The sequence below is a fragment of the Gossypium hirsutum genome, chromosome D12 (assembly GCF_007990345.1).
Source record: "Gossypium hirsutum isolate 1008001.06 chromosome D12, Gossypium_hirsutum_v2.1, whole genome shotgun sequence".
Classification (NCBI taxonomy): Eukaryota; Viridiplantae; Streptophyta; class Magnoliopsida; order Malvales; family Malvaceae; genus Gossypium; species Gossypium hirsutum.
The window spans coordinates 58,433,821-58,538,764 of record NC_053448.1 but is presented as its reverse complement, the minus strand read 5'-3'; the positions used below and the strand labels follow the sequence as shown (position 1 = coordinate 58,538,764).

The 104,944-nt window shown below is 33.8% G+C and overlaps 12 protein-coding genes, 1 long non-coding RNA gene and 2 pseudogenes across 19 annotated transcripts; 10 read left to right on the top strand and 5 right to left on the bottom strand.

The window, feature by feature from the left end:
* Positions 1-23,721: 23,721 nt before the first annotated feature.
* On the top strand, positions 23,722-25,772 carry LOC107947012 (remorin 1.4). Its single transcript, XM_016881531.2, has 5 exons — positions 23,722-24,372; positions 24,842-24,898; positions 24,974-25,061; positions 25,197-25,278; positions 25,393-25,772. The coding sequence occupies exons 1-5, from the start codon at positions 24,213-24,215 to the stop codon at positions 25,591-25,593; spliced, it is 588 nt and encodes a 195-aa protein (XP_016737020.1). The 5' UTR covers positions 23,722-24,212; the 3' UTR covers positions 25,594-25,772.
* An 869-nt stretch (positions 25,773-26,641) lies between these two features.
* On the top strand, positions 26,642-28,213 carry LOC121224328 (LIM domain-containing protein WLIM2b). The gene is made up of 5 exons (XM_041107434.1): positions 26,642-26,964; positions 27,039-27,135; positions 27,219-27,247; positions 27,333-27,422; positions 27,552-28,213. The coding sequence occupies exons 1-5, from the start codon at positions 26,830-26,832 to the stop codon at positions 27,852-27,854; spliced, it is 654 nt and encodes a 217-aa protein (XP_040963368.1). The 5' UTR covers positions 26,642-26,829; the 3' UTR covers positions 27,855-28,213.
* A 2,207-nt stretch (positions 28,214-30,420) lies between these two features.
* Positions 30,421-35,344, top strand: LOC107947010 (uncharacterized). The gene is made up of 14 exons (XM_016881529.2): positions 30,421-30,893; positions 31,062-31,806; positions 31,953-32,046; positions 32,125-32,233; positions 32,333-32,422; positions 32,507-32,806; positions 32,886-32,993; positions 33,245-33,316; positions 33,537-33,623; positions 33,829-33,900; positions 34,007-34,096; positions 34,204-34,311; positions 34,609-34,677; positions 34,939-35,344. The coding sequence occupies exons 1-14, from the start codon at positions 30,657-30,659 to the stop codon at positions 35,011-35,013; spliced, it is 2,256 nt and encodes a 751-aa protein (XP_016737018.2). The 5' UTR covers positions 30,421-30,656; the 3' UTR covers positions 35,014-35,344.
* Positions 35,345-35,719: 375 nt separating this feature from the next.
* Positions 35,720-40,235, top strand: LOC107947009 (probable DEAD-box ATP-dependent RNA helicase 48). Of its 2 annotated transcripts, none has more exons than XM_016881528.2 (10): positions 35,720-36,844; positions 36,944-37,050; positions 37,659-37,714; positions 37,797-38,021; positions 38,141-38,347; positions 38,441-38,527; positions 38,750-38,845; positions 38,916-39,131; positions 39,400-39,582; positions 39,816-40,235. In XM_016881528.2, the coding sequence occupies exons 1-10, from the start codon at positions 35,748-35,750 to the stop codon at positions 40,044-40,046; spliced, it is 2,505 nt and encodes an 834-aa protein (XP_016737017.2). In that variant the 5' UTR covers positions 35,720-35,747; the 3' UTR covers positions 40,047-40,235. The 2 variants fall into 2 exon arrangements, with proteins under 2 accessions (XP_016737017.2, XP_016737015.2); XM_016881526.2 differs by having other exon boundaries at positions 37,656-37,714.
* Positions 40,236-43,989: 3,754 nt separating this feature from the next.
* Positions 43,990-45,023, bottom strand: LOC107947008 (protein P21). The gene has a single exon (XM_016881525.2). The coding sequence runs from the start codon at positions 44,944-44,946 to the stop codon at positions 44,218-44,220; it is 729 nt and encodes a 242-aa protein (XP_016737014.1). The 5' UTR covers positions 44,947-45,023; the 3' UTR covers positions 43,990-44,217.
* A 1,981-nt stretch (positions 45,024-47,004) lies between these two features.
* LOC107947007 (thaumatin-like protein 1) lies at positions 47,005-47,924 on the bottom strand. Its single transcript, XM_016881524.2, has one exon. The coding sequence runs from the start codon at positions 47,893-47,895 to the stop codon at positions 47,167-47,169; it is 729 nt and encodes a 242-aa protein (XP_016737013.1). The 5' UTR covers positions 47,896-47,924; the 3' UTR covers positions 47,005-47,166.
* A 2,513-nt stretch (positions 47,925-50,437) lies between these two features.
* Positions 50,438-52,419, bottom strand: LOC107947658 (thaumatin-like protein; annotated as a pseudogene).
* Positions 52,420-55,527: 3,108 nt separating this feature from the next.
* On the top strand, positions 55,528-58,086 carry LOC107947005 (bifunctional UDP-glucose 4-epimerase and UDP-xylose 4-epimerase 1-like; annotated as a pseudogene).
* A 20-nt stretch (positions 58,087-58,106) lies between these two features.
* On the top strand, positions 58,107-62,311 carry LOC107944587 (CASP-like protein 4A4). Its single transcript, XM_016878399.2, has 5 exons — positions 58,107-58,248; positions 58,358-58,776; positions 58,858-58,993; positions 59,090-60,540; positions 60,835-62,311. The coding sequence occupies exons 2-4, from the start codon at positions 58,457-58,459 to the stop codon at positions 59,273-59,275; spliced, it is 642 nt and encodes a 213-aa protein (XP_016733888.2). The 5' UTR covers positions 58,107-58,248; positions 58,358-58,456; the 3' UTR covers positions 59,276-60,540; positions 60,835-62,311.
* LOC107947004 (heat stress transcription factor B-2b-like) lies at positions 60,774-62,311 on the top strand. 2 transcript variants are annotated; one of them, NM_001327525.1, is given in 2 exon segments: positions 60,774-61,157; positions 61,269-61,967. In NM_001327525.1, coding segments are annotated over 2 exon segments (915 nt in total). In that variant the 5' UTR covers positions 60,774-60,941.
* Positions 62,312-64,712: 2,401 nt separating this feature from the next.
* On the bottom strand, positions 64,713-67,467 carry LOC107947003 (E3 ubiquitin-protein ligase At4g11680). Its single transcript, XM_016881521.2, has 5 exons — positions 66,532-67,467; positions 66,061-66,183; positions 65,837-65,969; positions 65,306-65,470; positions 64,713-65,172 (listed from the first exon to the last, which is right to left on the bottom strand). Exons 1-5 carry the CDS (start codon positions 67,086-67,088, stop codon positions 65,005-65,007), a joined length of 1,146 nt encoding a protein of 381 aa, XP_016737010.2. The 5' UTR covers positions 67,089-67,467; the 3' UTR covers positions 64,713-65,004.
* A 1,920-nt stretch (positions 67,468-69,387) lies between these two features.
* Positions 69,388-71,126, top strand: LOC107944580 (RHOMBOID-like protein 2). Of its 2 annotated transcripts, XM_041107433.1 has the most exons (6): positions 69,388-69,707; positions 69,818-69,918; positions 70,027-70,190; positions 70,264-70,427; positions 70,520-70,773; positions 70,861-71,126. In XM_041107433.1, the coding sequence occupies exons 3-6, from the start codon at positions 70,028-70,030 to the stop codon at positions 70,970-70,972; spliced, it is 693 nt and encodes a 230-aa protein (XP_040963367.1). In that variant the 5' UTR covers positions 69,388-69,707; positions 69,818-69,918; position 70,027; the 3' UTR covers positions 70,973-71,126. The 2 variants fall into 2 exon arrangements, with proteins under 2 accessions (XP_040963367.1, XP_016733880.2); XM_016878391.2 differs by lacking the exon at positions 69,388-69,707 and having other exon boundaries at positions 69,789-69,918.
* A 12,858-nt stretch (positions 71,127-83,984) lies between these two features.
* LOC107947002 (uncharacterized) lies at positions 83,985-86,849 on the top strand. 3 transcript variants are annotated; one of them, XR_005921944.1, is made up of 4 exons: positions 83,985-85,116; positions 85,217-85,269; positions 85,866-85,920; positions 86,011-86,849. It is a non-coding gene; the product is annotated as an uncharacterized lncRNA (long non-coding RNA). The 3 variants fall into 3 exon arrangements; XR_001697037.2 differs by having other exon boundaries at positions 85,888-85,920; positions 86,011-86,845; XR_005921943.1 differs by having other exon boundaries at positions 85,217-85,920; positions 86,011-86,844.
* Positions 86,850-89,048: 2,199 nt separating this feature from the next.
* LOC107947001 (cytochrome P450 87A3) lies at positions 89,049-91,550 on the bottom strand. Of its 2 annotated transcripts, XM_016881520.2 has the most exons (9): positions 91,354-91,550; positions 90,924-91,245; positions 90,682-90,831; positions 90,213-90,464; positions 90,040-90,129; positions 89,868-89,946; positions 89,660-89,766; positions 89,437-89,564; positions 89,049-89,334 (listed from the first exon to the last, which is right to left on the bottom strand). In XM_016881520.2, exons 1-9 carry the CDS (start codon positions 91,548-91,550, stop codon positions 89,235-89,237), a joined length of 1,425 nt encoding a protein of 474 aa, XP_016737009.2. In that variant the 3' UTR covers positions 89,049-89,234. The 2 variants fall into 2 exon arrangements, with proteins under 2 accessions (XP_016737009.2, XP_040963366.1); XM_041107432.1 differs by having other exon boundaries at positions 89,868-90,129.
* A 6,263-nt stretch (positions 91,551-97,813) lies between these two features.
* Positions 97,814-102,070, top strand: LOC107947000 (plant UBX domain-containing protein 8). Its single transcript, XM_016881519.2, has 11 exons — positions 97,814-98,171; positions 98,986-99,047; positions 99,133-99,649; positions 99,759-99,845; positions 99,923-100,035; positions 100,156-100,366; positions 100,533-100,730; positions 100,834-100,998; positions 101,364-101,507; positions 101,594-101,650; positions 101,721-102,070. Exons 1-11 carry the CDS (start codon positions 98,088-98,090, stop codon positions 101,826-101,828), a joined length of 1,746 nt encoding a protein of 581 aa, XP_016737008.2. The 5' UTR covers positions 97,814-98,087; the 3' UTR covers positions 101,829-102,070.
* The last annotated feature ends 2,874 nt before the right edge of the window (positions 102,071-104,944 follow it).

Below are 104,944 nucleotides of genomic sequence, written 5' to 3'. Positions count from 1 at the left end.
ACTATTATAGCCACAACTCCATATGTCCTATTATTTCTATTTAATGCCATTGAGATCATAAGTGATACCATTATCTTCTGAACTCTAGGTTGGACATTGATTCATTGCATTATTACATTTGAATTCCAAGCCTGTGAGTCCAAGTCTTGGAAATTCCTATCTAAGTTACCAGAGATAGTTTGGGGCTAGTGCTGGTTATACAAAAAACAATCATATTCCCTCCCAAATCTAAATGTTACCACCCTTGTTACAAATGCCATATCCCTTAGGAATACTTTTCCATATACATAAGGTAGAATTTTTTGCTTCAACACTAATTTTTTTTACTTGTATAATACTTTGAAAGAAGCATGGCTTATTTCATTGATTATGGTTTTAACAGTATTCTCCGTCCTATTGTTTTCATAAAAAAAGCATCATACATGTATTCCTCCATTCTGATTCTAAGTCCTCTCAATTCCCTAGGTATAAATTTTCAATCCCAACTATACATATATAGTTTCTTACTCTAACCGTCATGCCCCCTACTAAAAATCATGAATTATTTCATCGATTTTGTTTGTGATTGATCTAGGGAATTGTACATAAAAAAAGGTGTATATGGGGATAGCTGGCAAACTAGATTTATTAATCAACGTTAACCTACCCCCCTAAGAAAACTGTTTCAATTTCCATCCTGTCAAATCCTACTTCATACAATCAAGAACCTATTGGAAAAACATATTCGTTTTATTAAGATATCCAATATGGCATCCTAGATATTCCCCAAGCCATTTTACTTGTTTGTCTCACAAAATACTTGTGATGTACTCTCTTTTTTTCTCTACTAGATCTACTAATAAATAATTATGATTTTTTACTATTAATAGAAAGTCCTAAAATTTGCAATATGTATTTAAAATGGAGTTGACAAACATAGCAAATCTAGATGAAACCATTGAAAATGAAGAGAGAATCAGTAGCAAACAAAGGGTGTTACACTGATGAACAAATTTTGCTAATATTAACGCCTTGAATCTCTTAGCTACATTCAACTTATAGGAAAATTAAAGATGATAACGTAGATAAATTGAGAGATAAAGGGTCACTTTGGTGTGATCCTCTATAAGGCCTAATCTCAATAGGACTTCTATTGATCAATACCTGACAAGACACAATAATATGCACTATTGTATAATTTGCCTCCACCACGAACTAAATGTCATATGTTCTAGAATACATGTCAAAGTTTCCAGTTAATCATGTCATATGCTTTACACATACCCACTTTCAATGCTGCCAGTATTCCTTTTCCTTGGCACTTACTTCGAATTATATGAATGATTTCAATGCCAAACACACATCACCCATAATATTTTGCCCTTCAAAGAATGCAATTTGGTAAGGTGTTATTAGCTCAGTCATGATAGGTTCGAAGCAATTTACTAACACCTTTGCACATATCTTGTAGATGACGTTACATAAATTGATTAGTCTATAATCCATCAGATTCCATTGTTGTTTTCCTTCTGATATTAGGGGAATTAGATTTTTGTTAAATTACTTTACAATATATTTTGTATTTAGAAATCCAAAACAAGGTTGGGTTGTAAGCAACCTTACAATCTCTCAATACTTTTGGTGAAAAAACTCGACTTTAACATCAATACTTGGAGCTTTAGTTGGGTTAATTTATAATACTAAAGTCTTAATCTCTTCCACTGTAAAAGGTGAGTACATCTCTGTATGAGCCCATTTTGCCCGGGCCCAGTGCAAAACAAAAACAAAATAAAAATAAAACATAAACCAAATACATTGCAGCCCAAATTTCATATGGCCCAAACTACCCAAAATTAACCCTAAACCCAAACCAATACCAAAACCCTAGCCCAACTATTCCAAAATTTTTCAGCAATCAACCTTCAGCCGCAACTCAGCCCCCCAGGTGTGCTACCGAACCTCTAGGCCAACCATTGGCCACCTTGCGCACTACCACCGTCGCACGCCCCACGCATGCCCCTCTCCTCCATGCGTCTGACACCCCTCAAAGCCTGCAAACAAGCAAGAAAAGAGGACAAAAAAAGACAAAAACCATGTGCAAACAGCAAAGGAGATAGCAGAAAACAATAGCGAAATCGGCTATAAAGCCTTGGGGAGGAACCCGATCGGGGGGGGATTTTTTTGATTTTCCTTTCATTTTCGATTGTAATATTACTTGAGAATAAGAAAGTAAAAGCAGATTCAAGCAAGAAAAACACCCGAAAACTGAAAAGGCAGTCAGATCTAAGGTTCCTTTTATTTTTATTATTCAAAAAACTCATCTATTATATATCTTTACATAGCACATGTTTATATAAAAAGAGTTAAAAAAAGGGGTAAAAAAATTACCTGCTTTCGGATCGGCCGAAAAGAGGGATTTTTGACCCTCCGACCGCCGCACACAACGGCGCCGGCGAGCCTCCGGTGGCCGTCCGGTGTTCCCCCCTGGCCGGAAATCGCTCCGGGCTCCCCTCTCCTCTCTCCCTTTTCTTTTTTTTCCCCTCAGCTTTACAAATGATTTTTTTGAAATTTTTTGACTTTTATAGGGGGTCAAAACGCACCGTTTTGGACCCCCAGTTTAAATAAATAAAACGACGCCGTTTTGAACACGGGTCGGGTCGACCCGACCCGCACCAGGGAGGATCCGCGTGTTTTTCTTTGGAAGGGCTAATTGCACTTTTAGCCCTTCCGCTTTTCTGGGAGTTTACAATCAAGGTTTTTCTTTATTTTTAATTTGGCTCCATGGTTTCGCCCCGAATTCATTCTGGTCCCCCATGCTGCGCAGCGTTTTAATACTTGGGTTTATTGCGCTTTTGACCCTCCGAGTTGCACGCGTGTTACAATTAAGTCCCTTTTCTTTGTTTTCATTTTAAATTGGCCCTACAACTTTGTTTTTAATTCAATTTTAATCCTTTTTCCGTTTATTTTTATATCTTTATTAAATATCCTTATTATTTTTATATTATTAGTATTATTAGTATTATTATTATTATAATTATGTACTAGTGTATATTTTTATTACGTACGGGTATGCACATATATTTTTTTCATATTTAATATTTTTCATTTCACTTTATTTTAATATTTTATTAATTTTATGTTCGTTTCTTTTATATTCCAATGTTATTATTATTATTATTATTATTATTATTAGTTTATGCTTTGTTATATATTTATATATTTATGATATGTATATATACATACTTATACATACTTAAATATATTTTCCATATTTCATAATTCTTATATACTTACATATATTCATGCATATTTTACATCATATACATACTTATATATATATTCTTTATATTCTTAAAAATGCTTTTTGCATATTTCACATATTTTATAACTCACATACATATATTTTATATTATCACGATTTGTAAATATATATAAACACATTTACATTTTATTTTATAATACTTACCGATTTTTATATATGTATATACTTATCTATGTTTCATATTCTATAATTTATATGCATTTCTTATTTTATGGCTTTAAATTATACATGCATATACATTTTTACATAATTGTATTTATTGTCATCATTGTTATTTGGTGCTTGTTTATTTATTCATGTACACTTGTGCTTTTTTAAATGTTAGTTCTATTTATTTATTTGTATGCTTTGTGTATGTAATCGCCTCGTCATTTCATTTGGCCTATTGTATTGTTGTTACTCACTTTACTTTGCTCACCTTGTCGTATTCGTTATTGTTGTCAAGCATTGACACTAAACATCAAAAGAAAATTTTTCTAAATGAGGCAATATTTCGCGTTTGGAAATCGAGAAAATGTGCCCTAACGTGCTGGGTTTCGATTTCTCGTTGACAAATAGCCAAATATCCTCTTAAAGCTTCAAAGTATGGTTCATTAAACTATAAGGTGATCTTGGTTTCGATGGTTAGAGTATCGTGTCCTAACGTGCTGGATGTGATATTCCTTCGGAACAAGAAAATCTTATGTTTCAATTCACGATATCAGATTTCTTTTAAGGATCGCATTTTTAAAACTCTTCAAATTTTCAATTTTCGACACTAAGACACTATTAATCAACTAGGTACCAATTTTGGGCGTATCGAGGGTGCTAATCCTTCCTCGTGCGTAACGGCTCCCGAACTCATTTTTCTGATTTCGTAGACCAAAATCGTTGTTTTAATAAAATTAAATCATTTATTAAAAACAACCATTTTGAGGTGACCCGATCACACCTCGTCAAAAAAGATTGGTGGCGACTCCCGTTTTCATTTTTTTTAAATCCAAGTCGACCCCGTTTTCATCAAAAAAAATGGTGTCAACAGCTTGGCGACTCCACTGGGGATAATAAGAGAGTCAAGCCACGAGTTGATTATTTTTGTCTTTGTGTCGAAAGTTGAAAACTTGATTTATTTACGATCCTCTCATTGGCTTTTTTTTTGTTTATATTTATCTGTTTGTATTTATTATATTCCGCACATTGCATTGCATGACCGTTGGTCATACCTTTTAAGTGGGAGTGAGAAACTACGCCTTCGTGAGGTTTTCACCTCCGCATGGGATAGTGAATCGCTTCCGGGATACATCCGTACCTATGTCTTCGTGAGATTTTCATCTCCGCATGGCCATAGGGAAATGTATTCCCCTGAACTGAACTCGGTCCATATGAGCCTATAATGGGTGAGGATCGAGGAATCTGCTGGTTCAGGTACCCTTACTTTAGAACCAAACCACACATAGCGAGCCATAAGAACCCACCGAGATAGAGCTATTCCAGACCCTAGTGCTTACCGAATAGATGCTTTATTTATTATTGTTACTTTAAATCCTAGCTCTAATTTGCTTTGTTTGTGATTGCATGGCATTTCATTTCAAAAGAGGTGTCGATTCACGTTCAGTATAGATAGAAAGCTTATCATGGAAAAGAGGTTTCTTGATAAAGTAGAAGACAATGCAGCTGTACGATTATGGGCTGAGACGATGTGGAGAGAGAAAGGCGATAGTCTTGCAGAAGGGTACGTATCAGAGTTATGGGACTTCACCCGTATCAGCGTAATCCAAAATGATCTTCGAGAAATGAAGGAAATATGGGATCAATGGGACGACGGGACCAAGCAGATGTTTTACTGTGACTACGGGGACTTGCCTTACTTACTTGGTGTCAAAGTGGACAAGCATTTATTCCGAGCCCTAGCCCAGTTTTGGAATCCTGCTTACAGTTGTTTCACTTTTGGAAAAGTGGACTTGGTGCCCACCGTGGAAGAATATACGACCTTGCTTCGGTGTCCAAAGATTCAAATTGACAAGGCCTATTCTAGAGCTGCTAGTGTCCCGACATTATTAAAAAAATTGATGAGCATTACAGGGATGAGCGAACAGTGGGTCGCTGCCCGAATCCAACAGAAAGGAGACAGTAAATGCGTTCCTTGGAAAAGCTTGCGAGATTTAGTATTAGCACACCCTGATGTGAAGAAAAGAGTGGATGTCTTCGCTCTAGGTATCTATGGATTGGTAATTTTCCCTAGAGCTTTAGGGCACGTAGATGAGGCCGTCTCTGATTTGTTCGATCGGCTTAGTAAAGGAGTCACGCCCATCCCGGCAATCTTAGCAGAAACCTTCAGATCTCTAAGCGCATGTCGAAGAGCAGGGGAGGGAAGGTTCATCGGATGCGCGCAGCTACTATTGGTGTGGTTCCATAGTCACTTTTGGAAGGTGGAAAATGTCTCCTATCGAGTCTTCTCAGAAGACTATTCTCCATTGAAGGAACAAGTTGCTACACCAAGACGAGACGACATCACGGAAGAAAAGTGGATGACGATTCTCCAAAATCTTCAGGAGGATGACGTTGAATGGAAAGCTCCTTGGATGGTACCCGACGAGATCCTGTATCGATGTGGGGATTTCGACTGGGTCCCTTTACTCGGAATTTGGGAGCTGTCGGTTATGCCCCTTTACTCGTATTAAGACAATATAGATCGAGACAGTTCATACCAGCAACACAAGGGCTGGCTCAATGTGAGTTTTCTTATAAGGATGAAAACTACAAGAGAAAAACTCGAGAAATATCTAACGCTTGGAAACAGGTTCACCGAATGAAAAGATTTACCGTAGGAGCGATGGCAACTTCAGAATATTATGGGTGGTGGAGTAAAAGAGTCAATGACAACATCCCTAAGCCGAGGGAAGATTGCGTTCAGTCTATAGAGGAGCATCTACAAGTAGTTCCGTCAGAATTAGAGATCATCAAACGAGACTTTGAGAAAAGAAATTCTGAGTTGGGAAAGAGGATAGAACAGTTAGAAGAAGAAAGAGTGCATTTGGGATTAGACATCGATATCCACAAGCTAGAAGCCGAGAAATTAAGGAAGGGAAAGAACAAAGCTGAAGAGGATTTGGATAGTCTAAAAACAGATTACAAGAAGCTGCGATTGTCGATGAGAACTGTCGGTCTGGGTAAAACGTCAGAGCAGTGGCGACAAGAGATCAATGAGGAAAAGAATAGGGCCGATCAGTGGGAAAAGAAATTTCAAGATGCTCGAGCTCGAGAAAACGCTTTGGAAAGGAGTTTGTTAGAGTGCCGAAATGAGAAGGCAGGATTAAAGGCCAAGGTGGCAGAGCTAGAAAAGTCACTTCACTCGTACGTAGTCGCAACTCCATGATCGAATTAAGAGCAAGCTTAAATAAGATCGAAGAACTGAAAGGAAAGGTAGAGGAGCTTGAGGACGCATTACACAATTCTGAGCTACGAATGGAGCTTCTTGAGAGGAGTAATGATCAATGGCAAGAGCAATTCCATCATTCTCAAAGGCAGATTAGAGATAGAGATTACGTTATGGGCGAAGCTGTGACTCAAGTGCGGGAAGTGGCTGATCATCTGCAAACATTAGCAGTTCAGGCCGATGTATTGAGTTTAAAATATGAGTCAGAATCAAGCCGAGGTCGAGATTTAGCTTGGCTTCTTAGGAAGGTTAAGGCTTTGGGTATAAAGGCGAAGCCGTATATGTAATTTATTTTATGTAAAGAAATTTGCTTTCTAGTTGAGTTTTCTAATGAAATTGAATTCGAATCAATGCCTCTTTTTTGCATTCATCTCATACATTTGCATTACATCTCATAAAATGACCCTAATAAAATTAAATTATGACAGTTACCCTGGAAACCAACAAAAATCTAATCAAATATCACTACGGTACTCGTCGCCAAACAAAAGCAATGGATCAAAGGATGGAAAGATTGGAACAGTTGCAACGAGAGATGCAAGATCAGATGCATGAACGACTGGAAAAAATCCAGCAGGACATGTTAGAATCCCAGAACACTGTGATGAACCAATTAAAGCAGTTATTGGCTGGAGGAAATAACAAAGAAAAGACCCCGTAGTCGATGCTGGGGAAGATCACGATGACCCTGTTTATCCTCCAGGTTTCACCCCAACTAACATCCAAGCACAACCAGAGGTGTACCCACAGAGGGTACCGGTTACCATTAGACCTCAATATCTGGCTGGTGCCTCGGTACCATTGCATTTTCAAATGGGCTCGGGTTCTAATCCCGGGGATAATCCCACTAATCCTGTGGTCCCGGACCTCGATGACGTGGCAGAAACAGAAAAAACAAGAATGAACCTGCCAAAACAACTAGAGGACCGATGTAGATGGTTAGAGGAAAAATTTAAAGTCATGGAGAACATCGACTATCATCGCGGGGTTGACGCCAAGGATCTGAGTTTGGTCCCTGATTTAGTACTCCCACCTAAGTTCAAAATGCCGGAATTCGAAAAATATAATGGGACTAGTTGTCCTGAAGCTCATATAACTATGTTCTGTCGAAGAATGACAGGATACGTCAACAACGATCAGCTGTTAATCCACTGCTTCCAGGACAGTTTGATCGGATCTGCAGCCAAATGGTACAACCAACTGAGTCGTGCTAAAGTTAGTTCATGGAGAGACTTGGCGCAAGCTTTTATGAAGCAATACAGTCATGTAACGGATATAACACCCGATCGAATTACGTTACAAAACATGGAGAAAAAGCCTAGCGAGAATTTCAGGCAGTACGCCCAACGATGGAGAGAAGTGGCAACACAAGTCCAGCCACCCCTTTTGGAAAAAGAGGTCACCATGTTGTTTATCAACACTTTGAAAGCCCCGTTCATCAACCACATGTTGGGGAGTGCTACCAAGAGCTTCTCGGATATGGTAATGTCCGGTGAAATGATTGAGAACGCGGTAAGGAGCGGTAAGATTGACACGGGGGAAAACTTCAAAAGACCAGCCCCAAGGAAAAAAGAGGGCGAAGTAAACAACGTAAGCACATATAGCAAGAGCCATTCAAAACCGATTACTGTTGGCCCTCCAAAAATGATAACCACTAGTCACCAAGCCCCCTCGAGGCAGGAACCCAACACAGGCCCAACACAAGGACTAACACAGAGAGACTTCAATTCACGCCCATTCCAATAACATACGGGGAACTGTATCAGAAGTTATTTGATGCACACATAGTATCTCCATTTTATCTCGAGCCCATGCAACCTCCATATCCCAAATGGTATGACACGAATGCCCAATGTGAATACCATGCAGGGATACCAGGACACTCAATTGAGAACTGCACTGGGTTTAAAAAGGCGGTGGAAAGGTTCATTAAGATGGGGATTGTGAAGTTTGACAACCCATTAGGACCCAACGTAGCAGCGAATCCGTTACCCAACCATGCTGATAAAGGGGTAAACGCAATAATCGAAGGTGAGAAAAAGAGAATCAAAACCGACATTGCAGAGATAAAAACCCCATTGAGTTGGGTCTGGAGACAAATGATAGAAGGAGGTCTCATCAAACAAGATTCAAAAGAAAGGCCCGAAGGAACGAAGACGTACTGCGAGTTTCATGCTGAAGAAGACCATGACATTCAAAACTGCACTGAATTCAAGGCCATGGTGCAAAATCTGATGAACAACAAAGAGCTAGAATTTTATGAAGAGATCAAAGGACTTGAAAATGGAGAAGTTTATGCCTCGGAGGAGGGGCCTACGGGAAAGGCCCCAAATCACCCAGTGGTGATTATTTCAAGGCCAACGAGTACAGGATCTGGAATACAACTGGCGCCAAGGGTCATAATCCAAAAACCTGTAGCTTTTCCTTACAAGGATAGCAAAAAGGTTCCTTGGAATTACGACTGCAATGTGATGATCACGGAGAGGAGAACCCGATAAATGCTTCAGAAGAGGGTAATGACGCAGGCTTCTATACGCGTAGTGGAAAACGTTACGACCTGGGAAATACAAAAAGGGAGCCTATAAAAGGAAAAGCCTTGGCGGTTGAACAAGATAAAACGAAGACGATCGGAATTGAACCGCATATAACACACCGGTGACTGAAATGAGGCTAGAGAATTCCTAAAATTCTTGAAGCATAGCGAGTATAGCGTGGTGGAACAATTGCATAAGCAACCCGCTCGCATCTCAGTGCTCGAGTTACTTCTAAGTTCAGAGATACATCGTAATGCGTTGGTAAAAGTGCTAAATGAGACTTATGTCGCTAAAGATATCTCAGTGAACAAATTGGATCGCCTGGTTAACAATATAAATGCCGATAACTTCATCTTCTTCAACGATGATGAGATCCCGCCAGGCGGTATGGGATCTACCAAGGCCTTGCACATCACTGCCCGTTGCAAGGGTGTATACTACCGGCGGTACTTGTGACAATGGATCGGCCCTGAATGTTTTGCCCCTGTCCACATTAAACAGGCTACCTGTGGATAGTTCTCACATGAAATCATGCCAAAATATAGTGAGAGCATTTGATGGCACTGAGAGAAAAGTGATGGGGAGAATCGAGATACCTCTATTGATTGGTCCAAATACATACGAGGTGGACTTTTTGGTAATGGATATTAAACCATCTTACAATTGCCTATTGGGAGGCCTTGGATCCATTCTGCAGGAGCTGTACCATCGTCACTTCACCAAAAGTTAAATTGGTGATGGAGGGTCGATTGGTGACTATAGTGCAGAAGAAGACATCATTGCATCAGTCACCGATGATATGCCATACATAGAGGCGATAGTGAAGCGATAGAATGTTCATTCCGATCATTGGAATTCGTAAATGCCACATTTGTCATCGAGATGAGCAAAATCCCAGAGCCTAAGATATCCAAAGCTACGTCAATGAGCTTACAGCTAACGATGGGAAAGGGAGCATTGCCTGGAAGAGGATTGGGAAAATACCTCCAGGGAAGGGTCGGAGTACCGATCCTAGTTAACAAACAGGACCGTTATGGTTTGGGATATAAGCCTAATGCGAGGGAAAGGAGGAAAGAGATGGAGAAAAAGCAAGAAAAGAGAAGAGCACATTTGGGCGGGATAGAAGTCAAGTGGGGCCGATAACCTTTCCCCATATATCTAAGACTTTTGTTTCAAGGGGAATTGTCCACCCTGAAGAGAAGGAGGAGGTTACAGAGGAAGGATTGAGAGGTTGGACATCAATGCCATATCCGCGGAAGAAAGGGTGGAAAGGAATTTATCGGGCATTCGTCCTTACGAACCTGGAAGTGTTTTGAATAACTGGACTGCAGAAGAGATCCCTGTAACATTTAGAACTAATTCAGAGTAATATTCAGAACACTTGTTGCCCTAAGCCTGGGGGTGATAAGAATCTTTTGTAAAAGGCACATGTCCAAAATCTAATTTCAGTGAAAACTTATCATTCAGTTTCATCTTGAGCAAATATTCTTTCATTCTTTTCATTCCCTTTATAATCATAGTATGCATACAAGTATTCTTAGATTCTTTTATTTGGGCCTCCATTTGTTCCAATAACAGGTCTTCAGATATCAACGAGATGAGCGACTCTGTTACTAATTCAGAGTCTCTATTTGAGCAAGACATGAGTATAGATAATCCTCAAGATTTTGAAGGTGACCAAGACAGCGTTTTATCTCCGGATTTGTTAAGAATGATGGAAGAAGAAGAAAAACAAATTCTACCCTATAAGGAATCAGTAGAAGTCGTGATCTTAGAAGAGGGCAGAGAGGTAAAAGTTGGCGCTTGCATTGCCAAGGAAACAAGGTGAGACCTTGTTGAGTTGCTTCAAGAGTTTAAAGATGTCTTCGCATGGTCCTACCAAGATATGCCAGGTTTAAGTACTGATATCGTGGTGCACCGATTGCCTATAAAGGAAGAATGCAAACCAGTCCAACAAAAGCTTCGAAGGATGAGGCCTGATGTCTTGCTAAAAATAAAGGAAGAAGTCAAGAAGCAATTTGATGCTGGTTTCTTACAGGTGGTCAAGTACTCAGAATGGGTAGCCAATATAGTCCCTGTTCCTAAGAAAGATGGGAAGGTGCGAATGTGTGTGGACTACAGAGACTTGAACAAAGCCAGCCCAAAAGATAATTTCCCACTGCCTCATATCGATACCTTGGTAGACAACACGGCCGGATACTCACTGTTCTCTTTCATGGATGGTTTCTCCGGGTACAACCAAATTAAGATGCTTTCTGAAGACAGGGAGAAGACCACATTCATAACGATGTGGGGGACGTTTTGTTATAAAGTGATGCCTTTTGGATTGAAAAATGCGGGAGCAACGTATCAGAGAGCCATGGTAGCATTATTCCATGATATGATGCATAAAGAGATAGAAGTTTATGTTGATGACATGATCGCAAAATCCAGAACAGAAAGGAACACGTGCAAGTTCTGAGAAAACTGTTTCTGAGGTTAAGGAAGTTCCAGCTAAAACTTAACCCAGCCAAGTGTACTTTCGGGGCTAGATCAGGAAAACTGCTAGGATTCTTAGTCAGCGAAAAGGGAATTGAAATTGACCCAGACAAAGTTAAGGCCATACAAGAATTACCTCCGCCAAGTACTCAAAAAGAAGTTCGGGGTTTCCTAGGAAGACTGAATTACATCGCTCGATTCATTTCACAATTAACTGAGAAATGTGACCCCATATTCCGCCTTCTTAGGAAACACAATCCAGGTGTATGGGATGAGGAGTGCCAGGAAACTTTCGAAAGAGTTAAACATTACTTGTCCAACGCCCCAGTACTGATGCCACCTTGCCCTGACAAACCACTGATACTATACTTGGCAGTATTTGAGAATTCCATGGGGTGCGTGCTCGGCCAACATGATGAGTCAGGACGAAAAGAAAGAGCGATCTATTATCTCAGTAAGAAGTTCACTGAATGCGAAACGAGATATTCGCCAATTGAAAAATTATGTTGCGCATTGGTTTGGACTACTCGGAGATTGAGACAATACATGTTGTACCATACGACTTGGTTAATCTCAAAGTTAGACCCTCTGAAATACATGATGGAGTCAACTGCTCTAAACGGAAGGATGGCCCGATGGCAAATTCTACTATCTGAATTTGACATAACCTATGTGAATCAAAAGGCTGTAAAAGAGAGCGCGATAGCAGATTTTCTAGCAAGTAGAGCCCTGGACGATTATGAGCCTTTGAACTTTGACTTCCCAAATGAGGATCTGATGTATGTGGCAACTACTGAAGCGAGCACACAAGAAGGCAATACTTGGAAATTAAATTTTGACGGAGCCTCAAATGCCATGGGCAACGGGATTGGGGCAGTCTTGGTATCTCCAAACGGTAATCATTATCCTTTCACCAGTAAACTAGATTTTGATTGCACAAATAACATGGCGGAATATGAAGCATGTATCATGGGAATCCGCGCGGCTATGGAACGCAAAATCAAGGTACTTGAGGTATATGGGGATTCGGCATTGGTAATTTATCAGCTCAAAGGCGAATGGGAAACAAGAGACCCTAATTGATTAGTTACCGAAGGATAGTCCTAGAATTGATTGAGGAGTTTGACGACATCACTTTTTGTTATCTCCCACGAGACGAGAATCAGCTGGCCGACGCTTTAGCTACATTGGCTTCCATGATCAAAGTAAATAGACCAGAGGATGTAAGCCTATCCAAATGAGCATTTATGATGCTCCAGCCCACTGTTGTAATATTGACGAGGAAGAAGAAAAGGACGACAACCCTTGGTATCAGGACATATTGCGATACGTGAAAAATTGTGAATACCCAAACCAAGCAACTGAGAATGATAAGAGAATGTTGAGGAGGCTGGCCAGTGGTTACGTCTTAGATGGAGAAATCCTGTACAAAAGAGGAAAAGATCAGGTGCTGTTAAGATGTGTAGACGCTGTGGAGGTCAAGCAGATCTTGGAAGAAGTCCATGATGGTATTTGTGGAACACACGCTAACGGCTTCACAATGGCCAGACAGATCATGAGATTCGGATATTATTGGTCTACCATGGAAGGAGACTGCATCAAGTATGCTAAGAAGTGCATAAATGCCAGATTTACGGAGACAAAATTCATGTGCCTCCATCACCTCTTCACGTCATGACTTCCCCATGGTCTTTCTCCATGTGGGGCATGGACGTCATTGGGCCGATATCGCCAAAGGCTTCAAACGGACATCGTTTCATTTTTGTAGTGATTGACTACTTTACTAAGTGGGTAGAGGCTACTTCTTACGCCAACGTCACAAAGACAGCTGTCAGCAAGTTTTTAAAGAAGGAAATCATATGTCGGTATGGAATGCCTGAAAGGATCATATCAGACAACGCATTAAACTTGAATAATAGCACGATAGCAGAGGTTTGTAATCAATTCAAGATCAAGCACCACAACTCATCGCCATATCGTCCGAAGATGAATGGTGCGGTGGAGGCAGCCAATAAAAATATCAAAAAGATTGTGGGGAAAATGACTGAGACCTATAGAGATTGGCACGAGAAGTTGCCATTCGCCCTCTATGCTTATCGAACATCCGTCAGGACTTCTACCGGGGCAACACCATTCTCTTTGGTTTATGGAATGGAGGCAGTGCTACCAATTGAGGTTGAAATTCCCTCTCTCCGAGTTTTTTCAGAACTAAAGTTAGACGAAGCAGAATGGGTCCAACCCGATATGATCAGCTGAACTTGATTGAAGAAAGGAGGTTAAAAGCTATCCGTCATGGTCAAATGTACCAGAAACGAATGATGCGAGCTTACAATAAGAAAGTTCGTCCTAGAAACTTCCATGAAGGGGACTTGGTACTGAAGAAGATCCTTCCCATACAAAAGGACTTCAGAGGAAAGTGGATGCCAAACTGGGAGGGACCTTATGTAGTAAAAAAGGCCTTTTCAGGAGGGGCATTAATTTTAACTGGGATGGATGGCAAAAGCTTGCCCAATCCTGTGAATTCGGATTCAGTGAAGAGGTACTTTGCCTAAAAAAAAAAAAAAAAAAAAAAAAGGGAGAGGCCAAGGCGAAAACCCGCAAAGGGCACCTTGAGACCAAAGGGGCTTTGAATTGAAAACCCAGGAATGGGCAATTCAAATTTTCGATCAAAGATGAGGCATAGAGTAGTTTTGTCTTCTCCGAATTAACAAGAAGGAGAGATGCTACATCTTGGGGCATCAACAAAGTCTTTTAGGATTTCTAAACACAGAGTTTGTGCAGAGAAGCTCATGCTGCGATATCTGGGGCATCTTTTTTACATCTTAGCAAAATTTGCTATTTGTTCATTTAAAGCTCTGCTCTCAATAAAGTTCCATCTTATTCATTGTGATAATCTTTTTCATCTTATTCATCTCGTATCTCAGCAAAATTTGCTATCTTGATTTGTTTGTTTAGAGATTTGCTCTCAACAAAATTTCATTTTGTCAATTTTGATAATCTTTTTCAAGCATTTTTCATTGAAATAACGATTAATGGACTGACAATACACATGCAGAAGGAGTTCTGCATATTACTCTGAAAGTTTCTAAATAATACGAGGACCTGAAACAAGACTATTGTTTAGAACTAACCAAACCTAAGGGTTGGAAACATTTGAGAAATGATAGTCTAAATAGCGTCTATTTCTTTAGGTTTTCTGTCAAAGGTACTGGCTGAACAAGAAGGCATCAGTGATGGAACCTTGATGAACAATGAGGAATGATAACATAAGCATTAAAAATGGACCATTCTCATGACATTCTACAAATATCATTCATACACATCTAGTTAGGAGCATTTGATCCACTCTGATCATGTCATCCTAAACACTAGACGTAAATAGGTCCATAAAATTGATTTTATAGATCGAAGGTAGCAGATCCTATCTTCCTATATTGGTAGGAAGTGGATCGACGATACAGATCTTGTCTTCCCATATTGGTGGCGAAGTAGATCGCAGAAAGCAGATCTTGTCTTCATGTATTGGCGTGAAGTAGATCGAAGATAGCAGGTCCTGTCTTCCTATATTGGTAGGAAGTGGATCGACGATGCAGATCTTGTCTTCCCATACTGGTGGCGAAGTAGATCGCAGAAAGCAGATCTTGTCTTCATGTATTGGCGTGAAGTAGATCGAAGGTAGCAGATCCTATCTTCCTATATTGGTAGGAAGTGGATCGAAGATGCAGATCTTGTCTTCCCATATTGGTGGCGAAGTAGATCGCAGAAAGCAGATCTTGTCTTCATGTATTGGCGTGAAATAGATCGAAGATAGTAGGTCCTATCTTCCTATATTGGTAGGAAGTGGATCGACGATACAGATCTTGTCTTCCCATATTGGTGGCGAAGTAGATCGCAGAAAGCAGATCTTGTCTTCATGTATTGGCGTGAAGTAGATCGAAGATAGCAGGTCCTGTCTTCCTATATTGGTAGGAAGTGGATCGACGATGCAGATCTTGTCTTCCCATACTGGTGGCGAAGTAGATCGCAGAAAGCAGATCTTGTCTTCATGTATTGGCGTGAAGTAGATCGAAGGTAGCAGATCCTATCTTCCTATATTGGTAGGAAGTGGATCGAAGATGCAGATCTTGTCTTCCCATATTGGTGGCGAAGTAGATCGCAGAAAGCAGATCTTGTCTTCATGTATTGGCGTGAAGTAGATCGAAGATAGTAGGTCCTGTCTTCCTATATTGGTAGGAAGTGGATCGAAGATGCAGATCTTGTCTTCCCATATTGGTGGCGAAGTAGATCGCAGAAAGCAGATCTTGTCTTCATGTATTGGCGTGAAGTAGATCGAAGGTAGCAGATCCTATCTTCCTATATTGGTAGGAAGTGGATCGAAGATGCAGATCTTGTCTTCCCATATTGGTGGCGAAGTAGATCGCAGAAAGCAGATCTTGTCTTTATGTATTGGCGTGAAGTAGATCGAAGGTAGCAGATCTTATCTTCCTATATTGGTAAGAAGTGGATCGAAGATGCAGATCTTGTCTTCCCATATTGGTGGCGAAGTAGATCGCAGAAAGCAGATCTTGTCTTCATGTATTGGCGTGAAGTAGATCGAAGATAGCAGGTCCTATCTTCCTATATTGATAGGAAGTGGATCCAAGATACAGATCTTGTCTTCCCATACTGGTGGTGAAGTAGATCGAAGAAAGCAGATCTTATCCCTGTATTTGACAGTGGAATAGATTGAGGATTGCAGATCTTGCCTTCCTGTATTTGGCAGCGAAGTAGATCGACGATGGCGGATTTTACCTCCCTGACTACAGTGGAGTACATTGAAGCTGATAACTCTATCTCCCTGCATTTGACAGTGGAATAGATCGGAGATTACAGTCTTATCTCCCTAAGCAGTAGCGGAGCAGACGAAACCACAGTCTTATCTCCCTAAATAGTAGTGGAGCAGACTAAAAACACAAATCTCATCCCCATGGAATCGTAGCAGAGTAGATTGAAGCTACAAGGCGTATCTGAAGTTGCAGTAGAGCAGATCGAAGAATCATAAGACGCAGTGGACTAGAATGAGGTTACTTGAAGAAAGGAAGCACCAAAAGAAGTCAAAACTCGACGAGCCCGGGCAAGATTGGCCTTTCTTAGTCTTTGCTCTGTTCTCGTTACACGATAACAAGCAAAGAGGGGCAGCTGTAAGGCCCAATTTTATGCCCAGGCCCGAATATTAAAACAATATAAACAACAGTCCAATTACAAAGAAAATAACAAGCCCAATGTAGCCCATGGCCCGAAACAAAAATTAAAACCCAGTCCAGACAGCATTAACATTTTCGGCAGAAAGATGCCCCCAAACCCTAGCGCCGCATGCCTCGCGTAGCCTCCTCGTCTGCCACCCCAGCTCTCCATGCCACCATGTCGGCCACATGCTCCTCCTCCACTACCAGCACCTCCATGCCCTGCAAGATCAAGACAAAAGAACAGGATAGAATAATAGAAAAAGGATGTAAAAATGGGTTATAAAACCTGAAATGAAGGACTGAACGGGGGTTTTTTTTGTTTGTTTTCGGGTATTTTAGAAAACAGAAGCTAGAACTTTAAAAAAACATAGATCTCAGTACTGAGATAGCAAGCATTCGGGAAAAAGGAAAGGCAAACGAAAAGGTTATCTTTTTTCATACATTTTCTTTCGATTTCTACAAACATATCTATACATTTTTATTAATATAAACCTAAGATCTATACATTTTAAGGCCAAGAATAAATAACAAAAAAATATAAAAAAATTTACCTTTCCGGCCACCGCGTGCGGTGGCCGGCGCCGGCGCCGGCGAGCCTCCGGTGGCCGTCCGGTGACCCCCCTTGGCCGGAAATCGCTCCGAGCTCCCCTCTCCTCTCTCCCTTTTTTTTTTCCTTTCAGCTCTACGAATGTTTTTTTTGAAATTTTTTTGACTTTTATAGGGGGTCAAAACGCACCGTTTTGGACCCCCAGTTTAAACAAATAAAACGACGTCGTTTTGAACGCGGGTCGGGTCGACCCGACCCGCACCAGGGAGGATCCGCGTGTTTTTCTTTGGAATGGCTAATTGCACTTTTAGCCCTTCCGCTTTTTCGGGAGTTTACAATCAAGCTTTTCTTTATTTTTAATCTGGCTCCATGGTTTCGCCCCGAATTCATTCTGGTCCCCCATGCTGCGCAGCGTTTTAATACTCGGGTTTATTGCGCTTTTGACCCTCCAAGTTGCACGCGCGTTACAATTAAGTCCCTTTCTTTGTTTTCATTTTAAATTGGCCCTACAACTTTGTTTTTAATTCGATTTTAATCCTTTTTTCGTTTATTTTTGTATCTTTATCAAATATCCTTATTATTTTATATTATTAGTATTATTAGTATTACTATTATTATAATTATGTACTAGTGTATATTTTTATTACGTATGTGTATACACATATATTTTTTTGTATTTAACATTTTTCATTTCACTTTATTTTAATATTTTATTAATTTTATGTACGTTTCTTTTATATTCCAATGTTATTATTATTATTATTATTATTATTATTAGTTTATGCTTTGTTATATATTTATATATTTATAATATGTATATATACGTACTTATACATACTTAAATATATTTTTTCACATTTCATAATTCTTATATACTTACATATATTTATGCATATTTTACATCATATACATACTTATATATTTTATACTCTTAAAAATGCTTTTCGTATATTTCACATATTTTATAATTCACATACATATATTTTATATAATCACGATTTGTAAATATATAAATACACATTTACATTTTTTATAATATTTACCGATTTTACATATATGTACATACTTATCTATGTTTTCATATTCTGTAATTTATATATTTCTTATTTTATGGCTTTAAATTATACATGCATATATATATATTTTTTACATAATTGTATTTATTGTCATCATTGTTATTTGGTGTATGTTTATTTATCCATGTACACTAGTGCTTTTTCTAAAATGTTAGTTATATTTATTTAGTTGTATGCTTTGTTTATGTAATCTCCTCGTCATTTCATTTTGCCTATTGCATTGTTGTTACTCATTTTACTTTGCTCACCTTGTTGTATTCGTTATTGTTTTGTCAAGCATCGACACTAAACACCAAAAGGAAAATTTTTCTAAATAAGGCAATATTTCGCGTTTGGAAACTCGAGAAAACGTGCCCTAACGTGCTGGGTTTCGATTTCTCGTTTGACTAAATAGCCAAATATCCTCTTAAAGCTTCAAAGTATGGTTTCATTAAACTATAAGGTGATCTTGGTTTCGATGGTTAGAGTATCGTGTCCTAACGTGCTGGATGTGATATTCCTTCGGAACAAGAGAATCTTATGTTTCAATTCACGATATCAGATTTTCTTTTAAGGATCGCATTTTTTTAAACTCTTCAAATTTTCAATTTTCGACACTAAGACACTAATTAATCAACTAGGTACCAATTTTGGGCGTATCGAGGGTGCTAATCCTTCCTCGTGCGTAACCGGCTCCCGAACTCATTTTTCTGAATTTCGTAGACCAAAATCGTTGTTTTAATAAAATTAAATCATTTATTAAAAACAACCACTTTTTGAGGTGACCCGATCACACCTCGTCAAAAAAGGATTGGTGGCGACTCCCGTTTTCATTCTTTTTTAAATCCAAGTCGACCCCGTTTTCATTCAAAAAATGGTGTCAACAAATGTAAGAAGATGTGGATTCGAGTACGTTAAACTATATTATCTTTCTATTTATTAGTTGAATGGATTTATGAGTAGTTCTCGACATTATGTCAAATAAAACAAATATGATCAAAATTTATAATGTGATTGTTTAAAAAAAATTTAATTATATATTATTTTGAAAGTATTTATATTTTTTTATTTTTATAAATTTAAAAATATATATATACACAATTTGAATCCGAAAATTTTCTTTATTTCAATTTTATTATTTTAACTAAAATCATATTTAATTTTTATAAATTATTTTTTTTATAAGTTCGAAACCTTGGTAAGAAGTTGTAAGTTTGGTGTTTGGTTTTTTTAAAAATTATAAAATTTTAATTTAATATAATTTTCAAAAGAATATAATTAATTTTATCCTTTCAAACATGGTTAATTATATTTTCATCATTTTGGAAATTTATTTAAATTAATACAAAAATAAAATTATATTCTAACCTTTTACAAATTTATAATATAATTTTAGCCCAATTTTTTTTCAGCTTTGTCATTGCAATTATTAAGGATGTGTTTGATAAACCATTGAAAATTTTCATTTCATTGAAAGTGAAAATTTTCAACATTTCATATTTTAAATGTGTTTGATAGTCATTTTAATTTTTTACTTAATATAAAATTTTTAACAAAAAAGTGTTGAATAAGATAAGTAGATAGATAACTACTTATCACTTAACATAGAAAATATTATGTTGATTTTATTTTATTAAAAAATTAAAACAATTTTTTTAAAAAAAAGAAGATATTAAAATTAACATATTTATCTTTCATCCAAAATTATTCAAAAAATATAAAATATTATTTTAATAAGATTAAAATTAAAAAGTAAATAATATTTTAAAAATCAATATTTACCTTTATTAAACAATCTAATTTATATCCGGTACTTATATTTATTAATTTATCAAAAAAATTAATATAAATTCTGCATTTATAAAATTTGGTAATGAAAATTCACTAAATTTTTTGGTAATATACCAAATATTATATATGAAACATTGACGATAAATTTTTTTAATTAAAAAGTAGAGTTAGAGATTTTGTTAGGTATGTTTTTTAAGTTGTATTTAATTTAAGAAAAATAAATATAACATGTTAAACTCGAATAATTATATATATAACAGAGATTAGTAGTTTTGTGAGAGTCTAAAAAGATAAAAGGTGTTCCAATATTTAAGTTAACAAGGAGAAGAGAAATAAAAAAGGAGTGAAAATTTTTTAGACGTATTTCAATGGTAAGTAAATTAAAGAAAATAGGAAATAATTAGTAATATAATAATATTATTGTCATAACTATTTCCCTAATTGCTAGTGACATCAAGGTCCATCTATTTCTAATTTGCAGTGAAGTAGGGGCATTGATAATAATGTCACAACTCCAACTCACAGGTAATATTGTTCAAACTCTCTATCACACCATAAAATTTGAAGCTACGTTTTAATGAAATTAAAAGATTTTAGGCAAACTTGGATTACTTTTTACCACAATTAATCTATTAGACCAAACATGGAGACTTGTACAAATGGAGACAGACAAGAAGTTTGGCAAGTCGGCTGTCAAAAGATTTATATAAAGAAGCAAATCTACTTCCATAAAATGTTCATCAATTAATAATTTAAATAGGGTTTAACCGGTTCCACCAGGAGATTCTTTATAACAGATATAATTGTTGGTGGGTATTTGTTCAGTTTTAAATGCTGAAATATAGGATATCTTTGAAGGCTTGGTGGTTGTTATTGACAAGAGATTTAACGGAATATTTATCTTTTCAAACAGCCTAGAGGCGATACAAACGTTATAAAGAGTGCTACTAAGGTGTCGAACTCCACTTTGGTTAGGAGAATTAATTCATAATTAACTAAATTGTCACAATGTTCGATTCAATATGTTTCAGATCTCAAAACAATAAGGCAAATAGTCTAGCTAAAATTGCTAGTAATAATGATAGTATTCAACTTTTTGAAATGCTCCTACGAGGACTTGGATGTATCTCTAAATACTTTTTTTAACATGTTTCATTAAAAAAAACATATAATACTTTCCTAAATTTGTTAGTGAAATTTTTGACACAAACACATTTACAGTGCAAAGTTAAGTTTGTTTTTGTTGACGAAGGTTCGAGGAAATTTTCTTAACAGAAGCCACAAAGGGGAGAAGAGAGATTCAGGCAGCATAAGCCGTTGTTGTACATTTGCTCCTATGTGTTGGAGCATGGTCACATTTGGATCCCACAACCTCATAATGAATACTGGACTTTAGGTTTTAGTATACATTTTTGATGTCTTAATTAATGAATGTTGGAAAAGGTTTCTCTTAAAAGAGAAACGAGAATGGGTGTTTTTTTTGTGACACGTAATTTCGTGTTAATTCTTTTTGTCAATAGTCAAAGTCATATATACATAAAAAAATCTTTTATCAATTTTAAAAAATATAATTATTTATATGATTTTTGTATCATTTCATATTTTGATTATTTTTCATATTGAATTTGTGTTATATAATTATAATGCGTTGGAAATTGTAAAGTCGAATTAATCATATCTAAATAGCTGTAAATTTTGTCTCATATATTATATAATAAATAAATTTATTAAACATCCAAATTACCACATTTTTAAATTTATGATATGATAGTATAGTGGTAGGGAAAAGCGGACATTTTATTTAATAGAAACGTAAAATAGTGGACACTAGTTATTTATACAGAAAAATTAAGGCAATAAAGCTACTTGTCCCCAAAACTGTGTTTGGATAGTTGGCATAAATAAAATTATAAAATAGACATATATTTCAATGTAGTATCCATTTTCAGCAGCTGTATATTTGTTACCCATATCGTGATCCTGAAGGACCATAAGAACTAATAACAACTTTTAAAGATCCTTACATTTTTCAGAATTCCTACCATTAATTAATAAGTTTAATAGTAAATTTCAGTTTTGGGGAATTAATTCGTTTGTTTTAATTTATTAAAATTTGATATTTGCACTTTACGAAAATGAAAATAAAAACAAATTATGACCTATTAAATTAGAAGGATGGGGTTTATAATTAAATAATAAAAAGAGCTAATAATTAAAGAAATTATTTTATGGATTATTCTCGTCACATTATTCATTGTTACTTTTCAATTATTTAATGATGTTTCAATAATTTTTTTATGTCATTAACTCATAGTTTTGATGATTTTTTTACCTTGAACCCTGAATCTTGACTTTGAACCTGAACCCAATGGCGGAGTCAGGAAATTTTTTTTTGGGAGGGGTGAAATTAAATTGTATATTTTTACGATAGTAAAAATGTAATTTCACGATTTCAATGGTTTATATCTTTATAATTTTTAAAAGATTAAATTAAAATTTTATTATTTTAGGGGGCAAAGTGTAATTTTATCATTATTAATTTAAAATTTTGTAAATTATAAAAGACTCCATTTTAGCGGGGTCGAGGCCCCTGCCAGCTAGATCTGTCCATGGGTGATCCGGCCTGAAAAGTGAGAGGATTTTGGTAAAAATATAGGCTCGAAAAATGAAATTGGGTAAAAAATAAAACCCATTTAAAAAACGGGCCAAGCCTTGGTAAGACTTTTTGCCCGACCCGAATATGCAAAAAAGAAACTGCTTTCTTTTTTTTTAATTGTTTTATTGTTGTTGTTTTTTTTATTATTTTCTTGCTATTTTCTTGTTTTGTTTTCACTATTTTGTTACCATTTTACAATTATATTGTTATTATTTGGATATTGTATAGCTTTTATTTTATTGTTAATTTTGTTACTATTTTAGAGACATTTGCTTGTCAAATTATGCATATCTTAGTGTTATTTAAGTATACATTTTTTTTAATTTATTTTTAATTTATTGAAAAACATTTATTTTAATGTATTATATATATTTTTAAAAATTATATAAAAAATAATATAAAACAATTAACACGGAGTTTTAAAATTTTTATTAGAGCTAGGTTCGGGCCTAACAAACATGTCTTAAATTTTTGTTGGGTCTGACTCGGCCTATGGACACCTCTACTGTTAGCCCCCTTGGCTCCACTATTGCTCGAACCTCGAACTTGAATCCAAATTTGAACTTGACCCGAAACCTTTCAGGAGTTTTGATTCAAGTTTGGGGTTTGGGGTTCGAGGTTCTGAGAAAATTATTAAAATTATATGTCAATGGCTGAAAATTATTGAAATGTTATTTAATAATTGGGAAAGGATAGGGGGATAGATTTTGTGTAGGATGTTTGTTTTCAGAATCCAGATTGAAAAATTCACTTCCGAAAACAAAGAAATGGGGATAACATACATACAGTTTTGACCAGGTTTGTTCACTTATATTTTGCTTGCTTCTTGTTTCCGCAAGTGCTGACATAAAAAGCTATACAGAATATCTTTTATTTCCTAAACTGTCGTGAGAACCATATCTTTATTTTAAGAAAGCTACTTTCATATAATACATATTTTATGTATAAACTTTATAAAGAAAAAATAAAAGATGCAAAATTAAGCACCTTTCCCTTTAAATTTTCTATTTGTACCTACCACAACCACCCTTTGTAGTTTCCACCTGACACTTCCAAACACCTTCTTTCTCTCTTTCTTTCTGCTCTATCTGTTGTTTCTCTGTTAGTTTTTGTTTTTTTGGGTGTTTGTTAAAATCTGTATACCATTTTACCATAGAAATTAGAGAGGGAAAGTGATAGTGTATCAGTGGCTAAGTTAAAGGACTACGTGATGGGAGAGGAGGAAGCCAATAAAATGGAAGCCTCTGAACCCAAGGAGGACATGCAGCAGCAGCCACAGCCACAGCCACAGCCTGTTAAGGAAGAAGAGATGGAGAATGAAGATGAAGCAGGTGCAGAGAAGAAGAGTGTGATCATCCCTCTTCCTCAAAGTATGATTTTTTTCCCCTTGTTTCTCTCAGACTTCTAATTTGGTCATGGCAATCATTTAAAAAAAAAGAAGAGTATGCGGTTTTTTTTTTTTGAAGATGTTATTTGAACATATTTTGGAAGATAATATTGATTGCATGCGCTGTTGAAAAGAAAAAAAAGAAGAGGATCCAGTTTTGTTTAATCAAAATGTTACTCTGTTGTTTCCCCTGCTTTCTGTGCCAAGATACTGCATCTGCTAGACGAATTTGGTCATAAATATGCTATGGATTGCATGTCCTACCAAATTACTTGTAATTACTTTTATATGATTTATTTCCAGAAACACAACCCATCATATGTTTGTTTATTGAACTTAATAAGTCTGAATTGGAATGGGAAAAATTTTCAGCCAGTTTTTAGTTCCGAATCATAAAGGCTATCCCATGATTTTACATTATCTGACATGTTTTACATGGTTGAAAATGGCAGAAGTTGCAGCAGCAGAAACACCACCATCAGTTACAGAGAAAAGTCCAAACAACAGAGGTATATATGTATGTTGATTTAATTTCAATTTATTTGCAAAAATAATTGACTTTTATCATATCAATTATTTTTCAGATTCCGTGCTTGCTCGAGTTGAGACAGAAAAAAGACTAGCTTTAGTTAAAGCATGGGAGGAAAATGAGAAGGCAAAAATAGACAACAAGTAAGAGCCAGCCATACCCATCTCTAAAACTTTGTTCAAATACTTGTTTTTCAGGTTTAAAAAAGTAGGCAAAGGGACTAAATCAAAAGGTTACTTAAATTATCTGATAGAATGCCATACTTGATGCTAAATCAGGGCATATAAGAAGATATCTGCTATTGGATCATGGGAGAATACCAAGAAATCTGCTGTAGAAGCACAGCTAAAGAGCATTGAGGTAAAAAAAAAACATTACCCACATTGTTAACCCCAATGCACAAACAAGCTTGGATTACAAGTTCTATAGATTGTGGGTTCTTTTATTTAACCAAAGGGCTTTGTTATTTGATAGGAAAAACTGGAAAAGAAGAAGGAAGAATATGCAGAGAGAATGAAAAACAAAGTGGCTCAACTCCATAAACAAGCTGAAGAAAGAAGAGCGATGATCGAAGCCAAGAAAGGTGAAGATTTTCTCAAGATAGAGGAAACAGCAGCCAAGTTTCGTTCAACTGGATATACACCAAAGAAATTTCTTGGCTGTTTCGGTAGTTAACATCCTCAACTAATGTTTCATATATAGGACACATTTTTCTTCCTGGAATTTAGTTTGATTCTTTGCCTATGTTTTCTATTACTTTTCCCCTTGTTGGTTTGTAATTGTCAAAGACATTCTAATATTGGTTTTTAATCATTATCTATGTGTGTATATATACAAATATATGTTGTGGAATACATTAATTCCTATTTGAATATCACATCGCCATACACGTCAGTGTTGGAGTTATGATCCTGTTATAAAGGCAGTTGCAACTTGAGCTATAGCTCTAGTTTGATAACTATAACATGCTTGATTTCGTGTTGGCAATCTTTGATGTTGATCTATTGAAAAAAAATAAATAAATAAAACTCAAAATCGGTGGGAAAACTCTTATATATGACAGGCTTGACTTATGTAGTTCATGCAAGAGTGAGCTCTCATATTTTTGTTTAGTAAGAAATTATTTGAGAGCACATTTTTTTTAAATGAGTCACTTGATTTTATAGTTAAGGGTATAACTTGGTAGAGAGTGATGTAGATTTTAGTATGAATATGAAATTGCACTTAAATTATCTTCTGTTAGTGAATTAGCTCAAGTTACAGAATTTAAAGATAGTGAATTAGCTCAAGGGTGGATTGAGAACTAACTGGTACATTAGTCTTGGAGTAAGGAAAAAACCGGTGGACCTATGAATTGGTTGAATTGGACTAACTTTCTAGATAAACTCACAAATATAAATACAAACTGAATTGTCTAACCAATTTATTTTTATTAGTTTTGTTTGATGTTCCTCACCAATTACTTGTCACAATTGCAACTGAATCAATATCAGCAAACGTGACAAGTCATATATACATATACATATATTAAATCATGCTGGCACGTACAAAGGAGTGGATTATGTTAGATAACGTTGTGAACTTAAAATTAATATCTGGATCCGTCAATGAAAAACTTGGTCAGGAAATGGTTGCATCTCTGTCACTCAACATGAAACGTGGGCCTATTCTTAGAGCAATAGAAGCCTATATATTGCCAAAGGAGTTAGGGAAGGACCATTGATTGCGTATCCTTAATAAGCGTCGGGTCATGTATATTATTATATCCTCCACCATTTTTAAGGAGGAAAACAGTAGACAATTCTTTCCGAGTTCCTTCCCTATCTCACCTTTCTTCTGAGATAGCGACCGGAACTCGGTGTTTGTCTTCCCTTGAATCTATCTTCTCATCCTTTCTTTTCTAAAAGGAAGATGGCATTTAGTGGGACGATAGATAAATGCACGGTTTATGATAAGACTGTTCACTTCGTTGATTTATTAACTGCTGATGGGATTCCTTATCATAAGACCTGCTTCAAATGCACCCATTGCAATGGCTTACTCGTGGTATGTTTTGTAGTAGTTTTTACTTTGTCATAGGATTGCTGAATATGACAGTGATGAACTTTTTGTTCTTACAGATGAGCAACTATTGTTCAATGGAAGGAGTGCTTTATTGCAAGCCTCACTTTGAACAACTCTTCAAAGAAACTGGCACTTATACCAAGAATTTCCAATGTGAGATAGCCCCTTTTCCTTATAAACCATTTCTCTCTTGATCTTGGCTAACAATTATTATTCTTGTTTGTTTGTTTTTTCAGCCAAAAAATCCGACAAGCCAAATGGGCAGGTACTCGAATTGTCTCCCACCATTGCCTTAAAAACTTTTGTCATTTGCCATGTCAAGACTGATGTTCATTTTATTTTACTTGCAGACAAAGACTCCGAACAGACTTGCAGCCTTCTTCTCAGGCACACAAGATAAATGCGGAGTCTGTAACAAAACCGCGTACCCCTTAGAGAAGGTTTGCTTTTAGATTCTTGATCTGCCACCTTGAACAAAATTTTCATGTGCAAGGATGATACTACAATATTATAGATTGTGTATTGAAGATGAAAACGAGTGAAGAATATTTGTGTTAAAACAATAACAGGTGACAGTGGAGGGAGAAAACTACCACAAATCCTGCTTCAGGTGTTCACCAGGAGGTTGCTTGCTTACACCATCAACATATGCTGCAATGGATGGTATCCTTTACTGCAGGCATCACTTTGCTCAGCTGTTCATGGAGAAGGGATGCTACAGTCACCTTGCCAAGCAAGCCTGCATGAAGAAAAACTTGGCAGGATCTTCACCGGAGCAAAAGCCCGAAGATGCAGTCGAATCGGAAGATGATGCGAAACCAGAAGCAGAAGAAACAGAAGAAAAATCTGAAGAAGATGGTGCAGAAACCTAATAGTGGAATGCTCACTGAACGATCAGGGGATTTATCCGAAATGCGGTGCTTGACCTTGTTCTGTTGAAGTTCTTCCTATGGCTCCAAGGGTCTCCCCAGTTCTCCACCTTGCAAGCAAATTCAAGGTGTTGGTTCAAATTTATTGTGTCATTTGTCATTGGAAATGAGATGGGAAAAGGGAATCAAATTTGTAATGGGACTAAGGGCAGGGTGTTTGTGTTCAGACTTTCACCATTGCTTTGCTTTTGAAATCAGATTCCTATAGTTTTCCATTGCTTGAAATGTTTGTCTCAAATCTCTTGTAACACCTTTTTTGTTTAAAACACTAAATAAAACTTTTTGCTTCAAAATTTTAAAAATGGTTTTTATATGAAAATTAAAATATACAATTATTTTCCTTGTTTTTGTTAAACAATATTTGTAGATGAAACTTATATAAATACAAAAAAATCATTCTTATAAAAAAATATAAAATCTATTATCCTTATTCAAATCCATTTAAACTTTTTATTTTATTTCTCATATTTAGTAATATAAGCACAAAACTTGTTTTCATATTTGACATATATTTATTTTATTTGCCATTTTTATTTTAAAAAATATAAATATTTTTTAAATAAAAAAATAAAAAAATATATATTTTAAAAAACTAAACTAATATTTTACTTATAATAACATTTGATATTTAATTTTTATATTTTAATTTGACATAATTTGATTATCAAATTTTAGTTAGTCCAAGTAATTAACATTTTTATCTATTTTGATTAAAAATTGTGTTGATTTTTTTAATAAAAAATTAATTTGACATGATAAATTGAAATACGTGGGCTACCAAAATATTAAGGATGCTAATACTAACTAATGATGAGCTATTTTTTTAGTCATTATAATATGACAGTAAAATTGTAGTTTTGATCTCTATATCAGTTAGTCTAAATAGTTAGAATCCTTATCTATATCGGTTAAAATGATAACATGAATTTCTCTTAAAACCACTTTTCTAACACGGTATGTGTGCGCGCGCATAAAGTTGGAATGGATATTTTTAAGAAAAAAAATTGAACCCGACTTTTTACCAGAATAATTAATGACATCATGTAGAGGAACCAAATTATATCAAATTAAAGAATAAATATTAAACTCTAAATTTAAATATAATAGAGAGACCATAACCATTATTTGATTTAAAACAATCTATGTCTAACACAATCATTTGTTATTTGCTTTAATAAAAAATGATATTTTTTTTATAAAAAAAGTTGTTAATTTAATTGTAATAAATGGTTATATGCTTATTAGAAATAAATTGAGGATAGAAAATTACTAAATATATATATATATATGTATGTATACACATTACAAATGATAAAAAAATGTCTAAATGAAATTTATTAATATTTTATGATTGATATTAATTACTTTTGGTACATTTATTGTCTATAAAATTTTAAGAAAAAAATAAAAGGATTTGAAAAAAAATTCATACAATGTCTAAAATTATTTATATTTTTTTTTTCAAATTTTGAATAAGAGAATAAAAAACGTTTGAGTTCACGTTCTCTTATATTGATACGGTTCAACCAACTTAAAGAACTTATATTTAAACCTTCAGTTAACATTCGTTTTGTTTTGATCTATTGATAACATCTAATTATACTTTTTATGTAAAATAAAAAAAATAAAAAATTATGGAATCAGATAAGACCTGATCATAGGTCGGGCATATAGTCCGGCCCGAAGGCCTGCCCGAAATGTGGGAGGATTTAGGCAAAAATATAGGCTCGAAAAATAGGGTTGGATAAAAAATAAGGCCCGTTTAAAAACAGGTCAGGCCTCGGGTAAGGCATTTTTGGCTCGGCCCGAATTCACTAAAGGACAAAAAAAATCTGCTCTTTTTCTTTTTAAATGTTATTTTCTCCTTATTTTGCTACCATTTTACTATTATGTTGCTACTATTTTGTTATTATTGTTTGGATATTGTTTAAAACTTATTTTATTGTTAATTTTGTTATTATTTTATAGGCATTTGCTTGTTAAGTTTCATTTATCTTAGTGTTATTTAAGTCTACATATTTTTTAAAATTTATTTTCAATTTCTTGGGAAATATTTATTTTGATGTTTTTAGTATTTTGATGTATTATATATATTTAAAAATTATATAAAAAATAATACGGGCAGACCTGGTCGGGCCCGGGTTTTAGCATTTTTATCCAAGTCGAGATTGGGTAAAATTTTAGGCCCATTTTTTGGGCCGGACTGAACCCGAACCTAATAAATGAGCCTAAATTTTTAGTTGAGCCAGGCCTAAACTCGACTCGGCTCAACCCATAAGCACCTCTAAAGCATATCCCAAATTGAATTTAAGACCCTGCTAAAAAGTCTTTCAGGCTTATTTGTTACCATCCATGGAAGCCCGTGAATCTGGGTTGGGTTGCTCTTGCTCCATTGAGTTCAGGCCTCAAAATTAAATGGAATTTCATTCTAAAAATTTACATGGCCTCTAAACATGCCACGTGTTAGAGCCATTTCTCTTACGAAACTCCAGCAGAGTTGATCACACGTGGCGAAGTACTAGGGGATGTCAAATTGAACTGCCATGTGGGCATTATTACCTTAGTGATAGATAATGTTGCTCATATCATATCTTCTGCTTGCTTCATCCCACAGTTCAAAGTACTTTTTTTTTAATTATCCCTTCCACCAAGCCTCAAATTTCAATCCCAGGCTTCAAGGATCAACAATTTTGGCAATGCTAGACGACGCCGTTTGATGAGCTTGCTTTCACTTTGGCCCTACAAATGGACTCTTTATCTTGCGCCGCCGCAACCACCGCCGTCGGTGCTTCCTTCTCTGTCTACAAGTTTTCGTTGTTTCCTTCTGTAACATTGTCAAGAGTACGAGTGAAAAGAAGCTCGAAAAGGGTTTCTTTTAGGGTTTTTGCGCAGAAAGAAGAGCCAAAGCTTGACAAATGGGACCAAATGGAGCTCAAGTTTGGTCGTTTGCTTGGGGAAGACCCCAAACTCACCCTTGCCAAAGTACCCTTTTTCTCTTTCTCTTTTATTTTTATGTTTTTATGTTTTTATGCTTAATTTAGAGAAAATTTACTTTTTTTCTTTCTTTTTTGAAACACCCATATTTCTTATTGTTTGAATTTTCCTTTTTTATGACTTTTTTTAATGTTATTGCATTTCGGTTTTTTTCAGATAATGGGTAGAAAAGCAAATCCTGAAGCATCTTATATTGAAATTGAGAAATCATTTTATAAAAACAAGGGTCAAATAGTGGAAGTAGAAGAGGTCCCTTTTGATGTTGAAAAGAAATCAACTTCCACTTCTTCTGATGGTTTAAATTTAGTTCGTCCTGTTCCAAAGAAGGGAATCAAGTTTGAAACTGATGTTAAGCCTCCTGCATCTGAAATAAAGAGGCCAACTGTATCGGGTGAGAAGGCTATGGATAGTGCGAGAAAGAGTAAGCTTCCAAATGTTATATTGAGAAAACCAACTGTGGTTAATGAAGATGATGTAGAAGATAGGCCATCCAGGTTTAGGATGAAATCAAATTTGTCATTAAGAATGAGGAATGAAAAGGCAAAGGAACAATTTACTGATATGACTTTGTTGAGAAAGCCGGAACCGATGAGCGTTGATACAAGCATTGATGAGAAACAAGATTCTGATGATATTGTTGGGGTGGAGAAAGAGAAAGAAGTGGAGGACGGAATTGGTGATTTTACATTATTGAAAAAGCCTGAACAGTTAAGTGTCACTACAAAGATAGGTGAAGAAGTAGGGCAATTTGAGGATTTAGAAGTTGAGGCGGAAAGGTTTGAGGCAGAGATAGAAGCTCACATGCTGGCTAGTGCAACAAAGAGTAGTGTTGAAGAAGCATCAGAAGCGGGGCATGGTTTGATCCCCAAGAAACCAGAGATAGAGGATCACTCCTTAATTGGTAATGCACCATGTTATTTCATGAAGTTCCTTTTTTTTTTCAGTGTCAAGTTTTACTTTGGTGGATTCTTAACTACCCCTTATCTAGGAGATTAGAAACCCTTTAATGTGAAGCATTGAAGATTGTGTTTTTCTGCGTTTTTCAAGGAATGCAGTCAGCTGAGCGAAGTAATAGGGTGTCTACTGAGGAATCTGGCATCAGTCTCTCTATGGAAGCTGCACTACAGGGGAAGCCAAAAAGGTGCCAAATTTATTCTTAATGTTGGGACATTTCTTCTTTAGCTGGTGGAGTTGTGATTAACAAATACCTTTCTTATAGATTAGATCAAACCGTGAAAGAAACATCAGAATCCGGTAAAGCAGAAACTGCTCCTGTTCCCACCAATCTTGAAGATTATGGTGATCTCCCTTCTGTATCACCTCAGGAGGTCAGCTTACCGTAGTGTTTTCTCCCTAAGTTATTACTCCACGTTTCTGTAGCATCACTTTAGATGTCTGATCATTCCTGACATCTTGTACAATTGTAGGATAGTGATTGGAACAGGGTAGAAGATTTGCTTAAGACCGGACGAAAGGCAGAAGTGGAGTTAATAAGCTCTAGTACGAGAGGTTTTGCTGTAAGTGAAACTCTTCCTTCTATCATGTCTATTTGCAAAACATGCACTTTGTTTGTGACTTGTGATTTTATTGCATCATTATAGGTATCTTTTGGTTCTTTAATTGGATTTTTGCCTTACCGAAACCTGGCTGCTAAATGGAAGTTCTTAGCTTTCGAATCATGGTTGAGACAGAGGGGTTTAGACCCATCTGCTTATAAGCAGAACTTAGGAGTCATTGGAAGTTCTGATGCAATGAGCAAAAACTCTTCTCTAGATTCAACCTTAGATTCAGAAAACAACCAACAGTTTGAGGGAAAATTTTCACCGGATATGAAATTGGAAGATCTTTTGAGGATTTATGATCAAGAGAAGCTTAAATTCTTGACCTCATTTGTTGGTCAGGTTCGAAGATATTGATATATATATTTTAAATTGTTGTCTTTATTTCCATTTTGTTTACTGATATGCTTAGCATTTACAGAGAGTCAAAGTAAATGTGCTAATGGCTGACAGAAAGTTCAGAAAACTTATAGTTTCTCTGAGGCCAAAAGAAAAGGAAGAGTTAATAGAGAAAAAGAGAAATGTTATGGTGAGTAGCTATATTGTTTTAAAATATTTCCTTAAATACTTTACTTATGTTGCTCATCTTCTATGTTTTGTAATAAATTCTGCGAGTGTTGTCACTTTCTGCAGTAATACTTTCCAGAAAATTATATTTAAATCGTTTGTCGTTTCATATAGATGAGAACTTGAACAAGTGTTGGCAAACTAAAATCTTGACTGTGCTTAACTTGACAAAACAAGAAACTCTTCAAGCTCTTATGCCATTTTTTGTTGCAGGCCAAGCTTCGTGTTGGGGATGTTATAAAATGTTGCATCAAGAAAATAACTTATTTTGGTATATTTGTGGAGGTAAACAATTTCTCAGCATTGTTACAATATGTTAACAATTAGTATACTAAATGCTCTTTCAGAAGAGAAGTGGCGGTTATTTGCTCCTTTCTGTTGGTTTTTCCTTTGAACATACACTTCCTTAGCATGAAGCCACAACATCCATGCCAGTTAGACTAGAAATCATTAAATGTATTCTCCCCCCCCCCCCTTCAAATTGTGATTTAGTTGTACTTTATAGGTTGAAGGCGTGCCTGCTTTGATTCACCAGACGGAAGTATCATGGGATGCCACCTTGGATCCTTTGTCACATTTCAAAATTGGTCAGGTATTTGAGTTTACTGGCAGATTAGTCCAATTTTTTAGGGAATGAATGATAAATAAGCAGGACCTGGAAGGGTTAAAAGCCTTATGATCTTTCATGTCTTGCTTTTACTTGTGTTTCATCATGATGCTTTGTTTATCTGAAACTCCATGAAGCTATTTATTTGTAGGCCATGAATATAATTTTCAAGTGATCTTCATGATTTCAGATTGTCGAGGCCAAAGTCCACCAATTGGATTTCACACTTGACCGTATATTTTTATCATTGAAGGAGATAACGGTAATCAACAAGCAACTCGGTTCTTGAATTTTAAAATTTTCTCAGTTGTTTTAGGCCACGATTTTCAATATGTTGTGATCCTCTTTTTTCTCTTTTCACACGACAGCCAGATCCACTGGTTGAGGCCTTGGAGTCTGTGGTTGGTGATCATGATAACTTAGATGGAAGATTACAAGCAGCACAAGCAGACACTGAGGTTTTTGTTTAGACCCTGTGACAAATGTTTCTTATCTTCTATGTTGTCATTTTTGTACTCGCATTTGGCATGGTTTATCCTCACACACTGATGTTAAATGTTGACAGTGGCCTGATGTGGAATCACTTATCAAAGAATTGGAACAGATTGAAGGAATTCAGTCAGTTTCAAAGGGCCGATTTTTCTTGAGCCCTGGTTTGGCGCCAACATTCCAGGTATGATAGCTTCAACATATCAACTACATGCGGTAGGCTAAAGTTGGTGAAAATTGAATAGGACTGTTAGAAAAAATCTCATACATGACTGTGCCATCTTTTAGGTGCCAAAAGTTTTGCTATATTTCAAATCTAGGCGTATGCACTTCATAATATAATCCTCAATTGGTTAGGTTATGGCAATGAAACTATTTACTTGAAACTTTTCTTACAAGTATTTAAGAAATTGGTCAGTTTCTTTTTTTATTCGGATTTGATTTGAGAATTATCTGCTTTCTGATCTATCTTTTGGTGCAGATTTATATGGCATCCATGTTTGAGAATCAATACAAGTTACTTGCTCGATCCGGAAACAAAGTACAAGAGGTAAGGTTGATATTACAGTTCTGTCACATGCTCACACCCTCATTTTTTACGACGCACTTACACTGGGATAAGGGGGAAAAAAAAGGATTTCCAAAAAGGAAATATGAATGTAAAAAGGCTTTTGAGGATCTTCTGTGAATTTTTTCCTCCCATTTCATTAGATGTCTATTATCTTAAGACAACCTATATACAACCTTATTATCATGTCTGAAATACAGTAAACAAGGCAGACATGGATGACAAATCTTGTATTTTTGGCAGGTGATTGTTGAAACGACATTGGATAAGGAAGAGATTAAATCCACAATACAATCATGCACAAATAGAGTGGTGTAGGGTTCTTTTTCATCTTATCAGGACATTCTTGACCGAATTTGGAACTCCTTTGATCCCGAAAGTCGCTTTCAAAGGGTGATAAGAGAGCGAAGTGAAAGTCTGAAACCATGGGGAGACTTAGTGTTGGGGGGATTGGATTCTCTTCTCTTGTGCACCCCACTTACAATGGCAACTATTATAATCATGTTGCATCACAAAATATATAAGCTGTGTATCTTCCTTTCAAAAGAATTTTATATGTTTCATACACCAACTTTCATAAACATTGGATTAATGATCGAATTTATCACTGTAAACTGCCACTTCTAATGTTTATATAGTTTTTCTTAAAGACTTTGCAAGTTAAATTTTAGTTTATTGTGGTAAACACTTTCTTTTATACGAGATCCGTTAGGGGGGCTAGGCTGACAACCAGCCACAAATAAGCTTACAAATCACGTAAGATACAACTTGACATTATTTATTTTTTTGTTTGTACTCTTTTATTATAATGAATGATGAATTTCATTAGTGATTGAGGGAGGAGTATGTTTAACTCATTTAAAATTATCAGAAATAAATATTATTTAAATGATCGATGGGTGACATTACATGGTCCACAAATTCTTTTAAGCAATTTCCATTTGGGTTTACGTTAAACAGCAAACGTCGTCGTTTCCTCATGCAAGATATTGAAATGAACCAATATTTAAAACCAAAATTCCAATTTCTGTCTTAAACCCTAAACCCCAGCCATGTTCTCAGCGGTGCTCCTCCTACGCTCCAAAACCCATTCGATTCTCCGAACTCAAATTTTCACCCGAGCCATGGGAGGCGGTCCTCGGACCTTCCCCGGCGGCTTGAACAAGTGGCAATGGAAGCGCCTCCACGAGAAAAAAGCCAAGGAGAAAGAGAAAAGACTCCTCGACCAAGAGAAGCAACTTTACCAAGCCAGAATCCGATCCCAAATCCGCGCCAAACTAGCCGGGAGACCCGACCCGAGTTGCGATCCAACACAATATAGCCCCATGAGCCCCAACGACCACATCAAAGCCCTGGCTGATCGGTTCATGAAAGAAGGGGCGGAGGACTTGTGGAACGAACACGACGGTCCGTTGAACTCAGAGGAACAAGAACGGCCACGATCCTTTGAAACGGCTAGAAATCCACGGTCAGGATTAATTCATTCGCCGCTTAATATAAAGAAACTGCTATCTGATAGTCGAAGAGAAAATGAGAAACCAAGCGGTGTAAATAATAGTCAATTTATTAAGAGTAGGAGCTATTCAGTTCAGGATAACGGAAAATTCAAGGTAAACGAGAGTTCTTTTGCTGGGATTCAGTCATATTTCGGTTCAAAGGATGAGTATTTGAAGCATTCAGGGCGTAATAATATATCTCGGGTGAGGCTTGGGAAGAATGAGACTTCTTCTAATCAACATGAATCTGATTCCGTGTCGGATAATAATTCATTGAAGCGTTTTGGGCCTGGTGGCAAAGGCGAGAAGGTGAGTTTTCAGAATAATGGGAAGTTTATAAAGAGTAGGAACCGTATGGAGAGGACGAGGTTTAGGAGGAACGAGAGCTCATCGAGTGATGATGAATCGGATTTGGAATTGGAAGATGAAGTGGAAGGTGTTGGGGGTTGGAGGGATGTTAAGAAGTCAGGGAGTAGTGCATCGTTGGGAAAGTATGATGTGAAGATGAAACGGAGAGTTCCGTTGAAGGAACTAGAGAAGGAGATGGATTTTTCGGAGCAAGTGCAGTTGCTTAGGCAGGAGTTGGAAAAGAAGAAGTTGGCTGAAATTGAAAAGAAAATGGGGGAGGGAGAACCAATTTATAGTAAAAAAAGGTAAGCTAAGATGTTGGAATGCTTTAGCTATAGATGTATTTATGGTTTGTTTTGGTGATTAGAAAATAGGTGAATCTTTGTTTTTTTTTGGTTTTACAGATTTGATGAATGTGGTATATCCCCATGGACAGTCAAGGCACTTTCTGCAGCGGGATATTTTCTGATGACTCGAGTACAGGAGGCAACACTTTCTGTTTGCCTTGAGGGTGTGTTATTGCATTTTGGCTGTTGTGTGATTCTGTATCATTTTCATTGAATTTACTGTGTTATTCCATGAATCCTTTACAAGCTTGCTCTGCTTTTCAGTTTTACGTTTGTTATAGAGTTATAGTAAGTTGTTCATTCTCTGTGCCTTGGTAGCCTTTAATGCAACTAGTAACATCTGCTGGGTTAGTAAAATTGATGTAGAAGTTTCTAAATTGTCAAGAACATATCACATTTTGGAAGCTCAACGTGTGACATGATATATTAGAGTCACTAGATGTGTAGAAGATGTGAAATTAGGTATTACATAAATGTCATTTGCTGAAGGCAGACAAAACATAGGAATTTGAAGATAAGGGAAATAAAAATTTATCATTACAAGTTATCACCATTGCTTATATGCCTCGGTAGACTGTTCTATTCTTGCATGAGATGTCACTCTCCTTTGCATAGAAAAGTTCTCTGTGTGGGTAGGGCTCTCCCTATAGTTCCAGTAAATTGTTTTCTTTAAATCTGTTGCTAGTCATATCGTATTTCTTTAAACATTTTCTGACTTGTTTGAGACTAGTCAAACATTCTAAATGACAATTCTCATTCTAATGTGAAGCAGGCAAAGATGCTTTGGTCAAAGCTAAAACTGGCACAGGAAAGACTGCAGCTTTTCTGGTACACTACCAGTCCTTAGTTGTAATTCGTGATCTTGTAGATTATTGTTGCTCCTTCAAATTCTTCTGTTAAAGACAAACAGCTTCCTGCAATTGAAACAGTTTTGAAGGCCGCTAGTACTAGTACCGTTCAGCGGGTGCCTCCGGTTTTTGTTCTCATTCTTTGCCCCACAAGAGAACTTGCAAGTCAGCTAGCTGCAGAAGCAAATGCTCTGTTGAAGTATCATAATGGCATAGGAGTCCAGACTCTAGTTGGAGGTACGCGTTTCAAAGTTGATCAGAAACGTCTCGAATCAGAACCATGCCAGGTTAGCCTATGTTTTAGGCTTGGCAATTCTTTTAGCATTGTAAATGTTTCTAGAATCTTCTGCATCCTAATATTAGAAGATAAGCCTTTTCCAATTTTCCGGGTTAAAACTTTCCTCAGATAATTGTTGCAACACCTGGGAGATTGCTGGATCATGTTGAGAACAAGTCTACCTTGTCTGTGCGATTGATGGGTTTGAAAATGCTTATACTTGATGAATCTGACCACTTATTAGACTTGGGATTTCGGAAAGATGTTGAGAAAATTGTTGATTGTTTGCCCCGTCAAAGGCAGTCATTGTTGTTTTCTGCAACAATTCCAAAAGAGGTTGGATTGCTCATCAACCTTATTTTTTGTTGTAGACAAGGCTGATTTCCTTATATGAATCAACTCAGATCTAAATTGTGCTTGATTATGCAGGTTCGTCGTATATCTCAGCTTGTTTTGAAGAGGGAACATGCTTTCATTGATACAGTGGGTCTAGGCTGTGTAGAAACTCATGACAAGGTATGAATGGGAATAATTGCACACATTTACTTTAAGGAAATACAATCAGCTTCATGCTTCTTTGTAAACAACGAATTTAGAATTTAAGTACTTCAAACAATTTCATTTATTAAATGAAAATTTTTGAAGTCTCTGTGGTGAAATTAAAATGGATGTTAAAATTTGTATTAAATGTATAGGCAACAGTGACCTTATCTGCAGAATTTTCCTTATTGACTGCAGGTTAAGCAATCTATTCTTGTTGCACCACATGAATTGCATTTTCAGATAGTTCACCAGCTTTTAAAGAAGCATATATCTGTAGCACCCGAGTACAAGGTAAAATGTTTTACATCTGGATTTTGGTACTTGCAGAAATTTCTTGAGAGCTAACTATTCTAGCACTCAGGTCATTGTTTTCTGTACAACTGGGATGGTAACATCACTGATGTATTTGCTTCTTCGAGAAATGAAAATGAATGTCAGGGAGATCCATTCCAGAAAACCTCAAATTTACCGAACTCGTATCTCTGATGAATTCAGGGACTCTAAGAGGCTAATTCTTGTTACATCTGATGTTTCGGCACGAGGAATGGATTATCCTGATGTCACTTTGGTTATTCAGGTACCTTTGAACCTAAAACTCAAGCATGTCATTGGCTTATTAAGCAGTTCAGCACATATGCCTGCATTAATAGTTTAATACATTGAACCATGATGAAAAACCCTGCAAACGATAAGATCTCTTGCAGCTGTTGAGCTACCTATATGGTTTATGATAACTGCTGAAAGTTGAGAAACTTGCTGGTTGTCAAATACATATCTTGTATCTTGTTTTGTATCCCTCTATTTTTTTTAATAGTGATATGTATAAATTTTTTTATTACTACCAGGTGGGAATTCCTTCTGACCGAGAGCAATATATACACCGACTAGGAAGGACAGGACGGGAAGGCAAGGATGGAGAAGGTATCTTATTGATAGCTCCATGGGAAGAGTATTTCTTGGATGAAATTAAGGACTTGCCTCTTGAGAAAATCTCTTTACCAGATATGGATCCAGATGTCAAACAGAAGGTCTGCATCTAAACTCAATAAGTATTGCTCTTCATGCTTCTATCAGAAGGATTTTCTTTATAGGTTGATGCCATGGTTTTTGAAAATATATTGGTTTTTTAATCTACCAGTTTCGGTGAATATTGCATTGATATCTCAATTTCATTTAAAAAAATGGGATGTGTGTGTGTCTAATGATTCTTTCATTAGTGTCTGTTACAAAAAGTTTGTAATGCATTGGAATGTTGTTGCAGTTGGAGTTTTCAATGGCAAAGATTGATGGGAATGTCAAAGAAGCAGCATATCATGCTTGGCTTGGTTATTATAACTCGATCAGAGAAATTGGGCGGGATAAAACTACACTTGTTGATCTGGCCAACCAGTTTTCCCAATCAATTGGCTTGCAAAGACCTCCATCTCTCTTCAGGAAGACCGCTTTAAAAATGGGTTTGAAAGATATACCTGGAATTCGAATCAGAAAATAGCAGTAATCAAACTAGATTTATGCAAATGGTTGAGGGTGAAGATTGCAGACCAAGAACACAGACAACAGTTACTGTCTGGATACTGGTACGAGGAACATACGAGACTAACTCTTGCCTCTTTTCCCTCTTGGTACGACTTTCTTCTCACATTTGTACTTGCACTGAACACTCAATCCATTGGATTCTTTATTTTGTGCATCAAAAAGTTAATTTCTGCTTATAATTAGTCATAGTGAATCTTTAAAATTTTAAAAAGTCATTAGCTTTGGGAGATAATAGTATTTGATAATATAATTGATAACCCTAATCTGAAACGTTGTTCCTCAAGATCATCATCAACCTTAATAGGTACTCACAGGATCATTTGGGAAGTCAATGTCTTACTGAGAGTCAAAATTTGATAGTAGCCAAATATTAACTTACCGGCAATGTTTATATAAACTTTGTGCTTGCTGTAATATACCATTTAAGAGCTCAAATTAAGCAGCACGTAATAAGTAGACATTGCGTGTAAAAGACTCCAAATGATTAAAAAATATATATATAACTAGAAAATAATACAAATACATTCAAAATTTATGTAACATGGAACTTATAGAAAAATTATAGTGAGTTCATAATATCTTCATCCGTTCATTATTATGCGTTGTATGTTGGATCCATGACAAATTTTTGGCATGAATTTCTTAAAGGGGAATGGGAAAGTAGAATCTCCGACCAATTATTTTTATGGAAAGAAGACTTTCCTTAGCTGTCTTTAAACGCAACCTATCAATGTTGTTTGTAATCCCACATGAGATTGGCATAATCCAAGTGGATCTGATCTAATAATGGGTCTGTCAGAGGTTGGTGTTGACATTTACATAAGCCATGTGCTTTATACCGCTCTTAATATTCTCCGGCTGGTATCTCTTTATTAATATCTATTTTGTTATTAATATGCAAATCCCACTGAATTTGGTTCCCAAGTCAAAGTTACATCTGACTTAATTTAAAAAATAAAAATATATCATTATAATTATATAAGTAATTTATTTTTTAAAAAATAAAATATATATATCTGACTTCTTTGTTTTTATATTTTGACCACTTAAATTTAAAAAATTATAAAATTGTTATTAAATTATTTAAAAAAATTTAAAAAATTATAAAATTGTTATTAAATTATTCAAAAAAATTTATAGTAAAATGCTGTTGAATAGTTTTTTTCCCACATCGGTTGCATCAATTAAAGTTCTCTTTCCTCTTCTTTTCTATGGTTAAATTTTTTTATAAAATAATTTTGGATGTCACAAATATGCAAATCAAAATTAAAACAGTTTTCTTCTCCAATCTTTGACATTAATCTTCAGATTAACTTGGATCTTGATGCACTAAGGTAAATTCACCTATCAATTAATAATATAGTTATGGTGAGTAAAGATATCATTCCCACAAAAACTAAAAGTACTGGTAATTATCGTCTTTTTATTATTTAATCTAATAATTCGATTGATTAATTAAAAATTAAAATTAACTAAATTAATTAACTAATAAACACGACAAAGAATAAATCACAAAAGTAATTAACAACCAATAAGCGAAAAAATATCCAAAAAAGAATTCACCTAGATTTCATCTATCACTATCAATCTAAACTATGCAAATATCTCTTTCGAGTATAAGAGCAATTGATTTTAGGTTGATTAATTAATTTTTTTAATTAAAACCCCTATTATCGCATTAACTTGTGCTATTGATTCCCTATTAGATTTTACTCTAATCTAGTAGATTTATGTTGTCTATTTCTAGAATTGTATGCAACTCTATTCAATTATACAAGATCTATTCTTAAATAGGGTTTATTCAACTACTGATTTAAGTACATCAAATATGGATTAATAATTTAGAAATATCACACCAAGAATTAAGCACACATAATTGAGAACAAGAAACTAAATATTTATTGTGTAAAATAAAAATCAAACGACAGAATCTATCCTAGTGTTCATCTCCCCTAGTTAATTAGAAAATTAGTTCACACTTGAAAATAAAAACATTCAAGACACAATATAACCGGAAAAAAATAAAGAAACTCATGATAACTTTCTACGAAATCAACTAGGAATATTTAATCTTAACGAAAATCTGCTTCAAAGTCGGCTTCAATGGTTCTTTTTGAGTTGTTTTCTTGAATATCTCCTTATTTTTGTCATATTTACGTCTTAGGATGTCCTAAAAACCTAAAAATCATGACTTTCTGTTGTTCGGTGCATAATCTCATGAAATCAACATGGCCTATCATACGCCCATGTGGAATGGTTCAGCCCGTGTGGCTCTTGCAACTTGCTCCCACGCTCTGATTTTTGCTCCTTTTGCTCTCAAGTACTCTATTAAGTATTAAAACATGAAATTAAAGGATTAGAAGTATAAAATTCATAATTAACATCAAATAATCACCTAAAAACGTGTTAAGAATGATGTTAAAACATGTTATTTTTAGCACTTATCAAATCTAAGGTATGTTCTACTTGTTGATGGGTATTGATCAACTGTATCGATTGTCGAATCATCACTTGGAGCTCGCTAGACATACTTAAAATTGAGTGAGTAAAATATAAATTTACTAATAAATTAATATAAATATATATATTTTTGGGAGGGGGTGTTAAGGTAACGTCAAAATTGATTAAGCAAGATGGTACACTTGACAAGGTTTTCGTAAAGGCAGTAAGCTGTTATTTTCTTAATAATCGAAACTTCAAAATGATTGAAATATAAATGGTATTGGTAGGCAGCTGGCAAAGATGCGTGGAAAAGTCCGAATACGTACGTTTGGAAATTGAAGTCCCGATTATCGTTTCAGGACGAGTGTGGGAAAGATTTTTTGAGATAAAAATATTTTAAAATAAATTTTTTTTAAAGAAAAAATATTTCTTTCAAGTTAAAAATTAATTTAAAAGTACATTTTTTCAGAATTTAAAAATTTTAATTTCTCCGCAAAATTTTTTTTTCTCGAACATATTTTTTAGAAGCATTCTTAAATTAGGTCAGTTTTAAATAAATCTAAGTGCTGCCCGTAGATTGTAGGATACCACAGAAGTACTGCTCCAAAGAAGTAGTGTTGAGATGCAATTTCTTTTGAGTAACGAAACAGGATAAGACTTGCAATAAAGGTTAGGTAGGTTTGATTATTCTAAAGAAAAAAGAAAAAAGTTGTTTTGATTAGGACAGGTCTCTTATCTCGAAAGACGACCAAAGCCAAGACTATATGCTCAACTTTGGCTTTGCTGTCATAAATTTGCATCTAATCATAAATTTTACTTTGAAGTAACAACTAATCCATCATTTTCTAAAAAACAATCAAACAAAACAAATCAATCATTATAAACAAGATATATCCAGTTTGGTTAGTTTGATCGATCAATTTAATCAATTTACGAATCAATCAATCTGATCCCTTATTTTAAATAAATATCTCGATCGAATCTTAAACCCACCATCCAATTCAATTTTAAATATTATAAGTACTAAATTAAATAATTAAATCAAGAATTCATTAAACTCTAATTATAACCATGATAAATTTGAAAAAAAAACCTACATATTTATCTAGGGTGAGACAAAAACATAAAATCTCAATTGTGTAAAATTGAAGTAGACATTTCCATAACCTACATTAATGGATTTTTATATATATAATACATTTTTATTAATATTTTAATAATTTGATTGCCATATTTAATGTTTTAATCACATAGACTATATATAGATTTGGAATAAAATAAAAAATGTACAACTATTTATGTAAAAAACTTGTAAATTAGTATATATATATTAATAAAAATAATATTTTAAATTAATATGATAAAAATATTAAATTAAAAATTTTATTACGTATATGAATAAATACATTTATATTAATAAATATTCAATCATAATTTATCCCATAAAAGAAATAATATAAGTTCATATAACTTTTTTATATGGGTATTTATGAGTTGGAAATTTTGATGAAAGATGATAGCAACTTGTGACGTCTTGTGCTGTTGAAACTGCACAATATTATTAAACAAAACATATGTAAAATAAACCAAGTAGAACCACGTGTTTGATATCATTTGGAAGACCAAATGACTTTTTTATTTTTTAGTTCCAAGGCGCAGATTAACTAGACCAAGAGATGATCCCTTTATTTTTCTTGGCTCTTACTTCCGACCATCTCTATATGAGGTGAGCCTCGGGGGCAAAACACGACCCTGTAATTGGAACCAGCAGGGCAAGTAAAGGTGCTCGAAGGATCATCTTGAGGATAACTGTATGAATCACGGCACCGGTCCTTGAAAAACCTTGAATAACGGGTCGGACCACAGGTCCCGTACCCTTGAGTGCAACAATATTCATTGGTCTTAAACACCGTGCATGGGTTATTGCACCCACCAGGAGCTCTTAACTCATTCGGGCATTGTCCGTTGATGTCTGCAGTGCACCGAATGTTGTGACAACCGCCATTAGTTGGACCAAACACCATGGGGATGTTAAACCCATCAACTAAGGAAATGTCGTAGAAATCCATGTTTCCAAATTGGTTAAGTGCATATTCAGCCAGGGTGTTTGGAGGTACACCCCAACCTTTGCATTGAAGGAGTCCACCACAATCACCGGTTTGGCAATGACCCCTACCACTGGCATCGAAATTGCAATTGGTTCGACCCCAAATACGAGCCATAGCAGTGCCAGCAGGCACATCGATGGTCCAACTTTGCCGAGGGTCTAGGCGACGGCCACCACCAGGAGAGGCTGCTGCCCAGACGGTGTAGGAGCACTCATTGCGGATTTCAAAGCGCGCTGCATGAGCGGAAATGAAAAGGACGCTAAAGAAGAGGAGGGAGGAGATTTGGGAAATGGTTAAGTAGCTCATGGTTAGCTCTTACTTTGGGATTTGTTCATAGGAGATGAGGGTTTATATACAAGTAAGGCGGCTTTTTGGTACCATAGATATCATGGGCAAGTGCCATAATATTGTTTTAATAAAGGTAGAGGCGGCTAATCGAACACTTTCAAATCATAATGAAGATAAGGCCAAGCGTATTTGGATTTTGGGAGAACCATAAGATATTCCTTATTTTAATATCTACCATTTGACTTTCTTTCCACTTAGCTACTCAGTCTACGTACGTTGCAGAATACTATTATTTTTTTAACATAACCGATTTTACGTATTTATCATATCGTAGTTCATAAAATTTGAATTTATATTTCCCTTTAAAAATATAACTGTTTTAATACAATATATTAAAATATTCACATATTATTATTTGAATAAATTATCTAATTAGTAACTAAATTTTTAATGCTTCTTTAATCATCCAACTCATCATTAAGGGCGAATTTGGATGAACAATTGGATGCGATGCGGTGCGGTGTGTTTAGTTTATTTTTTGTTTCACGCTACAGTATCGCTATAGTATCTAATCTTACCTCCACCGCTATTTTTACACTAACTGCAAGTAAACGCATCGCTTATCTAAACTCACCCTAAATTTTAAGAAATTGTTTTCATAGCCACCGTGCGATTAAGTATCAAACGGCACAGTGACATGAGATTAATTTCGTTAGTAGATCCCACTATATTATTATATTTCTTTTATTATTATCTTTTCTGTCTGTTTTTCCTTTTCTTTCATTCTTTATTATTTTTTTCTTTCTTCTCCTTAATTGGTGTGCCGATGATCTGGCAAAACCAAGTCAACCTACCTACTAAAAACCAATACCATGACACCATTAATCACCCTCAGGATCACCACCGTCCCCCTAGTAATCTCATCACTCCGGACTCGCTCTTTCGATTGAAACCAAGCCTTCAACTACACTCTGTCACAACTCTCTCTGTTCTCAAGCCCCACGCATCATCTTTACCATCTACAACCCGAAACCAAGCACATTCATCTTCATCATCCGAGTTAGAATAGCAGAACTGACAATATCCAAAATATGATGATAAAAAAACTCACTACACGACCCTTCCCCACCGTCAAAATCCCCGACTAGGAATTGTTAAACGATCGGGCGGATAACTTTTCAACCCTCGACTTTAACTGCAATGCACCTTGCAGCCCGTCCCGTTGACTACCTTATGGCCCTTCTCCGCTACCTCTCGTTGAACGATCTCGAGCCCGACACCCTTTGTGACGACTCTGACGTACCCATCGTCGATGCATTCTCATGCGACCATTTTCGTATGTATGAGTTCAAGGTGAAGAGGTGTGCGCGTGGAAGGTCACATGACTGACCGAGGGCCCGTACGCCCACCCGAACGAGAAGGCTCAATGGAGGGATTCGAGGAAGTTCCGTTACTCTCAATCCGCTTGCCCGGACTTCCGCAAGGGGAGCTGAAAAAAAGACGATTCGTGTGCGTTCGCTCATGGTGTTTTTGAGTGCTGGCTCCACCCAATTCGTTTCAGGTTGGAGATGGTGTTTTTTGGCAAGGATGGTGAAGATGATGTGTGTGGCTTGAAAAGCGAGAGAGTTGTGATAGAGTGTAGTTGGAGGCGTTGTTTCGATCGAGGGAGCGAACCGAGAGTGATGAGATAACTGGGGGGACGGTGGTGGTCTTGAAGGTGGTCAATGATGTTATGGTATTGGTTTTCATCAGGTAGGTTTACCTGGTTTTGCCAGATCATCGACACACCAAAGAAGGACATGAACAACTTTTTGGTAATTGCATGGATAAGATTTTCTTTTTGGGGTTTTATAATAAGTTCAGCAGGAATTCAAGTTGACGAGGAAAGTCTAAAAGCATTAAAAAATGACATTACCTTAAATTCGTTTTTGAGTTTAGTTGGTTTCTACCACAGAATGTCTCATTCTACTTACAAGCAGTTTGAACCATGTGATGGGCCATTCATCATCCAAAATGTGATCTAAATTGGAATCTGAATAATAGTTTATTATTCAGAATTTGTCTTATTATTATAAATCACCAAAAAAAATAGTATTTATTTGTTTTTGCTCTTCCATTAAACAAAACATATGCAAAATAAAACAAATACATCCATAGGTTCAGTATCATTTCGAAAGACCAAATGATCTTTATTTTTTATTCCCAAATGCAAATCAACTACTCCAAGAGATCATCCCTTTACTTTTCTTGGTTCTTGCTTCCGACCATCTCTATGCGGGGTGAGCCTCTAGGGCAAAACACAACCCTGTAATTGGAACCAGCGGGGCAAGTAAAGGTGCTTGAAGGATCATCCTGAGGATAACTGTATGAATCATGGCACCGGTCCTTGAAAAACCTTGAGAAATAGGTCGGACCACAGGTTCCGTACCCTTGAGTGCAACAATACTCATTGGTTTTGAACACTGTGCATGGGTTATTGCACCCACCAGGAGCCCTTAACTCATTCGGGCATTGTCCCTTGAGGTCTGCTGTGCACCGAATGTTGTGACAACCGCCATTAGTTGGACCAAACACCATGGGGATGTTAAACCCGTCAATTAAGGAAATGTCGTAGAAATCCATGTTTCCAAATTGATTAAGTGAATATTCAGCCAGGGTGTTTGGAGGGACACCCCAACCTTGGCACTCAAGGAGTCCACCACAGTCACCGGTTTGGCAATGACCCCTACCATTGGCATCGAAATTGCAATTGGTGCGACCCCAGATACGAGCCATGGCTGTGCCAGCAGGCACATTGATGGTCCAACTTTGCCGTGGGTCTAAGCGACGACCACCACCAGGAGAGGCTGCTGCCCAAACAGTGTAGGGGCACTCATTGCGGATTTCAAAGCGCGCTGCATGGGCGGAAATGAAAAGAACGCTGAAGAAGAGGATGGAAGAGATCTGGGAAATGGTTAAGTAGCTCATGGTTGGTTTTTACTTGGTGATTTGTTCATAGGAGTGGAGGGTTTATATACAAGCAAGGCGGCTTTTGGGAAATCCGAGGCATGTGCCATAATATTGTTTTAAAAATAAACGCTGAGGCGGCTACTTCGTTACTTCGAAATCATAATGAAGATAAAGTCAGAATTTTTTAGTGTGTACAATTGTACATTTATTTTCATTGAACATGTTAAATCTACATCAACCGGTAACGATCTATTATATAATCTAATGATAAATAGAGTTTTTATTATTTGTTTTCTAAATTAGATATCAATGATTTTAATATGAATTATTTTACTAGTAGTTATTTTATAGAAATCCAACGTTAAAATTATTATAAGTTATGATTATATTTTTTTTACATAATATCTAAAATTACTCACAATCTCTCCTCAACTCATAAATAGGAGAATAATGCCTTCCAGTGCACTCAGACCTACATTTCCCTGCATTAATAACAATATTCATGTTAATTAAACTAAAACTCAATCAATAAGATAAATGCATTTTTAAGTGTTTAAAAATAACTGCAGACATCTATTTAGACCTCTAAAAATGAGCAAAGAAATGATTTTTTTTTGTTAAATCTTGATTGGATGTAATTTTAAAATCCCCGCAATCTGTCATTTAGTTAATAATTTTCCATAATAAATATTTCATTAATTTAGCTAATAGGACACCATCCATCACATAATCATGTATGTCCACCGGTTCACTGAGCAGCTCGGAGTATGCGCTACTCTGTTACCTTAACCCACCACATATCGAAAACCAACCTTACTAATAACTAAACAAGTTGTGGTAAATCAATGCAAAGTTTTAAAATAAATTAGTTATCTTATATTTGAGATTAAAAGAAAAAATCAAGCCGAACCCTATATGTTGGTCTAATATTTAGGGTGTTCATCGTCTCAAATGTGATCTGACAATATATTAATATTGTACATAAATTAATTTTAAATATGAACGCATTTATATGAAGAAACTAGCATACGGTTTATTATGATCAATATTAATTTTTTCTTTTTTTAATTCATGAACAATATTGAATTATTAATAAGGATTATATTTGATGTATTATCGATGCATGAGCTTTATGCATTACACTATCAATGCACCGCAATTTCATGACATCATTAATGAACAAAATAGAAAAAATAGAAAACTTTCTAATAAATATCTAAAATTTTATTTAAATCTCAATAAAATTAATTATAATTTCTCGTATTTTATCTCTTAATAAAATTAGACTTTTTCAATTAATTATTTAAGTTTAAATAAATTTTTAAATATTTATTAGAAAGTCTTTTAATTTTTTCCTATTTTGTTCATTAATGACGTGGTAAATTATAGTGCATTGTGCATAAAATTCATGCATAAAGAGCGCATCAGATATGATCTCTTATTAATAAGCTAACTAGAGAAATTAAAATGTTAATTATAATACTGCAGATACATTAACTTCTCCACATCTCAAGTAATAGCTTGAAATCATTTTCATTTTTTTTATTAAAAATTCTGTAAAATTCATATATTGAAAATTTGTAACATTTTATAAGAAAATTATTTTAAAAACATTTTATAGTAAAATTCATATTCGTTCAACATTTAAAAATGTAATTTTTTTTTTGTTTAACAATCTAATTATAAGTTCTGATTATATATATTTGACACAATGTCTAGAACAACCCATAAATAATAGAACACACTTCAATGCATTTAAACCTACGTCCTCCTACATTAGTAACAATATTTTTGTTAATTGAACTAAGACTCAATCAACCCAAAAATACGACTTTTTCTAGATGTTAGGAAAAATTTGTAGGTACGACTTTCTTCTCACATTTGTATTTGCACTGAATATTCATTTTATTAGATTATTTATTTCGTACATTAAAATGCTAATTTCTGTGAACTGTCAAAAGAAGTATTTTAGTTTTTAAAAATTTTATGTCTGGAGATATTAGTTTATAATGAATAACCTAAACTAAATTGAAACTAGTAGGGCCCCAAAATTTGACTTATTTTTATTTTATTTTTTAATAAACATAAAAAAATAAGACGGAAAAGGTTGAGAGGTTTAAATATAAAATTATATCAAATAATAATAAAATTATCGAATATCAAATAATAATGAAAATCATACTTTCTTTTTTTTGTGTGTGTGAACACAGAATCTAAAATATGATTTTTCCCATAATTATTTAGATATCATTTGAATAAAATTACCAATAAATCTAACAAATTGAGCATTTAATTTAATTTATTTTTCTTAAATTTGATGATTAAGATTATTTTGCCTTTAATTAATACCAATAAATATCAGTTGAAGCTTTGTGTTGTGAAATCCAAATTCATGGTACAATTGCTTTATTTGACTCTTTATATGTTTTTGTTGATGCATCAAGCAAAGAGTCAAGTATAAAATAAGTACGTACAAACAAAACAACAACTCCAACTTCAATATTTGATCTATTGATTATGGAAATTCATTTCACATATCAAGTTATGAGTTTAAATCGTAGGAATTATTTACTTGTGATATATGCATAGCAATGATTTGATTCTCTCGATATCACATGATGATTATCATTTGAAAAGGTTAAAAAATAACTTTTTATTTTTATTCCCAGGCGCAGATCAACTATTCCAAGAGATCATCCCTTTACTCTTCTTGGCTCATGCTTGCAATCATCTCTAGATGAGGAGAGCCAATGGGGCAGAACACAACCTTGTAATTGGTTCCACCAGGGCAAGTGACCGTGCTTGAAGGATCATCTCGTGGATAAGTATAAGCATTGGGGCATCTTGCCTTGAAGAACTTGGAAAAATCCGTTGGGTCACACTTCCCGTAATAGCAACAATATTGTTGAGTCTTGAAAACGGTGCAAGGATTATTGCACCCCCCTTGGGGCTTTCAATTCCTTACTATATCAGCTGTGCATTGAATGCCCTTCTTGCACAACCCAGATGTTGGGCTAAACTCCATAGGAACATTAAATCCATCAACCAGAGAGATATGGAAGAAATCCAAGTTTTTGTACTGGTTTAGTGCGAATTCAGCCAAGGTGTTTGGGGGTTTACCATAGGCTTTGCACTTAAGTCGCCCCCCACAATCACCGGCTTTGCATCTGCCTCGTCCGGCTTCATCGAATTGGCAATTGGTTCGAGCCCAGATACGGGCTCCTCTAGTGCCGGGCTTCACATTTAGATTCCAAGTTGCACCGCTCTCTAGCCTCTTGCCACCACCAGCAGCGGAGGCGGCCACGGCTGCTGCCCAGACCGTGTAGGAGCAGTTGTTTCGAATGGTAAAAGTGGCAGCAGTGGCCACCGTGAAGCAAAGAGCAACGAAAGGGAAGAAAAACGGAGAGAGGCTTTCCAACTTCATTTTTGCTAGCTTTGTATTGCATGGAGTTTATGAGGGAAAAGGTGGATTTATGTTAGATGGTATTGACAGACCAAGTAAAGAGTGGCTCTTGATTGTAATCAAATGTTTGTTGAAAATTGGTTTGGATGACCAGTCAAGATCGTATCATGGAAATTAATATGGTTATCTTCCAATTTGTTTAACATGAATTAATCATTGCTGCTAAAAATAAGTTAACCATTCAGATTTGTTTCATGCTTCAACTTTCTTTTGGGTTAACAAACCAACATAATTTGTTCGTTTTTTACTGAATTGAATCTCCACAAATTTTTTAAAACCCCACATTTAGGATGGATAAAGAATTATGAGAGCAAAAGAAAATCAAATAATCTATTAATATTGAAGGTCATAGCTCTCTTATGAGTACATATATACCTTATAATTAGTTGCAGTAGGACAAGTAAATGTGCTTGTTTCATCGTCTTTAGGGTAACTGTAAGCATCGGGGCACCTTTCTTTAAAAAAACTTGAGAAATTTGTCGGACCACATTTACCAGAATTGCAACAATATTCATCAGTTTTGAACACAGTACAAGGATTGTTACACCCACCAGGGGTTTGAAGTTCACTAGGGCACTGCCCTACAATCTGTGAAGTGCATTTTATGCCTCTGTTGCACCCACCAGAAGTTGGGCTAAATTCCATGGGAACGTTGAACCCATCAACAAGAGATATATCAAAGAAATCCATACCATCGAACTGGTTCAATGTGTATTCAGCCAAGGTATTTGGGGGTAAACCATAGCCTTGGCATTGAAGTAGCCCCACACAGTCACCTGTCTGGCATTTACCTTGTCCACTTTCATTGAATTCGCAACCGGTTCGAGCCCAGATACGGGCACCTCCTACTCCAAAGCTCACGTTGAGGTCCTACACTTGGCCGTGGTCAAGTTGCCTGCCGCCACCTGGCGCTGCGGCGGCCCAAACTGTGTAGGGGAAATTGTTTTGGATGCTGAAAGTGGCTGCATTGGCTAATGTAATGCCGTGATCCGCAACCCTAACGAAGTAATACATTGAAATGTTTCTGAAGCTCATCATCTTCTCAATGCAAGGGAAATTATTATAAGGCTTAAGTTTGATTTTATGATCGAAGGTATACGATATTTATGACCAAAAATAGAACAAATTTATAATCTTCTGCATAAATGTAATTCACTTAACTTACCAATAAAGAGAAAAGGGAACTTTCGGTTTTTGGTTTTTAGGGAACAGTGAGGTCTCAGTTTTGAAGTAACTTTAACATACAAGGGATGTCCCAAACTTAATTAAAAAGAGGGCTTGTTTCATAAATTTCATGTCAATTCTCATGAACTAGCCTAAGGAACTTGGGTTGTCATAGATTGGTCCGCCATATATCTGTATTACATACATTATACCATTTCCAATCCTTCATGCATAAGTGAGAGCTAATTTCCATTAGTTCAGGTAACTTACGTCAGGTTGGATTTGTGCTTAATTAATTAAATAAGATTTTATTTATTTGATTTTTAGGAAACAATGCCCATATTAATTGAAGGTGAATTAAAAATAAAATAACCTTAAACCATATAAATTGAAGAGAAAACTTAATAATAAAATGTAAAAAAAAATCAAACAAAGTTTTACATGGATATAAAACAAACATGACACATTTAATACATGAAAAAATTAATAAACACAGCGAAATGGTACAACGCATTCTCAAAATGGAAAACTTAAATTTAAATATTGTTGGAAAGATAATCATACATTTTAAAAAATATTTTTATATATTATAAAATGAACATAAATTAAGTTGACTTAAAAAACAATAAATTAAAAACATAATTTTATATTTATATTATATATTAATATAACTAAATTTTAAACAAACCATATTTTTAAGATTATTTAATTTAAATTTAATTGGTCCGAAATTAGAAATCTTTATCCATAATCGGACCAGCCTATCAGGCTGACAAGCCTTCAATTCGTGGACAGATTATTCATATTATAAAACTGTAGTAGGCCAGCAATAATGACTACTTAATGCAGTAGAAACTGACCCGTCACCCAAGTCACTGATAGGCCTAGACCTGAGTTAAGTGGGCTTTTATAGAAGCCATCATTTCTTTTCTATCATCAATTACCATCTCATTTATTTAAAAAATAATTTTTAGATTTTAGATTAAAGAGTATATTAGTTTTTTTTATTAAAATTTTACTTATTTTTAAGGGTTAAAAATTGGTATGGTTGATAAAATAACTAGACAGTTACACATGACATGTTAAGTATATCTTGTGTTGACAAGAAAATGATCTGTTTACTTTTTGATCGAATCATACAGGAAATAATTTGTTTATTTTTTATGTAGAAAAAATAAAATACAATTCGACTTTTAATGTAAAAGTCCTTAGAAATTTTATACTGATTGTTGGACCCCAGCATGAATAGCAATATGTAGAGAAGAAGCTTGTAGCTTTTAGTGGAGATCAAATCTCTGTTTTTTGGCTTTGTGACGAGAATGGGATACATAATGTAATGTATCTTTATTCTTTGCTTTCTGCTTTTGAGACATTAGAGTAATCAACGGATGGGATGGTTTGTAAGGAATTGATATGCATGATGATGTCTTGGAGTGACTAAACAGCACAAGGAGAATGAAAAATGGTAGCCAACTTCCCAAAGAAGCTCAACCCTTTTTCTCAGATCTCAGCTTTTACTTTTGGGACTCATTCCATATGCTCAGCTTCATGAAACCAAAATTTCTTAATTCAAACTATATATTCAGCATCTTTGCTTTTTGCTTGTAATAAAAAGCCTTCCATAAATGGACAGCTTCAATCCATGCCACTGTTAAACGTTCGTGAATTTGTTCTTCAAAGCCACTTGCATAGCAAATGCATAAATTTTTTGAGGTTTTAGTTTCGTGGGTTTAGTTTATGGAAAATTATTTGAAACTGAACAAGCAAATTGGAGGTTTGACAAGTGTTTTATAGGGTATGGTAAAAAAATAAAAAAATTATTTATATAAATAAATGGGACAAATGTCACACTCACAATTTGCTTGTGAGTCTGAAAAGTTAGGTTTAGTAGTTTGAATAAAGTTTATTATTTTTTTACATAATGCCTAGAATTATCTATAAATAGGAGGATAAACAAGTTTAAGCACATTTGAACTTATGTCCTCCTGCTTTGATAATAATGTCGATATCAATCGAATTAAGACTCCAAATACAATTAATTATTCAATTTGCTATTTGCAATAATTGATTTTAATAGTATCAGGTAATATAACTATAAATCATATATATGGATAAGGTTGAACTATTATACTTATTTTTAACTCCAAAAATATAATTCAAAAATTATAACACTGACTCTTTTCATATAATTTTTTTTGTTCTAATTATATTTTGTGTTATTTTAATAATTTTACTTGTAAAATCTAAAGATACTTTTAATAATGTGGTAGGGGTTTAATCTCTACTCATACAAGTGGAACACAAAAATGTGTTTAATTTTTTACTTTTTTGAAAAGTATCTGCGACAAGGGACAGTGAATATCTTGATTTATATTTTTATTAATAATTAAGTATTTAATTACATTAACAGTGTATTTTTTTATTTTACAAACCATCTTAAAAAATTATCATATATTTTTTTATATATTTATTTTTTTGATATTTTATTATATTTATATAAAATTTTTATTATGATTCTGAGCTTATTTGAAGAGTCTAAGATCTTGACAGATGATATACCAAATATTTTCTCTTAAAACTTAGCAATTACAACATGTGATGCTAATCTCGTAGATGAGGGAAATTCCTGGATTTAGATTTGTTAATCAAAGAAACAGGAAGATCTACAGACATCCCTTTAGATTTGCTAAAATCTATAAAATATTAGAGATAAGGGATCTTTAAGAAAAATCCATAACTACATTGGAATCATAAATACGGCATAGTTGGATTATTTGATGTTGAAATTGATCGATTCAATCAATCATCATCCATTAAATAATAATTCATAATGATGCCAACTTTTTTTTTTGCACCGAAACTACGAAAAGCGCGCCAAAATAGTAAAGACAGATGACTACCGAGTGAAATTGAGTTATGGCTGTCTCAGCCATCTCTTTTTCCGATAAGGACTGCCTCTGTGATGCTTATAACACTTTCCACTATTTCAAAGCTTTCACAACTATTTTTGGGATTATTACACAATTATTGCCTATTACATCTTCTATGCATTCTCATCCCATTTATTTGGCTAAAAGATAGTTTCCTTGATTTTCTCAAACTCCTCTTCCATACTTCCAAAACTGTCTTCTTCTTCCCACTATCTTGTCATAAAAAAAACAAAAGGTTTCTTTATAAACCCAATCTTCCTCTCTCTCTGAATTCAATATACAAATATTCTCTTTATAATCTTTTCAAAAATGGGTTCTTCAGAAAAAACTATTCTTGTTACTGGTGGAGCTGGGTTCATTGGCACCCACACTGTGGTGCAGCTTCTCAATGATGGATACAGAGTGTCATTATTGATAATCTTGATAATTCTGTTATTGAAGCTGTTCATAGGGTTAAGGACTTGGTGGGTCCTGAGCTTTCCCAGAAACTTGACTTCAATTTGGTAAGAAATTCACAAAAAAAAAAAGTAAATGAAAATTTGAATCTTTTCTCTGCTTCTATGTTATTTTTCTGATAAACCATTTAGTGGGTTTTCATGGTTTTAATACCTAATGATAAAGGTTTTGTTTATTGCTTTGATTTCGGCTTTGTTTGGTTGCAGGGTGATCTGAGGAATAGGGATGACTTGGAGAAGCTTTTCCCTAAGACTAAGTATGTTTACCTGGATTTAGTAACTTCACTGGTTTTCATTATTTGTGGTTGTTATGAGTTTTCATGATTTACCTTTGAGTTGAACTTATGTTATCCTACTGTTTGCATTTTTGTCTAAATTATTTTTTATCTAAGTACATGGGTTAATTGAAAGGTGAATATTGTAATTTGATTTTTGTTTTGCTTTAGGATTATGCTGAAATGGTTTGAAATGAATGTTATGAGAAATTGATTTCTACTTGTAATTACTAAACTCCATAAGTTTGATGCTGTCATCCACTTCGCTGGCCTTAAGGCCGTTGCTGAAAGTGTCGGTAACCCTCGTCGTTATTTCGATAACAATTTGATTGGAACTATCAATCTGTATGAGGTCATGGCCAAATATAATTGTAAAAAGGTATGACAATATTTTAAAATCTTCACCGTGCTTCAGCCACTGCTAATAGAAGATAATGCTTCTTTATTTTGTTTTGGGGGTGGGGGGGGGGACAGATGGTATTCTCTTCCTCTGCAACAGTCTATGGCCAACCTGAAAAAATACCATGTGTTGAGGATTTTGAGCTGAAGGCCATGAATCCTTATGGAAGGACCAAGGTAAATAGTTGTACATTACTTGGATCTAAACCGGATCAATTCTCATGAACTGTAATCGCTAAACTTTGTTTTAACTGAAAACTTTACCAGCTTTTCCTAGAAGAAATTGCACGAGACATACAGAAGGCAGAACCAGATTGGAGTATTATTTTACTGCGGTACTTCAATCCTGTGGGTGCTCATGAGAGTGGTAAAATCGGCGAAGATCCAAAGGGTATCCCCAACAATCTCATGCCTTACATACAGCAAGTAGCTGTCGGCAGATTGCCTGAACTTAATGTATTTGGTCATGATTATCCAACTAAGGACGGCAGTGCGGTATGTATTTTAAAAGCTAAAGTTGCTTCTTGAAGAAAGAACAAATTTTTGTAGGATTAGAAGTTTTTGTTTGTTGATTGCAATCGACATTATCAACTATATCTGTTCCATGTGTGCATATAAATTAACTTTCGCCTAAAAGAGATTGCTCATTTATTGACAGGTTCGAGATTACATCCATGTTATGGACTTAGCTGATGGTCATATTGCTGCAGTTAGGAAGCTTTTTTCCTCTGAGAATATAGGTGATCAATTTGTTTCATTCAAGTTTTTACATATCATTAATTTAAGTTCATTTATTGTACCGTTCGGCAAATATACTGTTTGTATTAAACTCATATGTTGTTCTAGGCTGTATTGCCTATAACCTCGGAACCGGCAGTGGTACATCTGTGCTTGAAATGGTTGCCGCTTTTGAGAAAGCTTCTGGAAAGGTAAATGCTATTTGTCAATGCCCATTCAACATTCTCTCTCGGCCTCGCTCTCATATATGCTAATATAAAACTGTTGCTGCTGAAAATATTGCAGAAAATCCCCATTAAACTATGCCCCAGAAGGCCAGGAGATGCTACAGCTGTTTATGCTTCCACTGAAAAAGCTCAGAAAGAACTTGGTTGGAAGTATGTTTACAATCCCATCTTTTTCCTAATAGATTATTCAGTTAACATGGATAATCTTTCAAAAAGAATTTCCAATTACAGTACAAGATATTTCCTTTTAATCTTAAGAGTTTGCTATATTGCAGAGCAAAATATGGTATAGCAGAGATGTGCAAAGATCAATGGAAGTGGGCAAGCAACAATCCATGGGGATACCAGTCAAAGCCTTAGGCTTCAACTAAATACTAATTTTCTTCCCCGGTCTTTTAAAAATGTCTCATAGGGAGAATTAAGTGTACAAATACTTGTTTAATTTAAACAAAACTGATCCTTGATGATCAAAAGTTAGGATTTATCAAATGTTCAAAGATCTTATAAAATTCCTTTGTGTTACATTTATAAGTCTTTGTAAGAGTGATGTTTTTATCATTTCTGGAGTTTAAAAAACGAATGGTTTTAAATTTACCGTAAGGAGTTGACCTAAACAAGATCCCTTTCAGCTTTGATCTTCAATCTTATCTATTGATTGTCTCACCAACCATGCTCAGCTCACTGATAGGAGGACTTCAAAGCTCATTCGAAAGAACAAACGTCAGCTCTGAAATTTTCTAGTAATTCAGTATTTTCCAATTGCCAACCATGACTAAGAGGAAATTTCCCTTGAAAGTCCCATGAATTATCAACTATTTTTTTTTTTAAGGATCTCCATATTCACAAAAGTCCAACTTAAAGAAACAAGTCGAATTTCAGTTTAATTGGAACAAGCAGAGGCTTGAGAGGAAGAAGTTCGAACTAAAGAATGGAGCAGGTAGATGAACCAGTGAAAGATGAAAGAGAACAACATGTCTTGGCTATTGGTTTTAGGATCATGCCTGGTGTTTCCCCTGTGGCATCTATTTCTCAGTCTCAGCACCAGCCATTTCCGACCCCTTCACCGTTCTCTTTCTCGGTGGCTTCGACAAGGTGGAGCTCAAGACCTTTGATACATCGTCACTCGAATCTCTTCCTTCGGTTCTCGGTGCTTCTCTTCTCCTTTATCTCAGCTCTCACACTGGTTACCCCATCCACAAACAACAAACACCATCCATCTCCAAGCTTCACCGATTACTCAGAATTGATGTAAGCACAACTGTAATTTCGCATTTACTAGTTGCCTTAATCTGAGAGAAAACCTCAGAGATTTGTATTGTCTTGGTGTAGATACTGCTTCATTGTAGCCATTATAGCTTTGGTATACACAGCTTTCCAATTGTTTAAAGGCATTAGTGACATTGCTCATAGAGGCATTCTGATCTCGGATTTAACCTCAGACTACCTAAGCTTTGTCCTTGACCAGGCAAGTCCACTCGCCGTTGTAAACACACTATTTGTATCGCTGCTATTATAATTCTTGTGTGTGAAAGCTAATTCATGGGGTTGCTCTGGAAAACAGTTGTTGGTTTACCTTCTCGTCTCATCTGCTTCGGTAGCAGTGCCAACCATTGGACAGGTTGAGCGAGGCACAGCACTTAGGAAGGGAACCATCGTATCAACCAGCATGGCCTTTGCAACATTTCTAGTTATGGCAATTTGTGCAATCTTGTCTGGCTACAAGCTTTGTAAGAGAATTGGCTGGTGAATTTGCTGTGTGGTTGCTTCCTTCTGCAAGTAATTGTTTCAGTGTTTAAATAAATAAACTGCATAATCTCGTTTGTATGTATATATTATTATCCTACAAAATTGGTCTTCATATATAAAACATGGGGACTTATATTATATGACTGATTCTTGGTTTCTTAGGTGGTTCGATTTTCCTTACCTTTGGGTTCAGGTCTCATAGTCTTAAAAGTAACTCCAAAGTTCACTGTAAGAAAAGAAAACCCAGTTTCTTCACAAAATTAAATAAATAAACCCAGTTTTCGGATGGGCCCTTGGCTTTATATTTTTTTGGGCAGAGGTTTTTTTTTGGGATATCAAAAGGTCGGATTATATATATTTTTTGAAAAAAAAATCAAATATTATGGAATGAACAGAAATCGAGTAAATTAAGTTGATTTTTAGGTTCATTTTATGATCTATATTTTTTAAAGTTGATGATTATTTCTCTTAGTATTGTTCTTCATTAAAAATAATGTGTATAGTATTACACTCAACACTTACTGAATTCTAAATATTAAGTTAAGTTTAATAAATTTTAAATTTAATATTTAGACCAACTTTTCTCTTTAAAAAATAAATTTAGATAAAATTATACTCGAAGACAGATTTCAGTTGCTCCCACTCTGTCGCAGTCCTAATTTCCTTCGAAAGCTATTGACCTTAAACAATGGCTGATTGTCACTAAACAACTGTTACATCACGTCCTCCACGTGGCTTAATTGCAAGCCCCTTAATCTCCACCAGGTTATCCAATCATATCGCCAACTTCCCATTCATTCCACTCAAAAATCCCTCATCATCCGTTAAAACAGACGCTAGGTCACGCTGTAATAAATAAGTAAATCCTTAAAACCTTTAAAAATTTTAATCACTTTACCACAGAATTATATTATCCAAAAATGAAAGAGAAGCTTCTGAAAAGAGATCGTATACATCGTAACGTATAATAAATAGTACGCCCTTCTTCTGGCACCTTCCTTTCCTTTCTTTCTTACAGTACAATTTTCCCCTTTCTCCAACTCACAATTTCTAATTTCTCTATTTTCTTCTCTTTTCACTTACTCCACCCAGAAGAACCTTCTAGAAATATGATGAAACCTAACCTCCCATCCTCCACTCTTAACGTCCCGGCTTTCAACTCTGTTAAGGTGTTTGAAACTTGAAATTTGAAAACTTTTGATTCAACGGTCACTGCATGAGCCGTGTTTCTTGCTTTTTGTTTGGTTGGTGGGAAAAATTTTCCAGGTATGAATATTTATTTTAGTTTTCTTATATCCACTTTTTCTTCTCCCTGTTAGATTTCAACATTTTGATATTTCTTTTTAATGTATTTCTCAATGATCGACGAAAGAGACGTAATTAATTAGATAAAAATGATCACATTTGAAATTGTTTTTGTTTCTTTGAATCTGAATTTCGCCGACTTAACTAAATATTTTTTCCTAGAAACACTGAAGATAATTTTTTCTTCATTTATTTATTTGATCTTCTAGTAACTTTCTCGGCTAACGAACGTATATTATTATTTTACCCGATTAGAGTTTAATATAATCAACGAGTTCAGAGAGCTAAAGGCACGGCAGAGGTATCCCTCTTTTATCTGGAGAGTTCTGGTTGTTTAGGATTCGGATCTAGGACTGAACCGCATGGCCTGCGGATCCACAGCCAGTGCCGCCGCTGACTCGCAACGATCTTTACCAACTCCGTTCCTTTCCAAAACCTATCAGCTCGTCGATGATCCCTCTGTCGATGACTTGATTTCGTGGAACGAAGACGGATCAGCTTTCATCGTTTGGCATCCCGCCGAATTCGCCCGCGATTTGCTCCCTAGATACTTCAAACATAACAACTTCTCTAGCTTCGTACGCCAACTCAACACATATGTAAATGCTAAAAATAAGGCAGTAGCAAATATAATTAGCCTATTAGAGAAATTAGATGAGTTTTTAATTACAATATTACTATTATTTTAGGGATTTAGAAAGATAGTGCCGGATCGGTGGGAGTTCGCTAACGCTTGTTTTCGAAGAGGCGAGAAGGAACTTCTCCGAGACATACATCGCCGTAAAATATCTCCTCCTGCAGCTACTCCGGCGACGGTGACCGTAGCAGTTGTTCCTTGTGAAGTATCCCCCACTAATTCGGGTGATGAGCAGGTGATTTCGTCACACTCGCCTCCTGTAGCCACCATTTTGCATCGGATGACGAGCTGCACTACAACGCCGGAGCTTTTAGAGGAGAACGAGAGGCTTAGAAAAGAAAACATGCTGCTGAGCCAAGAGTTGACTCAGTTGAAGGGATTGTGTAACAATATATTAACTTTGATGACGAACCATGCTTCCGGTCAGTTGGAGAGTCATTCAATTTTGGCCGAAGGGAAGGCGTTGGATCTTTTGTCAGCGAGGGATTCGGCGAGAAGTACGGAGGACAGTGGTTCGAAGGAGGTGGCTGAGGAGGAGGATGTGACACCTAAGTTGTTCGGAGTTTCCATTGGGGTGAAGCGCTTAAGGAAAGAAGGTGAGGACGAGATGCAGAATAGTTTTCAAGTACGGCAGCAGGATACTGAGCCTGCGTCTAAGATGAAAGAAGAGCCGTGGATGGGGAAAGTGATGATCAAGAATCGTGGTAGTTGGAGCTTGGTAAATGATCAAACGATACATAATGCTATTTAATTATGAAGCATTGGAATGGACGGTGTTGATGAGATGACGAGGATGGAGGAAGAACGTGGTCTTAAGGAAGCGTTCTTCGAGGATCACGTGGGGAGCTAAGATGCATTTGTTCTGGTTGCTTCTGGAATGCGAAGACTCCCCCATATTCCTTGAATCGAGGAGCGCGATGTTGTAAGAGTGTAAAAAGCCATTTACATATGAATCAAACGACGCCGCCTCAACGACCATTGTTTGCCAACGAAAAGGAAAGGTAGAATATTTCTACCAAATGCTCAAATAATTAGGTAAAAGATCTGTCCAGCCCTTATCAATTTCAAATTTAGTCAAATTTGTTTCTTTCATAATTTAATCTTCATTAATTTTAAAAATAATTTAAAAATAGACAATTAAGAATAATTAATTATGATATTAATATTTTTTTATCTATGTACATGATTTTAATTTTATGATAACAAATTTATCTATTAAAGTTACACGTTTTATTATTTTGATTGCAACATTTATATAAATGTTGAGGTGGAATTTGTTTAACTTTTTAAAATTAAAATCAAATTGCTAAAATAGGTAAATGTTGAAGAATAAATATGTTATTATATCAATTAAAATTATGTGTAATTGATGAAAGATATTAATGTCGTGATTAATTATATTTAGTTGTTCGTTTTCGAATTTTTAAAGATTATTTTTAAAGACTAATTTTGAAATTAAAAGCGTAAAAAGCTGACCGAAAAAAATATTAACGTAGAAATGAAACCAACCCCGTGATTCAATTCGAAATGGAATAAGCAAAAAGAAGATTCCATTTTCCAAATTCCCTTTCCGACACTTTCATCACTTTTAGATAACACATTCCCACTCAAAATGAGAATGGTGGTGCATGCATGGCCTGGCATTTGAATATTTATTTACATAGTTATTATTTATTAAAGAATTATAATTTTATCTTATTGTTGTTGAATTGTTAAAATTCAGATCAACTGAATTGAGTTTAATTTTATTAATTTATACTTTTTTCAATTTTAACTTTACAAACTTAATGAACATCCCGAGCTGGTCAAAAAATCTGAAGTTAAGGACTTTGTTTAGAGAATAAAAATAAAATAATAAAATTGAGACGTAAAAAAATTAAATTAAATTATTAAAAATGTAATAATTTTTTGGAGGAGCTGAAGAAAGAAATTATTCATTTAATTGAAGGACCAACCTAACAAGAATAAGGGGATCATAGTATTAAGTCACTTTCATTAAATTTAATTTCATAAAAAGAAGCCTCGTTAACTAAAATTTTATGCATTATTGAACCTCATGTGATAGTTTGATGGTCAAGGGTGTTCATTGCTCGAGGTGTGATCTGGGTTTGAGTCATGTTAGTCGCGTTAGTTGTTCAGACTTTATTATGTTATTGTAATTCACAAAAAAGAAAATATATGCATCACTCTTTTCTTTTATTGTCTTCTCTTTCAATTCATATATTATATACACATGTTTTAGGGATATTATATTATATTATATTTATGTAGGTAAAAGAGAAAACAGTTCTATAGAAATATATAAATCAGTATCAAATGAAAGCTTATTAAATTTTTGGGATAAATCTTAAAATTATACATTAATTTTGATTTAATGTGTAAATTGATACATAAACTTTAATTTGATGTGATTATAGACATGAAACTTTGATTGTCATTTAAATGTATGCATGAAACTTTGATTTTTGATTTCTTGATGAGAGAATCAATAAGGGAAGAGACAAGAAGGACAGTGTGGTGGTGCTATAAAAGGCTGGTCTACCTGTAGGGCGAAGAGCCGAAGGAAGTAAGTGAACAAGGAAATTGAGGATGCAAAGGAGAATGTTGAGGACAATAGGGAGGCTAGAATGCTTAAGAGTTGATTCATTCTTCATTTGAGTCGAGGATAAGAGCGAAGGATCATCCGCAAGTGCCACTCCAATCATTTCTCATGTTGCCATGTGTCCAGAGCCGGAAGGGGTATAACATGATTCAATCGTACATATTTTAAGAAATAAATATATCAATTTATTTTAATATTAGATAAATAAATTATTTTTTAGCAATATATAATAAAATGATGTTATATCATTAATTATGTTAATAATTTATGAAATTTGGATCAAATCAAAATTTTATGTATAAAATTTATCCTTAACTTTGAAATTTAATCAATCCATTTTAATATCAATACTATTATTTAAGTACTTCACGGAGTTGGTGTTATAAATCTGTTAAATAAAAATATGTGTATAGTGAATTTGAATTCACGCCAATTAGATTAATAAAATCTTAAATTAGCACTCAACCAAAGCTTCATTTTAATAATTTTCAAACGTTTTTATTTTAATAAACCCACACCAATTAGATTAATAAAATCTTAAATTCATCACTTAATCAAAACATCATTTTAATGTTTTTTTATACTTATTATTTTAATATGCACAATTTATTACCTTCATCATTTGCATATATATTTATTACAACATAATGATTTCTATCTTAATATCGTAATTATTTTTAAACACACTAGTATATATTAAATATATAATTTTCAGTGAAAAAACTTCTACTTTAATGTTGTAGTTCAAGCAATTTATTTTAAAAATCAAATATAAAATTATTGAATTTTTTAACTTCACTCAATTTGTGGTTTCAGTTTGCTCATGACACTAAAAGCTTATATATATATATTCTCAGAACAACCCAAATCAATTCAGAATGCAGAGAAAAAGCCTTAAACAAGAGTAAACATGACATATTATTATCAAATGATGGAATAAAAGAGGAGAAAGAAACGAGTACTTCAACTCAGTCAGTGAATATAGATGCCCCGGGAAAATGTAAAACATTGAATATACACAAAACTCCATGAAGGCCAGAGCTAAAACAAGCACATCATGATTATCACCAGCACTATGATAAGACCACCACAAAGGCCAATATTGAATGCCGTGCATATATTCTGTCGAGCTAAAATAGCAATCAGAGGTTGTAGATGTGACCCTAAATATTTGTTTCCCTTCTTACTACACTTCCTCGTGGCTACTACTCTTTAAAATGTTGTATTTGCAGAGTGGACAGGTAGCATTGATGCGTAGCCACTTATCTACACAGGCACAATGAAAATGGTGACCGCAACGAAGTTCCCGTAGCTCAACTCCATCATCGTAAGCCGAAAGGCAAATGCAACATTCCTACAAATTAACCCAAGAATCGACATCAGTTCGGTACTTAAACTCCTTTCAACTTGCACAACAACAAAATGAATTATCTTATAATTTCCAAGGGGCAAATCATAGAAACAAAAAACAAAAGATTTCAGCTCACTGCATCATCCGGGGAAAGCACATGTTCCCTGGGGGAATCGGTTCCACATTCAGTCATTATTCCCCCAACGGGTTCTTGGACATTAACAGCAGATTTCCCATCATTGTTGATTTTACAGAACTTGAATTTTGATAACTGCTCGATGTCTTCCTTGGAAGCTCCCTCCTGATCCAAGAGGTCATACGAAGCAAGTAAAAGAAAAGTGCATCAAAAAGCAGAAAAAAGTTTAAACATCCAATATGTGTATCACACAAAAGCCGCCTTGATATTGTATAAACTTTCTAGAAACAAACAATTATTTAGTCCACTGTAACAAAAACAATTACCTGAGTTGAACCAGATCCATGTAGGAAGTTAAAAGTTCACAAAACAGCACAAGAATCCATACTAACTAAATTTGCAAAGCACGTTACCTCCATTAACAGAACTATATATATTCAAGCACAAAAATCAAGCATCAAAAGCACACAAACAACCAATGGTGCATGTGCAGTGATGATAATCTTGCAAGCAGGAAGATGAGACAGTTACCTGATCTGCCACAGCATATAGGATTGCAATAATACATGGAAGACAGCAGCAGACAGCAATACCAATGATGCATGCCAGTGCAACGCAGAAAACAACAAAGAAGACATCAAAACCGAGAAAAATTATACAAAGCCTGCAGAAAAATAGCATTACATTAGGGTCCGGTTATAGGGGAAAACCTTCAAAAACCCAAAAATGCGGATGGAAGAACAACACCAACTAACCAATAAAGTTGAGGCGAGGTGCGTGCTAATGCTTGGCCACCTATAGATACCCAGTAGAATCCGACGATCCACCAGATGAATGACAACATTGTATTTGTAGATTCTAGATGCTTTGCAACACCGCTGAAAACATCAAAATTTAAAATGAATTTAGCCATTAAAATGAGTTTGCAGTAAAATCATACACAACTTAAACCCTATAACAGATGAGGCTAACAATATCCAAGAACATAATTTAACAAATTTCAAATGCATAGGGCAGGTTTTACATACATGAAAATCCCCAACCCACATTAAACGCATTTCCTACTGAAACCATAATTTCACTTTATACTGCAGAAAGTAATGTCCATCTCAACTTAACAATTAACATATAAGAGGGAACACTCAAAACAAATAAAAGAATAATCATTTTAACTTCTCAAATTCATCAAATACAAATATGGGTCTGAATCAATAAGAACAGTATACCTTCCACTATCCTCTTCCAGCTGAGCCAATGTCACGTACTGCTCCGAATCCACCCTTGATCCCGGGCTGAGAATTCCTTCCTCTCCGGCATTAAATGGTCTGTACTCCATGCTCTGCTGCCTCCTCCGCCGCCTGTACTCCACACAAACGCAAACCATATGCAACAAGCACTGGAAAGCGTACCCTATTATCCACAGCCTCAACGGCGTATCAGGCCTCTCTTCCCAACTCGAGAGCAAAACCCCAACCGATACCGCGACGAACGCGAAATTCCAGATAATGTCGAGGACCACGACGGGCTTCGAATACGCCCAATCGCTCTGGCGCTCCTCGAGCTGCTCGGCGGCGGTTTCTCGAACCAGCATGGACGGTTCACGCATCATTCTTCGGCTGCTGGCTCGGCGCAGGAACCGAGCCGCTTCACGAAGGCTCTGGCGACGAACGGATCGACGCGGATTGGACTCGTCCCGTGACGCGTTGCTTGTTGATGAGAGAAGCGGCGTCACATCGATGATGTCATCCGATGAGGATCGGTTCGTTGGACTCGTTGAAGCCATCTTCGGTAACCTCTCTCTCTCTCTCCCAAAAAAGTATAATAATTTTAATATAAACAAAAACAAGTAGATTTCAAATGATTCTTAAACTTTTTTTACACCATGGAAGCAAACAGGGGATTTTCGGGTTTTATTAGTATGGTTAGTTTAGGGAATTCGGAGAGTTAGGGTTCTGAGGAATGCAGGAGATGGATAGATTACGATGATGAATTAATGGTGACGATGATGCTGGTGAAACCAAATCGAATGGCGATTTTTGTTTTATTTTCCATTTTAGGGGATTTGTTGTCAGGTAATGTTTGGTGCGATTCTTACAGTTACCATTTTGCAGTTTTGTCTTAAAATATTTTTTGGAAGGTTTGTCTTAATTTCTTAGGTATTCTTATTATTTTTGGATTACTTCAGTTTTAACCCATTTGTTTTTATTATACTTCTCCCAACAAAAAAACAACAAGAGTTTTTTTTTTCTTTTTTTTTAAACGGTTCTTAGAAGTTTTAAATTTATATTTTAATCACTCAATTTAAAAAAATATTATAAAAAAAGTTTTTATTTGAATCATTAAACTTTTCGAAAGTTTTTATTTATGTCATAGGATTGTTAAGATTTTTTTTTTGAAATCTAGCTCGCAAGCTTCAAGCAACAATTTGACGATTGATACAATAATCAACACCTATTGACCATTAGAAAAACATTCTTTAGACCCAAATCAAGCTGATCGTTAGTGTCAAAGATCAGAGAAGAAATATATTTAAATTTTGGTTTGCAGATTCATAACATTTGAAGTTATTTTCATGAAAAAAAAACTGAATTGTAGAAGAGAAGAATAATAAGAGCTTTTGATTGGTGTGGTGTAAGTAGTGCAAATAGATAATGCCATACAATAGCCGTTTTAATAACCCAATGACTTAAACAAAAAATTTCAAATAATTCAATAATCTTTTTGTAACTTTTTAAAGTTGAATAATCAAAATATAAATTTTCTAATAATTTAGTGATGTAGGTATAGTTTACCCTTATTCCTTTTCCAATTAAATTCCATTCGTTTTTTGGCTTTTGGGTTTTTACCTGGCTCATTTATACAAATAAATATATTTGAATTTGATTTAAAAAATCAGACATCGATAAAATCGGTAAATGTATACCAAACACAAACAAAATTGTAAAAGCAGAATATAAGAACACAATCAACTATATCCATTAACAATCAACTTTTCTAAAAAGCTCTACATTAAAAACTATCAATTCCTTTTCTTTAGAGTAGAGGTGCTCGGGCCGAGTCGAGCTGAGTTTGGGTTGGGTTTAAGCGTAATATTAACATATTTTATACTTGTTAAGTTCGGTTCAATAAAAAATATAGACCTAAAATTTTGTCTAAATCGGCCAATATTTACAAAAGATTAACCAAAATTTATTTTCAGCCCACTCATATTATTTTTTATTTTTTTTAAAAATATTTATTTTATTTTAATATTAAATAATATTATATATATTTTTATTTATTGGAATTAAAATCATCTTAACATTATTTTAATGTTTACATTAGAATAGAATTATATATTTAGTATATGCTTATTTTTTTAATGTGTTATGAATTATATAATATATAAAAATAACATAATATAAAATATTATAAACTTAAAACCGAGTCAGGTTGGACTCAGGCTTGAATGTTCAAGTCCGAACTCAACCGATATTTTAAAGGGGCCTAATTTTTTTACCCAAATTCTCTCAAATTTCAAACAAATCTCAAACCTAAATAAATAACACAACCATATACTTTTACTGCCAACTTCACCATTTTTGCTTCAAGTGCCTCGTTTCTTTATTTGCTTCATTAGATCAGCTATTGAACTAAAGGGTATATATCTTTTATTTAACATGCAATGTGATATGCATACATATATTTTACGTATAAAAGTAGAATATATATATATATAAGTGGCCAACAGCTCAATGTAAGGGGTATTTTTGTTAGTACCAAAATTCAATATTGTAATTCTTTTTCTTAAAAAATATATAATTTTAGCTTATTTCATTACCTATGGGAGTTGTTCAAACAATAAGAAAAATGCGAATATAGATATTGAAATCTTGAGTTTCACATTTACTTAAAGTTTATAATAATAAAACTGTTGGAATGCTTAACGCTTTTCTAGATTTCTATGTTTAATCGTTTGACTTAGACTTCAACAATAGAAGAAGGAATGGGTGGATGGAGGTCTGTCACCATCCTTAAAATGAGCCGACCCTGATTTCTTAATGATATAATTAAGGACTATCTCATGAACTGAGAAAAAAAGGTTGTGTTTTCGGCTTCTAAGATTTAAAAAAGAACAAAGTTTCATTCTTTTTCTCTGTACTTGATGAAGCTCACCCTTTTTCCATTAATTTATTCTTTTTGTATAATTAAATCACTCTCAACCCTCACATTCCATAGTTAAAATCGTGTAGTCCAATCCTAGTAATTTTGCTTCATTTTTTTAACAACCAAAACAAATACTATTATTTTAACTTCAACTACGAAAAGATCACAAATTTATACATTTAAAGAGTGTGAAGGAAGGAATTTTTTTGGTTTTGAAGGAGAATGGGAAGTTGGGATCCAGAGAAAGGGAGTAAAGGTAAGAAGAAGAAAACTGATAGCAGTTACGAATGTGAAAAGCCATGGATTCCATGTGTTGGCTAATATTATTATTTTGTTTTGATGATGTATACCAATAATTGTCCTAAGAACAATAAGGGATCCAAAGGAAAGTGTGTGGCTAGGTATCTTGGCAGGTTTTCTTTTCAGCCTTCCAAAGAAAATCCTCTCTTTGGTCCTTCGTCTAATACGTAATTTTCATCTATTCCATCTCTCTATTTGTTTTCTATTTACAACCAACTTCCGTATAGGCTTTGGTATTGACTTTTCTAATATCCCTTCACCTCATTTTTCTTTAGAATGGATAAGTGGGGAGCACTACAGTGGAGCAAGGTAGTACATGGCAAACAAGGATGGAGGTTCATCACTTGCCTCTGGTTGCATGGAGGTCTTATTCATCTGTTTGCAAACGTGTTGAGCTTTGTCTTTATTGGAATACGCCATGAACAGCAATTTGGATATGGTATGTTTTGTGTTATATTATATTTTTTGGTAACATTTCAAGTGTTATAGCTGATGTGTTCTTCACCTGACAGTGCGTGTTGGGGTTATCTATCTATTATCCGGTTTTGGTGGGGGCATACTGTCTTCCTTGTTCATGCAACATACTACAACTGTGGGTGCCTCTGGTGCTTTATTTGGCCTTATTGGGGCAGTGTGTTCAGAGTTTCTAACTAACTGGACCATCTACACCTACAAGGCATGTTTGTCATGGTTGTATCATTTGACAAGTTATTTCCTACTTGTTGCTTGAAAACTGATCTATGGGATTTTTTTTTAAATGTATAACAGGTTACGGCTGTGATCACATTCATAGCCATCATTGTCCTTAACTTAGCAGTAGGGGTTCTTCCTCATATTGACAACTTTGCAAATATAGGAGGCTTCTTCACTGGCTTTCTACTCGGATTTGTTTTGCTGTTTCGTCCCCAATCCGGGTGGATAAACCCCCAGCATCGTCCTGCTGGTGCTGCTGTAATACCAAAGTACAAGCCATACCAATACGTTTTTTGTGTCATTGTTGCTGTGCTTTTACTCATTGTTGGGTAAGCTCTAACCCCGAGTCTTGGTTTAGCTTTTGCCTGTCATGTAGTGAAAACGAAAGACTTAAATTATGGTTTGGAATGATGCAGTTTCGGGATGGGTTTATTACTGGTGTTTAAAGGAGCGAATGGAAACAAGCATTGCAGCTGGTGCCATCACCTGACCTGTGCGCCTACATCAAAATGGCCTTGTGGATACTAATGAAAGCATTACCAGTACTATCAACACCTTCACTTACATCTGCCTTTTTCATTCATTCATTCATTTTCGTTTTTTGTATTTTATATACTTTCATTTATTAATTTCTTCTTAGTTGGTCTCTTCTATATATATATATGCATATTTGAATAGGAAATTCATTATTATCATATTGCTGGAAATTTATACAAGATCTTGTACCTGCTGGGACCAGATCTACTCCAAATTCTCGTATATAATTTCTCATTTTGTCACCGTTGATAATATATGCATTTTATTAAGGGAATTATCTATTATCAAGAACAATAATATTATACATTATCATTGTGTAAAAAAATTAAAAATTTATAAATAAATACTTACCGATGTTAAAATTAAAAGTGTCAACTCATTCTAAAAAGATAAAAAACCGTCATGAGAAAAAGAGATAGAGAGAAAGAAAGAAGAAGAGTGTCATCTTCTTGTATTTATACGAGGAGTTGAACTACCACGTGGGAACATCCATTGGTGGAAGATCATCTCGTTCTTTATTGGTGAAAGCTACAATGCGATCTCATAGGTTTATGATGTGACACTTATCGTAGAGTGGGTTATTGATGGGTGATGATTATCCTATTCATTACAAAGTCCATGAGAGACGGTGAGTAGACCATACCTGTAACACCCCTTACCTGAGACCGTTGCCGGAGTCGAGCATGAGGCGTTACTTGACTTAACTTAAAAGTTCGGGGCATAAAAATTTATTTTTAAAAGTTATTTCACTGTTCATAATAAGACTTTCCACTTGCGCAGTAGTTACTAAATTAATTATAAACCAAGCTACGAAACTCGAAATTTAGATCCGTAAATTTTTCCTGAAACTAGACTCATATATATTTTTACCATAAAATTTTCGTAATTTTTGGTTCAGCCAATTAGTATAGTTTATTAGTTAAATTATCCCCTATTTCACTGATCGACTATCCTGACCTCTCGTCGCTAAAATTCAATTATCTTATTTTACAGACTTCATATGGTGCTTCCACTTATTTCTAATTAAAATAGACTCATTAAGGAATCTATAAATATAAATTATAACTCATAATTCATTCTGTAAAATTTTTAATGAATTTCTAAAGTCAGAATAGGGGACTTCAAAAACCATTCTTACCCTGTCTCACTAAAATTAAAATATCTAAAAATATATAACTCTTTTGCTTACTCTATTTCTTTCATGTGAAATTAAACTCATTCAATTTAATTTCATATCTCACTCAGATTCTAATTCAATTTACACTATTTTTGGTGACTTTTAAAAGTTACATCAATGCTGCTGTCCAAAAACTGTTCCATTGCAATTTTATTTTATTTTATTTTTTAAAAAAATTCAATATAACCCCTTTATAATTATCTAACCTTCCCTGCAAATTTCAATTCACAACCAATTTCAGTATTTCAACTACTTCATTTAAATACTAATAAAGTTCAACCAATCAACCATTTCAAGCTAAAAACATGTATATTTCAATGTCTAACACAACCATCACATTCAGATTTACCTTGCCTACTTAGTCATTCATTCTATTACTTTTTACTTCAATTCCCTATACATGTCATATAAATCAAAAAGTTGTTTAACAAAATCTACCGGAGTAAATCTAGATAGTGTGATCATTGATGTAGATCTGATCCTCCGAACATATATATATCAATCTACAATAAATACTAAACACACACAAGTAAGCTTGCAGAAAGCTTAGTAAGTTCATAGGCTCATAATAAAATCTTACCAAAATTTCACTAACAACATTAATAAACAAATAAAAATTTAACATTACATGCCAACCACAATCTCAAACAATAAATTTATACAATCGAGCTTAATATCAGATGTCAACTTCAATTCCGACATTTAGCTTCAATTGCACTTACAAATACCTGTCAAATTAAGGATCGTCTTACGGATTTCAGTACATAGTTTGCCCGATGCCACGATTTGCTTGAATATTTCACATTGCTATTACTCAGTATGGTTTTCTTCACGGAAATACCATACCTACTTTTCACAACTCAGTATGGTTTTCTTCACTGAAACACCATACCTACTTTTCACAACTCAGTATGGTTTTCTTTACTGAAACACCATACCTACTTTTCACAACCCAGTATGATTTTCTTCACTGAAATACCATACCTACGTTTCACACTTTCCATGGATCCACCATGGACTTATCCGTCAATTCATCACTGGTTACCGAACGTATGTACTCAATCATGCATATCCCTTAATTTGAACTAACAATCTCATCTTATTCTCATTTTTACCATAATCATAATTTAACAACAATATACAAATTTATACATTATATCATTCTCACATTAACAATTAATCATAGAAGTTCAGCCATATGAACTTACCTGGGCCAATTCTTAGAAGTTGTAAAAGTTTAGAAACTAGTTCGATACTTTCTCTTTTCCGCGTTTATCTTCGAATTCCCGATCTATAATATAAAAATTTCCATTTATTAGCATCTAATTCAATACTAGTTTACTTCACAATTTATGCCTTCAATTTTCAAAATTACACTCTTACCCCCAAAATTAACAATTTTTACAATTTGGTCCTTACTCAATTAACCCTTCAATTGATCTAATTTTTCTCAATTAACACCTTATCCAACCATTTTAGACTACTAAACAGCCTTTGATATTCATAATTTCAGTACAAAATCCAAATTCATAACTTTTTCACAATTAGGTCCTAAAAATTATTTTCTACTAAAATCACTTAATAAGATCATAATATAATGAAATTAAAACTTAAAATCTATAATAATTCATCATAAAATTCCAGAAATTATTCATGGTAACTTACAAAATCACCGATGGAATCAAAAACTAATGAATTCAATCGTTGGACCTAGTTGTAAAAGTCACAAAACATAAAAATTTCAAGGAAAAGCAAGAATTGAACTTACATGGTATAAAAATATGAGAAACCAGCTTGTTTCAGACCTCCTATGGTGTTTTTGCTGATAAATTATGAAGAGATCTCTAGATTTTTAACTTTTATCTTTGTTTTATATATTTAATTTGTAAAATTTCCAATTTTGCCCTTGTTTCTCCTTACTTTCTTGCTGATTTTTCTTGCCCAACCGTCCAGCCCATATAATTTGGGCCTAATTTCCTTTTAAATCCCTTCTTATTAGTCACTTAAGCTATTTAATCACAATTTAACAAATTTTGCACTATTTTCAATTTAGTTCTTTTTAATTAATTGACTATCCAAACGTTAAAATTTTCGAACGAAACTTTTATACTATCTCAATGACACTCCATAAATATTTATAAAAATATTTATGGCTTGGTTTATGAACTCGAGGTCTCGATACCTCATTTTAGACCCAATTTACCTATTAAATTCTTTTTAAATCACAAAATTCACTAATTCAAAAATTCTTCTAAATTCACACTTGACCCATAATTATTAGTTTATTAAATTTTAACTCATTGGTAGGATTTAGTGATCTCGAATCACTATTTCCGACACCACTGAAAATTAGGCTGTTACAACCCTCCCCCCTTAAAAAATTTTGTCCTCGAAATTTGTTACCTAAAAATAGGTTCAGATACTGTGATTTCATTGATTCTTCTGTTTCCCAGGTTGCCTCCTCCATACCATTTTGATGCCATAGCACCTTTACCAATGGTACCCGTTTGTTCCGCAATTCTTTAACTTCTCGAGCCAAAATTTTTACTATTTCTTCTGAATAAGTCATGTCTGATTGTATTTCTATCTCGGTATGAGGAATCACATGTAAAGGATCTGATCTATATCGTCTCAACCTAGATACATGAAACACATTATGGATCTTCTCAAGTTCCGGAGGCAAAGCCAATCTATAAGCTACTAGACCAATTCTTTCTATGACTTTATATGGCCCGATAAATCGTGGACTAAGTTTTCCCTTTCTACCAAATCGTAAAACTTTCTTCCACGGAGAAACTTTCAAGAACACACGATCACCCACATTGAATTCTATATCTATTCTCCTCAAATCTGCATATGACTTTTGATGATCGGAGGTAGCTTTCAAACTATCTCGAATAATCTTGACTTTCTCTTTAGTTTCCCGAATCAAATCCACTCCTACTAACTTCGATTCACTTAATTCAGACCAATACAATGGGGTTCTACATTTCCTTCCATACAGAGCTTCAAACGGTGCCATTTTAATACTAGTTTGGTAGCTATTGTTATAAGGAAATTCAACTAAAGGTACATACCTTTCCCAGCTACCACCGAACTCGAGTATGCAACACCTCAACATATATTCTAAAATCTGAATCACTCGCTCAGATTGCCCGTCTGTCTGAGGATGGAAAGCTGTACTAAATTTTAACTTAGTACCTAAAGCTTCCTGTAATTTACTCTAAAATATCGAGGTAAACCTTTGGTCTCGATCAGAAATAATGGATGTCGGCACTCCATGTAATTTCACAATTTCTGACACATATAATTCTGCTAACTTTTCAAGTGGAAAATTTGTTTTGACCGGAATAAAATGTACTGACTTAGCCAATCTATCAACAATTACCCATATTGAATCTTTCTTTTTCGGAGTAACAGGTAATCCAGATACAAAATCCATCGTGACATGTTCCCATTTCCACTCAAGAATCATTACGGGTTGTAACAAACATGTGGGCACTTGGTGTTCCGCTTTTACCTGCTGACAAATCAAACACTTTGCAACGAATTCACATATTTCCCGCTTCATACTAGGCCACCAATAAGTTCCTTTCAAATCACAATACATTTTCGTACTGCCCGGGTGAATAGAATACATGTTGTTATGGGCTTCAGAAATAATATCATTCTTCAAATTTGAATTATTTGGAACAAAAATTCTATTGTGAAAATACAACATACCTCCATCATCAATACTATATTCTGAACTCAATTTGTCTCGAACCATCTGTTTCTTCAGTAGTAATTTTGGATCATCTTTTTGCAACTCTCGAACTCACTGAAAGAATACAGGTTTCACTTTCAACTCTACTAACACTAAACCATCTTCATTAATAGACAAATGAGTATTCATAGCTCGAAGTGTAAACAAAAATGACTTTCGACTGAGTGCATCTGCCACTATATTAGCTTTCCCCGGGTGGTAATCAATAACAAGATCATAATCTTTTAACAATTCAAATCACCGTCTTTGTCTCAAATTCAACTCCTTCTGAGTCATTAAATACTTCAGACCTTTAGGATCTGTATACACATAGCATTTCTCACCGTATAAATAGTGCCTCTAAATTTTCAAAGCAAATACAATTGCAGTCAATTCAAGGTCATGTGTAGGATAATTATTCTCATGCAGTTTTAATTGCCGAGAAGCATGGGCCACTACTTTTCCCGACTGCATCAGTACACAACCCAATCCATTTAAAGACGCATCACTGTAAACAACATACGATATACCCGATTCTGGTTGAGTTAAGACCGGAGTTTTTGTTAACATTTTCTTCAATTGATCAAAACTCTGTTGACACTCATCAGACCAAACAAATTCAACATTCTTCTGTAGTAATCGGGTCATCGGTGAAACAATCATTGAAAAGCCTTTCACAAATCAACGGTAATAACCGGTTAATCCCAAGAAAATTCGCACTTCTGTTATGTTCTTTGGAATTTTCCAATTCACCACTGCAGACACTTTACTCGGATCTACCCAAATCCCTTCAGCTGACACAATATGACCCAGAAATCCGACCTCATGTAGCCAAAATTCACACTTGCTAAATTTTGCATATAACTGCTTCTCTCTTAAGATCTGTAACACAATTTTCAAATGTTGAGCATGCTCGGATTCTATCTTTGAATAGATCAGTATATCATCAATAAATACAACCACGAATCTATCCAAATAAGGTTGAAAAATCTGATTCATCATATCCATAAAAGATGCAGGAGCATTTTATTAGCATCTAATTCAATACTAATTTACTTCACAATTTATGCCTTTCAATGTTTGAAATTACACTTTTACCCCCAAAATTAACAATTTTTACAATTTGGTCCCTACTCAATTAACCCTTCAATTGATCTAATTTTTCTCAATTAAAACCTTATCCAACCATTTTAGACTACTAAAAAGCCTTTTATATTCATGATTTCAGTACAAAACCCCAATTCATAACTTTTTCACAATTAGGTCCTAAAAATCATTTTCTACTAAAATCAATTAATAAGATCATAATATAATGAAATTAAAACTTAAAATATTTAATAATTCATCATGAAATTCCAGAACTTATTCATGGTAACTTACAAAATCACCCATGGAATCAAAAACTAATGAATTCAATAGTTGGACCCAGTTGTAAAAGTCACAAAACATAAAAATTTCAAGGAAAAAGCAAGAATTGAACTCACATGGTATAAAAATATGAGAAACCAGCTTGTTTCAGACCTCCTATTGCGTCTTTTCTAATAAATTATGAAGAGATCTCTAGATTTTTCACTTTGTTTTATATATTTAATTTGTAAAATTTCCAATTTTGTCATTGTTTCTCCTTACTTTCTTGCTGATTTTTCTTGCCCAAACCGTCAAGCCCATATAATTTGGGCCTAATTGCCTTTTAAATCCCTTCTTATTAGTCACTTAAGCTATTTAATCACAATTTAACAAATTTTGTACTATTTTCAATTTAGTTCTTTTTAATTAATTGACTATCCAAACGTTAAAATTTTCTAACGGAACTTTTATACTAACTCAATGACACTCCATAAATATTTATAAAAATATTTATGGCTTGGTTTATGAACTAGAGGTCTCGATACCTCATTTTAGACCCAATTTACCTATTAAATTCTTTTTAAATCACAAAATTCAATAAATCACAAAATTCACTAATTCAAAAATTCTTCTAAATTCACACTTGACCCATAATTATTATTTTATTAAATTTTAACTCATTGGTCAGATTTAGTGATCTCGAATCACTATTTCCGACACCACTGAAAATTAGGCTGTTACAATACCTCTAGTAAGGATGTGTAGAACAGTAGAAGTGCTATCTGGTGAGGGACTAATTCCATGGAAGTGCTTACTAACAAAGGTGGTATAACAATACTAATAATTTTATTTAAATGTTAATTATAATTATTACTAAAACTTCAAACTTGAAAATTATAATAATTATTAGCCTATAACACACGATGTAGGAAAATTTTTTATAGCAATTATATTTAAGAATAATTTATATTAAAAATAAATAAAAGTTTAGTTGACTGGAATTTAAAATTGAGATTTATCATGTAACACCCCTAACTCGTATCCATCATCAGAATAGGGTTATAGAGCATTATCGGAGTTTACAAATTAATTTACAGACGTTTCATTTCATCAAGCATTCAAATTTATAACCAATCAAAATCAAAACATTAATGAGCTAACGTTGGCCAATTTAACTTATACATGCCATTATTACCAGAATCAAATCATCCAAAATTACCGATAGAATCAATGGATAGTGTGATATATCTCCAACAAGCCCCCAACCCAATCGAGCTTTCGATAATCATTTCAATGCATCTAATAGTTATACATATTACCAATAATAATTCAATTCCAATAATAAAACACATATTTATATATTATTCATCACCAAATAATATTCAGTTTAATTAAAATTATACAGCATATAGTTCATACGAACTTACCAGGCTAAATTGCAGAAATACCAAAATTTAGGGACATTTTGGTAATTTTCTATTTTTCTTAAATTTTCACCAAATCTTGATCTAAATTAATATTTCATTCAATTTATTAATTTAAATAATAAAACAATTCATTTCATGCAATTTGGTCACTTTTTAACATTTTTACAAATTTGCCCTTAAAGTTTCACATTTGTTCAATTTAGTCCATGAACTTAAAACATGTAAATTAGCTATTTTTAAAATAATCTCATATTAGCTGAATATTCACATATATTTTTCCCCCTCCTCTCCATTCCACATCCTTGGTATATACATAATAGCACTATTTACTTGTTTACTCATAACAAGTTGTTCACTTGAGCCATGGTCACTAAATTAATTATATCTTAAGCTACAGAACTCCGGATTGGGATCCGTTAATTTTATCTGAAACTAGACTCATATATCTTCTTACCATAAAATTTTCAAAATTTTTCGTTCAGCCAATAAGTACAGTTTATTCTTTAAAGTCATCCCTGTTCTGCTGTATTACAGTTTCGACCATTTTTCACTAAAAATTAATTATCTCCTCGTACGGGATTCAGATGATGTTACCGTTTGTTTATATTGAAAATAGACTCATTAAATATTTAAACATATAAATTTAAGCCAGCCCCTAATTATTTTTCTCCAATTTTTGATGATTTTCCAAAGTTAGAACAGGGGAACCCAAAATTATTCTGAGCTTGTCTCACAAAATTTATTATATCTCATGATTTACAATCTCATTACTTACACCATTTATTCTATGAGAAACTAGACTCAATAAGCTTTAATTCTATGTTTTTTTCATCCTCTAATTCAATTTCCACAATTTATGGTGATTTTTCAAAGTTAACCTACTCCTATTGTCCAAAACTGTTTTAGTACAAGATGTTGATTACTAAGTTTACAACTCCCTTATTCCCTTTCTCTATAATATTTCTCATCACTTTCACTTATTTTACTTCACTAATATATCAAGAATATAAGACCTTGTATAAGAAAACTCTACTATAACATCATTTCCATGCTTTTTCAATAATATCAAACTTAAAAATGTATTGAAATCTTGAGGCTCTTACCTTATTCTATTAGTTTCAAACTTTAACTTAAGTTTCTCTCTCCTCCAGCTTCTATTTCTTAAATCTAACTTGCTATTTTAGCTCCCCATAGTCTCCTTGTTATCTTTCTCTCTTGATGGATATGGAAATTCTTTTGATTTCTAAGTGAAAATGGTGAGTATTTGGTGAAAGGACCAAATTGTAAAGAGAGCAAAACTTTCTTTCTTTCTCTCTTCTTCTCACGTTGGTGCATGGGAAAAATGGTGGGATGGTGGCTTTTTTTCTTTCTTTCCACATATATATATACTAAATAAAATAATAAAATATCATTAAAAAAATCAAATCAAATATTATAAACTAATATTTATTTATTTATCTAAAATATCTCCAACATCATCATCGCCTTCTAGATTTCTCTCTCCTTCTAATTGACCATTTTGCCCTTCATGATCTTTTAAAATTCCATCCTTGAAAGAGTCCAATTTTTAGTAGTGTCAGAACAATGATTTGAGATCACTAAATTCGATGAAAAAATTAGAAAAATTTATTAATTAATAATTATAAGTTAAGTGTGATTTTAGGAATATTTTTGAATTAGTGAATTTTGTGATTTAAAAGAAATTATTAGGTAAATTGGGTTGAAAACGAGGTATCAAGACCTCAATATTATAAACTGAGCCATAAATATTTTTATAAATATTTACGGAGTGTCATTAGGGTAGTATTAAAGTTTCGTTAAGAAATTTTAACGTTTCGATAGTTAATTGATTAAAAAGGATTAAATTGTAATAGAGATAAAAGTTTAATAAAGATTAAAGAAAAGTTAAAAGGACCAAATAGACAATTATTCCTTTTTATAAAGTTGAGACGGCTTAACTAAAGAAATATCTGAGATATTTTAGTTAATATATATTATATTTATTTTCTTAATAAATAAGTATTATATTAATTATATTATTATAATATTTATTATATATATAAAACAAATAGAAAAGAAGGAAAGAAACAGAATTGAAAAACGCAACAGAGAAGGAGAAAGGAAAGAAAGAAAAAAAAGAAAGAAAAGGGAATTTTGGGGTTTTGAAGTTCCAAGCTCAATTGGTAAATCAATTTAGTCCCTATTCTTGTAATTTTTGAGTTTTTGGAGTTCTAGAACAAAATATGTCATGATTTAAGTTGAAATTTTGAAAGTTAGTAAATTTTTAGATGTTGTTCATGTTGAATTAATTGATGAATTAGGGGTTAAATTGATTGAATTTCAAGTTAGAAGTTAGTAAAGGGTTGATTTGTAAAATAAAACATAAGTTTTGAATTAATAGAGACTAAATTGAGAGAATTTCAAAATTAGGGATTTATGGTGAAATTAGAGAGTTAAATTAATTTAAAGTGGGAATGGAATGAAAATATGAACTTAGTTTTGAGAATAAAAGTTAGTCTCGGTTTAGGGACTAAATTGGAATTTAGGCAAATATTGAGTAAAAATTGAAATATTTAATGTGAGATTGAATGGTGTTGTATTGATGATTTTTAATTGTTTTAATTCCTAGCTAGCGTCGTACCGGAATTCTCGACTAAAAAGGGGAAAAATATAGTCGATGAGGAATAGCTCGGAATTCCTGGTTTGTATTTCTATAATCCGAATCTAATTATTAATTGTTGTATTTTTAATTAAATGTTATGGTAAGTGATTGAGGTGAGAATTATTGTTTTTTTTTTTTACAATTGAAACGGATTGTCTTGATATGTGATGAAATTATATTGGTTGAATTAAAGTGGAATATATATTATGAATATATATGTGTAAATGTGAAATTGTGCAAATATGATAATTGAATTATTTTTTATATGTATAAAATTCAGCCTTAATGCCCAAATAGATGGAATTTAGAACTACTGAGATATTAGTGGCATGCCATTAAGGAACTTTAGCGTGCTCTCTAATTATTAGCACGTTGGTGCTCTCTGATTAGCACATCTGTGCTCTCTGTATAGCACTTCAGTGCTCTCTGTTCATTAGTGCATAATAATGCACCTCTGTATTTGTTCCGTATATCCGGTGTGTTCTATAAAATCTACTTTGGGCTAAGAATAAGGATATGAGATAGTGAATTGAAAATAGAATGTGAAAAACGATAGTGAATTGAAAACATAATATGAAATATGTTATAAATACATGGAATACACGAGTTATATACTCATGAATTGAATGTGGAAAGCTATTATATATAGCAAGTGATAATAATTGAGTATCGTATGGTTTTAAATGTTTAATTGTGCTTGACATTTTATTATACATATTTTATTGTTTTATTTTTAAATATTCGAATTATAGAAATACCACTGAGTTTATACTCAGCGTACGGTTTGTTTCCGTGCGCAGGTTAAGTACTTAAGTTTGATCGCTGATTAAGCATCCAACAACGATCCCGAACTCAAATATGGTGATGTTTATTTCTTTGTGTCGGCATGTACCTAGAGTGTCTAAATATTAGTTATTTTGTGGTTTGATTGTAAATGAAGTTATAAAATCTATTTTTAAAAGTTTATAATTTGGATTAAAATGATGCTTTGACGACTTGTTTTGATGATATAAAATGTTTGAGATTTCTTTCTGTTTGATCTGTAATCTCCGGTAATGCTCCATAACCCGGTTCCGACGAGGGATACGGGTTGGGGGTGTTACAATCCTTGAGTCATCACTCAATTTGGTAAAATTACGATTTAGTCCCTCATGATTCTTCACTTATTCAATTTGGTCCTAATTCATTCATTTTCCTTAGTTTCTAGATCATTCCACCCTTAATATATTTGCACAATTAATCCTTCAACTTTTTTATATTTACACTTTAACCCCTCAAATTTTAAATATTTACTCCTACATAACAAAACTTTCTCACTTTTGCGAATTAGTCCTTTCTTCCATTAATATGTCATAATATACTTCCCAATGTTGACATAAATCAAAATTTTGCTTTTTGTCACTTTATTTTCTTATTTTACCATATCAAGTATACATACTTTCTTACTGTTGCAATTTTTGGGATATTACATATCAATTATAACAACTTATGTTCAAATCCCTTTATACGTGATTTAAATTGATATTTATATATTTTATATAGCGTATAGAAAGAGAAAAATATCTAAAAAGATTTATTATTTTATAAGGACATGTTTTTAATCATTTCACAATTAAGCTAGTTTCCGGTTAATTTGTGACACCAACTCGGTTAGATAAATTTACAATACTATAGATTAATTTATGGCACATCCACATAAATTAAGACACATGGTAGCATTATTTGAAAAAGAGATCTAAAAATATATATGTGAGAATTTGGTACACTGGTCATGCACTTTTTTTTTACTCCACAAACGGAGTTATAAATTTGTCACGTGTGCATTTTTATATATATTTTTATTTTATTTTTACTATACTCTATATATATTTCTCATCAATTCAACATTATATCAAATATTTTCTCAAAATATATTTAAAAGTATATAAATTATAAACAAAATATAAAAAAAACTAAAAATCTAAAAAGCTAGAAAATCCAAAAACTAAAATTTTTCTAAAATTACCTAAAAATATTAACTTTTTATGTTATTATTTATTTGACAAGCTATTTATCCAAATTCATTATACATGGAGTAAACCAATTGGTTCAGGCCTCAGGGTGTAGTTGTCTCTTGTCTGTTGGTTTTTCTTCTGTCTTATCAATTTTCTTTCTATCAACCTAAAAGAGTGTTAACTTGGTTAATGATTTTAAGTTTAGTATTAATTAAGTTAAAACATGTTTAAATACCAATTAAATACAAGCTATCAAATTTAAGAGTTAAAAAAATACATTAACCAATATAATTATCATACAAAAAAAAAGGATGAAGCAACATTTATCTTCTAAATTTGATAATTTTTTCCACGTTGGTGCTTAAATTTTTTTTGGTTCACATCAATTTTAAATTTTAAAATTTTTTAATTTGATCCTTAAACTTGGATTCAATAAGATATGATAACGTAACACTTTGAGATTTACCATGTCATCATTAAATTTTAAATATATATAATTTCTTTATATTTTCTATGTATTTTTTATTTTATATAATTTCTAAAAATTTTCGACACATATGCAGAGTGCATGCCGTTATGCTTTAACGGATCCAAGTTCTGGAGCTAATGTGAAAAAAAAATTTAAGGACCAATTTGTATAAAGTTTCCAAGTTCATGGGCTACAAGGTTAATTGGGCCTATTGATTAAACCATAAAACGACGTGGTGTCAAGGAAACATATATAAGTGATAAGTGGGTTAATGGCAGTTGAAAACACCGCCTAATTCCCTCCATAACCGCATTCAGGAATCAGGGATTCCCAATTATCCAACACCAACGGCCAACGGAATAAGAATCAACAATGAGAATGAAACCATGGGCGGGATTTCTCATCTACATTTTCAGTCTCCTCTTCCTTCAGAGCGATGTTGTTTCAATCCAGATCCTCTCAAAATCTAAGCTCGAAAAGTGCGTGAAGAGTACAGACTCCCACCACGAACTGAATTGCACCATCAAGATTGTCATCAACATGGCCGTCCCCAGTGGTTCAGTGAGTGAACTTCCTTTTTGTGGTGATAATTTAGGAGTTATTTTCTTCTCTTCTATTAATTACTTTTTAGAGTAGCGATGACGCATCGATCGTGGCGGATATAGTGGAGGCGGAGGAGAATTCAACGAACAAGATGCAGACATTACGGATTCCGCCGGTGTTAACGGTCAACAAATCCTCTGCCAATGCTGTCTACGAATTAACGTATATGAGGAAAAAGCAAACAATTGCACCTTTTTTTTTTCAATTTATTTATTCAGCAATTTATTTATTCAGGATGTTTCTTTTAAACCTCAAGAGTTCTTTGTTTAGACCCACAAATGCCAGCCAGATGCTGGTGTTAACGTTCTTAAGATATGTGAGAGGCAAGTAACTCTTTTCATATTTCGAGTAATGTTAGAATTTTTCTTAATTTACACACGAACATGATAAATTAAGAGACCGTCAGGTTTCTGGTTATCTGGAATGGCTGTGTAGGTTGCGGGATGAGGGCGGTCACGTCATCGACCATACTCAGATTGCTTTTTAACTGTTGACATCATATTCTATCTTAATAGAATTTCATATTATGTGAACTTAACTGTTGCTTCGTCTTTCATGTTGTAATCACTAACTGCCTAGATAGTTACCTTTGCCTTTTTCCACGGTGGCTATAGGTCGATGTTCTCATATTTCTTGATAAAAGTGAAAGTTTTTGCTTAGTGATTCCTTGTGGTCCTTGAAGGCAGGTACCTTCATCTTGTGGAAACATCTGTGAGTGCTCTCTGTGTTTTCAGCATCACCAAAATTTACTTTTGGATGCAGGGTTTAGTCAAATCTTATTATTCTCACCTCTATGTTTACATTTGAGCAGTTGACAAATTGGTGAAAAGGAAGGCCAACACTTGCACTGTCTCCGTTTTCCAGGTGATTGGTACCGCCTCTCACTTACCTTATATTACCTTTTTTATTACTTCTCTAGCTGTTATATTGTTATTGTCTTGCTGGACCAATCCCTATACCAAAGGTTTAGAAGACCTCTGTCCTATCCATTAGATAATGGATGCTTTTCATTAGAATGTTTTACATTTTGACTTTTTTTCTTCTCTCATTCAGTTTAAAATTGTATATGTACTGATGATTTTCTTTCTGTAGGTTTATTTTTGAAAATGTGATTGCTCATATAAGTTAAAACAAAACATCCTACTATGATATCCAAATATAATAATATATCCTACTGTGGAGTTTTTGACCATTGTATATTTACTCATCTGAATCTGAAAATGAAAGCGGAACTAAGAGCTTCACTTTCTTTCACAATTCAAAATGGAAGAAATCTTGCCTCTTGTTATTTCATGCTAGATAACCGTTTTCAACTCTGTACAAGAACTTAAGTGCAATATATTGAGGTATACTGTGAAGGAAACAAATATGTTTAAATGGACAAACAAGCTTGATAAATATATATATAGTTGTTTCTGTTTTCTATGATCTCTTGTTGCAACAACTTGTTCTAATTTCAGCTGTATGAGCTTTTTCATGCAGTTTGACTGCTCAAAGGGTGTCGCCCTCATGGAGGTATTTTGTCTATTTTGCACATGATGTGTGTACGTTATTCCCATGCATGATTCTTGACAAATAATGTCATCAAAGTTGTGAATGTTGCAGGAACAATTCTTCATTATGAAGCCCGACATTTCATCTCGATCTTTAAACTCTATCCAACAACTGATCAAGCAGCAAAATACTTTTGTTCTGGTAAAAGATTAACAGGAGGCTTTTAGCATCTTAATGATGTGCCACATGGGGTTCATCATTACGTCTTTTTATATTTCCAAATTCTAAGATCAGTGAGATTGATTTATTTCACTCAACATGCTTTTGCTTGATATATTGAATGCACAGCTGTTCTGAAGGACTCTGAATTTAACAAAGTTGACAGGGCAGAGTGCCAATTTAGTACTACAGCTACTACTTTTGACAATGGATCACAGATATTAGTTTTAAGTTTGTAATCTGCGTACATGTGGTCACTGCCTTGAGATGGAAATTTATGCTAACAAATGTTAGTTCTAAATGGTGTCTGAGTTTGCTACAATGATGCACTATATGTGCATTTCTTCTCTTTAAATTATTGATTGGATGATGAAAAGAAAACTTAAGATTTAAGAATAATGCAAGAAGTTGAAGCATTCTCAGGGACACTCTAAAGTGCTGCAGTTTTAAAAATAATTGTTACGTCTTCATTAGGCATTTTCTTCCTTTACTTGAGTACCAAAGGGAATAAATATGAAGGTTCAAAACAAATGATACTTGCATACTTCCTTTTTACCATTTTTTAACTTCATTACATTAGGCATACGTGTCAACCTTTTATGAGCATGATAAATACTACTGTGGAAGATGGAATTGTTTTACACAAACTTAAGATGTATGGAACAAATGTCACCAGTTTTACATTTTGTTTCAGATTACTCCTTTTCAACCGCTAAAGGCCAGCATGAGTGGTTGCCTTGAGTATCTAGAATAAATATGGAAAAACATGTGGAGAAGTTTGGTAGACTCCATCACTGGAGAAACTTGCCGGTCATTTTGGCAATTATACATGTTCTTATTTCTTCTATATATATGTTTAAATTTTATTTAGATAGTGTTTGGAAAGCCACCTAGTAATTAGATTTAGGTACAATTACTATAATTACACAAAAATAGCATGTTTAGGTAATTATTTTGATTGGTGGGTTCTACTGAATTGGATGTAATTGGAGCACCCAATTACACTTTTCAATATCTATTACTAGGGGTAAGAATTGGAGTAATTATGCACATAATTACACCCAAAATTATATTATAAGTATGAAAACATGTTAGTGTTTGGGATGGTTATGCCATAAAAATTATATTATAAAAATAATTTGTGTATTTTATAAAATTATAACAAAAATATCATATTATTTAAATCTTAAAAAAATCCTAAAAAAAAATTCTAAAGTAATGGTCAAAAAGTTTAGTATAAAAAATAATTTATATGTTATAAAAGTGTTATAGTATATTTATTTAATAACTTTATTGCCAACAAGGATTGACATAACTTGTGTCAATGCTATTTATTATAAAAATAACATATTTATTCATATATTATAAATTATATTATTTACAAGCGTTATGAAATGTCATATATTATAAATTTTATATTATTTTTTAATTAATTTAAGCATTATAAAAAATGATATAACATGCATTAATTTTTCTTCAAATTAAGTTTATATAAGTTTTTGTAATTAAAGGTACGAACTATTTGGATTATGAAGCCAAATATCATAAGTTCGATGCTAACTATGCAAATAGAAAATTTTTTTTGCACCATATAGCTTGCGAACTTTTTAATTTGAGACATTCGAGGTTCCGAAATGTGGTTGGAAAGATATTTACTATTCTAAAAAAATATTCATAACTTCAATCATAGGTAAAATGAGATGATCCATAATTCGAAGAGTATTTGAAAAAAAGATATCTTAATAATTTTAATGATGCATATTTAAATTTACATGACGATGAACTTAGTCAAAATCTAACAAATGATGGTAATGAATTTATGTTAAATATTAAAGAGGGAATAACTCAGTTAACATGTATTAAAACAATTAGATAAAATTATATATGTTTATTTTTCTTATTATTTTTATTAGTAATTGTATCATTAAGTACTTTTTTAGACTAAGAGAATAATTTTCGTTGAATTACTTTGTGTTATCTAAACATGCCCTTACTTGAAGAAGCCATTGTGTCATAATGTACTTACTTCCTATCCTTGTTCAGAAGGAATTGCTCTGTATGAGTTGGATAATACTGTTTGGTTTAATTTTGGCTATATTTCAAACAGTTAAAACCTTCTCTTATCAAGACAAGGTAGGGAGAATGCAAGAACATATGCTTATATTACATTTTGTTTGGAATTACAGTGCTCGTGTTACTATGGCTTTTACATCAAAAGGGACTTTTTGATCTGTTTATGATTGGTTGGAAGATCATTTTGGGTTTGATGATCAGAAAGCCAGAGATATATACAGGCACACTATTGGTATTGGTCAATCCCACATGCATGCCAGAAAACACATTAAAGCCAAGCACCACAAACATGATTCTCGACATGAACGAAATGGCATTCACCATGAGCACCAGCACAACCATTCAGAAAAGGACACCGATTATTATCATTATTATCTGCATCTTATTAGCAAGGACAAGCACAAACTTAGACGTGTTAAAAGTTCTAGCATTGTTTGGCAGGTTCATCTGGACAGGAGAAAAATGATGATGTTGGGAAACACAAGCATAGAAGGGCAATAGGGACTACAGAAGAACCATTGAAGATAAGATAGTGGACACCTAGATGAAGTCTGAGTTCAGATTTGGGAAGTTCGATCATAGTTGCGTGGCTGAAAATTTGCCTGGTTTTTTCCTCATTTATTAGAGGGAATTGTGAAGCTCCTTATGGTTCCTTAAGTAGAATTCTTAGAAAAAACTAATATTTAGGAGGACAAAGATAGGACAGGCTTTAAACATGTACAGTATTACAAGTTAGACCTGTTACCCCAAATTCTCGTTCTTTTTCCTCATTTTTTTTTCTCAAGTGTATGATGGGATTAAGAAATTCGTATAGGAGGCATTGGTAAAACCATGATTTAGTCTGTTGGAAAAGTGACAAATATAATGAACTCTCTATTTTTTAAAATTTTCTACAACATATCGATAACTGTTATCCTCTTCTGCAGTCCAAGGAAAAAGCAACAGTGAATGGTAAAATGCAAAGTTGTAATATTTTGTTGTTTGCTTCTTAGCCAGGTATTTTGACTTGGCTTGACATTGGTTTCTGCTTTGTTTCAGTGAAGTTACTCCATTCTAGTTTTCTCCAGGAGCTGAATATGAAAGCCATCCGGAAACTGTAAACCTGGAGTTCGGAGTACATTTCCCCCTTTGATTGGTTCCCACCTGAAAGGATGAGGATCTAGATGAGTTTCTTTCTCTTGATCTTCACTAAAGTGTACTGAGCAGGTATAAAACATTTTGTAGTTTGTAGCAGCATTCTTTTACCTGTATTTTGTAACCAGGCAATGGAGAAACACAGCCATCTGTACTTTAGTGAAGTCTGTTCCGACACAAAATCTCATGCCACCACCAAATGCCATGAAATTCTTTGAGGCTCCATTGATTTCTGTTCCCTGCAGTTACGTGGTTCAAAGTAAAATTTCTGTGGTTTTTTTTTAGAAATTAATCTTGCAGGTTAATAAGGATACAGTTTCCAGTATTCACCCACCTCCCATCTTGATGGATTGAAGGTGAGCGGATTTTGGTATTTTGCTGGATTCAGATGCACAGCTGGGGGACAGACCATTACTGCCCAACCTGCTGGAATGGTATATCCTGCATTATTATCAAATTTTATTTGTTAATTTTCATATTAATTGAATGGCTAAAACTTGTTTATAACAATTGGAGAGTGGGTGAATCATTTTAATGCCTACCTTTGAACTGGATTTCCCTTAGTGTTTTTCTGAAGATTCCTGGAACTATATTTGCCAGTCTAACTGTTTCATTGATGAACTGCATGCAAGTTGCACTTTTCAGATGGAAGTAAACACCCTTATGAAAATTGATAAATGCTATTAGAAGTATGAAGTAGTACAACTCTCTCACCTGGAAGGTATATCTCATTGACTTGTATTCTTTCCATGTAAGTCCAGAGTCGGTATTTTCCCGGTTTCGTAGAATTGCCTCGTGCTCATCCTGGAAGGTGAAAACACTTAAGTCTGTTTGGTAGGAAGAGGATTTTGCAGATAAAGGATTTTAGCTAAAATAATTTCACATACTGTTAATGTGTTCAGCACCGAAGGGTTGTCCGAAAGGAATTTAACAGCTAAAGTTAGAGCTAGGGACGTTGTTTCAAAGCTGGCAAATAGTAGCACAAACATCAAATCCAGAGCGATTGCCTCTGTGAGTATTGTTCCCTCTTTCTGAAGTTCTTCAAGGACGAAATTGAAAAAGTCACTTTGGTGTTTCCTCGGCATAGACCGCCTTTCATTTAGCAAGTCCTTCAGCATTTTCATTGCATTTTTTCTTCCCTGTATAGAAAAACCTTCAAGAGTCAACACAAAAAGAAGACAGGCTCATGGAGGCATATTTTCTAACTCAGGGGAGCCTGATTTGCTTCATGGATAAAAGAATTTCCATGCCAACTTGTGTTTTGGAGATTAGTCTTTAAAGTTACAGACATTGATTTTTACCATGATGGTTAACTGATGCTAGTGATAAATTGGTACATATAAAACATTGTTGTACCTGTAAACATTTGTGATAAGCTGTTCCAGGAATATTCAATGGAAAGGAGATTAACCCCTGGATGAATGCAACAAAGTTCTCCCTTAGATTCTCCGGGGAATTGTCTTGGTCATAACTTATCAGCTTTTTGGCTGTCAGATCAAATATCATCTGCGAAAGAGACCAAGTTATCATTTTAGACTTGACCAGAAACTTTAGACGGATGATGAACCATGAATGAGGTAATATAAATGTGAAATTACACTAGCAGTTGCTTCTTTTAATTCAATAGTTTCTTGACTTGACCAGCTTTGCAGCCTTCTGCAAGCTGTGTTCTCAACTTCAGGTAGCATCTTTTTGAGGCTTTCAGGACCGAAGAGGTTAAGCACCATATTCTTCAGGTACTTATACATGAAACCATGTAATGAACCTACATTCTGACGTCCAAATATCTCTGTGAATGTATCAGGATACCAGCTCTGAAACAGTTGTCCCTCTTGCAGGAAGATGAAATGGTTAAGATCCGGGTCAGTCGACACAATTACCGGTCGCCCCACTAAGCTAGTCTTGAATATTGGCCCATACCTGTAAGTAACACCAACAATCAACATGTTAAGAATGGAAGGAGATCTACAAAACATCTTCTAGAAATAAAAGCAAAGAGTGACGGAGATTGATATAATTTTTTTTTACCTTTTCAGCCTCTCTTTGACAAAGGGAGGAATATCGAAAGTAGTGTTGGGGGTGAAGAACTGAAGAGTCTCGCCAACAAGTGGGAACCCCATTGAACCTGGTGGAAGTTTACCATTACATCTAGGATTTCTCCATTTGTTAACCCAATGTGTGATGCAGATAAGGAGCAAAGTTCCAATGCACATTAACACCAACATCTCTTACACAAAGAAATATATAATATCCTTTGATTGATCGAGGAAAGCAGGCTATAAACGCAGGTACTGGTTTTTATAAAGAAAATAGATGTTGAAGTAAGAAACGTGGGAAGATAGAATCGACAGGTAAGAGAAGAAAATGCCGAAATGTATGTATGTATTGCATGTATCTCCTGATTCTCATCAACTATGAGAAAAGCTCATGCTTATATAGGAAGGCAATGCATTGCATACAACTGTACTCGAAATGAATTTAATTAATTAATTATAGTTTCCTCATCACTTTTTTTTTTTTGAACTTTAAGCATAGAATGGAATATAATATGAGTTAACTCTGTCTGTCTGTCTAGGAACTGTTCATTACTATTTTGTCAACGGTCTCACCAGTTGAAAGATAGAGAGAGAGAAAGCCTAGCATGATTTTAGACCCTTAGAAGCTAACACGATGCTTCCCTATATTTCTTTCTATTTCTTCATCTAGTGGTTGGATTTTCATTATTTCCCCCCCCCCCTTCAATGGTAAAAGGAGCTTTAACATGAAAAACTGAAGGAGCACAAGGCTGAATTTTAGCCTTTTTTAAGGAAGATATTGGAACAACAGAAAGGGAAACTGTGGGTTTGAGAGGATCGATGGAAGTTCAAAGGAATATGTCTGACCAAACCAAGTATCTTATCACCAATCTACATTAAATCATTAAATACCAAAAAGAACAAACAAAAAGAATCTAATGGCTTCTTTGAAATAGTCTTAAAATCTAAGCTAAATTTTCCCAAATGTATAGCAACATCTAAATTTGAGATCTCCTGTAAATCCTAATCTCATATTCTTAGATCCAATGCAAAAGACCCAATCTTAATGCATACATCACTAAGATTTCGAATGAAGTATCTATGGATATGCATGCAACTACTGTGATCTTTTTGTCTAACTTGAAACCATTTCATGCTTACCAAAACCAAAAAGAAAAAGAAAAAAAGGCAAAAATTGAGACTAGTTAAAGCTAAGGTAATTATTCAGGTAAACCAATTATCAATACATAGAGCACCGGCCCACATGGCCATTGAGCCACGGACTGAACCCCCCATGCAAACTAAAATGACTACTACTACAATGTAGGTAGGTTACTGTGAGAGTTCGTTTGACCATTCATTATATGCGGTTTGTCACAATGATGTAGGACAAAATTCCGTTTATAGGCCACAGGGGGAATGGAATTCATGATGTGTTTTACTAATTAAAACAATTGTATAGGCACGCTTGCTCGAAACATGGACTTTTGTTTACAGCTGATTTTGAGATGAAATATGAACCTCATGCTTCTATATTCATTTCTCTTATTTTCAACTTGGGATATCCATGAGAGATTCTCCATTTCTTTCATTAATTAAAACAGGAAAGGGGAAAGTCTAATGCCACTGCACTGCCAATCAAGCAGTGTGAAATACTCCCATTTCAGATAACTCAATCTAGTATTGTACAACTCAATTAGGGACTTTTGGAACATCTGGCATGAGGAAACTTTCTTCTTCTTACCAATAAATCTTCTACCATTTTGCATACATTTAAAGCATCATATCAAGCTGAGGGATCTTAAGTTGCACCGCATAGTTTCATTAGTGTCAAATTGGAGTCTGAGTTTAGTCTTAGTTTTGATTTTATTTGAGTCAAAAATGGTATTCAAGTAAAGTCCTCCTAACAACATCGATTTTAAGATTCGGATTAAATGATTAAACCAACCATATGAATTTGGTGGTGGAGTATAGGCGAAGAGAAAGGACCAAATCTTTTGGGTGGGTAACTGCACAAATAAACAAAAACCAAACAGGATCTTCATTTCTTTCCTTCTAAATTTCCCATCTGATTACAATCTTTTTTCTTTTTTCTTTCTGGTCTTATCATTGGACGGCTATGATTATTTTATCTGAAGCTATTTGACTCCTTGATTAGTTGGTGGCTCAACTCAACCATTGTCTAAGAGAAAGACGGTTGTGATGCTTCTAATTACAGCAGGCCTGTATCCTATAGGATCCCTGGAAAATTTTTTTTTTCTTTTAGAAAATGAATTCAAATGCTGATTTGCTTAAAAAAATTTGTATGAAGTTAAGGAAACTATTTATCTTTGTGTGTTTATTTATATTTAAAAATAAAAAAGACAATATATTTGCGGGATATTCTTTTATGCAATTACTTAAATATTTCAATTATAATATTATTATAAATTAAGCATTCAAAATGCTGCATTTGGGCATTCAAAACACAATATATTTGCGTGTAAAAGTTTTATCTAATATGTATATAGCAATAGTTTAGCTATAATTAATTAAATTAAATTAATAATATGGGTTTGTTTATCATCTTAGAGGTGCTCATGGGTCAGGTCGGGCCAGGTTTATGCATGATATTAACATATTTTATGTTCTCCCAAGCTCGGCTTGACCCGAAATATGGGCTTAAAATTTTACCTAAACTCGTCCATATTTGCAAAAGACTAATCTAAATCCATTTTAAGCCCGCCTATATTATTTTTAAATTTTTAAAAATGTATATTTACATTATATTATTTTAATATTTAATAATTTTATATTTTTTTATTTATTGAAATATTCTATATAGTCATCTTAACATTATTTTAATTTTTACATTAAAGTAGTATTATATTTTCAATACAAGTTTTTTTTTAATGTGTTCTAAATTACATAATATAAAGTATTATAAACTTTAAAATGAATCAAGTCGGACCAGACTCGAGCCTTAAATATTCAAGCTCAAACCAAACTTCTTTTTTTAATTCAAACCCATTTTTCGAATCTAATATTTTTATTAAAATTTTCTTCGTACCTAAATAAATACTACAGCCCATTAACAAAGTGTATATCAAACCTATAAACCCTTAAGCTCAAAATCAATAATGTTGCACCAACCAATAAAATCTTAGAGGGCAAAACACTAATCGATGTACACTACGTCACTATCAATACTCGACAAATACCACTTTGGGCTAAGGACACTAATATAATCAACCATCGCTTATAAGAAGAAGGATCTTCAATATTAAATATGAGAGGGTAAGTTGATCTGGAAATCCATTTTGGTCATCCTTTAGTTTTTTATGTAAATAATTATTGACATTAGAAGCAACTAACAAGATAGGTTTTGCTTATTGATGATAGATGTCCTAAACTTCTAATAATTATGTAATTAAATGTATGTAGTAATTTATTTTTTATTCTGATTTAAAATTTTAATTTAATCTTTTATAAATACAGTGATTAGATATTGAGTTAAATAAAATAGTTTTTTAGAAAAAAAAGTATTTATTACAATAAAACCAAAAGAAACAAACGAGACAAATAAGATTATTATATCTGAGGCTCACCCATACGTTCAATCCTAATATTCGACCTCCACATTACAAAAATAAAACATTAATGACTTTAAACATGATTTATATATAATGATGTTAAATCAAAATAAATTTAAAACATAACACATAATTTCTACAAAATAAAACTAAAATATAAAGGCTTAAAATCTTAAAAGCCTTACAAATTTACTTGTTTTATACAAAGAAAGTAGTTAGTTAAACAAAGCAAGGAGATGTAGGAAAGTGATCGATGGCGTGCGAGAAACCCCATATTGATGGCCTAGCAAGCAGCAGGAGCACATGACCATGGCTTGCCTTCTCAATTATGGAGCCTTCAACACCAATCAAATTCCACGTTCTCCTTTCTCATCGTCTATCTCTTCGCTTTGCTTACGCCGTAAATTTTAGTTTTTGCGGTTTTATGTTATTTAAATTCCATTTACGTACTTAAAATAAAATTTAATATTATCATGATTCGTATTTTAATTATTTTTCATATCATATTTATCTTACATCTATACTTTCTTTCTTTCTTTTTTATGTATATATATTCGATTTAGTTGCTTTAATTAAGTTTGAATTCGACTTATTTAAAAATCACATTTTTAAGTTCAATTCCAAAAATCTATTTAATATTTTCAAGAGTTTAGATAAAAGCATTAAGCTTAAAAAAATAGACTTGAGCACTAAAATCAAGTCCCTTTAAAATTCGGCCCTAATCCAATATTTCATACTAGAGGTCAGCTTGGTTTAACTCTATTTTAAGTTTATAATATGTTATTTTTCTTTTTTATGTATTATTTTATATCATATAAAAATTCAATACACTATGCCATAATGTAAATATTAAAAAAATATATTACAACATTCAACAATATGTTGATTCGAGTGCACTTAAAAGTGTATTATCTTTCAACTTAAAAATTTTAGAAATTGTATAAATATTTACAAGAAATTTAGTAAAAAAATATAATGGTGGTAAAATTGATGTTTGTATGTAGAATTACTAAATACCAAATAAAAAAATTTTAAATATAAATATGTGTAGACTTAAATAAGTTGGAGTTAATAATTTACAAATATAAGTAAATTTGGATAAAATTTTAGGCTTCACTTGTTTCACATAAAAATTTTTACAGAAAATATTTTCAACCTTTTTTTTTTATGTTTGTTTCATGTAAAATAGGATGATCAATGTAAAATGTTTTCTAGTCAACGTAAAATTACTCATTTATTCCTGTAAAATATTTTACTAATTTTTTTTCGATAAGACATTTTCCAAATTAATAAGATTCTGTTTACTATCTTCACTGTCGAAGGAACAAAAATGAGAAACTTTCAGAGCAGCAAAAGTGAAGCTCTCTTCACTGCCGGAGAAACAACCCATCCGACACCTCTCCCTCTTCGACGACAATAACTCAAGTAAGGATACCATCTTTTCTTCAACCTCTCTGCAGTAAAAGAAACATTTTTCATATATCTAAGCCCCTTTCTAATGTTCTGCGTTTTTAAGCTTGTCTCTACTTGATCTGCATTTCTATTTTTCTTCAAAGTTGTGTTTTACCATTTTTCGCTCTTCATGTTTTACGATTTTGGTAGTTTTCAATCTATATATTCTAACTTAATAATTGAAAGATATTATATATTTAATTTGGTGTATTTATTTATAAATAAATCATTAAAATATATGTAAAAATAATACAAAATATAAAATTATTGATATAAAATTCAATTAAACAATGAAAAATAAGAAAATCTTAAATGTACGTTTGTTTAGTTGAAAACAACTTTTATGAAATATTTTCAAGAAATCTGCTAAACAACAGAAAATATTTTACACAAATTTATCCAAATACCATAAAATATTAACTTTTTTTTAGAGAAATAAGTTCTTTTTTAAAAATTATTTTCAGGAGGCCGTAATTGATAAAATATATATGCTTTTAATACCATATATGGGTGACCCCAGGTCTGGCCATGTTAATACCATATTATTCATTGGACTAAATTTGGGCTTGATCTATATCAATCAATTTGGGTCAACGTACAGCCCCAATACATGTTTCCTGTTTAAATCCAGGCGGGCCTTCATAATAAATACACAATCTCTTTATTTTCTTTTTTATTAAATATATTAGTTCAAACACATTGTCCATAAAATTCATAAAAATTTAACAAACTTTTTGAATGCAAATTAAAGAAAAATATTGAAAATTTTTGTTGAGTTGTTCAAATTGTGACTCTTTTTGGATTTGGTTTTATTGGAAAAATATTTAAGAAATATCCAATTATTTTTTATCCAGTTGGTTTTCTTTCATCATTTACCTAATTACCTCGGATAGGTATTTTTTATTTAATTAAAAATGATCTATTATTTTTCAAAAAATTAATGCGGAATTAACCAGCCACATTAATTCCATCACAACGAAAAGCATAAAGCTCAAAGGATTCCTAACTTATCCTTTAATTATCGGATATGACTTTATTGCCGACCATTTTTACATGATCATCATGTTCAATACAAGCCAAGCTATATTTTGAGTAAAGAAATTATAATTCATTTATAAGGACAAGTTAATTATTGATTGGATTTGCAATCAATAATTGTCTCTACAAACACCAATCCTTTGAGTTTAAATCGATGGAATATTAGTTCGGTTCAAATCCTCCTATTTATGGATTACGAAAAGGTTATGAGCAGTTTTAAATATTGTGTTAAAAAGGAACATATTTTTAACATGAAATCTAATGAAAAATAGATTAGCGAATAAAATTTATAACAGCGATTAATTCATAAATTAAACCTATTTTTTCTGTCTGTTATATAAAATATTAGTATTTGTTATTTTTATTTTTAGTTTCACTTGATATGGCTTTTCAGCTACTTCACCTTAAAAACGTTTTATTTCAGCTTCAACTGGTTCAATAAGCGTAGAAGACTGGAGAAGCTCCTATATATCCCAAATAAATAAAAATAAAATTTTCATGAGAAAAAATAAAAAATAAAAAATGACCGAGCAAGTCCTCAGATAAAAGCTCCTGCCCCCAAACAAACTTTCCACAAAAATCATCTTTCATATTTTCTTTTTCTCCTACTTATATACATAAAAAGGGCCCTGCAATTACAAGCTGCGAAAAATTAAATTAAAAAAGGAAAACCCTAATTTCGGCAATGGCCAGAACTGATCAAGAAGCAATCGAGACTTTCATCAACATCACCGGGGCATCAGAAGCTGTTGCCATTGAAAAGCTTGAGGTATTTTTTGGAAACTTTTGCTTTAAATTTGAGTTTGGTTTTTAGTTTGCTTCTTTTTAACTTGATTGTCTAATTGGTTTCTCGTTATAGGTTAAGAACTGATGGGATGATTGATTAATTTGTTAAAAATTTGGGTTTCTGTTGCTTCGCATTGTTGATTTAGTTTGTTGATTATAGTATGGTTCATTTCTTGATGGTAATTGAAGTTTCATTGCTTGCGTTTGGATAAGGATTTCAGTCAGTGACTATAATCAATGGGTTATTTTAAGGGTTAGATGGATTTCACATGATTTTCCCTTTTCAATTAGGCTTTATATGTGTATGTAACTTGTATGTCAAATGAACAAGCCTTTCTTTTTTAATAAGAAATGGAGAAAGAATTTGGATGGTTGACTGGTATCCAACAGGGGGAAAATTGAATGAAAAGATGAGGTTGCACTCGTTTGGAATTTGAAGTTGTATTTTTTCATGGTTTCGCTAAAATGAATTAGATGTTGATTAGTATTATTCTAAGGTTTTCTGAACCTCCAATAGTCTGTCCCAAAGCTCTTAGAAAGGCCATAGATACACGGGGCAACTAAGGTCGACTGGAATGTGATTAATAATTTTACAAGTCTTTCAGTTTGTGTGTCTTTAGAACTCTTGCTTTTGGACTCCTTAGTGAGCTCACCCCTCATTCATCTGTTTGTGATTAACTGTTTCTTGAGTTCCATTATTTACTTGGGTTAGTTTGGATTCTTTGCTTCTGCTCCTAGAACAAAGTTAGTTATGTGCAGCTCTCACTTTGTCTGTTATTTATTTTGCTTGGAATCAGGAGCATGGTGGTGATCTCAATGCAGCTGTAAATGCACATTTCAGCGAAGGAGATAGAAACACGTTTGTGAATTGTGCTATCCTTTCTTTTGATTACTAATTCTCTGTTCATAGTTTTATTTATTTCTTTATTTTTCCCTATTTGCAGCACAAGGTCAACGTCAACTGTAGTTCCTGTAGATGACGCCATGGATATAGATGATCCAATAGAAGATGTACCAAGCAGGCCAGCCTTTCCACTTCTTCCAGCATCTAGAACAATGAATGCATTCTCATTGCTTGATCCAAACTTTCGTAGAAGCTTCTTTGATGGTGTTTCTGATTTTACAACTCGTGAACCATTGGTTACACATCCAAGAGAGGTGAGGGAGGTACCAATAGAGGTTAAGGATAGCAGTGAGCCATCAAGTCGTTCTGGTCATGCTCCGTTCATTGAGGATGTCTCTGAAACTGCACCAGCACATGAACCAATTACCAATGAGACTATTATAGTGGATGAAGTGGATGAGGATTCCACCATGCTGCCAGGTCAGCAGAATAATCCCTCCCGTGACCAACATGTTACACCCAGTGCTCCTGTCTTTGATAATTTGCCAGACTATGGTAATGACATTGAAGAACAAATGATTCGAGCTGCCATTGAGGCTTCCAAATGGGATGTTGAGGTAAGTTTTTACAAACGAGTGGTTCCAGTGTCCTGCTGTTTTGGTGCACTTCCTTCTTGTAGATGGTGTAAATGTTTGCCTCACAAATTGCCTTTTAATTTTTGTGCAGGATTTAAGTGATCCTGGCCCTCCACCTAATCAGCCTCATGTGGAGGAGGATGCTCAACTTGCAGAAGCAGTTTCTTTGTCCTTGAAGGTTTGTTGTGCTGTACTTGTTAAAATCGTGTTCTCATATAATAATCTCTTCATTGTGTTTAATGTGAACAAATTCAGACAGCAGAGCAAGAGAAGGCATTGCATGACCAGGGTTGGTCCGGAACATCAGAACCCGAAGCTTCTAAACCAGCTGACATGCAACTTGGGCACCTGGAAGTCTCAAATGGGAGGTACATCTCAGGGTCACTGGTTAAGCATTATGCTTTCTGTTTTTTTGTTTTATGATTATAAACCTGTAACTCTATTTTTCCTTTTCATCATTTTATGGTCTACGTATTGAGTTGGTTTAGGTTAATGAGAGGAAGCTCTTCCATTCATGATGATGCCGAAGATGTAGAGGAGCAGCCTCTAGTTAGGCGCAGGACCAGACAGGCATCATCTGGCTCAGGGGAATCTGTGAAAGAAATTGGAGTTGTTGAGGCTAGCTCACCATCAAATCCTGGACAGCAAGATGCAGGCAATCTCCCACGGAACAATGGGAATGCCTTTCCTTCTGATGAGGTTAAATCTTGCATGATTTCCACTGATGCCCAATGAGAACTTAAATATACATATTATACATTGCATTCCATATATTCATGCAGGAGTTTCTCTTCTAACTAATGCTTTTCACTTATGTTCATTACATAAAAGTAATATTTGGCTTCTGCTCTCTACTAAATTGTAGTGGGGAGGCATCTCCTCTGAGGAGCATGATGAGGCAGTCATGCTTGAGGCTGCAATATTTGGGGGAATCCCTGAAAGTAGATATCATTTTGCATATGCACCTCATCAGTTCATGCGACCTGAGGGATCCAATACCTGGCGTAGCCCTCGTCCTCCATCACCCTCTTTGGCAGCTCAACGCTTGATACGGGAACAGCAAGTTAGTTTTATTTATTGATTTCTCATTGACCGGAAGTTGCAGGTCTCAAGTTTTAGTCTATGAGTAATGGTTTAACAGTTGCCTACTATCCTGATACATTCAGGATGATGAGTATTATGCATCATTGCAAGCTGACAGAGAAAAAGAGTTGAAAGCAATTGAAGAAGCCGAAGCTCGCCGTTTAGAGGAAGAAGCAGCTAGAAAAGCTGCTCTTGAAGAAGAACAGAGAAAAGAGGAAGAGCTTCGCAGGAAAGTGGAGGAGGAGCAGGTATTATATTAGTTATTGTTCAGGATAATGTCAGTCCATGTAGTGAGGAAAATGATATGTTCTATCTTGTATCTTCATTTCGTGGATAAAGAATCAACATTCTTGCAATAATTCAAAGGCAAATTATCATATAAATACTTGTTTTTAAATTAGTGTGGGATGATTAAATTTTACCAGCAAATTGTTTTCTGTAGTTAAACAAACTTGTTTTAGTGGAGATGTGATATAAAATATATTTTATTATTCTGATAATTTAGGTTTTTATGTAAACGAACTTGATTTAGTCTTTGTAAATATAGTTTCACTCGCTGTAGATATATTTTATTCTTGGTTCTGAATTGTATCATGTGTGATTTTACTTGCAGGAATGTGAGAGACAATTAGCTGCTAAAGAAGCTTCTCTGCCTCAAGAGCCAGCAGCCAACGAGCAAAACGCAGTAACCCTTCTTGTGCGAATGCCAGATGGCAGTCGCAGGGGCCGCCGGTTTTTCAAGTCTGATAGACTGCAGGTAAATTTGCAAAGAAGAGTTGTTTCTATCACTTGTCCTTGTGCGTGCTTATAAGACCTGACTTTGGTTTTGATTTTGGTTTGCAGTCTCTATATGACTTCATCGATATTGGTAGAGGAGTGAAGCCAGGCACTTATAGACTGGTAAATTCTCATCCCAAGTCTTTTGCCAAAGCTATTTCTCATCCCGTGCTAATATGCAATGATTGCACAGGTGAGGCCATACCCAAGGCGTGCTTTTAGTGATGAAGAGAGCAGTTTGACTCTAAATGAACTTGGGTTAACAAGCAAACAAGAAGCCCTATTCCTGGAGTTGATCTGATCTTAATAACGTCTCATTCCTACACAAATATTTGTAGAAATTTACTCTGAAATTTATTTAGTTTTATTGGAATATGAAGTACTACATGGAGTAGTGGAATTTCCCAAGGGTTGCTTGGTTGTATTTGGTTGATGAAATTTCAGGAGAGAGTACAATTAATCTGAATTGACGATGGTCAGTATTCTGCATTTTGTTGGTGGTTTTCGATTTGATTTAAAGAGAAAGCATTGTATGTGCGGTTATTTATGGTTCACCTAGGATAAAAGTACCATGTAGAACTAGTAGTAGTATTAAGAGTTGGATTGCATTTTGTTTATATTATTTTAAAAAATAAATAAATTAGTTCTATATCTTACGAAAAGAAAGTGGAAACTAACTCATCCGTTACAAATTCTAGTTGTTAAGTGATGATTTGGATTTTCCAAAGTTCCATGGAATTAAATGATGAGTAGGATTAGATAAAAGTATCATTTAAGTCTTTGTATTAGGAATTAATTTCTATTTCTTTTACTCAAAAAATAGATAAATTAGTTTATAAATGTTAGATCAAAAAACAACTTGGTCTTTCTATTAACAATTTTATTTTAATCTATTTTTAAGTGATTCTGTTATGAATGGAGTAACCAAATAGTGGCATTTAGAATATCATGTGTATCTCATGTTGATGTGGCATATTTTGCCATATCAATAAATATTTAAAAATAAAAAAAATATCAAAAATAAATATTTTTTTAAATAATTGTTTTAATCAAGATGAATCTAGACAAATAGTTGCATTATGGGAGCAGTTTTTCAAATAATCATAAAAATATAGAAATTTATCTAAATTTTATTAGAAGCGTCTAGAATGAATACAGACAAGTAGTAGTTTAGATTCAAATGAGCTAGACAATCATTTGTCTAGGTTCATTATGGAATTGTTTTTTAAATAATTATTAAATAATTATACAAATTATATATAATTATTAAAAATTATTTAAAAATTATTAAGAATGATAAGAATTAATAAAATAGAATTCATCAACTTGATTAACTAAGAATATCAAGTCGAATAAGAAGATATATATATATATATATATATGTGTGTGTGTATATGGATATATTTGAATTCTTTAAACATGTTGTATGTGCAAATATATAATTTTTAGATTTTTTTAAAATAATCATTATTTATAATTTTTAATAATTTTTATAATTATTTAAGAAACCACTCTAGAATGAACGAAGATAAATGGTTGTCCAAGTTCATTCGAGCCTAGACAACCATTTGTTGAAGATCATTCTAGATGTTATTTTTAATAATTTCAAGGACTAATTTCACCATTTTTTTAATAGAGGAGGTAAAATGCAACCCGACTCTTAATACAGGGACCTCCATGGTACTTTTACTTATTCACACTCATCTTTTAATTCCAGATGAATTATATATGGGTAAACTACAAAATTAGTCACTTTTGTTTGTCTTAGATTACATTTTAATCATTTATGTTTGAAATGTTACGTTTTAGTCACTTACGTTATCGTTTTGTTACGAAGTGGTCACTCTATCTTTAAGCTCCGTTACCTCCTTAATGGTGGTCCTACGTGGCAGTCCAAATGGGTTTTAAATGCCAACTTGGATGTCCTACGTGGCAATCCAAATTGAATTTATTTAATTAAAAACCTATTTTCATTCCAACAACTGGACATCCAAGTTGGCATTTAAAACCCATTTGGACTGCCACGTAGGATTACCGTTAGGGAGGTAATGGAGTTCAATGGTAAAGTGACCACTTCGTAACAAAATGATAACGTAAGTGACTAAAACGTAACATTTCAAACATAAATGACTAAAATGTAATCTAAGGCAAACAAAAGTGACTATTTTTGCAGTTTACCCTATATATATAAAAGAAAAAAACAAATCATTATTTAACAGCACATACGAATGAATTTTTTAACAGATAAGTCAATTCACACATTTTTTTTCTAACATACGAGTACTAATTTACCTATTTTTGAGTAGAGAGGATAAAATGTAATCCACCTCTTAATACAATGACATGCATGATACTTTTTACCTTCACCTGAGCCTAGGATGAGTTTACATATCTCTACTATTCTCTTTAAGAGTGAGCAAAATGAATTGACATAATTGAATCAAATAAACTGAAATAATTCAATTTTAAATGATCCAATCATTTGATTATCAACTTTAGATACCCATCTAAATCGAATAACTCGATTAAACATCATATAAACCTAAATTATGATTCCTACTTAATATTCAAATACAAAATTACACAACCTAATTAAATTACTCAATAAATTATCCAAATGTAAAGTTAAATACTCAAATATAAAATAACTTAATCCAATTAAATTATTTAATTAATTATCCAAATATAAAATTAAATACTCAAATATAAAAAAACTGAATCCAATTAATTACTTTTTTCCTAAACATAAAATCAAATATCCAAATATAAAATAACCTAGCCAAATTAAATTAGCCGACTCAAACATTTCATTGCTTAAACGGCTTGCTTTTATTTTATAAATAAATGAATCTTAACCTCCAAATCAATTTATTTGACTATTAATATATTAAATTTAAATCGATAAAATTGATTAAATGCGCAAAACTCGAGCTATAATTATATTGTTGGTTTATCTTTAATCAAAGGATAAAATAATATTTGATCATTTTTCTTAATTTGATCCTTGAAATTTTTGTTCATTTAATTTTAGAATTTGACATCTTTCTTCAATTTAATATTTGAAGTAGGATTTTATTAAGATATAATGACGTGTCATTTTAAGATCACATAAAAGTTTAAAAATATATATAATCTAAAAATTACAAAAAAGTTTATAAAAATTACAAAAAAGTTTATCTTTTGAAAAATATTCAACTGCACATCACCCATACCTTAATTGAATCTAAATTTAGGGATTAAATTGAAAAAAAAATGTTAAAATTTAATATTAACGTGAAAAAAATTTGAAGGGGCAAAGTAAAAAAAAAGTTACCAAATTGTTGAAATAAAGGCACCTGGACACCTGGTTGTCCTTTGTCACTTGTTGTCAGCTGCACCGAACTGTAAATTGACTACAATATCCCTACTCTCTTCAGC

What these genes read in the sequence shown, in the direction of transcription:
- LOC107947012 (XM_016881531.2), top strand. Translation starts at nt 24,213, where the DNA reads ATGGGAGAGGAGGAAGCCAATAAAATGGAAGCCTCTGAACCCAAGGAG. An exon ending in GATCATCCCTCTTCCTCAAA is followed by an intron (nt 24,373 to 24,841) that starts GTATGATTTTTT and finishes TGAAAATGGCAG; the next exon opens with AAGTTGCAGCAGCAGAAACA. An exon ending in GAAAAGTCCAAACAACAGAG is followed by an intron (nt 24,899 to 24,973) that starts GTATATATGTAT and finishes ATTATTTTTCAG; the next exon opens with ATTCCGTGCTTGCTCGAGTT.
- LOC121224328 (XM_041107434.1), top strand. Translation starts at nt 26,830, where the DNA reads ATGGCATTTAGTGGGACGATAGATAAATGCACGGTTTATGATAAGACT. An exon ending in ATTGCAATGGCTTACTCGTG is followed by an intron (nt 26,965 to 27,038) that starts GTATGTTTTGTA and finishes TTGTTCTTACAG; the next exon opens with ATGAGCAACTATTGTTCAAT. An exon ending in TTATACCAAGAATTTCCAAT is followed by an intron (nt 27,136 to 27,218) that starts GTGAGATAGCCC and finishes TTGTTTTTTCAG; the next exon opens with CCAAAAAATCCGACAAGCCA.
- LOC107947010 (XM_016881529.2), top strand. Translation starts at nt 30,657, where the DNA reads ATGGACTCTTTATCTTGCGCCGCCGCAACCACCGCCGTCGGTGCTTCC. An exon ending in CTACAGGGGAAGCCAAAAAG is followed by an intron (nt 32,047 to 32,124) that starts GTGCCAAATTTA and finishes CCTTTCTTATAG; the next exon opens with ATTAGATCAAACCGTGAAAG. An exon ending in AGAAAAAGAGAAATGTTATG is followed by an intron (nt 32,994 to 33,244) that starts GTGAGTAGCTAT and finishes TTTTTGTTGCAG; the next exon opens with GCCAAGCTTCGTGTTGGGGA.
- LOC107947009 (XM_016881526.2), top strand. Translation starts at nt 35,748, where the DNA reads ATGTTCTCAGCGGTGCTCCTCCTACGCTCCAAAACCCATTCGATTCTC. An exon ending in ACTTTCTGTTTGCCTTGAGG is followed by an intron (nt 37,051 to 37,655) that starts GTGTGTTATTGC and finishes TCTAATGTGAAG; the next exon opens with CAGGCAAAGATGCTTTGGTC. An exon ending in TCGAATCAGAACCATGCCAG is followed by an intron (nt 38,022 to 38,140) that starts GTTAGCCTATGT and finishes AACTTTCCTCAG; the next exon opens with ATAATTGTTGCAACACCTGG.
- LOC107947008 (XM_016881525.2), bottom strand. Translation starts at nt 44,946, where the DNA reads ATGAGCTACTTAACCATTTCCCAAATCTCCTCCCTCCTCTTCTTTAGC.
- LOC107947007 (XM_016881524.2), bottom strand. Translation starts at nt 47,895, where the DNA reads ATGAGCTACTTAACCATTTCCCAGATCTCTTCCATCCTCTTCTTCAGC.
- LOC107944587 (XM_016878399.2), top strand. Translation starts at nt 58,457, where the DNA reads ATGGAGCAGGTAGATGAACCAGTGAAAGATGAAAGAGAACAACATGTC. An exon ending in ACCGATTACTCAGAATTGAT is followed by an intron (nt 58,777 to 58,857) that starts GTAAGCACAACT and finishes GTCTTGGTGTAG; the next exon opens with ATACTGCTTCATTGTAGCCA. An exon ending in TAAGCTTTGTCCTTGACCAG is followed by an intron (nt 58,994 to 59,089) that starts GCAAGTCCACTC and finishes TCTGGAAAACAG; the next exon opens with TTGTTGGTTTACCTTCTCGT.
- LOC107947004 (XM_016881522.2), top strand. Translation starts at nt 60,942, where the DNA reads ATGGCCTGCGGATCCACAGCCAGTGCCGCCGCTGACTCGCAACGATCT. An exon ending in TACGCCAACTCAACACATAT is followed by an intron (nt 61,179 to 61,268) that starts GTAAATGCTAAA and finishes CTATTATTTTAG; the next exon opens with GGATTTAGAAAGATAGTGCC.
- LOC107947003 (XM_016881521.2), bottom strand. Translation starts at nt 67,088, where the DNA reads ATGGCTTCAACGAGTCCAACGAACCGATCCTCATCGGATGACATCATC. An exon ending in ACCTCGCCTCAACTTTATTG is followed by an intron (nt 65,970 to 66,060) that starts GTTAGTTGGTGT and finishes ATTTTTCTGCAG; the next exon opens with GCTTTGTATAATTTTTCTCG. An exon ending in TGCTTTCCCCGGATGATGCA is followed by an intron (nt 65,173 to 65,305) that starts GTGAGCTGAAAT and finishes GTTAATTTGTAG; the next exon opens with GAATGTTGCATTTGCCTTTC.
- LOC107944580 (XM_016878391.2), top strand. Translation starts at nt 69,791, where the DNA reads ATGATGTATACCAATAATTGTCCTAAGAACAATAAGGGATCCAAAGGA. An exon ending in TTTGGTCCTTCGTCTAATAC is followed by an intron (nt 69,919 to 70,026) that starts GTAATTTTCATC and finishes ATTTTTCTTTAG; the next exon opens with AATGGATAAGTGGGGAGCAC. An exon ending in TGAACAGCAATTTGGATATG is followed by an intron (nt 70,191 to 70,263) that starts GTATGTTTTGTG and finishes TTCACCTGACAG; the next exon opens with TGCGTGTTGGGGTTATCTAT.
- LOC107947001 (XM_041107432.1), bottom strand. Translation starts at nt 91,550, where the DNA reads ATGTTGGTGTTAATGTGCATTGGAACTTTGCTCCTTATCTGCATCACA. An exon ending in TAAAAGAAGCAACTGCTAGT is followed by an intron (nt 90,832 to 90,923) that starts GTAATTTCACAT and finishes TCTCTTTCGCAG; the next exon opens with ATGATATTTGATCTGACAGC. An exon ending in CGGTGCTGAACACATTAACA is followed by an intron (nt 90,130 to 90,212) that starts GTATGTGAAATT and finishes TTCACCTTCCAG; the next exon opens with GATGAGCACGAGGCAATTCT.
- LOC107947000 (XM_016881519.2), top strand. Translation starts at nt 98,088, where the DNA reads ATGGCCAGAACTGATCAAGAAGCAATCGAGACTTTCATCAACATCACC. An exon ending in CTTCCAAATGGGATGTTGAG is followed by an intron (nt 99,650 to 99,758) that starts GTAAGTTTTTAC and finishes ATTTTTGTGCAG; the next exon opens with GATTTAAGTGATCCTGGCCC. An exon ending in GCTTGATACGGGAACAGCAA is followed by an intron (nt 100,731 to 100,833) that starts GTTAGTTTTATT and finishes TGATACATTCAG; the next exon opens with GATGATGAGTATTATGCATC.